At 50.1% G+C, this 105,851-nt stretch overlaps 1 protein-coding gene across 1 annotated transcript; it reads left to right on the top strand.

The window, feature by feature from the left end:
- Positions 1-19,537: 19,537 nt before the first annotated feature.
- On the top strand, positions 19,538-83,067 carry LOC117221716 (uncharacterized). The gene is made up of 2 exons (XM_033472885.2): positions 19,538-21,465; positions 80,755-83,067. The coding sequence occupies exons 1-2, from the start codon at positions 20,376-20,378 to the stop codon at positions 81,120-81,122; spliced, it is 1,458 nt and encodes a 485-aa protein (XP_033328776.1). The 5' UTR covers positions 19,538-20,375; the 3' UTR covers positions 81,123-83,067.
- The last annotated feature ends 22,784 nt before the right edge of the window (positions 83,068-105,851 follow it).

The raw sequence follows: 105,851 nt of genomic DNA, 5'->3' as shown, positions 1-105,851 counted from the left end.
TATCAATTAGCAATATTTTTAAATTTATTAAAACGTAGAAACCTTAAATATCTGGATTTTCAAATAAATGGACTTAGGCCACTTTCAAAATAAACGGCTCATATTAGGCTTGTTGGGCGATTAGATGATGCGATGCAGGCGATTTGCGTCGCCCTCGATTAGGGTTGCCATGTGTAAAATCGCGAAACCAGGACAAAAGGCATAAAATTTGTGGAATTTTCCAGCCGAAACCCGACCATTTCTAACTATTTTAGGTTTGTCACCCAATCCACCCGAGGCTAGCGTTTTTATAAATTTGTTTGAGCGCTGTCCATCGGATGTGCCAGTCCGTAGGCTGACTCTTTTTGGTGGGCTACGAATAAGAAGACTAACTGCCATTGAACGTACCGAAACAGCTGTCTCGAAAATATTTCACAAGAAGTTCCTCCGACCGTTATCAAAAGCATGCTTCCATTGTGTCAATGTTGACTTCGCGGGACCTCTGTCTATAAACATCCGCTCGAGGGGTCTAACTGCCTCATAAATGAATTTACCAGCAGCGAGGATATCGACGTATACAGTTTCACGCGAAACTTCGCGATGCCCGTGGGATTTTCAACTTGTTCAGGGTAAATAACAGCCTGTGCGTAGACTATTATAAAATTAATGCTCGGAACTTTCAAGCGAGTGTTAGTTCTCGCGAAAACGAGCAAGCGTCGGGTAAATATGAATCCTATGGAACAAAGTTTTATCATTGCGGTCGCCGCTGGCCATCGGAGCCGCGTAAACCTAGGGGAAATTGAAAATTTCAGTTCTCGATCGTTTTGCTCCCTTTGCGTTCGACGTAACTTTTTCTTTGAAATCCAAGAACAAACAGAAGTTCGCGAAGGGAGCCGTGGAAGGTCGCAGGAAAAAAAAGTTCCGATCGGCCGGTGCCTCGGTGACTGACAAGCCGGGTTCTGTTAGCTGACAGTGTCTCGTATCTCGGTCGTTTGCGCCGCCGGGCTGGGTCGGGCCGGGGCCAGGCCAGGCCGGGCCGCTTCAATCTTCGGCCTCATGCTAATTGCACGGTAGGCAGGACGCCAGCTTGCCCGTTCATATTCAGCGATCCTCGAAATTTCGTCACGTGGCTATTCACGATCAGAATCCTTGCCCGTTTACATCTGTTTTCCATCCGCCTCGCAAAAGTTCCGCGAACAGATACCGGAAGCCGGCCCGTTTCAATGCAAACTATGGGGTTGCTCGCAAAGTTCATGGGGATTTCTCACAGGCGGGCGGCGCGACGCGGCGTTTCAATGCGACTGCAGAAACAGGAGTCGATGCAGGCGTGCCGCGTTTTCGTGAGAAAATTGTAACGAGCCAGAACTATCCCTTCCGGACAGCTTTAATACTCGGTTGTTTTCGATATTCTCTTCGTTTCCGAGTATTTTGCATAGAGGAACAGCGCCGTTAAGTTAACTGAAAAGCCAACACACCGCGCTCCCAAACAGAGCTGGGCAACGCTTTATTCGGATAACGGATAAGAGACAAAGTCGCTGTCGAATAAATATCCGACCGAATACAAATGTGTCCGAATCAAAATTTATTCGAATAAGAATTCGTTCGCGTGAGAATTTGTTCGTACAGGGAATTGACGCAGAAAAATGATAGAATAGATGGATCGATGCGTAACTAAATCATTTTTCTATGGTCGAAGAGAGAGGCATCGTCAATGTCACAATTCTATTGGTAGTTGAGATTTAAATAATTCTGAACGTATTCGTATAAATATATTCTGATCAAGTTACGCGAAAAGGAAACAGTCAACGATTATTCGTCTTATTATTCCAATGAATACATGGAACAATTTCTTACGAATAATGAATAGTCGTTATTCGAATCGTATATTCGTCCAAACAGAATTCATTCGGGTAATAATGTTAGATAAATATTAATTGGAAACAATTGGAATAATGACCAACTCTGCTCCCGAGGAACAATTCGTATCAATTATATGCGTCCGGTAATTTCCCAGCGTGAAAGATATCGATATTATTGATAATGCTCGGTCCAATCTGCCGGTCAATCTAGCGGAGAATTAATTGTTGATAGAGACTTCTAAGGACAGGCAGGTACGGCCATCAACGTGGCCAGCAATTATCGCCCGTTGTACGCTTGGAACTGTCGTATAAACTTCTATTAATCACGGCTGATTTGGCGTGGGCTTGTATCTAAATATAAAGCACCGATTAGACCGTCGACAACGGTACTTCTTCGCCGATGCTTGCACGCGTATACCGTTTTCTCCGACCGGCGACGTATTATTAAATGTCACAGTGCTAATGAAACGCTCGCGTAACGATCCAGCCGGTGGTAATAACGCTGAAATCCACTGATAATTGCGGCCGCGATTGTTGTTCGTATAATAATACGAGCTAATGAATTCACCCTTTGCTAATTCTCAACGGACATTCGGAGCGGACAATTTTATCACCGGCCTGATTTGTTGGGCGACCAATTACAAAATCATATTAACATCAATTAACCTTCGGAGGCCTGTCGGAATTCATTTCCGATTGGCTGAACGCACACGGTTCAGCAAGATCACGTCGTTACCCGGCGGACTTTGTAATATTATTTTTCTAGTTTGTTAAGCTGTTTGAATAAAGGATGAATATTCGGCCGGAATCGTGCTCGTTAAATAACTCTATTTAAATACCAATTTTCACGTTATGTTAGAGCCAACGTTTATCCTGTACAAACAGCTCGTAAGGGACTGAATACATATCTAAGCTGATCAGAGGTCGCAGCTGTTTGAGTTTCCTATATCGAGCGAGCAAACAGGTTCAGGGGACAATCGAGGAACAGTCGATAAACATTCCGCTGAGCCAACCATAAAAATCGTCCGAACTCGAAGAAACTTCGTTGGCCACGGAACTTGCCAGAAAAATGGACCCCGCGCTCGAATCACGGCTCTTCGAGTTACTCAATTTGTCAACCGGTTAATGAACAAGATCTCAGCGGGCTAAGAGGTTGTCCCCACCGGATTCGGTGGCTAAGAAGGCATCGTGGACACCCGTGGGATCCGCTAATTGCGGTCGTCGTTAGAATCGGCGATGCGTCCTCTCTGGTGATCCGGAATTTGTTTTGCTGATGGTGCGTATCGCGGCGCGATTTCAGGTAGGAAGGCATAAAGTACATCGCGAGGCGTGTGTTCGAGGTGTAAAAACGTCGATGAAGAAAATGTTCAGCGAGAGAAAAAGGAAAACAAAAAGTGAGAGCGAGAGAGAGAGAGAGAGAGAGAGAGAGAGAGAGAGAGAGAAAGGAGCAAAGAGTGAGGTAAAGGAAGAAGAAAGAGAAGAGAGAAAGAGATAGGGAGAGAGAGGGAGAGAGAGAGAGAAGAGGACGAAGAGAAAGAGGCGATTCGACGAGCGGACAGCGTGCATGAAGGAGAAGGACGAGGAGGTTAGCGTGGCTGGTAAAGGGATTCAACGAAGGGTTGAGAGGTGGGGGCAAGAGACGGGAGAAGTGACTCCCACCAGACGCGGGTAGGCAGAACATCAAAGGGAACCGACTTCTCGTTCGCGAGGTGAAGAACCGGCCATCTCCGGGCCACACACGAATTGCTTTTATATACTTACTTTAAGTTCTGTGCCACTAAAGTGTAATACCTTTTGAGCTTGCTGCGCGCCGCGACCATCATTGATCCACGGAAATCCGGAAGCCAGCACGAACCTCCTTGTGCCGTGCCTCTAAACACGATCGCTAATCTTCACTCCAACAGGTATTTCCCTTTGAAGACGCTGCCGAGGCTACTTCAGCCTCGCGATCACTTCGAACGAAGACTGTGCACGACGGGAACGGTTTTCCGACCGTTCACCAATCTAGATCAACAAAGTAGCGATAATACCTACAAATCGAGGTGGTTGCTAGTCTACGGATTCCACGGATCCTCAGAATAAACACGCTCCATTTTAATTGCAATTAAAACATAAATTCATTTTTCAAAAGTTCAAAGTTTTACTCTGAATATGGGTGACACTTAATTTTTTACCGGTTTTCAAAACTCACTTTTGATGAATTATATTCGAACAAACTAAATTTTATTAAGGCGTTTAGGATGCAAATTACTTAAAATTAAACCCTTCCACTACAATATCTTTTCCAACCGCGTGGATCAGCACTTCTTCGTCCGGAATAATTCCCCCTAATGGCAGAAGATAATTTTTCTTGTACGTCTCCGCTTATTTTCGTCCCGAGATTTTGACGATGGAAGAATCAAATTTTGTCACGATTTAGAAACAATAAATAAATTCAAGTCTTGTTGATATAATAAGTGCATGGGATCAAAATATCATTTGTTATGATAAATTTAAACTTTCTAGTTTCAGTTTCGTTAAAGTCACGTTACAGTAATGTCTCTCTAACCGACGCTCAGATTGTGCACAGAAATGGGCAATTTGAGGAGATACGATTATTCGAGTTGTGCGGCTCACTTTTATAACCGTTGACAAATTCGTAACTATAAAAACAAACCTCAAGGCTCGAATAATCGTATTCCCTCTTCCCGAATTGTCCATTTCTGTGGACAATACGAGCGTCAATTAGAGAGACATTACTGTACTTCGCGTTCACCGGAATTACAGAGGTTGATTTCGGCGCTTAACGCGCGTTAATCGACAACGATCCGACGCATCGAAAGCCTTCTCGCGTGCGCTGGACCTGGATGAAGCGATTTCCGTCAGAAGTTCTATTTGGAGGCACGATCGGTACCGTTTGCGGCGGCTGGTTTGAGTTAAGAGTGATTAGTTCCATGTTCCGGGGGAACCAGTTCCGAAATCGGTTGCCCGCGCCGTCTACCTTTTCCTCGCGCCCCGTGTGGCCGGTGCTCGGGCCCCACACGGTGATCGGGCCCCGGTCGGGACGGAAGTCGCCGGTGTTCCGGCGTTGTTCCAGGGGCTGACGTTGCTAAATTGAAATTGATCCGACGGGACGATGTCGCTGCGCCTCTAATCTACATTAAAACGTTGTCCCGCGGCCTGAAAAAGCCCGGTCCGTGAACAAAACGTTCGGGGGCCGGGTAATACGGGGGGCGCCTGGTTCTTTGGCCGCGAAGTATCAAGTCATCAAGGACTATTCAGTGGCCGCCGGGACGAGGACGAATCGCGCGCGCTCCCCACGACCGACCGTGACGAATCCGTCGATGTCGTTTGGCCTCGCGAACATCCGAGAGTGTCAAGGGAATCGGCGAGAGAGAGAGAGAGAGAGAGGAGAGAGAGAAGAGATAGAGAGGAAGAAGAGATCCGTTGCGTCGCGTCGCCACGATCGACGACCCTCGACCAAAGCCCTGTCAAATGAGGGAAAGGGGCGGCGTGAGGCGCGAGCCGGAACGGAAAATTGATGGAACGTCACGGAGTGGCCGGCACAAAAGGTGCCAGCTTCGAGAGAGCAGTCGACGAAAATCCACGCTGCGAGAACCGGCGCGGAGCGGCGGATCGGTTCAATGGGACAGAGAACGATACCTCGTCCCCCACGCCCCTCCCGAAAAGTGGTTAGTGAAACTGATTCGGGCTAAATGGAGCCTAAATGGAGCTGGAATTGACTGGCGGAGCCGCGTCGTAGGCCTTTGTGCTCGCGGGACATCCCGAGTGTTTGACTGCCCCGAGCGACGCGATTACCGCCTGAATGCGACTCCGAGGCCGTGCCCGAGGGGCGCAGGAATGAGGGTTGCTTGTCGCCGCCATGTCACCAGCCTGGCCACGCGCTGCCCTTCTCCTCCAAACGTTACAACTGCTCTCGTTCTCCTGCTCACGGCTTTCTGACACTATGATGACCCGTTCAAGAAAATTGCACGAATTTTTTAGACCTTGGTGAAAACCGATTGTCTCCCTCTTTACCCCCCCCCCCCTCCCCGTCGGTCGCACTCGTTCTCTTATATAATTTTGTGCCACTGTAATGCACAATTTAGGAAAATCGCTAAAATTGTTGGTACAATGATTGATTAGTGATGCTCTCCTTCAATTAACTCGCCGATTCCTTTCGTTTCCTTGCATACGATTTTGCGCTGCTACGATGCTTCTGTTCAGGAATATAGAATTGTTGGCACAGGCGAGTATGTGACACTACGATGAAAGGAACCGTCCAAGAGAATTACCGAAATATTTGACACTTCGCTTCGGGGGACTGTTCTTGCTGCATCGAGAGCTACGGAGCCACGCCCGCGTAGATCCTCAATGGATCTCTTTGGCAACTAGATCCCATTGAGCCACGGAAAAGGGAAGGTTCAGTGTCGAGACCCATTGTGGTTTTGGAAAAGGAGTTCCGTAAGGATCGGCCGTGTTGATTGCGAACCTTCAGCCGCAGAAACAGCGCACGAAATCGTCTCCAGCCATCTGGAAATGGAGCCTACACGATTCTCGCGCAGCCGATAGCCTATGGAACGAAAACAATGACCGAAGACACACGTTGTTCCGCGAACCTAGCATGTAGGGAAATGTATCTCGGAATTTTCTGGTTAAGGGAGCCATGTTGGTTGCAGGTCGGCCGAGTGGCGTGACCGCAACAGGAAATATACACAAGGCATTTACGACGTCGTATGGCGACCGAGCATCGGGCGCACAGTGAACTGCGGTTAATATCGAAGCTCGCCGATATGAGGAGCGGCATGGAGGAGGAGGGGGTGGGGTCAGTGGAGAGGAGGAGAGAAGGATCGCGTGTAAATAGTTTCGGAGCGGAAACAAGACGTCGTCGCGAACGGAGACGAAGACGGCCGCGATATTTCTCGTCGGTCGATAATTGCGACGCGTAATTGTCGTTACGAATCGTCGGTTGCGTCGGTCTTTTTATCGAGAGCCAATGGGCCCGATGATGAATCGTGGGCCCGATCCTGCACGGTGATTCGCGTCCATTTATTCGCGAGCCCCGACGAATTAACATGACAAGACTGCTCCCATTCCGCGATTCCGGCGCGTTTCGACACCGGAACGATGATTCGGTGAACGGGAACAGCCCCGGGAGATCATGCACGCCCTTTTCCCGGGGGCCAGCCCCGAATCCGCGCCGCGCCTAGCCTCTCGGGGCCCCTCCGCCAATTATCGGGGTCATTCAATGAAGAGATTTATGTAACTCGGTGATGGAGTACCCGACTTCCCGCCGAGGCTGTCCTGTCGAGCTGCTCGGACGACATGTCGAATCGCGAGGAGTAAGCTGTTAAGGCGAGCGTGTGTGCGAGCAGCGGCTCGACTCGGCTCGGCTCGGCGCGGCGGGAACATCAGCTGACCGTGTGGTCGACGACGGCTTCATCGGATCCGCAGGAAGAAGGGGAAATTTAGGCGGTTCGAGGAACGGGCGGAGTCGGTGTTCTAGTTTTTTGTTTGACAAGGAAACTGGCTCCACTCTTCGAGTAATTATTATCTTCCATGTTCCTCTCGCTCGTTCTTTTTTCTGGTCGCCGCGCTGGTCTCCTCGCGCGGCTCGCAGATTGAAACGTCGCGCCGGTGTTAGGTTCCACCGGGGAGGCCGGATTAAACGCGTCTCAATTGGTCGACGAACGTTCTCGAATATAATTCAGGTGTATAATTTAAACGAGACGCCTTGGGTCGACGCTGGCTAGAAAATCAAGCCGGGAATCGGAGATCGACGCCTGTGCGCTTCTACAACTGCTTTCGACCGTTCCTGTCCAGAGAGCGAAATCCGTCGGTTGCTCGACCGGTAGCCGCTTCGACGATTTATCGTTATCGATGGGCGTGACTAATACTCGTTCGCTATCTTCTCACCGATTCTTCACCGCCGTATCCTCATGCTCGCTTCTTGTATCTCTCGAATCCGAGTTTCGAACTCGTGACTCGTGCTCATTCTAATTTCTTAACCCTTAGCGCTCTGAAGGCTCCGCTGCGGAGCCAAATGTTTTTAGCATACGTTATCGTCGGCGTTAGCAATTGTTATCTGTAGTTAAAACATGCTATAAGTCTGTATCATTACGATTAAACCATTTTTTGACCTTTTCTATGGTTAGCAACATGGAGAAAAATAAATATTATGATGAGAATTTAGAGCCGAGTGATACCGAAGACGTATTTGATTTTGAAGAGTTAAAAGACATTGCGGAACACAATGTTGGTTATGATTCTGACACTTCGAGTAGTAGTAGCGAAATTATACTAGCAAAGAGTCGAAGAATGAGAATTATTGAAAGTGAAAGCGAAGATTCGTTACAAGACTTAGATGAACGGCGCGATGTTACGGAAGAATTACATATTTCAGATAGAATACCTTTTAGTGTATTGCCACAGGTCATTGGACCACAAGTTCCTACAAACATTGAACAGCCGATACAATATTTTCAATTATTTTTCACGGACGAATTGGTAAATAAAATTATAAAGGAAACCAACAATTACGAAGAAAATGTTCTAAACTTGAAAGAAATATCTGGTAACTCTATTTGGCAAAGTGAATACTGTGACACTTGTCCAAGTAAACCCAGAGTGCACATGGGAGATTGTTACCAAAGTTGTCACACCATGGTGAATTACAAAATTAAAAATTAATCTTTTATTTACAACAGGAAAATGTATATTTATAAAATAAATAAAATCAAATGCATTCACAAGGACGTGTAATCTTTTCCGCTGAAAATAAGACTTCCTTTATCTCAGGCGCTCCGCTCCAAAAATGTGCCGGAGTTGCTCGAGAAACGCGCGGAGCGCTAAGGGTTAAATCGTGAATATGTAAATCGATCACTGTGTGCTCCTTTACAATCACCTCATCATCATATGGAATTTCTTCACGTTTCTTACTGCACGTGTGCCACAGTGTATGACTGTCGCGTGACAGTCATCACATTAACGCTTCCACTGGCACACGAAAAACGTCGATACTTACATAAAATCAAAGTATTTTGTTCAATTGAATTAAAATCGTAGAGTAAAGTTGTACGACGCCGACCTTTTCAACGATCTTACGTTTTGCGTATTTCAATAGCGTCAGGAATTTGCAATAAATAAGCATAAAAATGAAATTCGAAATCTGAGCAAATAATTCCACGAGCAACGTATGACGCGTCAGCCGAAGCGTTAAACCGCGAGAACGGAGGTTGTCGCGATCGGTTGCCTTTGGCAAACCGTGAACCTCGAGGAGAAAAATCGGCAAAAGAGAACCGTTTCGTAATTCGCTGGATTCTCGAGGGATATGCGGATAAATCGAGGGGACCCGTTCGTTGACAGGCAGATTCACGAGTACGGCGGGAGCCAGTTTCAGAGAGCGCCGACTCTTTCGGAGTATCGCGAATCGATCGGACCCAGAGTCACGCTCGCAAATAAACGCCCGCGGAGCGGAGAGCCGAACCGGTGCGCGGTGGTGGCCGTATTCGCAACAGCTATACCTGCTTTCTGTTCGTGGCTGTGAAACGTGGCTGTGAACGCGGCTGTAGGCGTCGAACGCCATCGTCGAGAGCCCACCCATAGACACTCGCTCGAAGTAGGTAAGCGTGTCTAACCGCCTATAGACCTCGCAAAAGGAACGAGACCCGGCAACGATCGAGTCGGACAAAGACGGCGCTCGACGGTCTCTCGTTGCAGAGTTCATCATCGATTTCGGATTTACATGTCGCGAGCCGGTCGCCGCCCGATTTGCTGCGGTTACGGGCTCCACAAAGCCGTGGGAAACGCTATGGAAATTAATAATGGCGAAACGAGTGCTCGTCGAATCAACCCGGCCCAGGAGAATGGCCCTGATTGCCTCGATTCTGCCCTGAACAGGCTGTTCCGAGTGCCTACGTTGCTTTCAAAGCCATTCAATAGGTACCAGAAGCTTTTAAAAGCCGGATCGCCCCGGCATTATTACAGATTTAACGCTTCCCGAGACCTCGTGTCATGCGGTAGTGATTAGATTAGAGTCTCGATTCTAGACATTTTGCAGAGTTCGAGCTCGGCTAGGACCGCGAGCTCGTCATTTCGGAAGAAAGTGTTGTCGCTCTGCGCGTCAGAAACGGTATCGATCGAGGGACGCGAGGAAAGAATCTCCTGCTCCAGGGTGACCGAGACGACGCTCGATTTGTCAGCACCCTGACTCCGCTGGCAGACGTTCCCCAGCTACATCGAATCATTTCCGGCCGATAGAACACGAATTCCCCGTGCTTAGGGGAGGGAGGACAAGGAGAGACTTTGGCTGTGAAGTGTGAAAGCTTGCCGGTGACGGTGCTCGACGAAGCGGCGGGCAAACTCCGAGGAATCGCGGTGCCAACAAAATGGCTGCTCAGCACGCGCCGATCCTTCGCGATAAAAAGCAAGGAAAGGTGATTCTATAACCGCGACTCGCCGCTTTTTATCGGTGTGTCGGTGTTGTTGCTCGATGGAAGAGCTATTCGTCGAACTGGTTACGTCAGTTCCGTCCATACATGTCGTTAAATACGGTTCCGCGACCATTCGTGCGTCACCTATTCGTAATACTTGTTCGTTCGCTTCCTATTCTGCTGGAAGAACGCTGGTATTCGACGTTGATCGTCAATTTCCACAATTATCCTGACACTCGAAGGATCGGAACGTTGTTAGAGAAAGGACCTCTCGAGCGTCTATTAGGAATCACCGTAAGAATATTCAGCAAATTCGAATAAACCCCGCGGAAACCCTCCCTCGACGATTGAGGATAGAGAAGCGTTGTCTCACATTTGCCTCGCAGTCGTACCATGCGGCCAGCCATCTTCGTTCTACGAGGGTCGCGTGCCTAATAAGAGGCCCGACACCTTCGCGGGGGTCAACAATGACCGGTCGTTTGTCCGATTCGTCAGGGCCATCGGCCAGCGTTGTTCACCGGCCGAAGGACGTCTGTCTGATCGTCTGCAGGTATTTACCTCAATAGCCGCAAATGCGACCCTCCAACTGCTCCCTGGCTTCCCTGGCCCACGCGATTCTACCTAGACTTCTCTTTACTCTGAAGTGACCTCATTTATTTTTCACGCGAGGAACTCCTTGGATACTCGAGCTCCGATGACATCTTCCTAACGATCCATATTCGTATCTCCAAGCGACTTGGACATCCTGATCCCCGAATCCAGGCCTATTAACCGTTTGAGTCCCAGGGGTTATTCAGAAAACACGGTCGAAAAATGACGAACAGCGTGATAGCGCTTGTCTTAATTAACACTATGCCGTCCGCAGATCTTAGATATGATTCTTTTGTTTGACGCCGGCATAATAGCTTGGAAATCTTAGATTTTAAAAAAGATTTCGAAGATGGCGGTAATGTAAATTCCTAAAATTAAGATATGTCATCCAAGAATTTTCGTACGTAATTTTTAGTTAAATAAGCACAATGCTATAGTTGGTTTGCTGCCTTTCAACACCCAAGAAATATAGTTCAAATGTTATTTCAGTTTTTTAAAATGGCACCAAAGTGGTATCACCGGCATACAACAGATAGTTTTTGCATGGCACCAGCGTGGTGCCACCGGACGGCATAGTTTTTAATTGCGAAGAGAACCAAGCGGCGCGATAGCGCTCGTCAAGATTGACGAACAAAACAAAAAGAAAAAAAAATGAAAAAAGCAGCTATGCGATGTACGTGCGTTACTAAAGTTCGATCGCGACACAAGATCCGAATAGCGCGATCGCACTGCTTGGGACTCAAACGGTTTACTTTCATCGCAACTTGTCCTTCGAAACGATCTCAGAAACAAAAATAGGCACACCCTCGGAACTGATAAAGTTTAACCTCGTGGCTTTCGAAACCGAGCATGGAACAAACCTGGAAAGAAATATTTGGAAAATAATTTTCACAAATTGCAGACCGTGTTTTATTTTTAACCCGATCAACAACCGTATCGACCGAGCCTTTCTTGTTGAACAAATACATACTTATGCATCTTTCCGCGGACTCAGGCCAAGATCTTGTTTTCATCCAGCCGTATGCAGCACTAATTGTGGACTGCATAATCCGATCGACCGTATTACCACGGGCACTAACCGCCTTGCCGAACTTGTCGTATTTCTTTGGTTTCGCTGCGATATTTCAAACGCCGACTTCGGAATAATGTTTTATAAATATACATCTTATCTCGTTGCATGAAACTGGAGCGTCCATCGCTGTATTTAGCGTTTACTTTGTTTCCTATACATCGCTGTACCACTGCCGTTAAATTACTCGCATATGGGGCAACATGTCCGTTGATAAATAAATGAAAGAAAAAAAACAGCCCGACGACACGTCCTGAAACCAGTTTTCCCATTCGAAACCGGGTTCGGCTGCGCCGATACTTAGATTTCCGTCAGCCTGAGCATTATCCGCGATTTCTAAGAGCCTCCCCGCAGCTGTAGCGTAGTCTCCAAGGAAACCTCGTTAAATCAGGCGGGTCCGCGCGTAATTTCGCCGGCGGCCGGATCGCCGGGTCGGAGATGAGAAAAATACGGTGGCTCGGCTGGGTTCGGTGGTTCGGCGGAGAGAAGGGGGGCCAAAGGGGGACAAAGGGGAACAAAGGGGGCGCAGGGTGATGCCTCGGCGAGACGACGCGACGCAACCCCCGGGGTTGGACGGTAAAAATTCGGATGAATGCGGCCCGCGGAGGGCTTGCCGAGAGCGAGACCGAGCGAGAAGGGGGTCGGCGGGAGAAGAAGGCTCGCCGTCGAAGATATAAATCGGTCCTTGGGAGCAGCTCGGTGGCCGCGTTCCGGCTCGTTCGCCAATCAGGAGACCGGGGAGGCGTGGACTGAGTGGCGGCAGCTCGACGGCGAACGACGGATCGAGGGTGGTGGTACCAGGAACAGCCGCGATAACCTTGAACAGGAGAGAGACGACCGAGCCGGCGAGGGCGTGTTCGCGCCGAGGGCAGAACGGCGCGGAGAAGTGGGGTTAATTCGAACCCGCGCCCAGGGATCGGCGGAAGGGGCAAATAGATAGGCTCCCTACCCTACGTCCGGGCAATCGGGAGAACAAGAGACGGAAGGTGAGAGGGAGAGAGACGGAGAGACGCATAGAGAGAAAAAGAGAACGGAGCCGCACATGCGCCCGGCCACGTTAAACTGCTGTCGGGAAAGGCTTCGCGTGACTCGGCCCTGGCTCTCGTCAATTATGGCTAAGTACACGTATCGCGTCTAACGCGGAGAGGACACAGAACGTGATGGAATAGGTCGATACCGACCCGAAGACGTCGTACACACATTATTAGCGGGCGTCCCCGCGACGTTCAACGAGACCGAACCTACGGACTCTACGGAGCCTGCGGAGCCTACGGACCCCGAGGGAGCAGCATCTGTGGCCTCGGTTTGCATACAATAGGGGATGATGCTGGCTGGTCACGGACCTAGGCTCTCCTCGACACACCCAGACAGCCTTTAGTCCTGGGAAGTCGCAGACTTCGACTTCGGCTTCGAGTCCTTCGCGATTGACTGAGAAACAACTTTTAGAAAATATACAGTAACGTCTCCCTAACTGACGCTCAAATTGCCCGCAAAAGTGGACAATTTGGGAAAAGGACTCCTTTTTATAGTTACGAATTGTCAACAATTATACAAATTCATTGCATTCGAGCCGCAAAGCTTGAATAATCGTGTCTCCTCCTCCCAAATTGTCAATTTTTGTGCACAATCTGAGCGTGAATTAGGGAGAATTTACTGTAGTCCTCATACCGAAAATCTGTTGTATAAGTGGCGGTATCTGATCTTGGATAAGTCGAGTCCTTCGAGATCGATAAGCAAGAATTCGTACGATTTAATCGCGTAATAATCTCTCGATGACTCCTAATCACCCGTACAGTGATTAATGGCTTCTGTCCTGCCACAATGCAGTAAAAACAGGGAGCTTATGCTACTTGGGAAAACAAGATGTTAATATCGTGAGATATCCCGAGTGCCATTTAATAAATATTCGAGCGATCGTGGTGCGTGCCGATCGAAGTCCAAGAAGTAACAGGAACGATGAAAAGTCTAAAGAGCAAGGGGGCACGACGTTGTCAAACACGGGCCCGGTCGGGCCCGGCTGGCATCGCCGGTGGTGGTAGCCTTCGAGCGGAGACGCAAACAAGTGTTCTCCATGGCCCGCGAGTTGTTCACCGGATCGTTATTACGAGACGCGCGCGGCAATTACTGTTAAGTATAGGTGTCCATTATATCAGCTGAATGAGAGCTTCGGATTCGATGGAACGGCTTGATAAGAATAACGGCGTCGTGGATAGTTATTAGTGCTCGTCACGTCGCTTTACCCGTATGATTGCGAGTACCCCCATTGGCCTTCCATCAACCATAGATACGACTCGAGTTTATTCCGCGGAGCAGTCACGGACCGGATCCCCGATCCCCGATCCCCGTTTCCAGGGATTCGCATGTATTCCGGGTCGGTTTCAGCCGGTAGTCGGCTCGTTCAATGGATTTAACGAGTTATTAAGCCGGACAAGGTGCGAATTGGCCCGCAGATTCCACTCGTCGATACTCGAAAAAGCGACGAGACCAAGATTCCCGACGAACGCAGCGTCGGACGACGCCTTATCTGATTCGTTCCAATTCTCGCAGTATAATCGTAATTAATTAACCGTGTTCTCGCGAACGTGGAACGTTAAGGGCGTAGATTCTACTCCGTAATTTCAACGTTTCATTCCGCTGATAAAATTGAGTGCAAACTGCGAACGATCGTCACGCCACGCTCGGTAATTATCTTCATCGAGCCATCTCTCAATTTCTCGTTACTTTTTGCTACGAAGTGATGATGCACGCTCGGGGAAATTCGGGCTACGATTAAGCGTTAAACAGGGCCACGATGATGTGTCACGTGTTGTCAAGGAGTTAAAGGACACGCAGCTATCGAAGTTAAAGGACTTGTTCCGCTGCAAGTATTTCGAGATGAAAAGGGACACTTTCTGTCGCGGCAGCGGGTCACGCCATTCAGGATATGTTAATTTCGGCCCGGATCGCGTTCAGATCTCACCGATGGCTATGTCGACCCGCTAACATTCCGACAAATGTCACGAAACCTTTAAGGAAGGGAAAGCCGAGGCGGGTCAGGCCCGCGGATACGCTCGTTGCGAAAGGTTTCGCCGCTGCACGCTTATTTATTCGACCACGGAGCCGGACAACGAAACCGCGCGCGTGTGCTCCCGGATTACAAGCCGGCGTGCTGTTATCGCATAAATATCCTTTCATTAGCGGGCAGTCGCTAAAGCTTCTTACGGCGGCTCCTTCCGTCGCGTTTCGCAAAATTCCCTGGCCACCGGCCTGTTTGCCTCTCCTCTGGTGTCATCGGAGCGGCCCGGATGACTCTCTGTGTCCCCTTTTTGCAAACGAATGCTCGCTGGAAACCGGACGAAACCGACGAATATCGAATGAATCGGCGCGCGGAGGGGCCGCGATGGAACCGTGCAGCTTCCAGAGGCCGGGAATCCCGCGAAACCGGCGATGTTAATTTATTATATTCGAGTTAATTTGTAGCGTGTCGGTAGGAGAACGTAATGAATGGTATTACGGTAAATTAGTGCCGGTAAAACGTATCCGGCAAACACTGCCGCGAAGGGTACGCGGGCCCGATAGGTTGAAAAAGCAGCGGAGATTAATCGAGAACGGTAGAGATCGGTCGAAGGCGCGCGCGTGTGGTCCGGCGGGGACCGATCGAGAAAGAGGGAAAGGAGGAGGCGGAGGAAAGTGTAAATTTTAGCGAAAAAAGTGCTCATTGATGAATAGTTTATCGTGTCCTCGACCGGAGGAGCCGCGAGATCCGCAGCCGCATTCGCAGCCTCCGCTCCGTGGATCTCTGCACTCTGCGGAGCTCTCGCCCCACCACCCTAACGATCCGCTGCACGAGCTTCCCCTTCCGCCGGCAGGACAATGGGCCCTACCTAAATATCGGGGGATCATGCTAAACGGCGGTAGATCAAAGGCACCGACAGAATCCAGTGGCGAGCTATCATAATAATTAGGCTCGCTCGCGCCTCTTTGTATCGGGATAGAAAAGCCGACGGGAAGGTCGAGAGACGAAGAAAAAGGGCCGACCGACCGCTCTTTGGTTAGCTTTGCTCTCTCGAACTCCTCTTTCTCTCCATTCACGCTTCTCGCTGGCCAAATCGCTGCCAGAAACACTCGAAATTTTCGAACCGATCTCGGACGATCGACTTCGCCTCGTTCCTTCGATCCCCGATTCGGTATGTACTTCATCTCGTACTCTCCTCTCTAATTTCACTCATCTTTTGCTCTCTACTGTACTCGCTCTTTGCCTTGCTTCCCCTCTGGTCTTCGTATTATTTTATACTATGATCTATACCGTGATATCTTGATCCGAGCCGCGATTCCCGGTTCGCTATCCTATTTTACTCCTTATTTTATTTTCTATTCCAGCCCCGTACTATGATCTTTGCACTTCCTCATTGCTTGCTCCTTGCTCCGCTAATTTCAAAGTGCGCGTGGCAACTGAAAATCTTCCTAAGCGAAAACACCACCGTTTCGACGAAAACCCTTCGGACGATCGGTGTCGCTTTTTATATCCCGATCAATAGGCTGCTTGTTCCGATGTTTTTCCTCTTCCTCGTAATGACGTCGTTCTCATACCGTTCCCGTTATTGTTAACTACTATTTGTTCCTCTGCGTTCCTTCTTTTAATGGATGCTATTACAATCGCAAAAACAAAGTCCAGAATTTCGTATCGACACCGGCGAACAAGGCCGGCGCAAACTTCCTCGTTTCTTGCGTACGCGCTATCGTCGACTCCGTTTCGGGAAGCAGACCGTAACGTACCGTGGCTAGCGTAAAAATCCTGTTCGACGGAGAACAGGGAATCGGGGCGCTTAGCCCGAGTAAAACCCTCGAGTTGTTCCTGTTGTTGGTGAACGACAGACGCTCCCATTCAGAGGAGCACGGCTCATCCTGCTCGGTGGATGTCAGTATTCGGCGCGACTCAATCTCCCGACGAACGCACACAGGAACGTGTTCCCATCCGTTGTGGTCGGCTGACAATTCGAAAAATGAATACGTAAGTCTGCGGACAGCGATTGTCTCGTGTCGTGAACGGACTCGTAGTCCTCACCGCAACGACTCGAATTCGAATGGGGCTCGGCACGGATCTCGGCTCCCGGCTCGGCACGAAAAGCCCAGGTCCGGCGTTACACGCGAAAAATTCACCGGTGGCGGAATCCTCGTCCTTTTTTTCCCCTCCCCGTCCGAGGACGCTTGTTCCTCTCTGTCGTTTAGGCCGGAGAAGTCACGCGAGCATCTCCGGATAGAATGTCAGCCAGATGGGGCGCAAAAAATCACGAGGTCTCTCGCGGTGCTGGTGAACTGTGAAGGAAATTAGGCGAGGGGCGCCGGGGGACGCCGGCAGGGGAAGCTGAATTCGATGTTCGACGGGGACGGCCGCGGAATTTCTAACGACTGCCGAGGCCGGAGCGGAGTCGAGCGGAATGGATATGTTTCGCGCGGTGTCGGGACATCGGCTAGCAGAGCCGTCCGCGCTCAGATTGCTCCACAATTACACGGGTGAATCGATTCTCAGGACTGATCCGGGGATAATAGTCTGTATGTAATAGTCGCCGATACCTTTCTAGGTCCGTTCCGGGCCAGCGACGCTCGAAACGACGTCATTCGAGCATCATTTTTCCAACGGTCAAGACCTACACGGGCCCGCGACTCCCAACCGATTCCGGAAACATGTTCGCCGCGGTCAACTTCCGCTTGTCCAGATCGATCCTCAAAAAATAACAGCTGAACTCTACCGAGATCGGTCGGTTAGCTCGGTGGGATCGGTTCCGTAGCCGCTCCGCAATCCAATTTCTTTCGATCCCGCGATGCTTCGTGGCTGATATCAAACGATTACGGTCACGGAGAAATCAGATTGGTGATGCAACGAGCGGAGAGCACGAGCTCCGACGAAGGCGTCTCTTGGCAAACTTTAGGGAGAAACGTTTCTACGATGGCATTTCGGTGCTTCGTAGCAGCGTTTTCGCCTGTCGACACATTCGATTACTTCTATTATTGCCTCGCAATAAAGTGGTAAGTTTTCATCCGCCTGTGCACCGGTCGAGGATTGCGTAAATGTCAACCGATTAGACAGATGCGGTAGGTATAAGATTTATCGTAATGTTTTTGGTTCACTTTCGCACGAGAGACCGTTGACTCGTAGGACCATTTGGGCCCTCTTTACGGTATTCGCTCCAGAAGTTGACTCTTTCAACGCGAACCATTGACCGGGTCGGTAAACTGTGGATCAGTGTACTGTATTTGGATTTTACGTAATGACCCGGAAGTGCCGGCATTGACCTTTTCAGGACACTGGGAGGAAGGCGTGCAGCCGAAGAAATTTTGTGGTGCGAGACATTGACACGTAACTTAACTTTATTTAATAGCTGTACACGATTTGAGCTCAACAATAATTGTTAACTAATACTGATCATCAAAGAAAGAGCGTTCGTCGATCATCGCCGGCTTAATTATACCTTGGTGGATGGTGCCGCCAAGGTGGTTGAAAGAACAAGGAGTGGGAATTTCGAAATTACAAAAATATTGCAGCATCGAGCTTTCATTACACACGATAGCAATGTCCTGGCGTCCGATAATTCTAGGGTGAGGGGGAGGCGGAAAGTAGGTGTCGTATTAAAAATATGAACCATTGGAAGCATCAATTTCGGGTTCACTGGGTTCACCCGGCTTCGACATCGAGCTCTAACAGCTGAGCTGGACGTGTGATAGAAAAGACGTCGAACGCGAACGTTCTTATATCGTAGAGAAACGCTGGCACGGTCAACGGAAGAACGCTATTATCAATCGGCTTAAACCGCATACTCGTTTTTCGATAGTTAATCGTTCTTAAAGACATTCTACTAGGAGATTTGGTCCTCCCTGTATTCCATCTCCTCTAGAATACTTTCGTCTTGCTCGCTCCGTTTCAATCCCAGAACAATTTCAGCAGACAGTAAATAGATAATTACCGATCGAATCCTCCGGTTGATCCGGTCGAATTACGGCGGATTTCGCGATCCGATGCCAGGGCGTTCCGATAAGTCCCGGTGGAGAGCGGAACTTGGGAATGGTCGGCCCGGGTGGGATGAAATCACGGTGGTGGGCCTCGTTAGGCGTTTTCGTCGTGGAGGGTCAAGTCCCACGTTCGCCGGAGAGCCGGGCTTTACCGCGGGAAGAGAGTTCCGAGCCTGTGTCGAAGAGAGAGATAGGGAGAGAGAGGGCAGAAGAGGTTGACCGAAAGAAGACGGAGCGAAGAGAAAGACAGTTCGAAAGGGGATATCGACCGAGTAAGGGAGGAAAGAAGGAAGAAGGTCGAAGGCCGGGGTACGTTGAGGCCGCTCGAGCAGCGCCACAGGACGTTAAGTACGTCTCGTAAAAATTCCATCGAGGCAGCGTCATTTTGCCGTGTCGTAGGGGCTACGATCGCGAGTGGGCAGGGGCAGGAGGGGACTCGGTGGGCGGGGCGATACGAAGCGCCACCCACTCGGCTAACCCAGACCGGGTAGACTCGCCCCCATATCGACGGTAGGTGGTGCGACCGGCTGGAAGCGTTGCCAGCGGATTCGAGCTGCTCGATCCCCACCATTGTCCTCTTCGAGGCGGTCGGGAGAGTAGAGCCCGCCCCTCGAGGAACCCGGCGATACCCGAGATCCCCGTCCCCGTACCATTTCGAGTCACTGGCTTGGACTGGCCTGATACACGGAGCCTGTCCAACTCCCGCAGCTCGTTCACCATCGACGTTTATTGACGTTTCGTCCGCGCATCGACCGCTCGCTCGCTGGTTCCGCATGCCCGCGTCGATCCCAGCTGGCCTCGGGACCATCGGACTCGTTCGAACCCCGTCAACGAACCCCGCAGACGGAGCTCCCCGGTGCACAGTGTTACCGTGCGCGCGCGGCAGAATCACGACGACGGCTTGTTCGCGCGAGTGCATCGACATTTCGGCTTGGTGCGGGATGAGAGTTCGTCACTGACCGCGCGCGCGTTTCACGCCTTCTGAGACCCGGGAGTCTTCGGAGACCTGGGATGACGGCGGCGTGGACAGTGGTTTCTTGATCGCCGAGGATGACGAGCAGGCCCGCCGGTGCTTGTGGGAGGCTCGACAGGCTCTGCCAGTGATGTAACGCGAGACCGTGGCCGACGATGACTGGAGGACGATCAGCAGAATGACAGTGCACCGTTGAAAGCAACAACTGCGTGGAAAAGTCGACCGTGCGGTGGCCAGTGGCGTGCTCGCGACACCGGGATGACTCGAGCAGCTCGAGGGGATTAGCTCCTCGAATCGTGGACGATCCGATCCGATCCGCTGGTCTCGATCCGCTCGACTCCGTGGACATGTGTGCGGCTCGCGTCGACGTCGACGGTGCCCGTGAACAGTAAATCGATCGCGACAGTGATGCAGGACAGAGATTATTGAGGCGGCGCCGCGTGAACGTGTTCGGAAAACCGCTCGTCGAAAGTCAACGATCGTTGTTGGAAGAGCTCGCAACAGTGATGTGCACCACGGAGATGACGGAAGCGTACACGATGTCGCCGTCGACGACGGTGTCTTCCAGCGCGACGACCCCCGGCTGCCTGGCCTCGCCGGTCCACCGACGGACGCCTTGCCGGGGCTCGCCAGGCCGGGGCGACGCTCAGGACGACGAGGACGAGATCTCCGTCGGCTGCCCGAGCCCGTTGCCGCTGGTGGTTGTCGCGCCCGCCGCGGATGAGGAGGAGAGGCTGTCGCAGACCAGGGAGGAGTACGACAGACTGAGTCCTCCGAGGAGAAGCTACCCGAGGGAATCGATGATCGACGACGACGACAGCTACTCGAGAGGCGAGTACAGGATGTCGAACGGCAGAAGTTTGCGTGCCCGCGAGAGCAGCGCGGGCGAGTCCGTGACCACGCTCAGGGAGGACGAGGAGGACGAGGAGGACGACGAGGAGCTCGACAGCAGGACCAGCAGCAACGGTCCCTCGGCGACAGGCGCCACCGACGACTACTTCAAGCCCCTGAAGCGCCTCAAGATGGTGCAGATGCAGCACTCCGACGAGGAGGACGACAGGGACCGCGACACCAACGAAAGAGGCGTGAAATCCTTCAGCATCTTGGATATCCTCTCCCACAGACCCAAGGCGAAGATCGTCCGGCCGTGGGACACGGTGGAGTCGAACCTCGGCCACCATCATCGCCACCATCTGCAACAGCAACCACATCGCCAGCACCACCTGCACCATCACAATCATTCCACCGCGCCCAGGGATCTGTCCTTGATGGGCATGTCCCTGGCCTCCATGTCCGGATCCATCAGCGAGCCTCCTTTGAGCAGCTCGTCCTCCTCCGGGAGGAGCTCCGTGTCCGATTCCGGCAGTCCCGATCCCCTGGCGCATCATCACAGTCTGCACCACGGCCTGCACCCCGGGCTCCATCATCCTGCGCTCCAGCAGCAGCAACAACAGCAACAGTTCAAGAGGAAAACGTCGCAACAGCATGGCGGACAGGCTGGACATCACGGGAAGAGGACCACCGGTCAGGGCAGCCCTCTCGACGCGCTCTTCCAGATGACCAGCAAGACGTTCGACGCTGGCGAACACAGTCAAGGTGAGTCCTCCATGGCTGATTACCGTTATTTCTTCGTAACGCTGTTAGAGGGCCGATCTGCCATCTTCTTTTGGTCTAACCACGTTCGCTGTCCTTGCTCTTTTATACTTATAAAAATGGCCGATCGCAAGAGGTGCATTGTTTCTAAAACTGTTTGCATCTTGTCGATGAACGAACGTCTTAAATCCGGCACAAGCGACGTACAGAACGTCGCGCAATCTGTAAATTCCAAGAGAGTTAAATTAGAGCGTTGTTCGCGTGATCTCGTAAGGGTCGAAATTTTTGAATCGTGGGTTAGAGGTGAACGCGGAAGGATCTCGTTCGGATGACACGGTGGAGGAGTTATTGCGCGGGCAACGCGGTGGGAACCGTTCACGTGTCTCTCTAGCTCCGGTCACGAAACAACGTGACGCTAGAAAATAAGTTACTAAGCGAATTTCGAAAGAGCTGGCCGCCGACACGTGCGAATGGGACTTAATAGAATCGAGCGTACGGTTTTTATCAATGACGGGGGGGCCTGTCTTTTGTGGCAGCGAGTGTGGACGCTGAATGCGCCGCTTGATTTTGATTGATGCTCTTTGTGGGCGTACGAGTTTCGTTTCGCTGCTCCTCGGACTTCTTTCATTCAATTATCCGCGAAGATTCGAACCGCTTTTTGCTCTTCGAGCTCTGGCGAACGTTAAATACTAGAAACGTTTGGGGCCCACCGATACTTGTGCTCGAAAAGTAGGATAATGGATAAAAAGGATGATGATAATAATAATAATAATTCTACACTCCGTTTCTCTCGCGTCGCGGAATTTTATATATTTACAATAAAGAATATAAACTATAATACAACTCGATTTAATTATATCACAATTTGAAACGTTGATCGTTCGACGGTTCGATCTCGTCTCCTCGATTGTCTATTGGTAACACTCTTCCGTGGCAACCCCTATCTCCCATTACTTTTCAAGGAGTTGCTGACAACAGGGCAGTTTCACATTGCAGCGACTTGATATGGACAAGTCGTCGTAACAATAATAATAATGATAATAATAATAATAATTCGTAACCGTGCCGGTTCGTTCGTTTTTTTTTGTTGCTCGCGAACGAGGAAAATTGGCGCGCCGTTTTGTAACGAGAACGCGATTGAGCAATACGCACGGAGAAACAGTTTACCGATTTCCGATGCGTACAGTTCGCCACGTAAATTATTCAACCCCTCGTCACCCATCTGTGGCGTCGGACGCGCGTGCACGACGCGTTTGTTGTGTGTTTACCTCATTTCGAAAGTGAGAAATGAACATTAAAAGGCTCGCCGGAGCGCGCATACTTTAATTCCCATGCGGACCGTTGCTGTGTGCTGCAATTGATCTCTATTATTCGCACACAATGACTCAGGAGCAAATTATCCTCAAATTACGTCCATTAGAAATTGAATTACCGCCTCCGGAAATACGGACCTGTCGGTGCACACTCGGGGCCCGTGTTCGAGGAAACATTACCGCCTAAATTGTTTTATTGATCCACGAGTTTCTCCTATTTCTCGGCGCTGTCGGCTCCGTTTCAAAACGAATCTCGCATTAGGCGACTTCCACCCAAAGTTTCATTCGTGTCAGAAAACGTTTACACGTCGGCGCTCCGTCGACAAAATTGTCGCCGCTCGAAAATTGCGAGCCGATTTCCAATAGGCCGTCGATTCGTCAATATTTATCTTCGTCAATCGGTTCGATCTGTGTTGCGGTGACGAACGCTCTGCGACAACCACGGTCCCGAGACTGCAGAAGAGCAAGAAATGCTGGTAGCAGAGTCGTCGAGCACGTTCCAAGTGCTACTTTCCAGAAGCACGCTTCCACGAACGCTACTAATATTAGTAGCCGCGTGGCTGTTACGAGGTGCACCGTAATTGAACGAGGATGACATTTTTCTTTTTTCCTTTGCTACCCGCGCCCGCCACGGTCTCACGACGTTTTTCTCTCTTCATCTGTCGCCTGTTCTCCCGTGTTTACGTACTCCCGATGCTAGGACATATCGATCCCGAGATCGCGGGAACAGATTCATGTCACACGAGGGACAAACGCGCGATTACGCGACAAGCTTAATGGGGATGCACGCTCGGCGGTCATTCACGGCGATGTCGGTCAACGTTTACTCAGTTTCCCAGTCAATGGAAACGTGACCGACGATTTACGAAGCATCGGGGGATCGCCGCTGTTTCGTTTCAGGCTGGGAACGTCGATTCTTCCGCTAAAATTACCGGCTCGACGATTGCCAACAGTTTGTTTGCGTTGTGATTCGACGATTAAATTTGCTCAAGCTTGGAGCGAGTTTCGAACATCTCGCAGACCGATTTGTCGCTCGACCATCGTATTCGTCTAGCAGAAGGCAGGAATGAACGTTCGAGGCTGCCACAAATTGGTTAACGCGAGAAATTTCCTCGAAAATTTCGTAGAGTTACGAAGCATCTTATTTGTTCAGATCGAAATTGAATAGTCAAATTGCAAATGTTCTACCGACCATAATAAAATTAACAAGGTATGATAAATTAGCGTAAAAATTTATTTTAAAATCTAAGCAAATAATTCCGTCATCGATGCATGCGGGTGACGCAGCGGTCGAACTGTAAAACAACAGCTTATTCAGAAAAACAGTCTTCCTCGGTTTCCTTTATTTCCTCTCGACGATGGGAAAAGTATTTCGATTGGTAGACAACAATATGTTTGATTGTTTTCGTTATTAGCGTGTCAATGTACGTTTTAGTAGCGAGAAAAGCGGCACCAGTTTACTGGCTACCTGATAGCTGTTTGCCAATAAAGCGGAGTCCATTGACGATTCAGAAATATTCTTTGGTTGTTTGCGCGGTCCATTAGCGACTGTATGCCCTGGGATTAAAGCGTTGTACAATGTTAAATCTGTCGGGTTTACACGCAAAGCGAGCGGCTGGTTCCGCGGTCGTGCGGATTCGCCTATTGTTCGGAGCATGCTCTTGAAATTATTAGACAATGGCCGGTCTCTGTCCGGAGTATCGGGCGAGGACGGAGGTCGAGATCGCGTCTCTCGATTCCGCCGATCCCGAGGGCCGAGCCGAAATTGCCGGCTGTAAACGCTCGATCCTGCGGTTAATTGCCAGTATCCTTTATTGAAACGTTCCCTGTCCTAATGGAATTGTAATTTTACGCAGTAAAAGCAGAAATCTCTCGTCGGTTTAGCGCGAGATGCAGGACTGGCAGAACTCGAAAAAATTGGATTTACCGATGATATTCGTTTCGGAATGGACGCGCAAACAGACGGCGGTCCACCAATCTCGCTGGCAGTTTCTTTAATCCAATTACCTGAGCAGTAAAAGCCCGGTGAGGAGACGCGCCGGACCACACAAACACCGCCCGTTTTCTCCGAGTTTCCGCCCGCCATCGCCACCATAAAACCCAGTTTTCCGTAACTCGGGGAGCTCGCCGAGAGTAAATTTCGTCCAGGACTGGACCCGAACGCTACCGTGACGCGCAGAGACCCCGCAATAATCATCGTAAAATTAAAGGTTTATGAAACGAGGATTGCCGAGGCCTCGGGGATCCTTCTAGCACGTTGCGACGCGGCACGGCGGCCATGCCGGGATCTCGGTCATCGCCCATTGTTTGCTACGGGGTTCGGCAAATTGTTTTACAACCCTCCTGATCGGACTTTGTTTGCCCGAGTAAAAGGGAAAACGTTCCTTTTTGCTCCGAACGACGTAAATATCGGGCTGGCTCAAAGCGGATTTTGGAGCCACGTTATCGGCCACTCTACGGCCACTCTACGGCCACCGTTGTGCACGACCCACGGTTAATCACGTCTGCCGTTGAGTAACCGGGCCATGTTTAAAGGTACCATGTTTTTTTACCGGAATCACGTGCTTCTGAATTATTTAACATTGTTTTTACCGATCTCCCCTATTGCGTACTTATTCGAAACAGATTAATTTTACAATTATTGTAGTGGAAGTTAAAAAATCGATCGGTGAAAACCGACTGAATTTGGAAAATAGCGTTTTTCGATCGCTTTGGTGTAAATAGTTTTCTATTAATACTAGGTTTACGGGATCAGTGAAAATGACGGGTCATTGATTTTTTTTAATTCACTATTGTTCAGGTCGTAAAGATACATTAACGAGTTATTTATTCGATACACGTGGTACTCGCGGCAAATATTGCAATAACACTGGTTCGAAACCAGAATAAATCTCTTATTGGTACTTTTAGAAACCAGTAGAAAACGGTTACTTTTAGTGCTCCATAAATCTAGTGTTAAAATTCTGAAAGGTGTCTCTCGACTCCTTCGGTAAAAAAGGAATGTTCAATTAAAATCGTAAAAGGTATCTTTCGACCCCGTTGGCAGTTATACCGTGATAAAAATTGTATTTTAATTTCTTATAAGGAAATCATTGTCGCAGAGCTTGGATTTCTCATTTCGCAATTCCCCGATGAACGGATAAAAGTGTATGCGAAATCTTTCGGTTAAAATAATATAGATTGCGATCATCGAAAAAAGAAAGCATCGCCGCGGAGTATTCGCCGAATGTGAGCATTACGCGATCTCCGAGTGCTCAACAAGTAGAATACAGTAATGTCTCTCTAATTGACGCCCAGATTGCGCACAAAAATGGACAATTTGGGAAGAGAAGACACGATTGTTCGAGCCTCGCGATTTATTTTTATAGTTATAAATTGTCCTCAATTATGAAAACGAGCCGCAAGGCTCGAACAATCGTATCTCCTCTTCCCGAATTGTTCATTTTAGTGGACAATCAGAGCGTCAGTAAGGGAGACATTACTGTACGCATTATGCCTTGCGGCAGCCAAGCCGTCATTAAATATCTAGTAAACGTTACTTCGAGAAGCGGCTCGTTTCCCATTATCGTCCAGGGGACACGCGACGAAAAACGAGTCTATTTCATTCGGTTCACCCTATCGATGCAATTTTCATGCACCGGAGTACGTACATGCTTAGCTACTCGGTAACCGGTCTACCGAGGAAATGATCGCAGGAACTGTCCTAGCTATTTGCATCGATGTTAACATTGTTCAACCAGCTCGTGATCGTTCCTGTCATGCATCCTTGAGCGCTATATCTTCGTAGTCCACGTCACACTGTGGGAACAGGAACGTCGCGGCTCTCGGTAGCAATGGTAGCGCGTTTATCGGCTCGTCGTGGACTCATTTCGCTGAGATCGCGTTAACCCTTCGCTGTCACACTTCCTATTCGATGCGCGTATGTCGTTCAGACTCAATGTTTTCAAACAATTATCGCACAAAGGTTAGAAACACTATTTGGATCCACAAATTTTAGAATATACTTTGGACCGTTTAGAACATTGTTTCCTTTATTTGAACTCGATAACTTGGTTCAAAGTGCATTAAATTCTCCTTAATTGTGTGCCTCAGCTTGTACACAAAAATGGACAATTTGGGAAGAGGATTATTCGAGCCTTGCTGCTCGTTTTTGTAGTTGTTGACAATCGGTAACTATAAAAACGAGCTGTAGGGCTCGAATATTCGTATCTCCTCTTCCTAAATTATCCATTTTTTTGCGGCAGGGCGTCAATTGGGGAGAATTTACTGTACAGTAATGTCTAATTGACGCTCAGATTGCGCACAGAAATGGACAATTTTGGAAGAGGAGATACGATTATTCGAGCCTTGCAGCTCGTTTTTATAATTGTTGACAATCGGTGACAATAAAAACAAGCCATAAAGCTCGAATGATCGTATCTCCTCCTCCAAAATTATCCATTCTTGTGTCGGAGCGTCAACAGGGAGAATTTACTTTACAGTAATGTCTAATTGACGCTCAGATTGCGCACAAAAATGGACAACTTTGGAAGAGGAGATACGATTATTCGAGCCTTGCAGCTTGTTCTTATAGTTGTTGACAGTCGGTAACAATAAAAACAAACCGTAAGGCTCGAATAATCGTATCTCCACTTCCCAAATTATCCATTCTTGTGTCAGAGTGTCAATCAGGGAGAATTTACTTTACAGTAATGTCTAATTGACGCTCAGATTGCGCACAAAAATGGACAATTTTGGAAGACGATTTATTCGAGCCTTGCTGCTCGTTTTTATAGTTGTCGAGAATCGGTAACAATAAAAATCGTATCTCCTCTTCCAAAATTGTCCATTTTTGCGTATAATCTGAGCGTCAATTAGGGAGACATTACTGTATATTGAATTATTAATTGCATTCTTCTCTCGACAATATCAGTTTTCCGGAAAAAAGTGTGGGACATTTAGATCCAACGTGGCAGCGGTGGGTTAAAAATAATTGGAATCTCTAGCAAAACTGAAACAATTCTATACATCTTTGGAATCCAGTCACGCGTGTCAAGAGTATTATTGGAACATCATCGGCTCCGTTCCATTGTTATTTGGAAAAGAACGGGCCGGCCGCGGATACAGATTTTCTGAGCGGCTGCAAAGAGGATGAACCCGAGAAACTTGACGCGGCAAAAAGGCGAAGAAAACGAACGGGAGGAAATTGATTCCTGGGTCAAGAAATCCCGAGACAGAGTTAAACGCGCGTCGAGCAACGTATCGAAGCGAGATGCATCCATGGGAATTGAATATCCTTTCTGTGCACGCCGCGCCGGTGGCAGCATAATGACTCGGGAAAAGGACTCGTCCTCGGAGGACGCGGATTGTCGGAGCAGCGGGACGCGTCGTTCATCATTTTCGTATTTCCGTTCAATTACTCCCGGGGGCAGCAACGAAAAGAAGAACCGACGGCGGAACGTGACCAAGTCGAACGCGACGGATCTCTCTCTCTCTCTTTTTTTTCGATTCCGAGCACCGACGAAAGCGCGTTTTGGGACGTGTATCGGGCCCGATGCGGCGCGGGCCCCGGACGCACGAACGTTCGCTCGGAAAGTTGCTGGAACGTTGCTGGAACGTTGATCGGAGAACAACGGAACGGACGTTGCGAAGGAACGCGCGCGTTGCACGACCGGCCGATTGTCCGCGCGTGTCCCTGTCGGGGCCCACCACGTAATTTCAGGCCCACCAATACACCCAGCACAGTACCTACACGACGTAATTTGTTATTTGGCGCGGCCGGGGAGCATATGTCTCATTTGCATATAGCGTGATACAGAAAACGCGAGCCCGGCCGTCGAACGCGATGCGACGCGACGGCCGATGTGCGAAGCTGTTCGACAAAAGGGACGACCTGTCCGCTCTCGAAACGACCCGATCGAGCAGATCGGATCGATTACGACACCTCCGGTAATCTTCCTCGACCCAGAAATTATCCGTCGAGTTGTAATTAATCGCTGACACGAGTGGACAATACTCGGCCGGCTCGCCTCGAGCATCGAAAGTCGCCGAGATCGGCGAGAGGCCGTTTAAAGGGAAAGTCACGTAGGGTTTTGCAATCTCATAATTGACCCAATATCCGAGGGTTCGACGGTCCTTAAGGGTTGGCTCCTCGAGGTGTGGCGCGGGGAGAGGCGGCCGGAACAGAAGGGGAACACGTTGCCCCGGGCAGCGTGGCATAAAACCCGGTGCGCGCCTTCGCTTTACGCAATTTATGATACGTTCTTTAAACGGGCTAACATTAGGCGAAGAGGCTGCGGCTCGAGGGAACATTATATGGTCCGTGATTGGACGCACGCGTATTGAAAACTGTCCGATATTAATGAAATCCGCTTCGAACTACGGTCGTCTATGTGTATACAACAACGGGCTCGCAGACGGTTCGATGAACCTTTCCTTCCCCGGGAACCCGCTGGTTTTAACGGTACGAGTCTCTAAACCTGCAATCTCCACACCGGGAAGGGATCTGGGCGAAGAATTTCGATTTTACTCCTGTTTTTCGCTATCTTTCTCCTTTCTTCGCTCTTTCTTCTTCATGACCCTTTTCGGTTGACACTCCGTCCACGTCGGCTCTCCTCGCATTCGCGATAGCTGCATTGCTCCGGAAAGAAGTAACAACATTGATTGCGAATACATAACAAGCAAAAGAGAACAGTGCAACGATGCTGTTACCACCTTCTACCTTTTCATCGTTCCTTTCATTAGTCTCCAGTGTCCTCGTATTCTTAACCCCTCGCCGTACTTCAACGAATCAGACTCGTGGTGCAGATTTCTAGTAATATCCTATTAATCAGTTAGCTGTGTTTGACGAGTATACTCGTCATAGAAAAGTGACAGTATTTTGTGTCATAACGAGTATACTCGTTATGCGTAAAAAGTAGTGACCATTGGATATTTAAATTGTAATTTTAGTGGAAACAAAAACATATTCTCAAATTTCAAGATGTTCAGAATATTTTCAGGCGAATCCTGCACGAAGGTGTTTACATTGTTATAAAAATAAGATTAGAAAAGAATCACGATATTGGTGTTCGACGTGCAAAGTGCTAATATATATCGTCCCTTGCTTCTTTGCTTGCTTTTCTTTATCTTTTACAAATATTTGATTTTTTCTGCGTTTTTCGTTTATTATATATGTAGTATATGTTAATGTTAAGTGAATGAGTAAATATTAACAATAAAATTGTTAATTGTATAAAATAAAATCGTGTTTTTGATCCAATATTTTAACAGCGACACTTATTTTGTGTTTGACGAGTATACTCGTCATCGCTTAGTTCTCGCGACACATATAGATAGGTACGCGTTCTAAAAAGGAAGCGCCACAGCTAACTAGTTAAATACCAATGCTATTCCATTTTTTTTTAAGTCGGAATAAAATTCTGTCCTCTTGTAATCAATATTTTAATCGTCCCGGTAAATGTAAACTCACGATAAATATAAATTTTCTTCTTTTTCGAAGAAATTATTACAATCGAAAATGTGCTTATCATTTTAATCATGAATAAAAATGGTACGGCAAGGGGTTAACCACGACACAAGGACGATGAAAAGATCTTCTGATCAACGTTGATTGCAAGATGTTTTTCATTTCTTGTTCATCTCTTCGTTCCTAGCAGAAGTACGAAAACAGTGGAAAAGTGTTTCGTCTACTATCGATCGCAATAAAAATGTAACAAGAAAAAGAAAGCAGGTTAATATTTCTTGATTTACGAAGATCCTTTTGTTCGCAATTGTGTCCCGCGAGTGGTCGATTCCGCAGACAGTAAAGATATCGCTAATTCTTCGAATAACCATTACAGTAATGTCTCTCTAATCGACGCACAGATTGTGCACAAAAATGGACAATTCAGGGAGAGGAGATACGATTATTCGAGCCTTGCGGTTTGTTGTTATATAACTATAATATATATTATGTAATATATATTATAACTATAATATATATTATGTAATATATATTATAACTATGTATATGTAATATAACAATTATATATCCACAATTATAAAAACGAGCCGCATGGCTCGAATAATCGCTTCTCCTCTTCCCAAATTGTCCATTTTTCTGCACAATCTGAGCGTCAGTTAGGGGAGACACATTACTGTACTCCGATCATCTTCATTGACTTATTGCGCGTGCGCTGAGAGTGGTCGGACATCTCGAAGCTAATTCCGCAGTCGTAAGCCGGTAAATCAAGCCCATAGATCTCGATGCAAGAGGATTCGCGGCGAAAGGGTACGGCAATTTTCCCGGGGCAAATGAAATTCCGGTATCGATCGAAATAATCTGTCCCTGGGTTCTCCGATATCTGGTCACGATCGAGCGGCTGTCTCCGCGGAGAATCTCGGGGCCCGCAGAAAGATATCGACAGGCTCTTCCCACGTCCCGCTCCCCGTGGAATTCGATCATTACCATTCTCGCGGAGGGTACTCCGCGAGGCCGGTCTGCCAGTCTGCTGGGGGTTCCTGTGCACGAGAAGAGAGCAGCAGCCGGCGAGGTCGTCTCTCTGTCTCGGTTTTTGCGAGAGGATCTCCGCACCGGTGCGGTGCGGCGCGGCGCGATGCGGCGCGGCGATTCGTTCCCTGGGCTCGCGTACCCCTTGCCACCCGGAATACGCATAAAACGTGTTGTTCACACGAGCGATCGGGACCGACAAGGCAGGCAGGCAAGCAGTCAGGCAGTCAGGCAGGCGGCCGGCTACCTCCTTCGACCCGAGCGCTGCGGTCTCGGGGCCGAAATTACGAATGATATCGAATCGAATCGCTCGTAATATTATTCGATACGTGTTCCATTACCGGCGCGGCGGAGCCAGCGGCCTCTCGGGATTCAAATTAGATTACCGGTGGGTTAGGCTCGGCCCGATCATACGTACGTACCGGTGTCCTGCCATTCTGCCCGCTCCTCAATAGTTATATACTGGGTGTTCGACCGGCCGTGTCAAATATTTTAACGCGATCATTCCGGCGCGGGTGGTAACGCGCAATCGCGGCCTCGTATTTGCTTTTACAGCGCGTGGACGCGTGTTAGTCGATGATAAACGAGCCGATGGAACGCGGAGAAACAAATGACGATGTTTTGTCACAAGATCCTAATCAGGAAATTGCATTTTCTTTCGTACACGCGTCTCGTACGTGTAGCACCCGAGCGTAAGAAAACGAGCGTATTTTCATCGTCGTGATGGACGTACGAGAGAGAGAGAGAGAGAGACAGAGAGAGAGAGAGAGAGAGAGAGAGAGAGAGAGAGAGAGTTCCCTATCCCAGTTATCCGAAGTGTTTGTGAATCGTTAATGGCTTGAAAACGGACTCGTTATTACAGCAACACCGTTCCCGCGTTTTATATGTTTCACACGCGCAGTCGAACACCCTATATATATTATTTATATACAAGGAGACGTTGCATACACGAGTATAGAGGCGTCCGCGAGCGTGTTGCCGCGGTGCAACACATTTGCAGAATAACAGAAGAACCGGAGGAACAGACGGACGGACGCGGCAAGCGGACCCTCGGGCCCAGGGCCCCCGTACAACACGGTAGCCTCACGTATCCGCAATTTACTTCTGATTATTATGCTCTCTATACTTACGCGGCATTCTTATCTCCTCTTCTTTTTCGACTTCTTCTCCCTCCTCGATCGCCGCTCTTCCTCGTCTTCTTCGTCTTCGTCCTCTTACCAGCAAGGAGACCGGCCCCCCTCCCGCGCCTTTGCAACCGATTGTCCGACTCTCTGCCAAGGTCGAGAATCGAGAATCGACACCCGATCGCTGGATCACCCATCCAGCCCTCCTCGGTGACCCGAGCTACCCTCTTGTCGGCTGGGTTTCAAGCTGAACTCGTATTTGCTGGTTATAATAACATAGTACAGTAATGTCTCCTACACTGACGCTCAGTCTCCGCACAAAAATGGACAATTTGGGAAGAGGAGGTACGATTATTCGAGCCTTGCAACTCGTTTTTATATTAGGGGGACCGGGAAGTTATGTCGTTTGTTTACATTAAATTCAAACACAAATATGCGCAGAAACGACATTACTTTCCGGTCCCCCTAATATTTCTTGGCAATTCGTAACTATGAAAACGAGTTGCAAGGCTCGAATAATCGTATCTCCTCTTCCCAAATTGTCCATTTTTGTGGATAATCTGAGCGTCAATTAGAGAGACATTACTGTACCACTGAATATTTTCTATCGCAAATTACCACAAAATCTAAGTAACTTGGTTAACCCTTCGTCGTAACATTTTCTTCATAGTTACAGCGATTAGAAGTTTTTTGATTGTAATAATTCCTAAGAAGAAGAAAGATAATTTATATTTATTGTGTCTACATTTATTTAAATGTTTATATACCGATGACAATTTATTCAGACTGAAGAAAATAGAATATCATTCATATTTTTAACAGGTTATTACTAGAAATCTCTATCACGTGTCAGACTCGTCGAAGTATGGCAAGGGGTTAACACCCCAATGGCGGAGCTTTTTCACTAAAATGTACTCGAGTGTGCTTAGAATTGTTTATATTTATATTTGTCAGCTTTTTAAAATATGTTTTTTTTAGATACGACTTCTAGACACATTTCTTTTATATAGACCCCGATGAAACACGTGAAAATTTAAATGAATTTGTCAGAAACTGGATAGTAGCAATACTTACGACCTCGATCCAAATGGACGCAAGCACCACCGTTCGAGAGACGACGAAACGGAAATCAGAAAATTAAAATTTGTCACGGTGAATGGTGTTCCAATCGTCCTAGTAATATTCTGTTTGCACGAATATGTTACGATAGAAATGTATTTAGAAATCTAGCGAAGAATTAGTGACCCTGTTAACCAGTGAATTTGTTCGGGAATGATCAGAAAATTCTGATAAGAATGAAATGAAATCTTGAAATGTCAAGGAAATTCTGAAATATTAAGGAAATAATTATAATTATAATAATTATAATAATAATGAAGCTGTTAAAGAAAATCATGCGCCGAATGATCGATGCACGCTCATAAAGCGTTGGTCGTTCAATTGAAAAAAAATCTCCGATACAAGCGAAGGCTGATAAAAAGCGAATCCCTGCATCGGGCCACGTTGATGGCTGTGCAGTGCAAAAAATACGAACAACGTGAGCGTTTAGGATTCTGAAAACTTTGTTCACGGTGTTCGCAGTTGCGAATCTCGAGGAGGAGAGCGCGGTTCGGTTCGCGGAACACGCGTAACGCCCGTCGAGCATGCTTTTTACTCCGCGCCCGGACTTAGGCTATCTGCTATGCGCTAGGACGTTCCGTGCTCGTCGTAAAGGCCGCAGAAGGCGACCGCATCGTAAACGGCACTTCGCGGCACACCGTGTTCGGTCTATTTTTCTCGTTCTTCCGGTTAATGCGAAACTGCCGGGCCGGCCGATCCAATTGATGTTGATGGATGTCGCGATGAACGGATCGTTTCGCGAGCACGGGCTCCGCGAAAAGTGTTAATGGTCTGTGGTGGCATTGCCGCGAAAAAAAATCGCCGCTTTTTACCGGGCTTCTTCACTCTGTCATTAAGACGATCGCTGGCCGATTCGGAGCCCAATTGCGCGAATTTTTAAATAATTTTATCAATATATATTAATATTTAGCGCTCTGTTCGCTCCGCTATAGAGACATCCGTCATTTGTTCCGTAAATCCGAAGGCTCTGCTGCGGAGCCCAATGTTTTTAGCATGATTACACTGAAGATGCTATGTTCTTGTCGACGTTGGCAATTGTTATTTGTAGTGAAAACGTGCTTAGCGTGTGTACCATTGCGATTAAAACATTTTTTGCTCATTTTTATACTTAGCAACATAAAATGAATAAAATAAGACTTCCTTTATCTCAGGCGATTTGCTCCAAAAATGTTCCGGAGTTGCTGGTAGTGATATTCTTCAGAAAAACGCTGTTCAACTTTATTTTAGAACGTCCGAAGAATATTTACTAATTTTTAATTTAATTTAACCCTTTGCACTCGAGTGGTGACTCTGAGGCACCACTAAAATTTGTTACATCACGTTTTAAGATAATTTTTATATGAACAAAGTTTAGATTTAAAAAATTGTTAAGAGAGTAATTGTCGTGTGACTCCCAAGAGTCAATTTCGTATGCATAAAATGCATTTTGCCATATAAAATAAAAACACTATAAGTTAGAAAAATAATTTCATATTTACAGTTAAAATAGCTTCGAGTGCAAAGGGTTAATTATTAATTGAGCCGATTCCAGTGAAGATTAACAATAAAAAAATTCCGGCAAACTCACGCAAAAGATATTTTTGTTTCAATAATTCCGTATCCAAACGGAATCCAACAGACGATTCGCAATGCTAATTTTATAATAAATCGCGTCAAAGAACATGAGGGATATATTTATTTAAGAATTGCGAAGAATATCATTAATAGTAAATTTACCCATTTCGATGAGGATGCATTTGCTGCTTGGAAATTTCGGTCTCAATTCACGATGTCGATGCACTGACCTCGCACAATGTTGAGTAGATACCATTACGATTAAAACATTTTCTGCCCATTTTTATACTTAGCAGCATAAAATGAATAAAATCAAACGCTTTCGCAAGGACGCGTAATCTTTTCCGCTCAAAATAAGACTTCCTTTATCTCAGGCGCTTTGCTCCAAAAATGTGCCGGAGTTGCTGGTAGGCAGTACTCGAGAAACGCGTGGAGCGTTAAGGGTTAATAACGACTTCTTTGTGCACGTAAATTATTTGTAAATAAATAAGTAAACGAATAAATAAATTTGTTTCGTCGCTGTTTCACCTCGTAAAGTGTCACGCGTGGTCTCTCGTTAGTTTCGATAGATCTCTTCGTGCAGAGAATCGTTTCAATGTTTCAAGGAATAGTACTCGTCGCACGGACACGTATTAATTAACGGAGTAATCAGTTCTCGTTATTTTTCTTGATCGGGGGTGGTTAATTACGTTTTCTGATTGACGGATGCCGGTACGTGTCCATGTCGCGGCGCGGCGTGGCGCGGCGTAGCGCGACGCCGCGGCGGCGGCGGCGGCTCGTTACAACGACAAACGATCAGGCTGGTAATTAGCCTGAGTATGACATCGCCGGTAACGCGCATAGTTGCCGGACACGGCCGGTAGCCGCTGGTATTATCAGTCATAATAACGAGCCGGCGCACTCGGCCGGCGTAACAAGCACCGATGAAAGTATTTACGCTCGGCAACGATTCCGTAATTAAACGTCCCGGGTGTGCGCCGCGTGTAATTGCACGAATTCATTCTGCGGATCGATGCGATTTACGTAACGCGCCGGATCGATCGACATCCGTGCTCCACACGTAGCGCGAACGATAACGAGCGTACCGGAGCGTACGAGCGTTCTCGATCGAGCGCAGTTATCGGGAACTCGCGATTGTTTTTGTAATCGGAGCCGGAATATTTTGGCGCGAAGCGGAACTCCCGAGCGGCTGGAGCCGGAGCCGAGGAGAAATTAATTTAATAAACTCTTCGATCGTCGGAATGTTCCCGTGATCCCAATCCTCGCGAAGCGGCCCATAAAAAGACCCGGGAATCCACTTGATCGTCCACGGTCTGCGAAACTCATTGGTCATACGAGACCGTTTTCACCCGTAATCGCGTCTCTCGCGTCCGTCAGGCAACAGGCAACGGGTCTTTCGCTGGAAGCTTCTTAACCGGATAATAAGCTGGCCCGTTCGAGACGTTCGCTTTCCGCCTCTCCAGCACGTGACGGCCTGTATCGCTTCTGCTTTCTTTTCCTGCTCGATGAAGCCGCGTGTTAGCCAGGTTAAAGGGCCACTCGAGTTTCCGGGTCCTCGTCGGCCCGGCCAGAGGCCGCGGGAAAGAAGCTTGGTTAGATGAAAGAGGGTGGGCCGTGCGTTTGTACTTGTTGTGACAGTTTGTGCCGGGCAAACAAAACACCACGGCAGCTCCACCCTCGTCGTCACCAGAGCCCGGATGCCGGCCCGACTTTTTACCCGACACGACACGACTCGGGGCATCCCCCGCTGCGTTAAGTGACCATTCGGTTCCCGAACAAGTGTGCGCCCGCCGAGGACATCCGAGACATCGCGACCGTCCTCTGCGTCCTCTTGCTCTGGAAATACGAGGGGCGTCCTGTTGCGACATATCGGCTCACGCTGATCCTCTTCCTCCTTCGGGGAAAACTCGCAGCGCGAGGCCCTTTGTCTACCGAAAACCACCGGTAAATATTGTCGAGTGTCGCCTGTCGCCGGGCCTGGGTGGTCGCCAATTAGGCACAACCACGATTGCATAATCAATCGCCGAGCCGTCGTTCCGTTTCGATTTCCGAAATCTTTCAATTCCGACGCCGAGATTTCGGTTACAGCCGAAGACTGCCGCAGAAGAAGATTTCTGATGGCGACAAAAATCGATTCGCTGCACGCTGTTCGGGGTGAAAAGGACGCGAGGAATTTTTATCATTTCATATGTGCAGATGTCGCAAATAATTAACCCTTAGGGGACCGAAACTATTTATTTCCAGTTTACACACTGCCAAGTCCAGACTGTTTTTCAGACGACAAGAAATTTTTTACTGAAAATTTTTGTATCAAATATAGAGAAGAGGTATTCATTTTTTAAATAAAACTTCGTTGATATATTTTCATCGAAACAATCGTGCCTATTCTTCCAATGTTTTCTGCCAGATTTTACGGTTTTATTGATCTCTGCCGCGTGTATGGCGACATTGGACCGTTAAGGGTTAATATATAAATATTAACTAGATAGATAACTCCATAGCAGTAACGTGAAACCTGTAGTAGGGATTTTATATAGGACTGCGACATTCGTGGCGACGAAAAACCACATCAGTATAAAAAAAACTCTTACTTAGAACGAATGAATTTTTGTAGACTGGTTATTTAAGGTTTCATAAGAGTGAATGATTCCGGAGAAGTATTATCACTATCTTATGCACATTTTATAAGAAAATCGAATTGACGCTCAGCTTGTACACAAAAATGGACAATTTGGGAAGAAGAGATACGATTATTCGAGCCTTGCAGCGCGTTTTTATAGTTGTCGACAATCGATAACTATACAAAAAGAATAATCGTATTGAATTTATCGCGCGTGCCATTTAAAAAAACTGGAGGAGGATTAAGAGATTGAAGAATATCGATGCTGAAGATCGATAATTAATATAATTACAAGAAAAACGAAATTTTTCATTGGTTCCTATTTCTCGCAAGATCCGCAGATTAATTATAATCATTTTCACGGTCGATAATAGGGTACGTATTCTGCCACATAATCTCGCCTAGAAAACAATGGAATCGACGGTTCGCGGCGATCGGTTGATCGCAACTGCAACGTAAACAGACCGGAGGAAATATTTCGGAGCGATCGGTATCGAACGGTCTTCGTCTTCGCGTGGAAATCGACAGTCGGATGGCCGGGGGGTGGAAACGCAATGGCGGATTGAATTCATTTCGTGCACGGTTGCCTGCACACGGTCTGTGGTATCGGGGATACTTTGCCGGCCTATTAATGCACGCAAGAAGGAGTCGATTGGCCTGAAAACTGTGACATGTTTCGTGCAACATTGTGTCATACAGTGACAGAGCCGTGCCGGCGAAATGAACGGGTACACGTTGTAATAAAACGTGACGGCCGGTCGAAATTGGACGTAAAGCGACGTTAATGGTATCATTTTGCCTCGGATAGGGTCGGGAGCGTGGCAAAGAGCCACGGAAACGCGGTTTTCTGCGCTCTCAGTGCGCGACCGCATCGAACTCGTGTGTCGCACGGGAAAAAAAGGGCTGCGAACCGAGTCGCCGCCGCGTCGGTTTTAAACGCAATTACCGGCGGACACGAAGCACAACTTCGGTAGCCGAGCGTTTACTTTTCGCAGCTGGAATTTTCACGAGCCGCGCGGGACCCCTCCCTCCCCCCCGCCCTACGGCTGCAACCAACCCCCGACCGTGCCGGCAGTTTTATTTGTTTCTGTTTCTATCGGTTGCACACAGCGCCGTTATTCTCGCAGCGACACGAGCCGCTGAGTCTCGTGAATTTTTAAACGAACGAACGACTCGCGTCCGCTTTTCGAGAAACCACGGTTTTCTTGGCTTCGTGCGCGTGCGAGAAATGCTTGAGTCTACAAGCTGGTTTCGCGGTTTCTTTTACCGAAGGCAGAAGACACCGAGGCGCGTTGTGCGACAACTATCCGGCAGAGGCTCGATATTAAACGCGCAACGAACGTTTTTACGGCGGATCATTCGGATCCGTTCTGCGCGTGGAAATCGCCGGTTTTTCAACCGCTTTTTTAGCCGGTTCGTGGTGATCCGGGGTTCGTTTTTGCCGCGGAAAAGTGGGCGCCCGAGTCGTTAAAAATTAATGAAACGCGTTGTACGTATGCTTCGCAAAGCTTCAATTACGCCTAACGTGTTATTAGCCACGCTGACTAGTAATTCAGCTTATTGCCGATAAAACGGTGGCACAGGTTGCAAAGGAGTACCCGATCTAAAACATCGTAAAACAGCGGCCCGAAGAGTTCACTTTCTTGCTGTATGGCGCGCCACTAATTGAAAGGACCAACAAAATACTTGCCACCGGGGAAACCGGTTCGTTTTGCAGCTTGCATTATCAACACCTCGTCGACGATCTAAATAAGCTGGAGTTTCTGTATTAATTAGGATTATTAGGATCGGTAAATTAACGGAAAAGTACGACCAGTTTTCAGTTCTCTCGGAAAAATCGCTTGGTACAAATTGTCAGGCTCGTTAAATAATTGTGGAAGCAACCGGTTCGTTTTCGCATCATCACCGAAGCTCGTTCGATAATCGGGCGCAGATCGTGTCGAATCGGGGGAAGGAAGGGTGATCTTCCGATTCCTGTGGGAGGTGATTCGTTGTTGTGCGATGTTTGAGCAATTCCATTCGCCGCGCGTAATCCCGGTGTCGTTCCTCTCGACAGGATTTCCACCGATAACTCAGCGGAATTAGCCGGCAGCGGTATTGCGGGGGAATAATTCTCAATTAGTCGGCGGAGATCGCGAGTCCCGGCTAAGTCGTATTTATGTCAGTCGGCGGAGAGGTTCGTCCGGTCTGGCCCGGCCTCGACTTCAGCTTCGGCTTCAGCGTCGGCGTCGGCTTTGGCTTCGTATTAGACCGGAGCCTGGAGATTTATGCGATCGATCCGTCTCAGTTTGCTCTCTCGGTGGATCCCCGCGTTCAATAATCGTTCCGGCCATTCGTCTAGCCGTCTCGTTCCGTCGCCAGGCTTCCCAAACAACCCCTTGCCACCCTCTAGGTTTCAGTCGGCCGCAGAACTGCGAGACGCGTGCCGAGGAAAGTCATTGGCCCGAGCTTACGCGATCGAGGGATCTCCCACTGTGGGACGGGAGGAATCATCGGCGACCCTACAACGACAAATAGAAATAAATTTCCCGCAGATTACACCTGGTCGACACGGTCCTGGATTTACGCGACCTCCCAGCCGGGCCCTTTGACTTTATTGCTTTCGAATGCTGCTGCTGAGTTGCGATTTATTCCTGGATCTTGGGGATCCGGGCAATCAGTGATAGAGAACAGATTTGGGAATCTAAGTATGTGTCTCTATTCGGCACACCGTCCTGAATTTAGTTGTTACGGTAGATTCCGGTTCGTTTGGGCATCTAATCGACGATGCGAAAATCAATTTTTATTCGGATCTTTCGTGTAGATCCAACTCTTCTAGAATCTAAGGAGCGTACGAAAGCAATCGATGCAATAAATTTTGTCTTCCCTGTTTGAACAGCGATAAATAAGCTGTTCTAATTTTGCACGACTCGTATAAGCAACGTGTTAATTAAACGAAGGCTATTCGATCAAAATCTGTTGTTCGGTGCCCCTTGAAGTAACCGGCTGCCTCGATCGAGGGTGGCTCGAACGAGCGGTATCTACCGTGTATCGTTTGCTAATACAGTAATGTCTCTCTAATTGACGCTCAGATTGTCCACAAAAATGGACAATTTGGGAAGAGGAGATACGATTGTCCGAGCCTTGTGGCTCGTTTTTTATGGTTATCGATTGTCAACAACTACACAAACGAGCTGCAAGGCTCGATTAATCGTACCTCCTCTTCCCAAATTGTCCATTTTCGTGGACAATCCGAGCGTCAATTAGGGAGACATTACCGTATTTGTATTCCATCTTCTCGAATACGAAAGGAAATTCATAGAACTGTCTGCGGTTGCGGACAATTTGGACGTTGCATGAAAATTCACGGAGCCTCGTGAATATAATGAATAGCTTTGCCGTGGACGAGGCAGCCGGGTCGCGTTAATCACTCTATCGAAAGCCAGGAGCGCGGTCGCGGCATATGTCAAATGTGAAATCGAATTTCGCACGGGAACCGCACTCTGGCAGCCGGTTCCTCTGTCTCCGGCAGGAATAAATAAAAAGACGGTGTAACCGTTGACGGCCGTCCGTGTAAGAATGGCCGATATAATAGGCTGTGCAGGGCCGGCTCGGCGCGATGGGGCCCAACCACCGTTGAAATTGATTTTCGCGTGTCACGTATATTTCGGCCGGGGTTCGGGCTGATTGTCAGAGGATGACCATGGCTCCTTTTTGCCTTGTCTCTCGGTCTCCGTCGTTGGTCTCGCCGCGCCTCGCCGGTCTCGCCGGGCTCGTCGGGCTCGCCGAGCTCGCTGGTCTCGCCGGAGGCTAGCGCGCGTGTAGATACGTACACACGAGAGGAAGAAGAAGTCTCTCTCTCGAGAAGGCCGGGACCGCAACGCACGGCCGAGCCTATGGAACGGAAAGGGTAGAAAAAGAAGCGTAAGAGGCAGAACGCGAACGGAAAAGGGAGAAAGAGAGGAAGAGGGAAAGAGGGAAAGAGAGAAAGAGAGAGAGAGAGAGAGAGAGAGAGAAAGAGAGAAGCCGGCCGAAGAGGCAAGAATAGAGCCATAAAGCCTTTCGGTGAGGCTCGCGTCAAACCACCGCGCCGCGCCGCGCCGGACCGAGCAGCGCCGAGCCGCGGCTCCCTCATTGTTTCGGATTCGAGACTTCCGCTCGGGAACGCTTCTTCCCGCCACACCCTCCGGCTGGATCCTCGTTAGATCGTCCGTCGAAGAATGAAGACGTGAGCCGGCCGCGAAATTGCCAGGCGAGCATCGCCGATTCTCTGGAACCGTTTCTCTCTCCTCGGGACAAGCGTCCGCCACGTCCGTCCCGATACAATTCGCCGGGTTTTTCGAGCGTCGTTCGTGTCGTTCGCCCTTCGAAACTCATGCGAATCGTCGCCGGACGTCGCCTTTCACGAAACTTTACGACGGTGTTAATTCCTTGGACGCCGAGGCGAGGTGCTAAATGGCCGAAACAAAAGCCGCTTCTTTCGCCGGCCGATCGATACGGGAACTGTATTTTCCGAACGATCCTATCGCGGTTAGGATCGCCCCGCTTCCCGACCCCAGGCCCGTTCGTTTTAATTTTCGTGTAAATTTCACTCCGGATCCGGTGTTAGCGTCCATTGTGCGCCGAGATTCGTTTGGCCGATTAGACGGCGAGCAACTCGAACTCTCGCGCGCGGCAGACGAGTTTCTTCTTCTCTCGGCACGGAAGTTTTTGGCGATTTAACACGGTTCTGCACGGCCGGCGTCGTCCACGATTCAATATTTCACGCGCGAACCAGGCGAAATTGATTTTCTGCACGCCGCCTCCTCGATGTGTCGCAATTACATCGTTGAAAGGTGAAAGATCTTGCCGAGTCTCTCTCTCTCTCTCTTTCTCGAGCAGCTGTCTACTTTACGGATTTCTTTTCCCTCGGAAGGTTAGCCGCAGATTTCAGACGGTGGCACAACGACCTCGAGAGATCCCTCGGCCACTCGTTCTTATCCGGTACGGCGAAGATTGGCCAATTAGCCGAAGATTTGATCGCGAGAGGCCAATTAATCGGCGAGCTGAAACGGCAACGGGTCCCGGCGCTCTCGGTGAAATCACTTTAAGCGATCGGGGAGACGGCTTGAAATCGCGGTCATCCGGTGACATTTGAAAAATTGCCGCGATCTTGCGTCCCGCCGCGGGATTGGTCGGTTTCCGCGTGACTCGCGCGGCCGGTTCCTTTACTGTCCGATTAAAGAACGTGAAATGCCCGGCCGTTCATGTCCGCGAGACATTAATCTAGAACAAACATGGCCGTCCCGGGCTACCGTATCGAGCAAGGCTATCATGTCTAATGCGCTAATGACTCTGGAATCGATTAGCCCGCTGCATTCTTCATTCCAGCCGCGGTACGGCGCGGCGTGGTTCACGGTAGCACGTCGAGCCGACCCGAGCCGCGCCGAGACGAGCCGCGCGCCTCGCGCCGCGCCGCGCCGAGCCGCTTCGAGTGTCGCGAGAACACGCACGGGCGCACACAGGCCGGAGCCACTTACCCTTTGTGAAACAGGAAACACGCGTCTCGAGCCGATAGGGACGTGTATGCCACTGTAAAACCGACTCTGCGAGCAGACTCGAGGGCAGTCTCGTGGCTCGTTTCACCGGGCTTTCACGAGAACGTACGCGCGGACACGTTTTCGGAGGGCTGGCGGGAAGACAACGACCTCTTTCGACAGCGGAAACAAGGAGAAAACTCGCTCTCCACGAAATTACACACCGATCGCTCGTGAAAGGATCGGGCTCTTTAAATTTTCGACTTCCGGTTCCCCGGCAACGTTGGGAACGTCGCGTCGATCCGATCGAACGCGACCTGGCGAAAGTCTCGTAAGCTCTTCCGAACCGTGTCGAATTCCGTCAAACTTCTGTCTGCCTGCTTAATCTCTCGTTGAAAAATGCGACGTAGGAAACCAGAGAACGACTCTTTCCATCCAGCTGCGCTGTTTCCGAGTGCGACCAAAGGATCTCCCGACGAGAGGATATCGAAAGCTTTTTGCGAAACAGACATGCTTAAATTTGAAATATATTCGACAAATTGTTAGCGTAACTTTCGGCGCGATCGTTGAATTTCGGCACGATTTTTGGACGGTGAGAGCGCTCGAAAGTGGTGCCGCCGCAAAGATCGAGGGGTTAGAAGCAAATAGAAGTTGCATTAACCGATACGGAAGCATAATGCGCGAGTAGATAGCGGAGGTAACGATCAGGCATTCCGTAATGAGGATCGCGTGTGCTCTGAGCGAGCACGGATGCTCGAGTGTCGGCTGCTACAGCGTTTTCCTTGTCTTCGGCCACCCTCTGGCCACCCCGCGGCCACCCTCTGGCCACCCTGCGCCTGCAATATCCGTTGTTTAAGGGTGAAACGCGATACCGCGGCACGGGCTGTTCGTTCGATATCTCGTTATAATGTGGCAACAGCTAACACTCGTTAACCTCCGCCGGGAAACCTTGCTCTAGTTCAATCATGTAACAGTATCCGGACTCCCGATGCTCGTTCGAGCTTCTCGGCTCGAGCAGAAAACGCCTGGCCGGGATCGATCTTCTTCGAGGAGCCGACGGTTTCCTCTTTAAATCAGCGTAATCCGCTAACGAGTTCCGATCGGGTAAATCCGATCGTGGGCGACACTGATCGCGGATGATTTGCAGGCACGCCAGTTTTTGTTAACCAATCGGCATTTTATTTCGCGCGGCGCGGCGTTCAGGCCGGCAACCTGTTTGCCGGTTTTCCACGCTCGTTCCCTGTCGGCCAGATAACAGAAACGTCGATAACGGCCGCTATCGTGCGGAGGCCGGCTCGCGCGTGTCCTGGCCCGCGATCGTTAAAATTTTCGCCGATCTTAACGACCTGAAATTACAAGCCACTCGTTCCAGTTTTCTTTTCCCTATCTTTGCCGCGCGAACCGCTCGGAACGTAATTGCGTTCGACCCTTTGCGAAACGCGGATTATTCGGTTGCTGGTCGGCCAGCGTCTCGAGTAAATCACTCGGCCGATCGACCATAAAGTCGATAATCATTTTCGAGTCGAGCGCGACAGATCTAATTGCTTCTAATACGCAACGAGAATTGCCGATCGTTCGGTCTCGTTTAATCAAAACTGACGGGTCCGACTACTCGTTTAACCCTTAGCGCTCCACGCGTTTCTCTCACGCGAGATAAAGGAAGTCTTTTACTTTGAGCGGAAAAGATTACACGTTCTTGTGAAAGCGTTTGATTTTATTCATTTTATGCTGCTAAGTATAAAAATGGACAAAAAATGTTTTAATCGTAATGGCATCTACTTAACATTGTGCGAGGTCAGTACATTGACATCGTGAATTGCGACCGAAATTTCCAAGCTGCAAATGCATCCTCATCGAAATGGGTAAATTTACTATTAACGATATTCTTCGCAATTCTTAAATAAATATATCCCTCGTATTCTTTGACGTGATTTATTATAAAATTAGCATTGCGAATCGTCTGTTGAATTCCGTTTGGATACGGAATTATTGAAACAAAAATATCTTTTGCGTGAGTTTGCCGGAATCTTTTTTATTGTTAATCTTGACTGGAATCGGCTCAATTAATAATTAAATTAAATTAAAAATTAGTAAATATTCTTCGGACGTTCTAAAATAAAGTTGAACAGCGTTTTTCTGAAAAATATCACTACCAGCAACTCCGGCACATTTTTGGAACAAAGCGCCTGAGATAAAGGAAATCTTATTTTGAGCGGAAAAGATTACGTGTCCTTGCGAAAGCGTTCGATTTTATTCATTTTATGTTGCCAAGTATAAAAATGGGCAAAAAATGTTTTAATCGTAATGGTACACACGCTAAGCACGTTTTCACTACAAATAACAATTGTCAACGTCGACAAAAACATAGCATCTTCAATGTAATCATGCTAAAAACATTGATCTCCGCTGCAGAGCCTTCGGATTTACGGAACAAATGACGGATGTCTCCATAGCGGAGCCAACGGAACGCTAAGGGTTAATCGCCCCGCAGATCGTTCCAGAGAATTATCGCGATCCGATAGAAACTAGGCGAATTACCTCGTACAGGATCACGGTGATTCGAGGCATTTTTTATTGACACCGCCTCGAAATCGTAACATCAGTAGGCAAAGATGCTTGCTCGTTGCATTAACGATATTCTTCGCAATTCTTAAATAAATATATCCCTCGTATTCTTTGACGTGATTTATTATAAAATTAGCATTGCGAATCGTAATCGTGTAATCTGGAATGTCGTTGGCCGCAACATCGAGAAGACAATGCCTATATAGTCCGCAGAGGTCGTTGACCGCGGACGCGACACGATTATTCGCCATGAAAAACGGAAACGCGCTCCGTGCAAAATAAACAACCCTCGTTTGTGTCATACCTAACGCCGGGGATCCTAGGTATAGACTGCGCCGGAGACAGCGCGAGTGACTTATGAATCATTCGTTATTTATTTCATCGTGCTTCGCTGATGCCGAGTCGTTCGATTGCTCGGCTATAGCACACGGTGGTAAACAGGCCAGCTAATGAAATAGCCTGGCTGCCGCTAGTCCCGCGAGGATAGAAGAATTAGCAAGTAATGTTACCCCCGTACAATTATTCTGCAATATCAGCCGTATTTGTGAAACTTCATTCCGCTGTAGAGGAATAGCTAATGGCACCGGCGACTTGTTTTAATGGCAAACGGTACCCCCCAAGCGAAAATAATATCGTATCGTTCGGTAAGTTCATTCTGTTCTTTCCACCCCACTAGCCGCGTGTGCGATTACGTATACGGTAATCAAAGTTCAAGTAATGCGAATTTCTGTTGATTTGTTGAGAAGATAATTTCGGTTTTCCAAATACGGTAAAATTCTCCTTAATTGACGCTCAGCTTGGAAACAAAGATGGACAATTTAGAAAGAGAAGGTACGATTATTCCAACCGTGCGGCTCGTTTTTATAGTTGTTGACAATCGATAACTATAAAAACGAGCCGCAAGGCTCGAATGATCATTCGAATGATCGAATGACCGCAAGGCCTCTCTTCCCAAATTGTCCATATTTGTGTACAATCTGTGTGTGTGTGAGCGTCAATTCGGTTGAATTTACGTAAATGGCTTACAAAGAGAAACCGACATTACTTTTGCAATAGTTATTTACGCCCAACGTAAATAACTACACGAAAAGAGCTATCCGCCAGCGGTACGTCAATATTCAGAAAATTAATGTTGCTTCAGGTTATTGAGTAGCACAACCCAAATTTGCTCTCGATACTAGTCTCCGACGTACCTGCTAAGAAATTTTGCTATTCTGCAGCTACGTGCAGATTTCGAGGGACCTTTTAAAGGACGTAGAGAAGGATAAGCAGCAGAATAAGCAATTAATTTACCGCGAAACGATCGTGGTATTTGACAACACACGGCCAATCGCAGCGAAGAACAGACTGCGCGATAACTAAAAAACGTCGGAAGAAAACTAAATAACGTCGAAAAACCAACTTAACTGTATAATTTATCCTCGAGACAGATCTACAGGTCAAGTGTGGGATATATTAACCACTGATCGGCATACTCATTAGTCAACAGAACCAAATGTCAACAGCACAATTATTGAAATTTTGTTTGAGAGCCAAATTATTTAAACTATATTTATTGTATGTAACTATTATTTAAACTATACAAATAGGTGTATTGTTATTAATTTAGTTAGAGTACTCCTAAGCTGGTCTTTGCTAAAAGCGTCCTAAATTTGATTGCAGTAAGAAGAGCCACGCTCAAGGGACCAAAGAGCTACGATTTGCCGATCGCTATATTAGATTATTACAGGTGAACTTTGGTATATTTTGACGATTTCACCCCTTTGGTTCCAGTCTAGAGATCGCAAAACGCTGCAAACTGGTGTAGTTTCAAGCACAATCGAGACGTCGTTATGATCGCTTAACTCTTTGCACTCGATTGGCGGCTCTGATGCACTACTAAAATTGTTACACCACGTGCCAAAATAATTGTTACATTATCAAAGCTTAGATATAAAGGATTGTTAAAAGTCCAACTGTTGTACGAGTCACAAGACGCAATTTCACACGCATGAAACGGACTTTGCCATATAAAATGGAAATACCATAAGTCAGAAAAGTTAATTTAGATTTACAATTAAAATGGCTTCGAGTGCAAAGAGTTAACACGTTGTTTCGCTCTATGCGTCTTTTGATAACGGCCGTTCACCTCCCTCTAGTACACTCCGACTGGAGATCAAACGACCGAAGATCGAGCTCCCAGCTGAGAACTCCGAGGAAGTTGCAAGCGATGAATATGTATTGTTCTGCATCCCATAAATGATAAATACAATTTTCCGCAACGGAGCGATAGGAGCTGCCCCGAAGACGGATGTCCGGAGTGGTTGTTTTCAATAAAACTGTCTACGAAGGGGATTCGGTTTTACGTGGGTGGAGGGGCGAGGGAGAGCGTCCGGAGAACGTATCGATTGGGGTCGGGTAGCGACAATGACAGTGCCGTTCGCTTGGAAAACAAACGATCCGACGTCGGATCTAGGGGGATCCGGGGGATGAAGTAGATCGTGGGCGCGCCACGGTGCGAAAATGAGCTCCTACCCTGGCATGGTGCGGCACGGCGTGGCGCGGCGCGACGCGGTGAGCAACGACGAGACGGTGTCGCTACCATGGCCGCACCGCACAGTCACTCGTCGTTAGTAGCGAATGGTAGCGGGACAGGCATCACCACCTCATTCTACCGTGTCTGGTCGGTGGCACGACCCCGAAAACTCGCTGCACTATGGGCGGAGGCGTTGCGGAACGTAGCAGGGGCACGACGTCGGCCATGGTGGGGAGGTCGAGGGTGTCGTGGGTGTCGTGGATGTCGGGGGTGTCGAGGGTGTCGGGGGCGGCTGACAGCGGAATGGGGCGGGTGTCAGCGTCGTTGCGGGGAAATCGGCCGGAAAATGGGAAATCCAGCGGCCTGGTGACAAATGGTTGATCGCCGCGGGAGAAGCCCGAGTCGTGGCCGCCTCTAGACGAGTTTCGGATGGCAAGAGGGTCTCGAGAGCGCGGGGGTTGAACGGGGGCCGAATGCGTCGTGGTCGTTGGACGGGAAACGCGGAGCTATGCGGGTGAGAAAGTTCGTGAACCGTGTTGTCTTTTTCGTTATTTTCCACGGGGACCCGGGGAATTCGCGGACTTTCGGCTCTTCCCGGTGGCGAATAAATCCGGAGACTTTTTCGCGAAAAAGTCCGTTCACGGTCCACGAAAATTGCGAGAACGCTCGATTTCCCGCGTTCGCCGGGCTCCTAGAAAATTCATTGCCGCGTGACGCGCGCGTACCCGCGATAATTAATTCTTCAGTTCGTACAGTTTAAGGAACTGTCTCGCGCGAACAGGAGAAGAAAAAAAAGAACGTCGCCGCGAGATCTGAAAGTCAAATATTTGGACTCCGCGTCGTAGATCCGGTCGTTTTCATCTTGAACGTCGGGTGGAAAGCTGGCGGATCGGTCTCTGCGCAAATATTTGTCCGTGTAACGTGACCGCGGAACATTACGACCATAGGAAGACAGAGGCGTCGCTTCGGTGTAATTACGCGATAAGCGACGATTTAGTCGTCGCTGCGATCTGACCGAGGCTCGAGAGCCTTCCTTCACCCCGCTTTATTTCCAGGTCGTCGATAACGCCGGTAGTTTCGCGGCGCTGAAAATTATTTAGCAGAGCCGCGAAGGACAATTGACATTTTAGTACAGTGTATGGAACGGCGTCGAAGGCTGATTTATACCCTCGCACTGTCTCTCAAGTGTTAACATAACCTCTACACCCCCTTTCGCTCTATCCGCCGCGTCGAATGAATAATGCAGTTCAGAATTCCTTACAGGAGTTCGTTTTCCCAGGTGAAATGTTTCTCGGCCGCCATTGTCGCGCAGCTATTTCTCTCTCTCTCTCTCTCTCTCTCTTTCTCTTTTTCCTCTCGAGCCGTGTACGTACGGCGGGAGTTTAGAATTACGGTGGCTATTCGAATAACTCGATCATCGACGACAGAGAGTTTTGCCGGACTATCGAGCCGTAATGAACGAAACGAATGCGAGCGCGTGCAAAGCCCGGTCGTCGCACCGTGCCGCGCCGGTTAACGAACAAACGAGCGGAGATACGGTCTCGCCAGGACGAGGTTTAATTATCCCCCAGGAATTTAGTAATTTTCCATTTTACCATCCCGGTGGCACGGCGGCGGTCGCGTCTCGCCTTGAAACGATACTACGCTAGATTTCCATTCGTCTCGAGCCGGTTCGCTTCGGTCTATTTACGCGTCTTCTCATTCTTCCTAGAATTTCTGCGATTCCGAAACGTCGAAGAATTCCATTCCGCCGCGAACATCCCAGACGGGGCAACCGTGTCTTGCTGGCTCAAGGACGTCGTTTAATTATGCCAGGGGAATTCAGCGATCTCGGTTTTATCGGCGAGCCGTATCGCGGCTGATCTTCCACGTAGGCTTTCTTTCAGAAAACGGCAACGGCGCTGCCTGGACGGAGGAGGGTTCATTTTTCCAGCCATCCAGCGCGGAAACGCCGTTGCGGTTGCGCCTCGGAAAACTGCTTTTCCGGAGGGGACGCAACAAAACGCCTCGCCTCGACTCGACTCGACTCGCCTCGCCTCCCGTAAAATAAATGGACCGATTTATGTGCCGCAGACACCGGTTCGCTTAATAAAATCTCCGCTATGTCGATACATTTTCCTCGGGTATTCGCCGGGCCACCCTCTCTGGAAAGAACGTCACTTACCGACGCCGCTGAACATCCGGGCTATCCGATAACGACATTTGCACGTCGATCGAGAAACGATGCTTCCTGTTCCTATTAAAATTCCTGGGCACTGTTCCCAGAAAAGCGGCGAGTGAATTTTCAACTATTCTAGAACGCGCGGCGCGCTCAACTTCCGCTAATGATCCGCGTTGCTTTGCAAAACCCCTTAATCCATTTAACGCCTTGATCTCGTTTTGGAATTGTGCGACAGCTTCCGAAGGGAACCGGTCGTATTAAGGATCATCGAGATTAAATACGGAATTCTTGTGGGGGATAAGGCGGTTGATGGATCAACGATTTTTTAAATGAGATGTGGAGTTGTTCAGCCCTTGTCAGAGCTAAAAATGGTGGAATGCGACGCACCTGGGCCCATGGTGCGCAGGCGAGTCGACGACCCGGGGTCAATAAAACGGAAAATTGCTGAATTCTCGGGGCATAATTAAACGGCACCCCTCGCGGACACCGCCCTCCGGGTTCTCTCTCTCTCTCTCTCCCTTTCTCTCTCTCTCTCTCTCTCTTTCCGAACTCTCTGCCGGTTCTCCGGATTTACTGCCGCTCTCGTGGATCTTACGGCCGTTACGAATCGGTTACACCTTTTCCGCGCGAAACGATTAACGTCGCACCCCTGGTGAAACAGTGGCGCTCGGGTTTCCGGGCGAAGACACCGAAGGGGCGAGAGGACAAATAGTCGACGACAAACCGTGGAGACATCGGGAGGGGGCTGAAAGCTGTTCAAAGAGAGGATGAAACGGAGGGAGCTGGAAAGGGACAGCGCGCCGGATAATCGCGCGAAACGATTTGCTCTTTTCACGGCCGATTAAGTCCGCAATCTGTTGGCCGAGCGAGGAAACAACTGGGGTGGATAGACGTTGAAATAATACGGGAGATCGGTGGCTGATGCCCAGGATAATCGTCGCCATTAAAGCCTCGACTCTCGAATTGTTCCGATCGTTTCTTTCGATCGGTGCAGCTGCACCGAACACTTTATATATATTTCTTCAAGGTACGTAGCTAAATCAGTATCAGAAGGCAGAATTGATATCATTGGCGAAGCTAGAAGAAGAATAATTTCCGTCTTTGTCCAAGTTGGGCTACTCCGTCCTACTTTGCCCACGGTTTTAATCGAGCGTTACACTTGGACCAGGAGTTAGTTGTCTCGAAGACGCATAGCCGAGTCTCGATGCCAAGCCAATTTATGTCACTAAGTGGATGAATTTACATCTTGGTTCGAGCTAAGGCTACGCTGTTCTATTCCGCGCTCGGGGATCGACGCAGCCCTTATTCACACCCGACGGCGCACAGTAATATTAAAACACCCCGTGCAAGCGTAACGAGACAAGTTCGTAGCACCTAGAATAATGACACGCTTTAGTTCGCAACGACATAATGGGGTTAAAGTGTTCACCGCCGATCGACTAGAGTTCCCAGCTACCGCTGGCAAACTATTTCGTTTAGTCGAGACGCCGTTCACGAACTTTATTTATCGCGGCTGTCTTTCCAGTCGCCGGTGGTAAGGTGTCGTTCCTCGGTTCAGGCAATCTGGGGGCCGTCGGATCGACGACGAAGGATAAACGATATACCGACGCGACGGTGGTGGTTCGCGACACCATGGCGACCATCTTTCTGCGGCCGTGCTATAAGCAGAAGTGTCCTACGGGCGAACCAGGCTTCTGCTCCGAATCACCGACAGACACTCGTGCGGGCGGCGTGTTTGAGGACTTATCTCGGGCTCTGGTCTACGACCGTGCCCGTGCCTCCCATAAGCCCGAACATGGTGCCGTTAGCCTGTTCGCCGCGGGCGCCCTCCATTCATGCATCCAATTTAGACGTCAATGGCGCAAATAAACCATCGCATCGGGAGCCTTAATCGATCGTGGCGTCGATCCTGGATCCACGGGGCTCTGTTTATTCGAGGACATCAAGATCCGAAGCACCTCGAATTATATACCCGTAAAATTCGAACTTGCGCGCTCCCAAATTAAAACTTTTCCTACAACCTGAATCTCGTACTTCGAGCTGCTTCCGAAAGAAAATAGTAATAGTAACTTTATTTATCAACTGGGTGAAGCATAACGATGAGAGAGAGAGAGAGAGAGAGTGAGAGAGAGAGAGTGAGAGAGAGAGAGAGAGAGGGGAAGAGAGAGAGAAAGAGAGAGAGAGAGAGAGAATAATATTGTTGCGAATCACTCCGTTTCTCTCGCGACACGGCATTTTATTTATAATAAAGGATATAAATTACAAAGTTTAGTGGCAATCCCTATCTTCTATTTTTTTTTTTTTAAAGGGGTTATTCACAACAGGGCTGTTTCACATTACAGCGACTTGATTTGGACAAGTCGCCGTAAAAAACAGAAAAAAAGAAGAAAAACAAGAGAAAGAAAGAAGGCAAAACCGAACTAAAAATAAACATTTGAGACAGGAAACGTTTCTTTACGACTTCCATGTTTCAAGAATCTTGTGAATTCTCTGCCGTCGGAAAACTCGCCTGAAAATCCATTTCGATTTTCGCGAGACGGATGAGTTTATCTCTTTCGAACTCGAAGCATTAGATCGTCACGAAATTGGCGGTGCCACGTTCTCGTGGCAACAATCCAATTCCGCGGGCTGGCTCGAACGTAGTCGCGCGTCAGCAAGGACAAGGTGCACGGTAAAGAGAGCAAAGCGATCGTCCGAACATGAAACGCGGATAGTTACACGCGGGTGTCATTAGTCCGGGCAGCAATTAGGAATAATTTCGAAAAGTAAAGCCCGTAATTCACGCGGGGGACAAGAAAATCTTTTATCACCGTGTCGTCAGCGTCATCGGCCCGCGACGCTGAGAGTTGGCGAGCCTCCAATCCTTCTCCGGGGAGTCATTACCTAATTACCCGAGCCGCTTTATGAACACTTACGTGTCGGGGTTCGTCGTTCGCGGCCGATTCGAGGAGACAACGACGATGTGGGAAAAGCCGATGGAAATGAACCACCTTGGGGTCATTTCACCGTTTCACCGGCGATATACAGGGTGTCCCAAGAATGTCTCGCAATCCGAAAGTGGTGACTTCTTCAAGTCATTTGAAGCAACTTTTTCCTTTACAAAAATTTTCTCCGAGGCACCATTAACGAGTTATTAACGAAAAACTGTGACCAATGAGAGGCGATCTCAGCTAGCGCGAGGTGGCCGAGCCAACGGCGCCAGCGGTCGAGGCGGTCGAATCCCAGCTCAGCTGGCGCGAGGCGACCGAGCCAATGAGCGCAACTGGACTTCGTGCGCTGGTTGGCTGGGCCGCCTCGCGTCAGCCGTACTCGATTCTTATTGGTGACTGTTTTTCGTTAATAACTCGTTAACGGTGCCTCGGAGAAAATTTTTGTAAAGGAAGAAGTTGCTTCAAATGATCCAAGGAACCCGCCATTTCCGGATTGCGAGACATTTTTGGGACACCCTGTATAAAAACCCGAGTCACCGACGTTCGACTTCGTCGTCGCTGCTCGATGAAACGTTCCGCCGAATTAGTCGCTCGGCTAAAATACGCTTAGCACCGGAAACTATCGGAATCAGCTGTTTTAAGATCATAGCTAAGGATATAGTAAACGGTGTTGATTCGAAGCGACACGGCTCCGTCGAGGAGTGGCCTTATAAAAGTCTTTCGAGACGTATCCGACGACGTTGCCATCGTAAATCACTTGCAAACTATTCGCTATATTATCGACGGAGACCTGCAATGTAATAATTAGGTTACCGTCGTTCTGCTCTTTTGTCGAGAGGACACCTTGAGCAGAGATCGTTGTGTAAAAAAGAAATCGCTAAGATATACGGGTGTAAAACTCGGTAATTACCGAGATATTATTGAAATAGCAGAGTCCCATGTCTCGCGTTGCATTTAGTGAGCTGCCTATTAAAATTAATTACTACGTCACGAGCTCCCCTTGGCATCGTATAATTCTTGTTTGAAACGCGTCTCCGTGCAACAAACAGGCTGCAAATAATTTCAAGTGGTAAACCGAGTGACTCATCCTGCTATACTTTTCACGTTCGCCGTCACGCTTGCTTCTCGCGCGAATCAAAATTCACGCGACCCCCTCCACGACGCCCGTAAATTGCGCTCATTTGCTCGACGGCTTCGTATACATTCATTTGCAAATTCTTATGTCGAGAACTCTTTATTCTGCCATCGATCGAATTTCCGGAAAACTTCGGAGTGCTGTAGAAACGACTGCCATCGCAAAAAGATATCGAATCGAAGATATGGAACAAGGCCAGCAAAACCAGCACCGTTCATAATATTTGTTGAGGAACCGTTCCTTCGTCGCGTTCTTGAGGAATTCCAGAAGCTGTTAAGGGTTGACAGTAAAAAGCAATCTCCCGGAACGTTCGGAGGGTCTCGCGGCAGAAAGTATAAAGGACGCGTGTTTTACGGTTTTGCGAGCGGCGGGCGTTTCAACTAACATTCCGCGGAAGCCCGAAGGAATGGAGTTGTTCCACGACGAGAGATTTGTAGGTCGGCGTCTCTCGGTGTATCCGCGCAGAAAATATTTTGGTCCCGGACGACAGCGAGAGAGACCAGCAGCGCGAGGCGAGGCGAGCCGAGGCGCGGCGCCCCGGGTCCGTGGCATGAACGACCCGGACACAGGCTTCGAAATCGGAGAAAAAAGAATGGCCAATAAAAGTAATTCGAGCTTGGCCGGGTAAACGACGTCGTCGAACCTTTCGACTACATTCCACGTAAATTGGACACGCGCGCCTGCTGCATGACGAGCTAGAACCAGCGCTCGCTCTGTCGGAAATAAACACCTGCTAATGTCCATTAGTCAATTCCTCTTGGCCACGGATTTTCGTTCTCTCTTCCTCCCTCGTGCTCGGCTTTTTTTCCCTCTTCCGTTCGGTGCACGCGCGGTGCACGGACTCCCGGTTTAATCGCGTGGAAACGGCCGAGAGATAATAAGTACGCGGTGGCACTCGAGCGACACCGAAATCGCTTCGACGCACACCGATATCGCGTGTTTTGCCGATTATTCACCGGGCCGATCGTTTCTTGTTCTCAACGAGCAACGCGGAATTTAATTACAGCGCTGCCGGTGGTGATCGATCGACGACCGTGGGCGAAATCGGGGGCGGATCCCGTTTCGAAAGGATATCGCACGCTGCGACAGTGCACGCGTGCTGTGCTCGATATTTTCCACGTTACAGTAATGTCTCCCTAACTGACGCTCAGATCGTGCACAAAAATTGACAATTTCGCAACAAAAGGTAAGATTATTCGAGCCTTGCAGCTCGTTTTTATAGTTGTTGACAATTCGTAACTATAAAAATGAAACGCAAGGATTAAATAATCGTAACTCCTCTTCTTAAATTGTCCATTTTTGTGCACGATCTGAGCGTCAGTTAGGGAGACATTACTGTATAGCGGAATCGCATCGAAGTTCACGCATACAATATCGAATTCTCTTATTTTGCTCTCGAAGAAGCGGAGAGCAGAATATATTTTGTTACTCGGCAAAGTTCGAAAATGAACAGTGCTCCCCTAACTTCCGCTTCAATTTCGATAACAGTTAATCGATCACGTTTAGAACTCTGTTCGCCGTTAATACACGAAGCAACAGCAATCGAACGTGATCTTTATTCGACACCTGCGTGCACAGTTGGGATGCAAATTTATTCATCCCCTTTTCCTTACGATCTTCGTTCGCATGTTAGCGGACAGCAGATCATTGGCCGACCATTTTCGGGATGGTTTCCGTTTGTGTGCCCGAAATTTTTAGCGATCGCAAATGCGAGGAACCTGCGGTCTCATTGTTCCCGTGACAATCTCCTCGGTCGCTAGTCTGTCATTACATTATCTATTTGTTTCATCTTCCGTTTCCAAGTTCTCGATTGCACTTCGAAACAAACAGTTTTCGATTAACCCTCTCCCGTGGACCGTGAATTTTATGGTTGTTTTCTTTGCGCTACTTCTTTGGTCTTAAATCTATTGGCAGAGAGAACGACTGCGCCCCAACCAATGTATATTATTTCTCTTCGAAACGGTTGAATCACTTTTTCAAATCGCGGAACCGAGCCGCGGTTCGCGGGAGCCTTTGTTCGCGAAATTCGACTTGAAAAAAACCCGTCGAAAAATCGTCCGTGCCCGGGATCCCGATAGTGGAAAAATACTATAGCCCACGGGTGTTGCGTGACAATAATTGATGTGCGCGGGAAACGTCACGTATTTGCTGCGTCGCTGCGGCCTCGTGGCACGACGCAACGAGACCCGGCAATTCTATCGTCGCGGATCTCGGCGTGCAACGGCAATGGCAACAGCAACGGCGAATCGATGGAATAACATTGTTGCGCCGTTGTGATCGATGCATCCGTTCGGAACGGTATCATCCTGGGCGCAGGACACGCTGGAACATCGTTCAATCGTGAAACGACTCCGGTTCCATCGAAACCTTTCGCGTTTCTTTATCCGGTTGCACGCTCGATTTGCGTACCTTAATGCCCCATTACACGAAGACAAACATCGTTCCGCGCTACGGTCGCACTTAACTCAATCCGAGTTGAAGTTTCTACAGCATGGTATATATCGCGCGGTGTTGCGATATTCCATCGCGCGCGCGTTCACGATCCCATAGAATCGCTAAATAAAAAGTTAATAAGTTGCACGCGAGCAAAATGAGACTAACCGATCCGTTCTCAGCGTGTTAGACTTGCAGAACTATTCTAGAAAGCACGTCGCTGACTTTTACACGGTCCCTGATGCATCGCAACCATCATAAATCCCGCAAGCGAATTTAAAGCTGAATTTAAACCGAAGCTGGCAAAGCTAAAGCTGATTACAGCGATTGCTTCTAGTATAATTGCTTGTAATAAAATTTACTCCGCTTAACCAATTAGCTGTTGTAATCTCTTTGAAAAGCGTGTAAGTCACTGTAATTGTACTATATATTTGTTTGGTATTTTTCAGATATCGTTCGAACGCAACGCTTTCGTGAAATATATAATTTCACGAAGTATATCGAAATATATTAACCTTCTTAACCAGTTAGCTGTTTTCGACGAGTACACTCGTCACGAGGAAACAGTTTGCGTTACCACGAGTATGCTCGTCGAATACTAGCTAAGCGGTCGACTACTTGGTCCACGGCCTTCGATTACGTCTACTCTCCTCTCTCTCTCTCTCTCTCTCTCTCTCTCTCTCTCTCTCTCTTCTACACTAATTATAACTCGTTGATACAGTAATGTCTCCCTAATTGACGCTCAGATTGTCCACAAAAGTGGACAATTTGGAAAGAGGAGATGCGATTATTCGAGGCTCGCGGCTCGTTTTTACAGTTACCGATTGTCAACGATTACAAAAACAAGGTGCAAAGCCGGAATAATCGTATCTCCTGTTCCCAAATTGTCCATTTTTCTGCACAATCTGAGCGTCATTTAGAGAGACATTACTATGTATATTCTTACAGAAGCAAGAGAATTGATATTTATCGTGTGCCTGCATCGACTCCGACTCTTTAATATGATAACAGTCGTATTAAATTTTGTATTCGATTCAAAATAGACGAATGACAGCGACAGGTAGTTGATTCTGTTCGCGTCACGAGTCTGTCACGATCTGTCTAAATGAAATGAAAGAATAGCGTCACCCATATGCATATTAGCACCTCGCGGCAGTCAATATGTTAAAGAAGAATCGTTGGCTGTCGATGCCAGTCGAAGTTACAATCACGGCATCGACTGGCAGGATTTAGCGACTGTCAGGTCCACGACGGTTCGTAAACACGTCGTTAACGAGTAGAAAGATCCCGGAATGAACGAGTTGGATGATTTGCTGGTTGAATTTCAAGCAGCAGCAGCAGCAGCGGAGGAGGGCAACACCTGCTCGTCGCGGATAGCCTCGGTGCAACAATATCGATTTCCACGGTGCATCTGCGTCTCCGATTAGTCGCGGATTATTCCCACGAGCCGCTCTCGGGCTCCTCGGGCATCCAATTACGGTCACAGGACTCAATCTAGTGGAAAGCCCGGGGAAAGCAGCGACGGAAACGCAATCGGTTTAGCCACGGCGTGCGTTTACAGGTGGCGACGTTTGACACGGTGCACCGGCACGTTCGTCTCCCCTCTTTGTCTCTCCGCTGCACCTCGTGTGTGCGTGTGCACTCTCTTTCCGACTCTGTTCGCGGCGCGGCGGTCGTTCCCCCGCTCGATCAATCGATCGATCGATCGATCGATCGAGCCCGATCCGTCCAATTACCGTTCGACGCAGGGCATTACGCAACATGCTAATCGGCCCCGATCGGCGGTCGAATCGCGAGATTTTCCGCGAGCCGGGACTCTGACCTTTCCGACGAACCACGCGTAACTTCGTCATGCTAACTCGTGCGCGGAGCTTTATTGCCGCCGACTATCGAGGAACGTTCGTGGAGCTATCAAACGGCACGCGGATGGATCATGCGCACCGTTAGTCGCGAGTCACACGGTCGTTCCGCACTGAATATATTATTCTTATCGCCGTGCCGTTTCCTCCTGGGCTTTGTTCGCCAACCGACCGAGAATTTATACAACTTTTGCCCCCGGCCAGATTCGATATTAGTCACGAGGTGATTAGCCGTTAAAACGGCTATTCGTGACCTACACGTTCGATGCGTGTATAGATCAGAGATTCGTGTAATCCTTAACCGTGCCGATTGTTGTAGCGTTCGCGTCGAAAGTCCGCTCGAGGACGGATCGGCGAACCGAACCGCGGAAGAACGGCAAATTGAACGCGCCGCTGCCGGGCGCGATTATTCCCGGAGAGATCGGTTGCCTCGTTCGTTGCTCGTCGGTGTGGACGCGGTTTGACCGTCGATACGGTAGATAAACGAAGTTACCGAGCGGCTTCGAGAAACACGCGCGTGCGATGCGCCGCGCAGCGAAATTGATTGATCGAAGGATCCCCGCAATTACGGTTTAATGGCGACTGCTCGTCGGTTATTGCGAAACGTACAACGCCGCGCGATTACTTCTTCCCGAAAAGAGCGACCGGTAATGTTTCGGGAAAATTACATTTGTAAGCAGCGGCCCGGACCGATAGCATTAACGACGCACGAAAACCCGGCCCGGTAATGTATTCGCTATTATTTTAATGCCTGTTCCTTCACATCTGGCAGCAGCGATGGGAGCGAGCGTATCGCGAACACCATCGACGTCGAATTTCGTCGGGACTCTTTCAGGTAGTAATCACGGCCTGTTCGTACCTTATACAGGGTGTCCCAAAAATGTCTCGTAACATGGAAATGGGAGGTTGCTGAGGTCATTCGAAGCAACTTTTTCCTTAGCGAGGATGCAATCCGCGGCTTTGTTTGCGAGTTGTTAACGAAAACCAATGACCAATGAGAGACGAGCTCTGCTGGCGCAAGGCGGCAGAGTCAAAGAGCGGTCGAAGTTCAGTTCCGTTCATTGGCTCGGCCGCCTTGCGCCAATTGCGCTCGCCTCTCATTGGTCATTGTATTTCGTTAATAGCTCGTAAACAAAGCCGCGGATCGCATTTTTGCTAAGGGCAAGTTACTTCGAATGACACCGGGTACCTTTCATTTTCGGATTGTGAGACAATTTTGGGACACCCTGTATACCGCGAATCATCTAGCTCGACGCGCGGAACGCTGCGGCGGTAGTCGGGAGGCGGAGCGCAACGTTCCGAAGCGTTCCGAGTCCTGATCTAGCTAATTGGAAATGATAATAATGTCAATTTTCTCGAAACGAAACACCGCAGTTCCACGCAGAAAATCGAACCAAATTTTGCTTAGGAGATTTCGATCGGCCGCCGAATACGAAAGTTTCTCGATTTAACCGATACAGAGGATCACCTGTATGCAGAGGCTCCGTGAAGGGGCGTGGCTCTGTTGCCCGCGATCTCGTAGCGATCCCAAAAAGATCGCGGCCGTCGATCGGCACGAGCTCAACAAGCGCGCTAACGAAACGAGTCTTGGCTCGATTGATCGATATTCCTGGATACGGATCGAGATATGTTCGCTACCCGGCGAAGGCGGCGAAACGCCGACACCTACAATTACGTCTGATTGGCCGTTCATACGGACGAAGATGAAGAACGTTCGTTTTCGTCGAAAGCTGGATCTGCTCTGCCGATGATTGATCGCTGGCCGATCGTCGATCGTCGCCCGTTGCTCGTCGCCTAGCAGAAACGACAGCGAACTCCTCGACGACGTCGTTGTCGCGCCGCGTCGCCGCGATTTATCGTCGATTTAGCTGTCGCGAGAATCCCGGTTCGCAAATCTACGACGAGTTTTTCGCGAAACTGCGGAGTAATCGTTACGGCGAGCTATCGCGTTTCATTCGGCTCGAGGCGGTACTCGGGGATGGTTAACGACGGACGCGACTCTATCAGAAAGTAACAAGGTAGTTTTACCAATTCCCTCGGTTTCCACGGCGGCCGATTAACAGATCGCCGAGCGATGATATACCGCCTCCCATTATCCGGCAAGTACGCGGCTAATAGTGCTCGATAAGAACGGCCGGCGTCTGCGAAGAATAGGCAGAGCCTCGGCCGTAGATCGATATCGGAGATAACGACTAGTTAGACCGGCAACAAAATTTCATAAAGCAACCAGGCTTAATTGCGAGCCGTAACGACGCGGCGTCCGCGATCTTGTTGTTCGCCTTCGCGAGACATTAAGCCGCGCATCCAGCCGATCGACCGGCTAATTAGGCTCTGTTTATTGGGAAAGCATGGATTTTAATGTGACAGGGGATTAGCCGTGTTTGTGGGAGCCCCGTGAGCCTTCCGGAACGGCGAGCACCAACGGACGAGAGCCCGGTCTTGCCATACGCTCGCCGATCTGTTGGCGCAGCTGTCCTCTCCTTGGGGCCATTTTTGCTCCCGTTCGCCAATGGAGAAGGTCGTCGCGCCCCGTTCAAACGAAACGATCGACGAGCCACCGATATAATCGGACAGGAGCAGATCGACGCGTCATCGGCAACCTTGCTCCACACCGTTTTTCCGATAGCTCCGATCGAGAACCTCCTCCTCGGACAGCGAACGTGATAGCGTTGTTTCTCGTTACTTGTCCTAGTTAACAGACTGCGTTAAACTGTTGCTAATTAGGTTTCTCCGGTTGTTGCGCATCGCTGGCCACTGTCTTTCGCAACGACAAAATTAAATAGAACACCATGCGGGTCTCGGAACCTGTCTCCTCCTCCAACTGGTCTCTACGACCCGTTCTCGCGATTCCTAATCGATCTCTTTTTTACATTCGCACCCCGCGAATCCCGTTCGCGATACTACTATCGCATCGCGAGGAATGCGCGACAATCGTTGATATCCTGTGGGTAAGCATCTTTTATTATTATTATTATCTTATTCCGCTTGGAACGAAATTCGTCCTCGATTCAGCCGATGCGGGACAATAAGACGATATAAAATAGTTTCGCATTACCGTCGACCAAAACCCATCTGTTATCACGGTCTTTCAGTGGAAACGAGTTTTGCTCCTGGTTCGATCGTTGAAGAACGTCTTCTCTTCTCGGTTCTCTGATCGATCGGTCGATCCGAAGCCAGATCTCTCTGCGATTTTCTCTCGTCGCGTCGCGTCGCACCGAGGTATAATGCGCGATAAGGAGAGATTGTGCGGCGAAAAACCGCGAGTTCTGCCGAATGCAGATCGACGAGCGGGCATTCGGGAGTGGCGGTGAAAGGATCAAAGCGTCCCGAAGAGGCAACACTCGCATCATTCACTCGGTAGTGCACGTAGGTTCGATACCCGATACCGATACTTTTGACGCAGGCTTATTAATAACGTCGGCGCGGCGGACTAGGCGGTGTTGTCGGCCGAACGATACCTGCCCCGGACAAATGATTCTATTAATGAATCGATGCTCGGGGCATTAACGCACCTGCGTGATCGAGAACGGAACGGGACGGTGAAACGTAAACGGCACACCCGGCCGAGAAACAAAAGCGGGAACGAAGGGAAAATGCGCGGCGTAGCGACGGAAAATCAATCAATTATGGATTCGTAGCTCTTAATAACGCGTCCTTTTGCGCGGCCCATTGTGCCGCGGATAAAACGTCGATAAGTACTCCGGTGATTAATCGCCGATATTATTGTTAATTACCATTCTAATGAGTGATTGATCGACGGAGCGACGACGCCCGCGATTTGTTGTACGCCGGACAATTAATTACCGGAGAGAAAGTTGCAACACGTTCCGCCCCGTCATTCCTCGCCGTTTCTCGAGACAATGACGCCTCGAGAGCTCGCCTCGCGCACCTCGTTCTACCGAGATCCTATCGAATAGTTTTTCTGACGCGCGTGGGTAAACGCCGCGCCGGTTAAAAAGAAAACGGCGATAGCCGGGATAAAGGGACACGGCGGCGACGTCGAACGATCCTACGCGATCGAACACGAACTTCCGACACGCTTCTTCGCCCGGTGAAAACCAGTCGAAACAATGCCCGGCCGGGCTCCGATCGGGTTCTTAATTTCCTGTCCGAATCGATTGTCCTGGGCCACTCTTTCGCGTCTTTGTGCCGGCCTCCTTCTCGCTCCCGTTAATTGCCACCGCAAAAACGGTGCCGCACCGAACGCACTTTCGTCACGCGACCCGCAAAAACCGCGCCAAAATCGCCGCTCCCGGCGTCTATCCTCTTCGATTCGCTTTGACCCGATTGTTAACCCTTCGAATGGACGAATGCAGACGCGACGACGGACGTCGAAAAAAACTGAGCCGGACGGTGCTCAGAATAATGCTTTCCAAAATTTGTAGGATCTTTGGAGCAACGATCGCCGGTGGCATTAAAATCTTCGAACGCGAGCGAGACTATTTCACGATCAATGAAATTATATTAACGACGGTGCCGCCATTAAAATCGAATCGATACCGAGAACGGCGATTGCTCGCGGATTTTCTGCTCGCGGAGACCGGAATAGGCCTGGTTTCTGCTTGCCGAGCCATAAACGTGGCCAGCGGAGCCTCCGACGTTCCTTCAACCGCGATAGAACCGCACAGCATAACAGTTCGATGGGTCGGAGCGATCAGAACAGGAGTCGTCATCGGCCGAGTCATTGGCCAGCGGCGATCGCATTAAGAAAATGAAATGGAGGACGTCTGGGAGCGACGTTCCAGGGAATTTAACAGGCAACGACACGTTAACGAGGACGACAGCTTTCTGGCCGAGAGGAGAAGCTGAGCGCGGAGCTCGCGACCGATGCTGATTCGCGCGTTCGGCCGCGCTTTTAATTCGTCATTCCATTAAGCGAGATCCCGGGAATCGGTGGCTCCCCATCGCCGCATGACCGTGTTATATATGCTAATTATATGGCTGTCAGCTGCACCTTTTTTCCCCTTTTCTCTGTCTCTGTCTCCCGTCTGCCTTTTTTCTATCTTGCAACCTTCTCCCTCCCTCCCCTCTCTCTCTCTCTCTTTCTCCCTCCCTCTCTCTCTCTCTCTCTCTCTCTCTCTGTCTTTATCTCCCTCTCTCTCTTTATTTCTCTCTCCGTGTCTCCCCCTCTTGTTTCTTTCTCTCGCGTGACCTTTCCCGGGCTAAACGACACGTCGAAACATCGGTTTATGGCGCACGAGGCGAATCAGTATTCCTCGGGATCGGTGTTCCGTAGCCTTGAACTTTCTCGACCACGAGATCATCTTTTTTCCACCGTCAATAAATCTTCGAATCCATCGGGGTCCTGCGATTCTCGTTATTATCGCGGGTCGAGGTTCGATCGAAGTTTCGTACCGCTTTGATTTCGCTGCGATTCTACGCGTCGTAAACGCTGTTTTGCTCCGGGATTCGAACAGTGTGGCCGTAAGCGGCAATCGAAAGCTATGATTCAGAAGTTTAAGATCCGTGGCAGCCGATTGTCGGAAGATCGGAAACGATCGATGGGAGTTAATGGAAAAGTAATAGACGAGTCCGACTGCGGTCGCAAACAGGTGCCAGCTCCGAGAAAAGTACTGGGTTAGGAGAGCAATCCGAGTATTAATTTTCCGGGCCGACTGTTGCGTGTAATTAATATATCAGGGAAGGGGACTATTATTTCCGTTGGTACTTGCACCTTCGGCCGTGTTCCAGCGGGCTCGAGAACGCCGCTCTATTATTTGTCTAGTCGATAGCCACCGCCCTTTGGCAAGCGTCACGCTACCCTCCGCCCTTCGCGCCCTTCTCCCGATCGCCAGTTGCTCGGTTCCCCTTTCCGCGTACCATACGACCAACGGGAACCGCTCGACAGAAGTTATGTGATCGATTGGACCTGGACCTTCTCTCGAGCACGATCGAATTGGCTGCAATTAGCCGCGATTACGCACCTTTCCAAACGCTTTCCTGCATTAGCTTCTTATCCTCTCGAATTAATCTGCGACCAGTTTCGAACGAGCATTACCATATTTGCATTAACATCTTCCTACGATAAAAAACCCTATCCAGGCATTATGCTTTGCAAATGTTTTGTCTGGATACGCTTATGCGCGAACACGGTCGCTTAGAAAATGCTGGTTTCTAGCCGTTGAATCCTATCGAATATTCTACGGCTCTAATCGCATCAGCCAACTATTCGCAGCGGCTAATCGTTTTAATAACTTTGTCGATTTCTTCTCTTCTCCTTTTTATGCATCTCAAAAGCTACGAGGGTGGTCCCAGATGTACCAGACTCAACAAAGAAAACGCAAGAAATTTGGGAACAAATATCTTTATTTTTCGACATAATCTCCTTTTAGCTGGGTACACTTTTTCCAGCGGTGTTCCATAGCTTTTTATAGCGAGAACCATCGAGCTCCTCAAAATTGCCACTAACCGCAGACTCCATCTCTTTATTATTGGAAAATTTTTTACCACCGAGCCATTTTGTCAAGTTTAGAAAGAGATAATAATCCGAGGGGGGCTAAATCTGGAGAATAGGGTGCGTGAGGGAGCAATTCGAACTTTAACTCATGGATTTTGGCCATCGCGATAATGGATCCTCGCGACGCTGTTTTTGTTTCATTGTAAGCAAGCGCGGCACCCATCTTGCGTACAGCTTTCTCATATACAAATTTTCAGTCAATATGCGATGTGCAGCACTTTTTGAAATGCCTACCATCAACAACCTCGCGCACTTTCAGTCAGCGATCATCCAATACCGTTTTGTGGATTTTCTTCACCATTTCCGATGTAATCACTTCATTCAGTCGACCACTGCGGTGTTCGCCTCGGCAGCTCGTACGGCCTCGTTTAAATTCTTCCACCTAATATTTTATTGTTCTAAACGAAGGAGCAAATTCCCCTAGCGTAGAATCTAGCTCACTTTTGACATTGGTTGAACTGAGACCTTTCAAGTGAAAATATTGTATCACATAACGATAATCAATTTTTTCCATGTTTACAAATTCACTTAGAGCGTTCACTATTAATCCTTTGCACACGAAGCCATTTTAACTGTAAATCTAAAATAATTTTTCTGACCTACGCTGTCTCTATTTTATATGACAGAGCGCATTTTATGCGTGTGAAATTGAGTCTTGTGACTTATACAACAGTTATAGCTTTAACAATTTTTCAAATCTAAATTTTGTTGATGTAAGAATTATTTTGTGATATAAAGATTTTTTAGTGGTACCTCGGAGTCGAGCGCAAAGGGTTAATGGTTGTTAAACAAATACTAAACAATGTAGCGTCTTCAAAATTGAAACTTAAGCTTCGTAAGGTTGGTAATTTCGATCATAGTCATTTTTTTAAAACAATAACCACCGTCTATGCCTCGAGCCGGGTACTTCTGGGACCATCCTCGTGAATCATACGCCACCCACGAAAATTGATTAAAGTAAGATGATAGCAATGATCTTGTAACTTTAGGCATTGTATTATTTCTGCATTCTGTCTTTTTCTATCGTAGCGAATTTGTATTTGTTTGTCATCTTGCCATCTTGCTTTTACTTGTTTGTTCGGCGGTTGTTACTTTCTATCGTAGATTTGCAGCACAAATGTTGAAAACGAAAATAAATATAAAATGATTAGGAATGGCAACGAACTATCTCGTACTTCGACGTCTAGTAATTAACTCGCTGGGATCGCTTTCTCGAGAAAAAGTCTGTGGCGCCACTTCCCTCGTTAAGGTCCCCAAGGCAAATCGCAGGAACTCCCGGAACCGCAGCTTCTCGACAAGTTTCGGGGCTGGACGAGCGCTGATTTATACCGTCGAAAGCGTTAGTCTATAGTCCTGACAAACCAACCGCGACGACACGTTCGAGGAACTGCTGGAATCCGGTATCCCGACGACAGAAATTGTTTTCCGAGAAGCATCGACTTCCTCGGCCAGCCGTGTTACTCAATACCGTGAACCATGAACCCTCTGACGGGATATTGCACCCAGGGGAATCGCGGCCCGGTTTTCCGGGGTTGAACCCGCGGGAAATGACGTCGGCTTCTACCTAACCGCACGTGTAGCCGGGCTAATGTCACTCTTGGCGACGATGGACGCGAAAATTAATTCCCCCGCTCGCTGTTGCTTCCCGACATTTTGATTGAAACAGAAAGACGGGAAATTCCTGTTGGAAATTATTCTCCCTAGAATTCTGTGTCGCTTTGTTCGCGGCTCGCCTTGATGCACCTTCGAATGTTCATTCGTCAAATCGCCAGTGACGTGGAAAAAGCTTACGGAAGCTGAGCAATAAAAATAATTCTATAATTCTAGGGGAAATAATGGCGTAAAAAATGGTCCCGATTCGTCGGTCGATCGTTCAGCGACTTCCGGAGCAGAGACAGAAGGGGACGAGCATTGGGACCATACTTTTCATTTGTGTATTTAAAATGCGCGCTCGTCCGCACCTCGTAGAAGGACGCTCGTCTCGTCGCGTCTACTGACAGGACGTCGTCTCCCGGTCATTAGTTACGGCGTCGTCACTTCTGCAATTAGAAGCCACTAACCATTTTTTCTTCCTCTCCGTTTCTCTGCGAAACCTCTACTGCTCGGACGGTATCTCTCGCATCTCTCTCTCTCTCTCTCTCTCTCTCTCTCTCTCTTTCTTCCTCTTTCTCTCTTTCTTTCATTCTCTCTCTCTCTCTCTCTCTCTCTTTCTTCCTCTTTCTCTCTTTCTTTCATTCTCTCTCTCTCTCTCTCTCTCTCTCTCTCTATCTATCTCCCCGTCGTGTCTTTATGAGCTGTTACTGGCGTGAGTCAACACGGCCGACTTCCCAAGAGGATTCTCTTCTACGGTTGTAGGTAGCATGTTAACGCCACCTAGGCTCCGACGGTTTTTTAAAAACCGGGTTACATTTTTACTCGGCGATCGCCTTGGGTACTAATCTTGTGGGACGCGACTCGGCGAACATATTGTACGAGGCTGTTCCACGCGGCAGCACGCAGACTGATTCGATGACAATTCGGTGGTCGCGTGTTCTCAGGCGACACTTCCTGAACAAGCGTACGAACTTCGGGAACCAGTTTCTCAAAAGTCGGTTTCTGTGTAAAGCCCAACGCCGTCCGCACTTGGCCGCGAATGTGTTCGTATCAAATGAGGGTGAACGGTTGCCGGTCGTTTTGTGGACGGGAACAGACGCCGCATCCTGTCTTTGCGGATTCCGCCTCCGACGAGCTGCACGTCCTCTTTCGGCTTCGGCATCCTGCGAATATCACTTTGGAATCGACGCTGAAACTCGATTGCAGGATTGTTCGAAATTCCCATTGCTACAGAGTTTATCAACGTTTAGAATAATTGTTTATGTTACGCTAAAGCAGTGTATTCTCGCATAACAATTTTCATTCATTTATTCATTATATATATTTTATATATATTATTTATATATTATATTTTTATTTATTTTATATATTATATATATTATTTATTCACGGGAAAAACAAAATAAAAGTTATACAAAAGAAAATATTATCGCTCGCAAAGGTTGGTAAAAAATAATTATTGTACAATATGCTGCAACGATAGCTTTTGAGATAGTTTTTGTTCAATTATATCCATTTCCACGTGGACGGAGTTAGCGTGATTAATCATTCTGCATTTATACAATTTTGAAATCCATATGTCGTGCCATTGTTTAAAGAATGAAATAATGTGCGATTCTTTAAATAATTTAATGGTGTATACAGGTATAGAACATTATTACTTGACTTCAAGTCAAAATATTAATATTTTAATTAATATTTTTCCAATAATACAGATATGTAAAAGAGAACAGTGCTGTTAGCGGGGAAGACTCGGCAATTGCATGACGCGACACGCTCCTCGAATCCAATTAGTAACCTTATTTTAATCGAGACGTCGCCTGCCTGGTTTATCGAGATTATCGACTGATATCTACGATCGACTTACGGTTAGTTGTTCTGAACGGTAATTTAGGACATCGGCGTTGTAAAACTTTGCAGCGATCGTCCGAGCAACGACAAAAATTCGCAACGGAGCCAGTTAATTGCGTCGCGGTAATTCGAGTTCGAGATGAGAGCGGGAACGAGGGGAGTTAAAATTAACGAGACAGAGGGGCGAAGACTTTGTAGTAATGGAAGCCGTGTAGTAGCCGACGGAAGCACCATCCTTGCTAATTTCCGCGCGGAAAAACGCGGCGGCACGTTCAGCCGGCGCGGCGCGAGGAATTTCTCTGATAATTACGCTAATCAGCGGCACGTGAATCGGGCAACTGTCTTTCGACGGGCTCAAAGCCACTAAAAGCGAGTAAACGGCGACAGTGGCTGGAAATAGAAGCGGCCGCGAAACGGCGTGCCGCGGCGCGGCGCAGCAGCGGGGGTGGCTGCGAGGCTCGTCGAGGATGGAGCAAGATAGAAATCTGAGAAAGAAGTCCGACTTAATAGGATCACTGCGCCCACGGTCAAACAGCTCTTGAAGTCCCTGTTATTTCAAGAGACGAGAACGAGCCGGCGCGAGCCGCTGTTACATTCCGAGTTACATCGTACGCGACAGCTCGTCTTTTGCAAACGACTCCCCTCAACGATCCTATCGAACACGGAATGCCGTTCGTTCACCATTCTATGCGCAGCGTAGATTTGTCATTTTAACGTCCGATTCGACACCAGTGACATTTGTGTACACGTACCGAAACTGATTACCTCTCGTAATACTCGCAATATTCAGAGTACGTTCACTCGTTTATTTCCAAAAATTTCGGAATCTACTTTTCTGAGGATCTGTGGGATCTGATAAGACGAAAGGAGCAGTTACGGCGCTGAAAAATGAAATTTCCTGTTGGTATACGCAAGAGCGAGGTATCGAGGTACAAGATTTTCGAATGTCCCAGCGTCCGACGAATCTAGGAAGCTTCGAAACGTATTTGGTGCGGTAGCAACGTGTTGACACGCTTGGATTTTTGCCGGAGCGGAATCGCATCGGCGATACGATCACGATCGCAGGCGGAGGCACGCGCGATAAAATACGATCAGCCTCGGCATCGACATCGGCACGAGCAGACGGTAGGCGAAGTCACGAGCCATTCGGGTCGGCGCGGGTCGCGGATCGCGGATCGCGATCCGAAGCGGAGAAGACGAAGGAGAGCCAACTGTTCGCGTCTTCATCAGCGGGCCGTGGAAGTAGGGGGACCACCCATCAGCAGCAATATCGTTTCATCAGTCGCTAATATCACTGCTTCGAGTGGTTCAACACCTTGTAGCACCAGGTGGGACGTTAACGGCGCCGCAGGAAGTCCTAATGAAGACAAATCTCACCGAAAATGGCGGCCATACTTATTTCCTGCTCCGCCCATCCCTTTCTCTCACCGTGGCACAGCCATTGTCCGACCACTTTGTCTCGGCCCGACTCAATTTGACGCTGTTCCACGGAAAATTTAATTAACCTCTCGCCTCGACAGCCGTCCCATCTTCCCTCCTCGTCGCGTCGCCGTTCGTCGGTTTCGAAGCGGCAACAAATTTATTTGCCGATCGACAAAACACTCTATAGGTATTATACAGTGTCGCAATTTGCTCTGTTATCGCGACCTACTGCGACGGAAGATAACAGCATTGTTAGCATCGGGAATTCAGAGCAGACATAGAAGAAATTGTATCATAGCTCGTACGGAGTCTCGAGCGTTTTTCCCAGCGGTATCTGCATAAATTAAAGCATAGTTGCCGGCGTGGTCGTTCTCGCTCGCATAGGCTCGTGAATATTTGACGCGGTCGTTCCTCGAGAAATTGTGACGAACGTTTGACCCATTCTATACCTCGCTTTGATGACGGCACGTGTGAAGGTAGACTAATATTATTCGCGCAGATACCTTACGTATTCGTTCAGCATCGATCAGGCAAACGTTCTCTAATGCAATATTTCGGACCATAGAACGTTTCATCTCTCGCTTTGCGAAGTCTTCTATACCTAATGATACAGCTGTTACAGTGAAATTTTGAACATTTCCGCTACCACGCGCCTTTACCGATCGTTTTACGTCCACCGACAGATCGGATAATATAATCTATACAGGGTGCCCCAAAAATGTCTCGCAATCTGAAAGTAGGGGATTCCTGAGGTCATTTGAAGCAACTTTTTCCTTAGCGAAAATACAATCTGCGGCTGCGTTTACGAGTTATTAACGAAAAACAGTGACCAATCAGAGGCGAGATCATTTGGCGCGAGACGGCCGAGCCAATGAGCGGAACCGGGCTCCGTGCACTCGTTGGCTGGGCCGCCGCGCGCCAGCCGAGCTCGCCTCTTATTGGTCAGTGTTTTTCGTTAATAACTCGTAAACGAAGCCTCGTAGAAAATTTTCGCAAAGGAAAAAGTTGCTTCAAATGACTTCAGGAACCTCCCATTTCCGGATTGCGAGACATTTTCGGGACATCCTGTATAATCTTTGAACCACGACGCGCGATCTCTATGCTGCTCGTGATCGCGCTCGATCCTTCGGAACCTAGCGGTATGCGCGGCTGTTCCACAATATTCAATGGACAAAGGGAATAGCAGAAATCGTTGGGCTCTCCGTCGGCGTTGTTTACGCGTCGCGTTAACGATTGGTGAACGCGGACGGAAAACCGACGTTGACGGGAACGTTAGCCGCGGCGCGCCGGTATAATTATGTGAACCGGAATATTTACGTGTATCGGCGGCGTGCACGCGCACCTGTGAACCAGCCAGGCCGCATCGAGCCCAGAAACACAGCGGAGCTCGTTATCGATCGTGTCACGTGTCGCCCATGCTATGGAAACAAATAGCAGAGCAAAAAGAACCCCAGTACCCCTTCATGCCCGCCGCGGCGAGCCCCGCGAACCCAGTAATTTCGTATCAGCGGAGCCACCGATTGGACAATTGCCCGCTGAGAAGATGCCCATCGAACCCTCGATTACCCCTTTCGATAGGCTGCGTACAAAGAGTCCCGCGATTCTTTTATCGTCCGCCAGTTAACAATGAATCCGACGGCAAAAACCACTCGATCGAACCCGTTCTTCGTTCGCGACGATCGATAAGGCCTTTATCGTTCGAGGCAACTCTATAGTTTCTTATTCGTTCCAACTAATGGCATCTCTTTAATCTCCGATTCGCCTATTCGATGGCGGTTCTAATCGTTAACTAGACCCGCGGCTGAATATCGACTAGCAATTGTAACGTCGCTAACGATTCGTGGCATCCCTTTAGTTTTCTATCCGTCCATCGAACAGGGATTTCAATCGTTATCTTGACTGTAGTTGAATTCGTCTAATCGCCGGTGATTCCGCGAACAATTCGTGCGTCGCCTGTAGTTTTCTCATCCACGACGGAATCGATGAATCGACCCCGCGAATGAAACCGTTCGACGCGTCAATTTGCATCGCGATTCGTCGCGGCAGGATTTTCGTCGGGTTTTCGCGATCGAGAAACGGCGCGCGACGCTTTGGGGAAAAAGTGGGCAACGAACGAACAGCGACGGGAGAAAATCGCGTTCGCAAAGCGGCGAAAAATCGAACGATAAATCTTCCGTCCGGAGACAGTCGTGCCCTTGGGCCTAAACGACTAAATAAGTGTTCCAATTTCAAAATTACCCGCTAAACGATTTGTGGGCCGGCAGAAAATATATCGTTGACATGTGGGCAAAGCCCCTCGGGCTCGCCGGAGGGGTAGAGGATCGCGGAGATCGAGGAGGGAGCAGGGAGGAGAGGAAGTTCCCGGGAGCCGGAGGGACCGCGAGATGGAGGAAGACAGACGGAGAAACGGGGATGGAACGGGAACGGAACGGCGGAGCGGAGGAGGACGAAAAAGAGAGACACGATGGGACGCGCATGGTTGCCCCGGGGAGACAAATGACCGTCGACCAAAGGAAGACACTTCCAAATTGCTCCACGGTGTCGCTGTCCCGCCTCTTTTTACGTGTCCCTTCGTATATTCCTCGGTTGGACGGCTCGTCGCGAGCGAACGACCTATTAGCAAAATATTCGAGGAACTGCCGACGCGTGCCACCCCTGCTCCTCTTCGAACCACTGTCCTCCTCGCGGCGGATGTCTCCTCCGAAACTGGACGGAGAATCCGAAGCATCCATTGTCCCAAACTTCTTCGTCTCGGAAAGATTCGAGCACCGATTTCTCCAGGAGGATCGATTAAAATGCGTCCGATTCGAGATCTTCGCGCGAGCAGAAGTAAATAATGAAAGCCGTGTGCTCGTTCGAGTGCGAAACACGGGACAAGATTTAGATCAGCTTACAGGGACGATAAATCGGCGCGCATGACTACCTTGGAAGCCTGATAGCCGAAATAAATTCCACTTTAATTCGCGGCAGTTTTAAGCGGCTTTTATTAACAGTTTTATTGCGTGAAAGGGAAGCCGTGTTTGTTAATGAAGATGCAATAGGGTCGTTCGTATCCATGGTTCAAAGATAGGATTACGAGCTTCCCGAACTGATTTAGAGTCCTCCGCGTAACGTTCGTTTCGTCGTGCCTTCGATTCGATCTCTTTGCTCCGGCAAGAGCAAACGATGCTGTTCTCGAACGGCGATCGAACCCTCCAACCAGAAAGCACGCTGCGAGGGCATTAAAGTGCGCCGCGTAACGCAGTGTCTTACGGGCCGCGATAGCGCGAGAAACGAACGGGGGATAAATCGTCGGCCGGTCGATTAAGATGCCTTCGAATTTTCCACTTATCACGGTAGAATAAATTTATGAGAACGCGGAGCCACTCGACTCGACCGAGCCTGCTGGCCTTTATTGGTCTCGCGCCGCGTTTCCTTGTTCCGCGCGTTCCTTTTCCTCCTCGCTCCTCCGTCCGGTTCGATTCGCGCGGCTAACCGGTCGGCTAGTTTTTCGTCTCGCTCCAAAAATCACGCGGGCGGTCTTGGGAGGACCCTGAAGCCCGGTCGATCGAATCCTCGGACGATTTTCCCCGATCGAATCGCACCCTCACAATTCGCCGAAATCGCTTTCTGTTCTCCGGATTTTCAAAATTTTCTCGCGCCGTCGCGCGATCTCCTCGCGAGCGATCCCAGAGCGATCCAAACCGCGAACGATCCCGCTGCTTTGTAAAGTCGTTCTTTCTTTTCTTATCCACATCCTGGCCGCGTCGATCGGTACTTGGAAAAAGAGGATCGCGGAAAGAAAATTACAGGCGTTCCGGGACCGATTTACATGTAACCCGACCGCTGCGCTGCGGCGAGATTACAAGCATACTTAGCTATTTTGTAGTTCCGCCGTGTATCACTGTTGGCCCGATATCGCGGCTCTTCGCTCGGAAAGGAGCGCTTAAAAAGACGTCGTTCTTCTCCGGTGGAACGGCTCCGATCAATCGTAAAACATCGTTAGCTAAAGTACTTCCGTGTTGGTGTGACGTAAGAAGACCGTAGATTTTTGTTCGGAAAAGAAACGGAACGGATCGCGGGCAAGAACGAGCGGGAGCTGTTGCTGTTCCCCGATGATTCGATGCTTGTTTGTACTTTCTAATAATCGGCGTGTCCCTAGCCTCGCGGAAACGAAGCATGGTTTTTATTTATCGAACGATTCTTGCTGCAGAATATTTGCCGGTTTCGCGTGGCCAGGGATTTTAGCGTTATTACTTTTCTCCTCGGCGCGTTAACGAACCATCGAAAGCAGCTGCGGTCGCGACAAAATATCGTTCGAGGGGATATACCTGGCGCGAGTGTATCGGAGACAGCTAACAAGAAACTGTTACCATATAATCCATTAAACCTGCGGCTCGTCGCGGCGTTTCAAGATCGTCGCGGCTCTTAACTCCGACGCGACCATACTCGAGTGATTTCTGTCCGAGCGGAACCAAAATGGCCGTCCTCCCTGCGGGAGCGTTGTCTCTGCCGCTGTTGGTCCTCTCTGTAAGTAATTCGATTCGCTCCTTTCATTCTCGCCTACCGGGTCTCGGGCGGAAACGGATTTTGGACGTAGCGAAGTAGATCCAAGAACAATAATCTTAGATTAACATAGCGGATAGCGGAATATACGAATAGTCGAAGCATTAGTAACTCGAAAGCGACCGCGAAGGAGACATCTATCTACGGGCCAGGAGGATGTCTCTTAGAACAAACGCATATCGATGCACTTGCAACGCCTTCTTGGATTTGTAATGTCATTCGTAATATTTTGGCGTGGCGAGATATATAATTGGATCCCATTAGATGGATGCATCCTAGATTATGCAGGGTATCCCAGAAATGTCTCGTAATCCAGAAATGGGAGGTTCCTGAGGCCATTTGAAGTAACTTTTTCCTTAGCGGAAATTCAATCCGCGGCTTCGTTTACGAGTAATTAATAAAAAACAGTGACCAATAAGAGGCGAGCTCGGCTGACGCGAGGCGGCCTAACCAACGAGCGCGTGAAGCTCAGTTCCGCTCATTGGCTCGACGGTCCCCGCCAGCTGATCTCGCTTCTCATTGGTCACTGTTTTCCGCGAATAACTCGCAAACAAAGCCGCGGATTGCATTTTCGCTAAGGGAAAAGTTACTCCAAATGACCTCAGGAATCTGCCATTTCCAGATTGCGAGACATATTTAGGACACCGTATATAGTATCAGAAAAAACTAGAATAGACAAATTAAGAATAAAGGCAGGAGAAAAGCGATAAAATACGTGCGAAATCTCGCCTAGATTTAGCGTTACCTCTAGAACAAAGATGAAACGAAGATGCCGGTGGAATGAACGCTCGGATGAAAGAGATCATTACGGAGCCTAGTTGTTGCGTCGGTTGCGATGGTCCACGGCTCTAAGGGTGGACCACCTGCCGCACCGCATGCCTAACCCTCTCTTTTGACACCGTGCAACTCGAGGAAGCGCCAGAAGGAAGAACGAGAGAGAGAGAGAAAGAGAGAGAGAGCGTACAGCGCGGTTTCGATTAACAGGGTGACTCTGCCAAAACCCGCGGTTCATTACGAGGCCTGTCCGTTCAATTACGATTATCCCTGTCCGGCCGAGTATCCGTCGCCACATGGCCTGTCACGCGGAGAAGTTTCCTCGGGCAGGATCCAATAAGGCGCCCATAAAAATGGGGCATATCTTAGCAGCTGAATCAAAGTTGCGCGGAGCGGGGTCGCGGCTCATTAACTCGGTTAAGCTCCGCGGCAGCCTCCGCTCCTGGCCGCCGCTTGATTGCGGCCGCGAATACGTTAAAAGCGGCGTCGTCATTCGTCGTCGTCGCCTCCCGGTACGCCATCCACGGGCCATCAACGTAAATCACGTTTTAACGCGTTAATCCGCAGACGTACGGCGTCCTTTAGCGGAAGTCACCGCGACGGCACTCGGAGCGTTGCGGCGCGGCGCGGTGACGAGCGGAGAAGAGCGGAGAAGAGCGGAACAGAGCGGAGCGCGCCGTCAGCCGCGTTTCCGCACGCCAATTGGCGTGTCGGCTCGCAATTGATACGTGCCTAGGCGCAACCGGTGCACTTGGAATTTCACCTCTCGCTTTTTCTCCCGCTTTTTTACGCCGTCTCTCTTTCTTTCTCGAAAGCTTCGATCATTCTCGGACCTCGCGTGTCTACTTAACCGTCCGGACGGGGATGGAACGCGTCGCGTTCCGAACGCTAACTTCTGTGTCAAGGGTCGTGACACGTGAACCCTGCCGCGAACATTCGGAATTTCTACTCGAGCCGCGACATTGAGGAATTCGCGGGTGACCGATCGAGATTGCTCTGTTCAACGAAGCCGCCCTTCCCTCCCACGTTTCATCGAATGCTTCCGATTCGTCGAGGAAGAAGCACCGTCGCGCTTCCCCGATTTTATTCCCTAGATCGCGTGGTTAGTGGCCGGCATAGATTGCTGTTGGCTTTTCACCAGGATGGAATAAATAATCGAGGATCGCGGTGTCTACGAGGATCTACGTATGCTACGAAGAACAGAATGGGAGCGATCGATTTCACCTCGATCATTTGTATACGCGATCGCTGATGGCGTTTATACTCGTTAAACGTGTTTGCTACTTCGGCCAAGATCTAGGATCCTAAAAATCTCGCTAAAAATCTCAGGCTGGGCTCCGATCATCGGCCACTTTGTCCGGGACAGTCTCCTCTAAATCGTGGCGGCTAGAGCATAGCAATGGCTGCTGGCTGTCTGCAGAGCCCGTTCGTCTCCGCGAGGGTCGTTCGCGGAGAGGACGAGTGTTTTCAGCGAGAGGATCAGGTAGATCGTAACAGTTGGAAGCCGAAGCTGCAGCGGAACGGTGGATCCGCGCGTCAAGTCATTAAGCAGCTTTCGCATTCGCTCCGGCAGGCCGCTCCGCGCCGCGCCACGCCACGCCGCTCCGCTCCGCGCCGTCTGAAAAGCCGAGAGCGCGCGTCGATGCGCTTGGTCGGTACGTTTCGCCTTCGTCGGTGCGCTTGGTCGCCGAGGGGCGCGGGAGGAGATGAGAGAGGAACACAGACTTAACACAGAGAGCGAGGCGAGAAGAGTGGATCGCGGCTAAATGCGAGGGCCTGTATAATCACAAAGAAAGGTGAGAAAATCCGCGAGTCGGAGATCGACGACTGCCGGGAGACTGTCGAGAGCCGAGAGCCGAGAACCGAGACCGGAGACCGAAGACTGAGACCCGGGACGAGGGGAGGAGCGGCGCGGAGAGGGTTGCGAAAGGACAGCCGAAGCGGCGAATTCGTGAACATCAAACGAATTAAATCTCCGCGGAGAGTCGACCGCAGAAACTAATATCTCGGCGGGCTCTCCTCCGCTCTCTTCCGTTCGTCGTTCCTGCGTTCTCTCTCTCTCTCTCTCTCTCTCTCTCTCTCTCTCTCTCTCTCTCTCTCTCTCTTTGCTTCTCGACCGCCACCGTATTTCTGGACGGCAAAATGGACGGCCGACGACAAAATTGTTGCGCATTTTTCTCGACCGAATTAGACGCGCCGAAAGAATGCGCCAGCCGAACCAACGATAAGAAGAGTCGTCTACCGGGTTCGCCTCGCCCTCGAGCCGAAAACGATTCTCCTCGTTATCGCTGCCAATTTCCATTGGAAACCACGCTTGGGCGAATGCGGCAGGAAGCGCGATCGATAAAATCGACCTTTATTGCTTCTTGGTTATTCCGTAACGCAGCGGCGCGAGAAACTTCCATCTCGGCGTCCATAGATAGCAACGGGGTTAAATGGCAAACGAAAAAATTGCTGCACGTGTGTCCGACAGCCGTCGATGATTAAAAGCCTCGAGTAAAAAATCACCGAGTTTACGGATCGCGTCTATAATCGCCGGACTACGAAACACCGCGCGTTTATAACTCGTAAAAATCTGCCTTGCAAAAGTCCGTCGCGTCGTAAAATTTATGCGGCGACGTATCCGCGTTCTAATAATCGGCGTGTCCTTGGAACGTCTCCGCGAAGGGCGGATAGCGTTTACACGCGATTCGGTAGGATCTCTCGAGTGCTCTCGATCATTTTCGTGTTTCTGTCACCGCGAATCTGGTGACCAAGCCAGGGTCGATCATGTTTTCCCGACCATCTAGCCCGGCAAAGATGTAATTTCCGAGGGGACCGAGTCGGCCCGGTCGCAATTAAATCTGGCACTCGTTTCGCGCGCGCGATCGGACGGTCTCGATCGGCAAAAAGTGCGGATCGGCCGCGATAGAAACGGCCGGGAGGACGGATCAGTGTTTTACGGCGACGTAATGACGCTTTCGAGGGGCATTAAATTTGCCCCGGTCGGCAGTTAAGTCGTTTCCGGCTCGAAAAGCCGTTCGGAGAACGCGTGTCCTCGCGGAAAACCGGGAAACGCCGAACGAGGTGCAAGCTTCCTAACGCAAGCCTCCTTGCGAAAGTAATCTTCTCGGCCGTAATGGACCGTAATAGATATTATCCGACCGATAGGTGTCGATGCCGCCCCGTCGCATCGGCGAAAGTTCCGAGGATGCTCGGGGACGATCGAGTCGCGAAGCCCTGAGAGCCGTGAGAGTGAAGCCGAGAGCCATCATCCGAACAATTTGCAATTAAAGGCAGCCCCGTGCTTCCGCGGAGTTGATCGCGATCGTCCTGTTCTGTCGTTATTGGAGCAGAATCGTGTCGAGACTGCCGAGAGACCGCCGCTCGGCCGCCTCTTTTTCGAATCGAGTTTCCGGGTTTCGCCGGGCTTCGATTTAATTGAACGCTGCGAGAACCGCGCCGATCCTAGTCCTTTTTTCGACCACGGAAATAGCCGGACGATTTATAGAGCTCGGTTTCGTTCGCGAGGCTAATTTACATGGAATTAAGCGGCTAGGGAACGGGCCCGGCTCCTCGATTTCATTCCTGAGTTATTACCGATTCGTCCTACATAAATCTCCGACCGTCTCTCGGCCGGCCCGTCACGGGGAAAGGATTCATTCGGGCCAATAAGTGAATATCGGTTTTATTGACTGTTTGTCGCATAATAGCCTCCGCTCGGAGATGGAAATTAATATCTGCGGTAACGTAGCCTTCGCCGGCGAACAGGATTACCCAACGCGCCGAACGTTTCTCGTGTTTTCAGCAAGACAAGCGGACAGAAACGAATGTACGCGTACAATTCGCGATTTACTCCGATTCTGCGAGCTCGGCGCTGGCCGGGGCGCTTATTGTGTTAGCGCGTCGGGTCGCGTGGAAATTTCGATTAATTCGGGCGAAGATTTTGTAAGCAGGCTGGAAAGAAAGAGCGCGGTCGATCGGCATCGGCGAGCTCAATGGCTCGGAACGTGAGAAGAAGCTACGTCTGCGGACACCGTGGAGCAAGGTTGATTGTTCACCGTCGCGCCGGGGTCGGGGCTAGCTTTCAGATGGGACTGTACACTCGGGTTGCGCAGGTGTGACCGATGGCGGCGTTCTTTGATCCTGGAGGGACTCCCCGACTGCCTTGTCCCCGACTCATCGGCCGCCTCCTTTTTTCGTCATTCGACTCTATTATTTCCTAATGGCTAACGCCATCGCGAATTCCGCATCCGTTTTCCGGGACGCTTCTTGTCCTTGGCGCGACCTTGTTGCGCCCGCTACTCGCCGCGGCTCGGAAAAATCTATCGGAACTTACACCGAAAGATCGTTAAACGCTCGAACGGCAGTTTCGCTCGGCTGAACTTCGCTTGTTCGTCTAATTGTTTCGGTGCGCTAGGAGCTACCGTTTCGCGGTGTTTAAAACCGGAAGTTGTAATCCCATTAGCTTCTTTGTTACAACGATCCTCGTTCGACGTTAATTACACGCCTCGACTTGGCGGAGCTGCTCTGCGGAACGTTCGGATCACACTCAATTATTCAACAACACAATCAGCTAATTGCATCGGGACACTGCGGGCGAACCGGAGTTTTCGAGTCTGCCCCGCGGCAAGTATGTACTCGGCCAATTAGAGTTCCCCCAGCGATTCGAGGCGACGGTCGCCGATCGGACATTAGAAAAACCGACTCGGCCGATGGCGCGGGCGGTTCGCGAGTCATTCCTATTAATTATTCGGCGGCGCGATCGCCTAATTGCTTCGCGGCGCGGTGTCCGAAACAAAACTTTTAGCATCCCTAGGGCAAGAAGCTGTCCCGGAATTCCTCGGACTGAACACCGTAGCGAATAGGTAATACGATTTTTATGGAGAGAGAGAGATCCCTTCCGTGGCTCGAAAATGCATCTGATTTGTAGCTCGGAGCTGGCCGGGCCCCGGTGGAGGGGACCGTCTCGAGTCTAGGGCCCCGGTATTCAAAGACGCCCGAGGATGTCCGATTCGTTTTGCATTTCTTCTCTATCCTCTCGTTCGGAGATTAAGAAATTTCGATATTAGATGCGGCCCTCGAGTTCTAAGGCGTATTTATGGAAGCCAACCAGGCTTCCCGGAGTCGCCGGCTTCGCCCTGGAATTCTGGGAAAGCAGAGACGAGCCGAGCCGGAGACGCCCGAAAATCTCGCGTCCCGACCCCGCCAGCTTTTATCCCCCCAGCTTCACTACTCCGCGCATTCTTCGTTTAATCTCCGCGCTCTATGTTCTCAAAAACATACCCATCGATCGTGGGCCAAGAGTCCGTCCGACATAGAAGTCATTCCTACCTGCGAACGATTCCGCTAATTTTCGATCGCTGTTTCTGTTGCAGAGCAAGCGAACCACCTGAACCTGTTCAACAACCGGCAGCAGCCGAAGAAGAAGCGCAAGAGCAGGACGGCGTTCACGAACCAGCAGATCTTCGAGCTGGAGAAGCGGTTCCTCTACCAGAAGTACTTGAGCCCCGCGGACAGGGACGAGATCGCGCAGCAGCTGGGCCTGAGCAATGCCCAGGTGATCACGTGGTTCCAGAACCGAAGGGCGAAGCTCAAGAGGGACATGGAGGAGCTGAAGAAGGACGTGCAGACGGTGAACCCGCTCCTGGTGGCTCAGCACCACAAGACCTTCCTGGAGAACGTGCAGGACCTGGGGATCCTGAAGAAACGGCCTCTGCCCAGCTCGATGGACGAGAAGTCGTAGGAGCCATCTCGACGGGCGCCCAACCACCGGTGAAATTCCCTCGAGGCTCTCGGAAGGACCACCGGATCTCGCCGAGATCGTCCGATCCGATCCGATCCGATCCGTCGCGTCGATCGTCTACTTCCGTCGATCGAAATCGAGTTTCTCTCGGTCGATCGACACGGAGCAGCGCAAGCGCTCCTTGCCCTGGGAGCGTTCGGGGGCAACGGGGCGTGGCTTCGCTGTTCGCCGGTGCTCGCGCGGGGTCGAAACCGCTCCGCGGGGCAATCTCTGCCCGATCCGCCCGATCCGCGGCACGGGAACGATGATTCGAAGACGATGATCTGGCGAGGCTGGAAGTCAGGAACGGTACAAAGACAGCGAAACAGGATTCTCCGTGGTTCCTTTTGGAAGAACAAAGACTGAGAGTCCAACGAATGCGCATGGAGAAAGAACGTAGGGGGTGGGATGGGGGAGGGATTGGCGCGGCTGTTCTTTGAGCGGTGATGTCCCGAAGGTTCTGTAAATGAAAGACTGCCAAATATTCACGGGCCCCGCCTCCGCGACAGATCATATTTTCGATATTGGGATCTCTCCGTTCGCGGCGAGCCATCGCCGAGCATTTTCGGACGACGTTGACGAAGACGGGGAAAGGAATTTCCGAGAGGCATTATTGGGCGGATAAGAGACGCGGAGACACGGGAAGCGTTCTCGGCATTCTGATGCGCGCGGAGCGAAGCCATTAAGGAATTTTTATTCGGTATTTATGCAACGAAATGCAAATGATCGAACCACGAGAGGCGCCTTTCGAAGCAGGTCTTCTCGTCGAGTACAATAACCGCGGTGGTGAACGGTATAGCACAATTGCACAAACTATAACTGTACGTAGTCGCCAAGTGGGGCGTGACGAGGCGCCACTTGCATACCAGCGACGAAACGTAGTTGGACGAGAACCGTCGAGGCAAAATTTTCGAATTCAAGCGAGCCGGAACGAACGGAAGCTATTATTTTTCGGAGGCGGCGAGAAGCGAGGTCTCGTGCGGCGATCGGTTCCTTCCGAGGAACGAATTCAGGTGCAATGAAATCATCAAAATCAACTACGCAAGGCGGCGCAAGCGCGGGGAATACCGCAAAGCGACGTGGGGCGACTATCGGCTGAACATTGCAATTTTGAATTGCGATCAGACTGCATCGCGTCGCAATCGTAGTTCCGAATTAGTATGTTCACCCGGTAGACGTCTCACCCCGCTGTGCGGGACATCCTGCGCATTCGTCGCCTTGCGTAGTTGATTTTCATAACTGATCAGGTGTTCCCGTGTCTGCGCGCTCGAGGATGGGCAATGAGTTTTCGTTTGGTTGAGCGGAATCCGCGAGACGCCCTGTATTATATTGTATTTATTGCGTGGAGAGCAGAATGGTGAAGAAAGCCAAATGATTCGGAGAGGGAGAGAGTGAGAAAGAGAGAGAGAAAGAGAGAGAGAGAAAGAGAGAGCATCGCTAATAAGTTATTAAGTAAATATCCTAGCGCATTATAAATTATGAAACGAGGCGGCCCGACGCGAGGCGAAGCGACGCGAGCCTCGATCCTGTACATAAGCTGTATATACGTCGTTCTCCCAAACCCTCGACTCCCCCGAAGTAACCCCCGTCCCCCGGCCCAATTTCCCCGAAACACCCCATTCGATAATGTTTACGTATAAACGAGAGATAGAGACGTCGGAAAACACGTGTAGAGAATAAAACGAATTCAGATGAATTATAAACGATAGATGGGACACTGCAATATACCTGATCATCAGTTTAATTAGTGAGCTTTACGACCGCGTTAGAAGATGTAAATCCATATCGCGTACACCGCTTAATGGTTTACGAGGTGATAGACGCGTGAAAGGGAAGCTGAGAGTGCGTGCGAATCGGACTTAGTACTGTGTATAGTGAGTCTAAATAAATGGAGACATTTAAAATACACGCGCGGAGTAATTGCGAGTATCGCGGTACGTACCCTCCGCCCACCCTTTCCCGACGATCCTCTTCCGCGCCGTGCACGAACAGGAGGATCCCGAACGACAGGTAAGTCGTTTCGTGTCGGAATAATCGGAGAACGTTCGCCTGTCTCGTTACGAACGTTCCCGGCAACGAATCGTGCGATTCTTTCCCGCGATACCTTCGTCGACGCGGCCGATCGCGAAGGGTGAGAGAACGATTCGGGGCGACGACGGCGGCCGAACTCGTGACGGAAAACACGAAAGGAAGGAACCGTTTTGTATTTGCGAAATTGTGGAAGAGAGGAGAACGATAACGAGGCAGGACCGCTTCCGAAAGAATCGAGAGCGGGCAGAAAGACAGAAGGCGAATCCGCGGGGCCGGTCGGGGCCTTCAAAGGCGAGCGCGAGAGGCGAGGAGGAATTATTCTCTAAAAATAGCGTGATACACGCTGCCCTTCCCAGAACCTTTTGAAGCCGCTCGCGAGGTTTATTCGAAGCTGTAATTTATTAAGATGAAGTCATTTCGCCTTTCCCGGTCGAACCTGTTCAAGCGAACTCTGGCACTCGTCATAACCAGTCATCCGAAATCGCGGCTAGCTAACAACAACAACCGGTATGGCGAAGCGGGAAAGCCTGGCACGCTCGTCGTCCGACTGCACCGCCAAGGATAATAATTATAAACAAAAGTATCCCCCACTCGCGCGGGTTCCGAGCAACCTAAATCGGAACGGGAAAACGCGTACGAAATCCGCGAGCATATTTTTCGATTACGTTGGATCAGTGGAAATAAATTTTGGATTTCCGGGCGGGTTATCGCGACGACGAAATAGATTTGCCGCCGACGACGACGGTGTGCGCGCGCGTTAATGGTGTCGCGGCGATGCTTTCCCGAAGCCGGTCACTCGTAAATAGAAATGCTAACCAGCCATCGGTGACCAGTCCGTCGCAATGAGAGATGTACGAAGATATCCCGAGCATATTACCGACCTACTTCCTGTTAACCGGGGTATCTGATGTTAAACGGAACCATTTTATATCGAGTCTCGTTAATGAGCCCGTCATTAGCCTGTCGTCCATTATCTCGATATAAAACACGCGTCGTTACCGGCCTGTTGATCGATTAATCGCCGCTGAATCTAGGATGTCTATTAGAAGCGCGATTACGCCCGGCGAGCATGCACGCTGATTACACGTTTTACGGTTCGCCTGGTGCTCGTTCGACGCTGCTCCGCGCGAGACGCGAGACGCTCCCGCGGCCGTGGCCGATAAGATGCGCTCGTCGCGATACGATCGCGTCGAAAACAACAGGAAGAAACGGCTAAACGGCGTTACGCGTCAGCCGTTCCGAGACATCTCCCGGAGCGGCGCGGCGCGGCGATTCACTTTTATTACGAGAGGGATTATGTAACTGAACGTTTCGAGCGCGGTTTTACGTCGTTTCGATGGGTCCGCCGTGCACCAGGAAGTTGTAACCGAGGCCGCCAATTAATCCCCCTGGTCTTGTTCTTCGTGAAACCTCGGAGACCAATTAATCCAGCCGGCAAGCGCTCGATATCTTCGCGAACGAAAAATCATTTTCTATACGAAGACCGTGTTCTACCCGTATTCTTCGAAACGGGCCGATGTTCGTTCCAAATGGGAGCCAAAGGGGCCGCCTTTTCGGAAAGGTATTATTTGAGCACGGTATTTACGAGCCACCGATGTGTCACCGGGCATAAGTACTCTCGGCGAGCTGACGATGGAGTAAATAACCGGCTGCGACACGAACACGTTTCGCTCGATCCTGTTTCGGCGGTCGAAACCGTTCGTTGTTCGGGCTCGAGAGGGGTTCGTAGCCGTCGCTGGTACCGACGGGTCCATATATGAAGCAGTAAGCAAGGTAGCCCGCGCCGCCCTGTAATTCAGCCGCCGCAACATCCAAATAAAGAATTCATAATGGCGATGATGACCACCGCCAATTTTCTCGATATAGCCGATACACCAATAACTCAACCGATATCCAGCCGGTACGTCGGCGTAATTTCGCTTATTGTCCACCGGGTCTCCGCGAAACGAGAATGACATCCGATGAAAAATAAAAAAAAAAAAACGCAACCCGTTTGTGGTCCACGGACGCAGTCGATTCCTATTGTCTGGCCTATTGTTCGCGCGATGCAGGTTTCATCGGGGCCCCTGGAGTTAATCGGTCTTGTCATGCGACAACCCTTTCCCACCACCCTCGCGCGTTCGTTTCTCGTCTCGTCAGCTGTTACTCTTCCGAGCCACGGTCACGATAAAATAACGTTCGCCTCCGTTCCTTGCTAAAGCTTGTAATTGAATAATTTTTAGAAAACTAAAGTAGCATGGTCGTGATCGTATATCCGTCAAAGGCTTTTCATCGGAATACCCGGCCGCAATTACGCGGCTGCAATTTTCCAAATCGACTTCTCTTCGGTCCTTGAAAGCTCGAGAGTCGATTAGCGTCAAACGTTAAGTATTCTCGCGCGGCAGGTTCGGTCGCTAACGACATGCGGCTCGGTACCCTTTGCATAATCCCGGCCAGCGGAGATTCCTCAATAGCGGGCCGGGCCGGGCCGGCCAGATCATTTTCCTGGCATTGACACGCCCCCGTAATTCGAACTCATTTACTCGTTGACTCGCTTAACCCGCAGCCAGTCATGCGTCAGTCAGCTGCGGCCCCGTGCGGCAGATCCGTAATTTCGACGGGATCTCCAGTCGAGCACGCGAGAAACGAGTTTCCCTCGGTCCACAATGTAATTAGACACTGGCGAATCTAGGCTGGATCCATCAGCTGGCCTCGTTAATACGATACATCTCGGTTGACCACTCGTTGCGCCCAAATCTCTCGTTCCCTCTCCTTCTCCCTTCGATCTCTCTTTCTCCCTTCGATCTCTCTTTCTCCCTTCGATCTCTCTTTCTCCCTTCGATCTCTCTCTCTCTCTCTTTCTCTCTCTCTCTCTCTCTCTCGTTTCATCTTCCTCGGCCGTTCCTCCACCCACTCTCGACTCCTCGTTCGCTGTCGTTCCACCCCCGGCTCCCTTCTGAAGCCGGCGCGATGTGGCGTGGCGTTTTTTCGATTCCTCGCAGACCGACTACTCTTCCGCGGCCTACCTGCCTACCGGGGTCTTTGATCCTCCTCCCGCCAACGGGATTCATTTACACGGGAGGAGGACTGCTTTTCGGCCGTGATACCTCCGCTAACGAGAGCTCGCGACCCCGGGCACGTTCGCCTCGGCCTCCCTGCGGATCTTGCCTCGGCTAACTAGATGTTAATAGTCGCCGCGGACGTGGGAACCGTAGCGACATCGAGAAGCCCGGCTCGGCTACCTGATGCCTACGCATCGCCTCGATTCCCATCGACGATCGTACGCGGGCGCAACTTTAACCTTTCGCGAACGATCACGGCTGGCCGGCCATTGAATTACGGGTCATTCAATTTTCTCGAATGGATTTCCCTGTTTCTCCGATCGTGTCGAGAACGAAATCGCACAGCGAACGGCGAAACAATTTCCTTCTAATTTCTCTCGCCGAGGTCGCGTGACCGGCCGGGGCTCCTCCTCCAAACGACTCGGCAGGGTCCAATCGTTCGCGATCCAGCGGGTTCATTGTTTGATCGCGCGACGACGTTCCATAACTCCCTGCGCCGGCCAATTAAAACTTAGTCACCTTTAAATACGCCACTGGTTCGACGATCCAGAGGTGTAGCTTTCTTGTTTACGGGGCGGTTTCGGAGCCTCATTCATCAGCGGCGACCTCGATCGGCTGTCGCAAAAACCGACGAGCTTGTCCGACGCGTTCGAGGTTGGCCCGAATAACTCCGGACTTATTCTTGAGCGCTCGCGTCCCTTGGATATTTAATTAATGGCTGTTTAAGTCGGTGTTGCGCGAGCTGCTGGTGCTCCCTGTCCTTGGCTGCGTCCTGGATCGCTTCCAACGGAGGCGCAGGCGATCTACGTAGACGGCGCGACCCTTGAGATCGTTCAACATTCTGCGAACGATGGTCGCCGAATCTCCGGTGTCTATCTGCTAGCTTCGATCGGGCGTGGCTCCGTGGCTCCGAAATTTAGGAATCTCTGTCGACGGTCGATCTAAACTGGCGGCCGGTGCGAACAACGCCAAAAAGTTGGATGGAACAACGCCAATGGACGATTATCTTGCTCCGAGAGGGCGTGGCTTCGCTGCTCCCGATTCCAAACGAGCACGCAACTGTCCTTCGTCCCTGGGACGCGAGACTGCAGGTTAAATTGTCGATTCAGCGGTCTCCGAGCCTCCTTGCACGGTTTCCTTGACCAAATTCGCGCGGCGGCCGAGGTGGGAGCCGCGAATAAACGCCACCGATAAATTTCTCTAGAAACTGGAATGCCCGGGACCACCTCCACGCTTACCAGTTGCAACACTTCTGGCTTCGCTGATCGGACAAACTGCCGGCTAGCCGTTGATCTATAGCGATGCTCGGGCCTCGCCCGGTACAATAACCGAGGTGAGAGCGAGAGTGTAGGGGATCTGGAGGTCTGTAATCAGGAGCCGAGCCGCTGGCAGACCCTGCCGCGGTCCCGGGCCTCCTTACCATTAACCTATCCGGTAACCGTTCTGTTCCGTTCCGTTCCGTTCCGTCAACCTGACGTCATCGTGATCCCTGATCATTCCATGACGCACGCATCGCATGCGCGGATACTTTGACGCGATTCCTGTACCCTGATTCCCGCGTGCCTTCGCACAATCTTTAGCCCTAGAATCCTCTACCTTCGTCCGGAATTTCTTGAAACATTTTTGAACGGTCCCTCGAACGCCTCGAAGTCGACGAGCCTGGCCCAGGGTCTTGAAAAAGTCATTGTGACACTTTTACCGTGGGGCTTAACAATCGCTTTGCTAATGAAACTCTACCATCTGCAACCGACGCTAGTCGCAACTGCGCGGACCTTTACGGACGTCGTAATCGGCAAGATCCGTTAACGATTATTTCATTCGGTTCGTCGAAGATCGTCGAGGAGGTGTCGGCACGAATCGCTCGAAGCGTGAAGCCGTGCCGTGCCGTGCCGCTCCGTTCCGTTCCGTGCCGTGCCGTGCCGCGCCGCGTCTCTCTTCCTCCGTCTCGTTCTCCGTTTAGCCCGGCGCGGCGTGTCCGTTTTGGATCCTTGAATCGCGGCTCGTTCGTGAATTAATGGTCCTCCCTTTTGAGGCGATCGAGGCGAACCCGAGAACTTCGAGAAGAAGGGATTAATTTGGCTGCACGCGGCTCACCTGGTGAATGGACTTCCTCGATAGAGGACGCGGAACGAGCCTTTTGAATCAGCCTCTACATTCTGCGGCATGTCGTTACATCCGACCCGGTACCGTCCACAACCAATGTCGCCGTAATTAGCGATCGTTCCGGATTCGTCCGATGGACAGACTAGTTACCGTGAACGATCGAACGGGTAATCAGGCTGATTGATTGACGGGTTGGATTTCGACGTTTACAGGCTGTCAGGTCCAATGAAGTCGCCGTCAGATTTCCGCCGGTACGTTTTCATTTATTATTCCAGGCTACTGGCTTTCCCCGTCATTATCTAACCGTATACTTTCCTGCATTTTTAGCCTATCTAGGCTCTTCGCGTTACCGCACCTCGACCGGCCGTAGACGTTTCTCGCAGCGGCGTAACGATTCGAATTAATTCTACCACCGATTTTACAGACTCGTTCGACGGACCTAGGATGTCGAACGAGACGTAACCGTCTGTCGACTTCGAGCGAGCAGGTATTACGGTGTAACAGGCAGATCGCACTTGTCGCGAGACCCCTAGGACGGTTCTAGATCGCGCCGCTTAGCGTTCAGTGGATAAGGTCGGTCGAACCATCGGACAGACCTAGTTTGTCATTCGATCTGCTTAATTTCCGATCAGGTAGATTCAACATCCGTCGTTTATAACCCTAGAATGGTTATAGATCCCAGAGCCTACGGCGTTCAACGGACAAATAAACGACCCGACGACGTCCCAGAAAATCAACGTAGGCGATAGCAAATGATTCGCGCGAAATAGATTAGGTAGATGGAAGATCGTCGACAGGTCTGCAAGAAAATTCAGTTCGACGACATTCCGGATGCACCGCGTACAATGTACACCACGCGTACAGGCCCTTCCCGCGTGGAACGGTCGGTATTCTAATCCCAGTTGCCAGCTAGCCGATCATTTAGCCGTCAAAGAGTGATTAATCGAGTGAACGGTTGCCTGGTCAAACGGGTGACCCGGCGAAACTGTCGAACCGATCGACCTATTAACGTCCAGCTGGGCCGATACCGCGTTATCATTTACGCTACCTGCACTGTTACTCTCCGCGCGCGGGCCGGACAAATCCCCTAACTCATCGAACGCTTCGGAACGGCCGGATCTTCCGTGTAACACGCTTCTCCCAGGCTCGTTTACGCTTCGAGGATCTTCCCGGAATTATAGACTGCACGGTTCTTCGTTTTCTCCTTTCCTCGACGGCCAATTTGCCGGGGAATTATACGATTTTCCTTGAAAAAGCTCGGCAGGCCGTTGTGCGAACGCCTCGACCCCTGTCGACCGCGGCGAGGAGGTCTCCGTTTCTTCGGGATCGACGAGCCGCCGAGCTGGATGGCCGCGTCGATCGCCGAGCGGGTCGCGCACCGCGAGAGTTCGTTAGCGGGCAACTGTTGAATATCATGGCTTTTTAGCCTGCAGGTGTCATTAGGCCGCGGACGGACGGACGCTGATTGGTCTCGGCCGATCGCCCTCGGGGACACCGGCTCATCAGCTGTCCCATTCGCGCCGGCGTGGCAAGGCGACGGCGTCGGGGACGGCGACGCCGAGGCGTTCCTTCGACGAATCTAGCTCCCCTGTGCCCCAGTTCTTCCACAGCCCCTCATTTAATCCCCTCCCTTCGAAGCTATCCTTGCGATCTAGCTTAACCTAGCTTTTAACCCTTAGCGCTCCGCACGTTTCTCGAGTACTGCCAAACAGCAACTCCGGCACATTTTTGGAGCGGAGCGCCTGAGATAAAGGAAATCTTATTTTCGGCGGAAAAGATTACACGTCCTTGTGAATGCATTTGATTTTATTTATTTTATAAATATACATTTTCCTGTTGTAAATAAAAGATTAATTTTTAATTTTGTAATTCACCATGGTGTGACATCTTTGGTAACAATCTGCCATGTGCATTCTGGGTTTACTTGGACAAGTGTCACAGTATTCACTTTGCCAAATAGAGTTACCAGATATTTCTTTCAAGTTTAGAACATGTTCTGTGTAATTGTTGGTTTCCCTTATAATTTCATTCACCAATTCGTCCGTGAAAAATAATTTAAAATATCGTATCGGCTGTTCAATGTTCGTAGGAACTTGTAGTCCAATGATCTGTGGCAATACACTAAAAGGTATTCTATCTGGAATATGTAATTCTTCCGTAACATCACGCCGTTCATCTAAGTCTTGTAACGAATCTTCGCTTTCACTTTCAATAATTCTCATTCTTCGTCTCTTTGGTAGTATAATTTCGCTACTGAAGTGTCAGAATCATAACCAACATTCTCTTCCACAATGTCTTTTAACTCTTCAAAATCAAATACGTCTTCGGTATCACTCGGCTCTAAATTCTCATCATAATATTTATTTTTCTCCATGTTGCTAACCATAGAAAAGGTCAAAAAATGGTTTAATCGTAATGGCACAGACTTGGCACGTTTTAACTACAGATAACAATTGCTAACGCCGACGATAACGTATGCTAAAAACATATGGCTCCGCGGCGGAGCCTTCGGAGTTACGGAACAAATGACAAATGTCTCCGTAACGGAGCCTTCGGAGCGCTAAGGGTTAACCCTTTGACTGCCACGCAAATTTAGCGCGTCTTGCCCTGGGTGGCACGGTTTTATTTTAAAGAAAAAACATGAAGTTTTACAAAATATAATAATATTATGTTACTGATATAATATTGCAATGGCATTTACAGTATTTTTTTATTGATATCAATATGTTCTCTACACTATATATATTCTTCATTCATCTTTTCTAATAGTTCCTAACTGAAATAGCCATTTGTAGCCAATCTAAACTTGCAGCACCCTAGTGGGTGCTCGTAACTGGCAGTTTTGGTACAGACGTTTACTACGAGATATGTCGTAGTTGGCAGTTAATGGGTTAAAAGATCGCTTCGTCTATATGATCCGTCTCCGCTCAAGCCGAAATACCGCGAGTTTCTCCACGTCTCCGCCGAAAGGTCGCGTCAATGCACATTTCGACTTAAATATTCCTCGGAAGTGTTTCAAATAAAAGTGCAATTTCCCGGAGTCTTCGTCGAGCGGCGAAGATCACGCAGCGCGAGTTTCTCACCGTTTCCAGAAATCGTTTCCGAGGAGGCTGCGAGAAGCTGTCGCTGTCAATTGTCTTGAAACGCGAGGCTCGACGAGTTTAGACACGGATTGCATCGACGAGCGCCGCACCGCGCCGCGCCGCGGCAGAGCGTGTGCACGCAATATTTTCCAAGCGTCGGAGATTGTTCCGTTAATAAAGGAAAATTGGCGGATCTCCGGGAACGGAACAAGAGTCGCGATGTATAGTCGGCGGACGGCTGCGAGGTACGCGGGGCCGCTCTCCGAGTATCATTTTTCAGCGCTAATTGGATTGGCCGTTCAAATACGGCGAATCAAGACGTCGGTGCGGGATAGAGAGAGGATAGAGCGCTGCACGGCGAAGTCTCTCCGAGGGAAATCCGAGGCACGAATATCGGATATCGTTCTGTATTATGGCTTGGGCGTTATTCGAAGGCGCTACTTAATTATCCGGAGGCCTCTAATCTGCCTGCGCCGACACACACGCCACGCTGCGCACCTAATAGACGCCGAGGCCGAGCCTAAACCCTGGATGCCTAAATCTTGCTCCGAGCGGAAGGAAGAAGGCTCGCATACGCTCCGGATTATGACATTTCCGTCGATGCTCGATCGATCGATCGCCCATCGATTAATTTTCAGTATGCCGTTCCTTGATCGCTGCCCATCCGAGTCTTTGCGGCGTCGAGCGTCGATAGACAATGCCAAAGATTCGCAGAAAATTAAAATAAATCGACCAATGAAATCGAAATTAGAAAGCTAAAATTTATCATACCGGATGATGCTCAGCTAGTTTGCAAGCTGGGCATCCCAGTTAAACGCAGTTCGTTCGAGTACATTGCAATGGAAATGAATTTTGAGATCCAGGAAATAATTAGCGTCGCCCACGTGTGATCGACGCTGCATCCAACGCGTTAAATCGCTCTCCAAGAGCCTATACTTTATATCAGAACGTCTGCGAACTACTCAAGAGAACGGACAACGAATAATTTTGTCCGTATACTTCCGAAAAGCCATTCGAAAATAAGCCCGAGACCCGATTACGATGCAGGAACCAATTAAACCGATTGTTAGCGTCGCGGCTAACGCGACAGGACCATCTGTCGGATTCACCGAATCACGATCGATTACTCAAAGGCGACAGCGATCGCGTGTCAACGATCACGGGATCTTGGGACCCGGGGGTGGCGAGGGGCCGAGGAGCGGACGAGGGGGGGACAGGACAGGGTTCGCGGAGACAAAAGCCGGCGTAGATAGGCTCGCAGGAATCCAGAGGATCCCGAGAAGAGGATCTCGGCACTCGGCACTCGGCACACGGGGGTTCGGATTATTAGTGAGCGGGTAGTCGTGGAAGGTGTGATTCTGACGTGTCGGACGCCTCTTCTCCGCAGGTGAGAGACACCATGGGTCCTGCGGCCCGTGCAACAGAGACCGAGCGAGACGAACGAACGAGGGAGAGGATGGGGGGAGAGGGGGGGCAGCAAGCTGAAGAATCGCGGCTAAGAACCAGAAGAGGCAGAACGAGAGAGAAAGAGCTAGAGACAAAGAGCGAGAGAGAGAGAAAGAGAGAAGAGGTGGAAGAGAGAAGGAGAACGAGATCGTACCGGATGAACAGACGAACCTGGAGCACGACGAGGAAAAGAGAGAATCAGGCGGTGAGAGGTAGAGGAAGGTGAGGAACAGGAACAGGGTCTGGAGGGGAGGAGAGAAGTAGGATGCTCGGGGACTCGGGGTGGGAGAAGATCAAACGAGCCGACAAGCCACGGGGTGGTCTCTACCCGCGCTCCTTCGCCGCTGTTCCTTCTCCTCGCCTCTGCCTCTGCCTCTGCCGATGCCTCTGCCTCTGCCTACCAGCTCTCCTCCACCTTTCTCTCGTTCTTCCTCGGGCCCGCGAGTCTCTCCCTCTCTCCGTCTCGCTCCGTCCCGCTCCGTCCCTGTTTCGCCTCTATATTATTCATATTTCCACGCTCGTGTCCCCCCTACCTCCGACTATGTGGTTCGACGATCCACGGATCGAGCACGTTTCTCTTTCTCTCTTTCTGCCCGGAGTTGCGTGAAGCCGCGAGTTGGCTCTTGGCTCGCGCGCGTCCGCTCGACCCCGCTCAAGCAATCTCCTCAGGGTCCAGGACGCGCCGTGCTGCGCTGCGCCGCGCCGCGCCGCGCCGTGCCGGCAACATTGTCGGAGGAAACTCGCATGCCTCGCCAAGTCGGCCTCGGACTACGAAATCCCCGAGAGTCCAGGCTCGTCCAGGCTCGACCGAGCTTATTACAGAGCCCTAGACGAACGATCCGCGGTTTGCATGTTCCGCTGAACGGAAGCCAATGGCAGACTAACGACGACAAATGACGCTCGCCAGCCCGGCGATCGACGTCCGAAATGCTCTTCAGCAGAGCTGGATCGATCGATCCGTGCCGGGCTCGTGAATTCTTCAACGGCCCTCCTCGTGACGGGGATAACTAGAAGGCGAAGCGGGGTCTGACTTCGAGGGCTTATTCCACTTTCATGAAGACCACCCTGCTCATGCCCGCAGCGCGACGCGGCGCGACGACGAGCGTGTCCGGTTGCATCGACGATTCGGCGGCTCTCATTTGATGGGATAGCTGAAAGGTGCAGGGTCCGAGGCAACGGCATCTTATTCGATTCTGCCGAGTGGATATTATTTAGCCCGTCTGACCATCGCTGGTTACTTCACGGAACTTGTAGAACTCGTGTGAAGAACTTGAAGAACTGGCAAGGTTCACGCGCAAGCCTCGAGTCCGCGGATGGTAAAAAAAATGGCGGCAATGAACAATTCGCAGGAATGCGTGCTACATGCGGGTAGGCCGTTAGGATAGAAAAGTGGAATTCTACGCCGTACCCGAAGGGTTAATGGAAGACGGTTGCACACACACACACACACATGAGCGCTGATTCATGTTACTCGGTCGACGGTTTTTGTCTTGGTTGCCGCAGGCTCGAAGAGTTGTCGATGGAAAATAGAAGAAGTCGCGTCAAACACAAAGCTATCGGGGAATTGTACCGGGTACAGGGCCTCTCAAAAGTTTCGATCTGGCGCTGGAGGCGCGCCGAATTTCCGTTATGGCTTGTCCAGGTAACGAAGCCCGAACCGCTTTGCGTTATTTCCCGTATTTATTTTCTATTAAAAAACAACCAGAGGAATTTGAGATTTGTAGCCGACAACTTCGAGGATCGTGGAACCAGCTGTTCGGAACTTTTGATCGGCGCTGTACGACATCGAAAGCTGTCTAAAAATAATCCACGAAGGCAAGAGCTTCCAATTAGCATCGGCCTCCGAAAAGCTCTTTACCTTATCAAGCTAACGAATCCAATTACAATTTATCATCGCTACTTGCTAAAAATGTAGACTATAACAGGTTCCGTCTGGACAGTACGGAGAGCAGAGGTATAATAATAAAAAGCGAGAGAGTGAGATAAAGAGAGAGAAAGAGAGAGGGAGAGGGAGAGAGAGAGAGAGAGAGAGGGCAGTGTTCGAGTTATACGCGAGGTGCACGTGCAAAGCGACACTCGATCCGATCGTCACATTAATAAATTCGCAGCAAATCACGGGTGAGGATTGCGAAGCGAAGGGGGCGATTTTAGTTGCAAATCGCAGAGCGCCGCGAGACCCGACAAAGGCTCCATCAAAAGGACCGCTTTTCTTCCATCCTTCTTCATCCCGATCCTCCAGCCTTCTCAGTCACCTTTCTCCCTCCTTCTCGCTCCCCCTCCCTCCGTTCTTCTCTGTTTCTCCCCTCGTTCTTCACCGTTTCTCTTCTCACCTACTCGCTCGCAGCCGTTCCTCTCCGTCCGAAGCCTCTAAGTCGTGCCTCTTCCTAAGTTACTCGCGGCCGCTCGTTGTTCCACGGTGTTTCCAGGCCAAGTACCTCTCATTTCTCCACACCTTCGCCATTATCATACAAACATTGGCGACGAGCCGGTCCCCGATGCCGGAAAAGTGCTGCGGTCGCGAGACCGCAAACATTATCCTCGCTAATCGTGCCGGGCGAATCTCTTTCTTCCGACGCGATGCGACGACTCTGCTCTGCTCCGCTCCGCGCCGACGTCTTTGATGGATTCTGACATTTCGACCGGTCCTGCCACGGCGTTCGGTAAAACTGCGATCGGTTTGGGAGAAGACGTCGAGCCGGGAGACAGCGGGGAGGATTTTCCACTTGCGGTTGTCACGGTGAAATTCTCACCGCCAACGTTTCGAAGCTGCTCGACTCTTCCCGACGAATCCTCCACCGGCTTCCCGCTGTCGAATTAGTCGGCCACCGCCCCGAAGAAAGGCCCAAGATCTATTCGCCGTCCGCCCCAAAAGTCGTAACAACGACAGGTACCATTCTCTTCCGGCGAAGGTTCCATTCTACCGTCGAAATCCCGTGAAAAAGGGCAACTCGGGCACGGGCTTTTGCGGTGAAAGAGCGTCGGGGGCCAGGTGCCGTAAGAAATTAGTAGCGGCAGTGGTGCACGGTGCCGGACGGGGCCCTCAAGGTCCCTAATAACCTCGCGCCAAGCCGGATGGTATCGATGCCCGGCCGCCCCTCTCTTCTCGACACCCCTGCGCGTTGCATTACCCTCGGCATCTATAGCTCAATTTGCCGACACCTCGCTAAGTATAGGTTGGGTGGGTGGTCCTTCCTGGGACCACGAGGCCCACGAGAGCAACGGGAGAGAACGGGCCTGACCTGGAACGATAGGTGAAACACGGCGGATATAGGGGTGAGAGGTAGTGAAACGGGGGGAGAAGAACGGTTTACATCGTACGTCTCGATGAACCGAGATACAATGGGGCCCTACACGATCGAGCCACCCACCATTCCACCTCGGATTTATTCGGGACCGCGCAACCCCTTCGGTGTGGCTCGTGCTTTTAATTGTATTATCGGCGTGCCGCGATGCTTCGTCGCCGCGCTCTCGCATCCGCGATGCGTCGATTTAACGAGATTGGAAATTATTGGACCCGGAGCGTGCACTCGATTCGTCGCGTCCGCTGTGAAAGTCGGAAGAAACGGACGTCTAAATTGGCAAATCTCCGTGGCAACATTGTTGACCCGCGAACGATTTCCGAAAGGAAGACAGGCCGCTGCGGCCGCGAGCGCGGATTCGTTCGAGGAACTCGTTCGAGGGGGAACGCGCGCGCGACTTTATGGGGCCTATTCCGGCACTTGGAGGACCGTAACGATCCGTCGACTGACACGGCCGCTACTAATTCCCGCGTTCTTTAACGTAAGGCGACAAGTTATCGCGTTCCACGCAACAGTCGGGCACCGGGGAGCCGTTTCACCGAAAAATGTTGACTTATGGAACCCGGTGGGGCGCGATTATCGAGGACAGATTTTCTCCTAAACGATCGTCGCGCCGCCGTTACCCGACTGTCATCGGCTCCGGTGATTCGTCGGGGCCGCTTTCTACGAGCCGGCGAAGACGGATTCGCCGCGGGACCGGCGGCCATTATCGGGTTAGCAAAGCTAATGGACGTACGAGCGCGATATTTCCCATTCATTACGATCGCCTCGGCACGGCTCGACTCGTGCCGAATGTGTTTCCACCGTGAAACATTCCTTCCGCGAACGTACGTATATAATTCAAAATTAGAGCGGCGCATGCCATCGTTCCGTTGCTTTCCGCGATCGTAAATCGCGCGGCTCCTCTTTGTCGCAAACACTCGTCGTTAACCGAGCATATTCGGCATCGGGGAACGCTATCGTTTCGAGCGGGAAACGTCCAACGGAACTCGTACACTCGCCCAGAAAATAATACTGCATAGTGTTCGCGGAACTTTATTAAACGGAGACACGGACGCGGGTTCTCCGTGTCGAGGCACGATTCCGCAAAAGTCAAGTGATTTATATCGATCGGGGCCAGGCTCTTGGCACGTTCCCTGTATTCAGAAAATACTGGCCGGTCCATTCCATTCCATTCGCGTAATTGCAAATTTTCTGCGAGCAACGATATCCTTAGGTTCACGCGACCGCGTTGGAACGCGAACGCGAAAGCGGCCCGAAAACGCCTTGCAATCCGTTCGAAAGGAGCATTTTCACGGAGAATTTTCATTCGCGGGATCGTACGTTCGCGGTACGGCGAGTGGGATATCCGAGATTTCGATCAGAAAGGGGGGTTGCTCGAAGCCGATATATCTTCGGGGAACGAAGATGGCGCGTGGAGAATAGCCGGCACGGGGTGGTGCGTGAAAATAATGACGGTTGCTCTTTTCCGCGGAAACGGTAACGCTCGTCGGAATGCGCCTCGCTACAACGAATCACAATATCGCATGACGAGCGCGAATGAATCAGGGGGAGAGAGCGTTTCCTGGCGTGGGAGGGCGCGGCGCGCCCTTCCAGCACACTGATTTTATTTCCGTTTGCGAATCTCGCATAATTAATTCGTGTTTACGCCGGCCACCTGGGAGCCCCATAAACATCCCGGTGATATCCTTGCACGCTCTTATCAGGGATTAACGTCTCTCGCCGCGACGAGACGCCTCGCCGCGCCGCGCCTCGCCTAACTTCGCCTCGCCTCGCGCCGCGCCGGGACCACTGTCCACGGGACGGAAACGCAACAATGCAAATACGGTTAATTTCCTGGCGTGCAACGGTGCACCGATCGCCGCCGGCTTAATTAAGACGAGCTAGCAGTTTAATAAAACGTTCGAATCCGAGGGCTCTTGGGCAGCGCCGCGGCGGCGGCGGCCGTCTTATCCTTTGCGAGAATTTCCACGGTCCAATTACTCGAGAAATCGTAATCGAGCTTTATGATCGATTTACGTTACGCCCCCCCCCCCCGGGCACGGTTGTCGCTTCGCGTCCCGACCCGCGCTAATTAATTAGGGCTATTAGTTGCCGGAATCACGTGGCGATACGCGATTCAATTTTTGATCCAAAATGGTCCCCCGACCCGATACCCGCGAAACCAACCGATCAGCTTTGTTAATCGAAACGATGCGACACCGCGGCACCTGTCCCCTCGATTTTTCCAATTTCTCCGAAATCGCTCGCGCATCCGCGATCAATTCCGCGAAAAGGAAAGGACGGATTAAATGCCGCAGCGTGATTCGCGATCGCGGCGAAAGGGCGTAAAAGCCTCGGTCGTGGGAGCTCTATCCAAAATGGAGCACACGCTGTTGTACGATCGATCCAACTCGTGGTTTCTACAGCGACAAAGCTTCGGCTAGGCTCAACTCCGACTGCAATCTCGCAGATCGTCGAGTCCCAGGGAAACGCATGCGATCGCATCGTTGCACGATCGCAACGAGTTTTCGCGAGGATTTAGCGATCCTGCGGAAGAAGATCGTCCTCGAGATACGTGCGTAGGCCTCGAACCTCCTAGAAAACCAAGGGGAACAAAGGCGACGGGTTCCGGGAGAGGCTTTCTTCCCTCGGCCGCGGAGTAGAAGAGAAATATCGTGGAATATAATTAACAAATGATTCCAGGCGTGCATAAACGTCGTTAAAATACGCCTCCCCGTGTTATCCAGTCACGGGTGCTCACCGGGCCGATAAAACACTCGGAAACAACCGTGTTCGGTGCCCTGAAATCATCTGGCGCGGCGCGGCGCGGTAGTCGCACAATAATCCACGAATCGATTCCAGGTTCCATCTGCTTCCGTGCCGGTTTCGGGGCTCGATCGTTAATTAATTTAAGCGCTTAATCCCCTCCCCGCCGGGATCTCTCGGTCCCTCGATCGTCCTCGTCCTGGCCGTTGTGATCGACGAACGTTGATCGGCGATCGGCGATCGGCGGCGGCGGCGTCGGCGGCGGCGGCGGTTTGGGCCCTCCTTTTTTCCAGGTTTCGTTCCGCGCGGCCACAATCATAATTCTCGGTTTTAATCGATCTATGAGGCGCGGGCGCAATAATATTTTCGGTGCGGTAGAGACGCGGTGCGTGCGGCCCTGTGTGACTCGTGTAATTGGCTCCCAACTGGACATCAAAGGGTGCCGCTCTCCTTCATCCGCGCCGACATTGGTGCGACGGAGAGGGGGCCAGCCCGGGATCCGCCGATTCTCTCTCACCTTGGGCCGCCGTTGCCGTTCAAGGGAGAACGAGAACAAGTTATGGGAGCGAGAGCGAGAGCGACGGGGAACAGGAGGGGGAGCCACGACGAAGAGGGGGCTACGTGAAAATTACACGCGCCATGCGCGAGACGGGGGTCAGACGAGGACGGAGGAAATCGTGAGTTAATGGTGGAGTGGGAGGGGCGAGGGGGGGAGGGAACCCGACGAGAGTCGGGGAGGGAACCGGTAATACGCATGCGTCGCTGGCGTTGGTGGGCCAAGGACGGAGCTACGTCGACGAGCCCTTAACGGGAGAAGGACCGAGACACCGGCTGTCTCGTTGAAGCCGGGACGAAGACGGAACGAGGTGGAACGGAGCGGGACAGACAGAGATCGACGCAGGTGAGAGACGAACACGACGGACCCAAATCGCTCAGCGATGTTTCGATATTGGCCAGATAGTGTTCGATACGGGAGACCCTTGTCTCGTTTGGTTAATCGTCGGACGTATGCGTGTAAATACACCTGTACCGGAGCCGGAGCCGACCGGCCACTTTTATCTCGTCCGTTTGCATGTAATCCCCCCACCCCTCGGCCGGTCCACGGTATCGTAACGATCGATGATTTGTGTCCATCGGGGCCAGATTATCTTCGGGGAAACGGAAGGTCGCCTGGGTGGTAGGATCCTCCGCTGATGAGGATTTGATCTAGATTCGAAAAAAAGAATCGGCTGCCCAATTCCGTGGGCCGTGGGAGACCGCGGGAGGGGTCGACGGGCAAAAGGGAAGGCCGAAGGGAATCGGGACTGATGAAAAATTATGCGTCTATTATTTTTCTGTGTCGGCCGGTCGCGACCAGTCGGGACCTCCGGATGGCTTATTCCTCCTAGAGGACCAACCTAATCCACCGAAGACGCTGGTCTCTTTTTCATATCGGCTTTGCCCGGTTCAACGAAGATGTCGACGACTCTGGCTCGGGAGATTTCGGGAGGAAGGAACCGACCGACCATCGACGTCGGTAAATGAAAAATATAATTTTGCTCGAAGGCGGAGAGAATGGTGGCCGCAGAGAAGCCGCGTCCAGCGTTCCCATCCCTGCGAATCGCGGCCGTCTTTGGCAGCCGGTAACGAGGGAACCCCCTGGACTCTGCTGGTGGATCCCATCCAAAGGAGTGTCTAACATCCGAGGACACGGGTCGTTTAGGCGGCTCCTTTCTTCGATCATTAGTCCGGAGCCGCAGCCAGCCGAGGGGTCGTAAGCCCGCGAGTGGCATTCTCTCCTTTTCCGCCTCCCTCCTCGCCGCCTGCGTCTCCTCTTCTCGTCTCCACGCGCGTCTTTATTCGCGTTTCTTCGCCTCGACTATCAGCCTCGGTCTCTCTGCTCTCGCGTCTACGTTAACCTTTCACCCCTGACTCTCTCTCTCTCTCTCTCTCTCTCTCTCTCTTTCTCTCTCTTTCTCTCTCTCTCTCTCTCTCGTTTCAACGGGTTACTCCTCCTTAACGCGTTCATTTTCGGCCCGTGATCTCGTCCCGTCGATTTCCTGGATCACCGATAAAGTCGACTGCAAAAGATCCTGGAATCATCCTCGATGTTCGAGCGCCGTCGTTCGCTTCCCCCTTTCGCCGAGCGAAGCGGACGCGACGTCGTATTTTGACACAAGCGGACGCGTAATCGCCGGGCTCGTTCGCCGTGCAGGAAGACCGAAGAAGATGCGTCGTGACGTTGTCTGTCGGCGTCGATACGCGCCGCGAGGCGTCGCGGATCCGCCGTTCAAAGCGGCCGGGGCTCCTTTCGTCCGAAACAACGCCGTTTGTGTAATGAGCTTCCTTTTTCGGAGCCCCGTTAATTATCGTCTATTGAACCCGGTCCTCTGCCGACGCTCCCGTCGACTAGAATATCGCTACTTTCGAGAAGCCTCTCGAACGATTTTGTTCTGTTTCGTTCGGAAATAGGCTCGGATAATTTTCGAAATCGACGAGAATGCTCCGAGAAAGTACTCGGACGATTTGTAATTTGTAATCTCCGAGGACGTTTCGCTTTCGGGTAATATTTTTTCATTCGAGCGTCTCCGATCGAAGAGACATCGTCGCCATCGAATGATTCGTCGGCGCGTCCGGCGCCGTGGTCCGCGATTCGCGCGAGCAAAAATCTTGAGAACGTCGGCGCTTTGTCGATGCTCCCCTATCTATTCCGCGGAAACGGTCGGGACGGCGATTCTGGAAGCTGCAGAGGCGAAAGAGCTCGCTTCTGCGAAGCAGCGCGCGCTCGGTCGCGGGCGCCATCGTCCTGCGCCAGGTGCGGCCCTGCGAGCTTCGCTGCGCTGGGAGTGTCCAAGCAGGATGGCAACATAGCGAAAAAAATATTTTTTTCCGACCCGCGGCTCCTCCCCGCTCGCCCTTCCTGCGGGAGCTCGCGGCGCGGCGCGGCGCGACGCGAAGCAGGAAATTTCGCGATCGATACCGCGCGTCGATTTCCAACCCCGGACGATCGTGGCTGGATTTTTCTCGGAGATAGGCGGCTATTTCCGAAGTCGTTAGGACGCTCGTCCATGTGAACGGTGAATTAGATCACCGGGAGAAAATTGTTCGTACAGGGTAAACGACCGTAAGACACATTCAGCGTCTAATCCGTTTCTTGTGTGCTCGCCAGGACTCGAAAACTCACCGACTTTCTGTCATTAGGCTCTATCTTCCGCAGTCGTTAGCCGATTCTCCCCGTTTTTACGAAACTCGTGACACACTTCCTCGAAGATTCTTCTCTGTCGCGTACACGATCTCTCCTTCCTGTGTCACTGCGGTTAGTTTCCCACCCTTTTTGCAAGGATGACTGACAAGGCCTGGAAACTGCGATCGATCGACAAAAAACGAAAGAGGACTCGATCTTACGCGGAGAGAGGGAGAGCGAGAGAGAGAGACGGCGTCCTTCGGCGTCAACTTCTACGGAAGCCCCGTGCTTAGCCGAAACAAAGAGTACATTCGACGAGGTAATGTCTCTCTAATTGACGCTTAGATCGTCCACGAAAATGGACAATTTAGGGAGAGAAGATACGATTATTCCCGATCCTTGCGGTTCATTTTTATAGTCACGAACTTGTGAACAACTGTAAAAACCAGCCGCAAGGCTCGAATAATCGCATCTCCTCTTCCCGAATTGTCCATTTTTGTGCACAATCCGAGCGTCAGTTAGGGAGACATTACTGTATCCCGGTTTATTTGGTCGTCGACGCGATTTCGTGTTCCCCCGAACGTTTCTTTTGCGCTACGATTTTCGTCCCCGCCGATCTCCGAGTGCCGCTTTTAACGTTAATTAAACGAATCTCTCCGTTTCTTCTTTTTTTTTCTTGTTTTTTTCTTTTTTTTTACGACAGGTCGGAAGACCGTCGGGTCGAAGAACACCGGGCCACGGGGCTATTGTGTTTATCTCCGTTCTGAAAGCTTTTTATTTGATTGCCGCGCGTCCTCCTATAATGCATATCCCTAGCCGTGTTCTTACTTTTATTACCGGGCCCCGTCGGCAGCCTTTGATTTAATTAGCTCTTGAAGCTGTTACTTTGCCAGTTACCGCCTCGACTTTCGGACGGCTCGACGATCGACGGGTCGCGCAGTCGGAGATCTCTTCGACGGTCGATCATCTGCCTGCGCGAGCCTCGAAACTTTCGCCCCTTTCGATTCCATTAAAGAGTTATCAATGAGCTTATACTGACTGTCCGACGTTTATTGCTGTCCTCCGCGAAATTATGGGCACTACCCGCGACCGTTTACATCGTCGTTCTCTTTGTAACCCAATATTCGAACGTTATCTGCCCGAAATCGATCTTCGCCGAGCGCCCCTCCCTCCCCCTCGCGGCTGCACGGTGCGTACAGGTGACGCGGATTAATTATTCCCCGCCGGAACACTCGTACCGGCACACGGCCTTCCGCTTAAACGAAAATTCCCCGAGCCGGCTAGGATAACGAGCCTCGTAAAGCTAACACAGTTAGGTGTAGAAGCGATTTCGAAACAAATAGACGGTTTTCCGTGGACCATAAAGTTCCAATAATATGGGAATACGGTAGCCAGCGGGGCCCAAACGGCATGGGCCCGGCGGAGCCGCGTTTGGGAGCCGGGCCCAGATTTATGCATTCGTAAATTCACCGCCCCTTTGGACGGGCCCCGTCTCGTCGTCGCTCCGGAGGAGCGGCCGTCAAACTTCTTCCCCGCCGCGCCGGTCGTAACACGAAAACCGTATCGTCTTTTTCCCCGTCGCGTTAACTCCCGCCGTGGATCACAATGTATTTTAATAACCGCCGGGATAAATCCTCCGTTCGTTCTTCTCCGATCGGCTCTTACGGCCGGCCCTGTCGCGTCGGCGAATTTCTCAATCGATGCGCCACGCCGCTGTCTCTAATTCCGCGGGGATAAGTGGCCCGGTTCAATTTAGCCGATTCGCCGCGGCTCGGTGTTCCCGATAAATCGCCGCGGTTCCTCGCTAGCCGAGTAAAAGCGAGCGCCGAAGCGAGTGGAAGCGAGCGGCGACGCGTTTCGCCTGCGCCGCGCCGCAAAACCATCCGACAGACCGGTGGCGATGGCGAACAGCCGCATGAAGTTGTAAATCTTATCGAGTTAATTGCAGAGTGGTAGGTTCGCGGGCATTCGGCGCCGATTTAAAATGCAAATCGAGTCCCGCTGCCGCGACTAGGGAGCGCGCGAGCGCGAACGCGCCCCGTGGAACCGACGATAATAGAACCCCGGCGATGATGAAAATTCAATCGTATATCTCGATGACCGCGAAATTGCGAGCACGGAGGTCCGAGCCCGAACTCCGCTCTCCACCCGGATTTCCTCCATTCTTCTTTCGGCCTGTCCCGAAGAACATCGGGCGAGCACTAATAACGACGACCCGATATTTTATTGCTAATCGGATCCGGTAGCCGTGCATTTTCTACGCGCCGAATCGGTCGCCGAAGTCGACAAATTATCGTTCTGTTCGTAGCTGAATTTCCGTACGATGCATTTATTATGTTATATTATATTGCATTTGTTATGTACCCAAAATTATGGTACTTCCGGGAAACCAGGGTTTCCTGAAGTCATTTAAAATAACTTTTTCCTTGGCGCATATCCAATTTGCTGTATTGTTTGCGAGTTATTAACGAAAAACAGTGACCAATGAGAGACGAGATCCGCTGGCGCGGAGGCGGCCGTGCCAATGGCGCGCCTCGCGCCAACCGAGCTGGCCTCTCATTGGTCAGTGTTTTCCGTTAATAACTCGTAAACGAAGCAGCGGATTACAATTTCGCTAAGGAAAAAGTTACTTCGAATAACCTCAGGAATCCCTCATTTCCCGGAAGTGTCATCATTTTGGGACACCCTGTATATACATATTAGCGTCTATCGGATAGAACAGTGCGTGTAAAAAAGATGAAATAACTTTTTGAAAGAAGAAGACGATGAAGAAAGCGCGATGAGAATTTTGACAAAAGACATATGCGAAAAACGAGATGAAGATGGTTATTAATTACTATGCTTTAATAAGAAAACATTCACTGAACGTTCATGAGACATTGCGCAGTTTTGTTTGGATCGAGGGAAGAACAAGTAAATCTTATCTGAGCTCTTATCGTCGACAATTCATTGGAGATTTTCACACGAAAACGGAAGCATTAGTTTCCGTTACATCGGTATGAATGAAGAAATAAATAATATGGGAAATTCCACTTTTTAGAAATATTTCCACGCCGGTGCAGGTCGCGAGACTCCGTAAAATACTGTTTCAACGCATACTGAGATAGTTTTTAACACGTTCAACGGTAACAATCAACCACTAAAATTCCCTCAAAGTCGATGCAATTTAATTAACACTAGACTTACGGAACCCGTCAAAATAACGGGTCACTAATTTTTTAATTTACGATTATTCGTAATTCGCGTTGATTGCTTTTAGAGCTCGGTAGGTTTAGCGTTAAAAAGTTAGGTTTTCGTATTTGGAGACGTAGGCTTTACAAAATCCGCAGTGTTAAAGATATAGGTGAGTATTTGCGTTATAAATGGTCAAGAATTCGATAGAAACTGCATTAACACTAGATTCACCGAACTCGTCAAAATGACGGGTCATATTTTTACGATTATTTTTAATTTACGATTATTCGTATCGTAAAGATACATTTATGAGTTATTCATTCAATTTACATGTTACTTACGGCAAATGTTACAATAAGGCTTGTTAAAAATCAGAATAAACGTCTTACTGTTGCTTTTATAAACTAATATAAAACAGCTGTTTTTCGTGCTCCGTAAATATAGCGTTAATTAAGCCGAAACTAGAAAGTTATAATTGTGTCAATTTATATGTCACTCACGGCAAATGTTACAATAACACTTGTTAAAAATCGGAATAAACGTCTTATTGTTGCTTTCATAAACTAATATAAAACAGCTGTTTTTCGTGCTCCGTAAATATA

This window comes from Megalopta genalis, chromosome 7, assembly GCF_051020955.1.
Source record: "Megalopta genalis isolate 19385.01 chromosome 7, iyMegGena1_principal, whole genome shotgun sequence".
NCBI classification, from domain to species: Eukaryota; Metazoa; Arthropoda; class Insecta; order Hymenoptera; family Halictidae; genus Megalopta; species Megalopta genalis.
Note: the sequence above shows the minus strand (reverse complement) of the source record. Positions and strands in the feature narration are given on the sequence as shown.

Bases quoted from the DNA above. Each gene is read 5' to 3' on its own strand.
- LOC117221716 (XM_033472885.2), top strand. From the start codon at position 20,376: ATGTGCACCACGGAGATGACGGAAGCGTACACGATGTCGCCGTCGACG. The intron at 21,466-80,754 runs GTGAGTCCTCCA...TTTCTGTTGCAG, and splicing joins CGCTGGCGAACACAGTCAAG to AGCAAGCGAACCACCTGAAC.